Raw genomic sequence first — 144,179 nt, 5'->3', positions numbered from 1 at the left:
GTGAAAAAACGTCATACTTCAAGGTTAAAGACAGACAACAGGTGTGATGAGGACATCTACACAGTCAGAAGGGGGAGGGTGTAACCCTGTGTAACATTTAAAAGTCAGTTCATAAAAATTAGTATATGTATATTAGTTTTGTTAAAGAGTTCATAATATTTAGGTTGAAAAAAATGTTTTGGATAAAACATAAATATATGTACAATTTAATAAGTTACGCTACTTACAGAAAAAATAAATAATAAGAAATAAATAGATATATGGTTAAAAAGGTCTGTTATATAAAAGATGAGAAATTGATTTGAGCACGAGTGTGATTACTGTGAAATCTAACTTTTCCTTTAAGTTGTACGTCAGTCATTTGATTTCTGTGTTGTCATTGGTCAGAAGCAAGTAATCAGCCAATCCAATTCATGCAGTTATGTTGGAACGGGGCGGGAAGTTCACGCTGTGGTTTTAAGCGTAGTTGAACCGGAGAGTGACGGAGCGTTTTTTCAGTCAGAGTCCTGAAGGAAGCGAAGGAATTGTGGGAAACATTTTGAGAATTATCATCGAGGACGACTACCCGTGGTCCTGTGTGTAATATGCTTTTCTGTGAACTACAGAAGGTAAATATAATGTACATTTTTAGTTCGAGCTGTAACTTCATGTTGTAGTTGAAAAGATGCGTTTGGATACATGCTATGCTAACGTAACATTCCATGTCTGCTGTTTTCCCAATGCTAAAATAAGCTAGTGCTAAGTATGACCTGGCGTTCGGGTATAACTGAATGTTATAGCTCAGATATTGTGGCTCAATTCGCTTTTGTGCCGTTAAAGGAGACGGACGCTGTGAAAACAAGATTGAGACGAGTTTTGCTGGTGGATGGACCCTGCTGTTTTTTTTTCTTTCCCGGACTTGGATGCTGCATGCGGACTGCAACTTGTGGACTGTGACTGCCCTCGGCCTCTGTGGTCGCCATTAACTATCCTCTGCTATCCCTTTTGTCCCTCATTTGGATTTGTGAGTACCTTACTGACTTTGACATTGCACGTGCTTCTTAGTTTATGCTCTTTTTTGAGTGAAGTGACCGAAAAGTTTTAGGTCTCACCGCACCCGAGCTTCGGCACAGGCCTGCAACCTGAGTTTGGGGTTATTTGGAGTGTGTGTGTGTGGGCCCACGGGTGAATTTTGAGTTTATTGAAGTTAAAGGAAATTGAGACCAGGGACATTTTATTTTAGTTTTGGTTTATAGGGTATAAAACCAGAGTTCCTAGAACCTGACGTACACCGTGTAAAGAGACCCTGTACTTTATTTTATTTTTATTTTTGCGTTTGAAAAAATTCTTATTTACTTTTTTATAACAGCTTTCATTTTGTCTTTTTGTAAATAAATACCTGTAAAGGTTTTGGTTTTTCTAAAACAGTGTGGTGGTCCTTACTGTAAATTAGTGAGTTAGTAAAATTAGAATAACTTTCAGATATAAGGGGTAAACCTTTAACTTTACGAACTCAGGCCCAGTCTCCCTCAGCATTTAGTTATATTGGTAAACAGGAGAACCTGGGTTACAGATGTAATGGTAGCCTTATTGCTGAACAAAGAGTTAAGACTTTATATTTTAGAGCTTTTTAAGATCCTTTATTATTTTGGACTATTGCATATACTATGGCAGTGATTTTAAACTGTTCCTGTGTAGCCTGACCTTTGTCCAGTGGAGAAGAACACTTCTTTGTTAGACCAAACATAGTCTTTGTTTAAAACATTGTCGTAAAAACATCTCGCGCGCTTTGACGTGCGTAAATGAAATTGCTGAATTGCTGAAATATTATTTTGCTTATGATTGAAGGTTTCATTCACACACACACATACATATGGAATTAAGATGTGATTTGCTGACCTAGCACATAGACACAGATATCAAAATGATGTCACTCACTCACACCCTCCCATAGACACACACACACACACCCCTCTCTGAGGTCACATACAAACACACACATTTGACAGACACAATAGCCGTTTGGAGAGATTATGATTTGTTATAAAAGGTGTTTGTAATCTTTCATCTTTGGCGAGAATACTGTGAATAAACAGTAGTTAAACCGATCTCTGGTTCTCTGTTTTTTTGCGGTGTTCCGTCCCAGAATTCTGCAGGTGGTACGAGGGCGGGGGTCCCGAGAAATAAATTGACCGATTGACCTTCTAACTGGATTGAACCTAACAATTTGGGGGCTCGTCCGGGATGATACTTCCCAATCAGGTAAGGAGTAAATTATTTTAATTGATTAGTTTGATTGGTTGGACTTCCGCCTGGTTGGTAGTATCAGAAGAAAAAAAAACCAGTTGTTTTTATTTGGTAATCCTCGTAGATTTTGTCTGCGGGACGATTTTATTGGTAATCCTCGTGTAAGGGCACGGGACGATGATAATCCTCGTGTGATCCTCGTAGACTTTTGTTTACGGGATGTTTTTATTTTGGTGATCCTCGTAGAATTTGTTTACGGGATGTTCTTTAGAGCCACAGGAAGATTGGTTAAACCTCGTGTAAAAACACGGGAAGGCTATCCTCGTAATTTGTTTACGGGAAGGTGACCCTCGTGAAGTGAAGGAGCTGCCACGGGAAGAGCACGCTTTTTATGTTAAACTCATAATAATTACCCTAATTAATCTCGGGACTGATTCCTTCGTGCCACCATGGGGGGAAAAATTGTATTATATTAATTGTATTATTGTATTAAGGTACCCAGACCCCGAGAAAAAAACCCATGGGATTGGATGTGGTTTAGCATTCTACACAGATTCTAGACAATTTGGCCGGCTCAGTTTTTATTTATCCTCATTCAGGTATTTGCAATCTCTGGGAGCTGTGTAATGTATCTTTAATTGTTTTAGCATTTATATAAGGCATTACTGGATATGCACAAAATAATGAAACAACAAATCAGTACTCTGGACATGAACAGTCAGAACTGTGTTCCTGGTGTGCATAAATGTCAAACCTTTGGTCAATCAAACCTGTATAACAAACTTCCAAAATCCTTATTTCCTTTATAAAATCCTTATAAGATGCAAATTAAAATGATTTACCTAAAATTTGAATGATAATTAACAATGATATATCCCAGGTACTTTTTATTCAATAAACTTTAAGAATGAATACAAAGCTTCAATGTTTGACGAAAAAACCACAAAGTGTAAATGTTATGTGCTCTTTTATCATAGTGGGAATTGATTATAGCTCTAAATAAATATTGAAGGTTTTTTTGTTAAAAAGAATCTGTATAACTTTATTCGTACGCCCGTATACTATGTTTATTGAATCAAATCCGTACAAAATACGGACATTCTGTATAAGTTGACATGGGTGTGCATTTTAATCTCAACGAAAACTGAATCGATTCTTTAGAACAAACTCATATGCGTGTGAATCAATTTACTTGATTCACTCTTGATTCTTGACTCAGAAACTACGGAAACCTTATTTGTATTCCTGTTTTCAAATTATAAACAATAATCACACTCTCATGCTGCATGAAATTAAAGTATGAACTTTCCTCAAACCATTATGTGTGCATGAACTCAACAAATGCAGTCGATGCGTCTGTATCGATTCGCTCGATCGAGTCATTTATGTTTCGTCCCGAAGAAGATCCGAATCGTTTGTGAATCTCATCACTGTTAGAAATCCAAGAGAAGAGATCCTCTTCCCTTAACATCATCAGAGGAAAAATCTGCTTCTTAATCAATTAGTTTCAGCGTTTGGTGAGTAGATCATCTGTATTTTATTTTATATTCATTGTGTGTTGATAGTCCGAAACTTGTAACTGGAAGGTTATCAGGAAAGTCACGAGTGGTCCGCGAGCACTCTACAAGACTATTAATGCGTTTTAATAATTAATAGTGCAGCTATTAATACAGTTTCATGTCTAGATCTTATAAATGATGAATACGAAGTTTTCAAAATTATGAGAACTCCAGTTCCCATGATGCTTGTGAACTGGGCATGCGCACTGGATAAAAGAAAAAAACAGCTCTTTAGGGCAAAACTCTCGTCTCATCAGATTTGGGCAGTAATTCTATGCGTTCAGACCTTAAATAAGGAAATAACTGTACAAGCAAATACAAAAAAAAAAAACATTTTTAAACCATTCACTAAAATTAAACAGACATGGTAAAAACAGAAGAAATATATTTAAGGCTTAGAGTTTGATTAATTCAGCCAAATCAAATATCACTTTCAGATTTGAAGATATTTATCAGGAATCATTTTTAAAATATTGAGTATTATACCACTTCCTGTTTAAAGGCATAATAGAAGGCATCGAATATATTTACCTTACGTGTGAATGGAAATGTCGAAAAGTTTAATGTTTAACCTAATGTTTAATGTTGATCTAAAACATTTGAAAACTGATCATGTAGTGGTATTTTTATTAATCATATGTAATTCTAACCTTTAAATATCCTATATACTCCTGTTTCTGACGCGTTTTAGCAAAATGTGGACTTGTCTTGTCTGGGAAGCATGCAATTAGTTCAACAGCGACCTAACCTGCTTTTTACTTCATTTTTGACATTTTTTGAATAATTGTCGTGCTATTATAATATAATATTTTGAATAATTGTTCCGTCTCTATAGTCTCTCTCTCTTTCTCAGTCAACATTGAGATAAGGGCTCCCAGACTGTTACAGATAGCTATAATATAAACAAACAACTCATGCAAAAACAGCAGGCAAGGACAGCCACAGAAATCTGCAATGGGCAGAGAAAATCATTATTTTTGGCACTTTCTCACAATAATAAATTTAATAAGTAATCTCTTTATATTACTAGGTAGATTCCATATACATAAAGTCAAAATGTCCAAGACAGACAACCAATTCTCATTAATACTGTTAATTGAATTAAAAATGTATTTTGAGTCTCTGTCACATATCAAATCCAACAAAGAGTGCTTATCAGCTATTCAATTTTTTTCAAATTACATTCAGTGAAATTGTTTGTCATTTCAATTTGCCCTGTTTTTTTATCTCCTTTTCTTTCTTTAAACTTATTGCTACTTATGAGGCTAAGCTTAAACATGTTCCTCCTAATTTCGAACTATTGATATGAAATGCTCTGATTAACTGCTTGCTGAGTTTTAAACCTCCATACTTTTGCCTTTAAAAACCACAGAGGATATGGAATGGATAGGCTTTTAATGTATTTAGTTAACCATAATTTTTTTCAGCAAGAAACAGAGTTAACAAACGTTTATTTGAATAACTTTTTGTTTATAAATCGGAGACTTGGGTTTATCTTTGTTTAACCATTAAGAAAAAACTTCATAAATTATCATGATTATGATACATTGGCTTGTATAAGTATTCATTGTCCTTGAACCTTTCCGCATTTTGTTGCACTTAAATTGACATGAAACTACACAGAATATGATTTAATAAGCAGTACCTCTCTCTCTGGATGTCATCCTACAGTCTCTTCTCGAGCAAGGCGTGGTGAGACACTTTACACAAGATTTACGTAAGATTAATGAATTGATTGTTTCTTCTGTAATATTACAGGTTCCTGCCATTAATGATCTCTGTTCTGCCCTTTTTTTTCACGCACATGAGGAGATAGCGTTTGGACTCAAGGTTTCATTTGACTCTCCTGCTGTTTTTTTTTTTTTCAGCTGTAATTCATAACGCGCTCTGTGACCTTCTCCCTCCCTCAGGACTCAGTGGTCTGTGTGTTCTGGTGTCTGCTGAGTCACCAGAAATCTGCCAAGACACTGACACTTGCGCCTGCTCCAACATCTGGCGCATAAGGGCTTTAAGGTTTCCAGAACCAAGCTGCAATATTGTATGGACACTTAAGTATTTGAACTTTTGAAGTTTTGAACTTTCTCAAGGCTGTCATTCTAGACACAAAACGCCCTGCTGGGTCAGAAAATGGATCCCTGACTGCTCTTTATATGACAAGCTTCTCCGTTCCGCAATCTCTCATCACGATCCACTGCAAAATCCTTTGACCTGGACTGACGCTATGGTGGTCGCTTATCACTCCCTTAGAAGCACCCTTTGTTCCGCCCCTGGGTCACCTGCTCACTTCAAGCCCTTCCACCTCTATGCCTGTGGACACCGGGGCACGGCCTCTGGGGAGCGTGAGGGGGGGGAAATGCATCATTGTGCGTTTTTATCCAAAACATTAGACATTGTTGCTCAAGGCTTACCTGCGTGTCTAGGGGCTGTCTCCGCATGTGCTTTGATGGTTTTAGATGCGGAAAAATTGGTTTTGTCTTACCCACTGACCTTGCACTCGTCACATCAAGTTAAACAGGTGTTGCAAAATTTACAGACCCATTAAATTAATTAATCAGTAATTTAATAGATAATTAAATTAACATATGACTATTTATTCTCTGTTTTACTAACAATCTCGAAGTTCATGTCACATCCTCTTTTGATAATGTAGGTCATGCTCTCACACGCCTCCTTAATTCTCGGGATGATACTTGGGATGACATTGATATTGTCTGTCTAAAAATCGTACATACTACTAGTATCAGGTCTGGTCTCTCCTCCAGCCCTCTAGGGATGGGGGATGTACTCTTTGTTGGTGGTTCTTGTTCAAAACCCTCAGACGGTTCTTGTTTTATAATTTATAATATTATCACACCTCTGTGGTTATTCTGTGTGTTCAATCAATATCAGCCTGATATTCTGCATGAGACATACGCTCGCTCTTTCTCATTTGATTTTTGTCATCTTGATTGTGGACAAATTCTGTAAATGGGTAGAAGTTTTTCCCTGTTCTCGAGAGAACGCGAAGGTAGTTCACTCATACTCTGGCAAAAGAAATAATACCTAGTTATAATAATGATGCATTTTATTTATAAGTGCCTTTCAAGGTACCTAAGGACACTGGACAGTAAAATAAGAAAAACAAACAATAAAAGCAGAACAATAAAATAACAACAATAAAATAATAAGAAATCAATAATAATAAATATTATTATAGTTATGGGGTTTCAAATGCCATAGACTCAGACAAGGGTACCCCTTTTACCTCAAAAGTCACACAAAACCTTTGTAAGTATCTCTAAACTAAACTGGTGTTTTCACATTCCTCAATCATCTGGTATCGTAGAACATACTAATCGAACATTGAAAGACAAATTAATTAAGGCCATGCAGGACACAGGTTTGGTTCTGTAATCCATAATTCATTCTGGCTGAAATTCATGTGACACCAAGAAATTATTCTCCCCTGGAAGAAGGGAACTCCGGCTCCGGGTACCTCTGATTTGAAAATGCATATGGATGAGTATTCTGCAGCCCTTATAGATAAGTTGTATAAAATTTGTACCAAGGTCAATAATACAATATTATCTCCACCACACACCCCTTTCACGTGGGAGACAAGTGCTGGTGTGACTTTTTAAAGTAATGATTTGGACAGTTGGGAAAACCTAGATATGGTGGGCCTGCAGACATAGTCGCCATTACTTAAGGTTCAGTTAAACTTAAGGTTCAGTTAAAAATGACCTTCTGTCTCGGCTGGACATTGTCTGGGAACATTTTGTTTATGAAATGTGTATTTTTGATCAGAGATGTGTCTGAACGACACCAAGGTCTGTTTTGATGTCAGATCGACCCACACACGCTTTAATGTTGGATGTAATGGTAGCCTTATTGCTGAACAAAGAGTTAAGACTTTATATTTTAGAGCTTTTTAAGATCCTTTATTATTTTGGACTATTGCATATACTATGGCAGTGATTTTAAACTGTTCCTGTGTAGCCTGACCTTCGTCCAGTGGAGAAGAACACTTCTTTGTTAGACCAAACATAGTCTTTGTTTAAAACATTGTCGTAAAAACATCTTGCGCGCTTTGACGTGCGTAAATGAAATTGCTGAATTGCTGAAATATTATTTTGCTTATGATTGAAGGTTTCATTCACACACACACATACATATGGAATTAAGATGTGATTTGCTGACCTAGCACATAGACACAGATATCAAAATGATGTCACTCACTCACACCCTCCCATAGACACACACACACACACACACACACCTCTCTGAGGTCACATACAAACACACACACATTTGACAGACACAATAGCCGTTTGGAGAGATCATATATGATTTGTTATAAAAGGTGTTTGTAATCTTTCATCTTTGGCGAGAATACTGTGAATAAACAGTAGTTAAACCGATCTCTGGTTCTCTGTTTTTTTGCGGTGTTCCATCCCAGAATTCTGCAGGTGGTACGAGGGTGGGGGTCCCGAGAAATAAGTTGACCGATTGACCTTCTAACTGGGTTGAACCTAACACTAACCCTGCTTTAAACTTCTCCAGAACTTTATCCCTGACCTGTCTGGTGAGTTCTTTGGTCTTCATGATGCTCTTTGTTCTTCAGTGTTCTCTAACAAACCACTGAGGCCTTCACAGAACAAGTGTATTTATGCTGAGAGTAAATTACACACAGTAGGACTCTATTAACTAATTATATGACTTCTGAAGGCAATTGATTGCACTGGATTGTATTTAGAGGTATCAGAGGACAGGGGGCTAAATACTAATGCACACCACATTTTTCAGATTTTTATTTGTTTAAAATTTTGAAGACCATTTACCATTTTCATTTCACTTCACAATTATGTGCTACTCTGTGTTGGTCTATCACATACAATCTCAATAAAAAACTTTTAAGTTTGTGGTTGTAAGGTGGAAAAATGTGAAAAAGTTCAGGGGGTATGAATACTTTTGCAAGGCACTGTATTTGGAAGGTGTGCCAGAAAAAAATATTTTTCTGTCAGTTAATCACAAACGTAAGCACCTGAAGTTTGCAAAACGCTACGACAACTTTGACTGGAACCGTGTTCTGTGGTCTGATGTAACTCTGATGGCCTGATGGAGCTTTTTGACAATAAACACTCAAGATGGGTTTTGAAGTAAAAGAAGGATGGCTGTTATGAAAAGAACCCTATCCGAACTGTAAACTATGGTGGATGTTTAGTGATGTTTTGGGACTGTATTTCCTCCAAAGGCCCTGGAAACCTTGTTAAGGTGCATGGCATCATAGACTCCATGAAATGCAAGAACATTTTAAATCAAAGCCTGGCTGCCTCGGCCAGGAAACTAAAACTGGGCCATCATTGGATCTTCCAGCAGGAAAATGATCTGAAGCATATGTCCAAATCAACACAAAAATGGTTTGGAGAATCAAGCTTCTGCTATGGCCATCTCAATCCCCTGACCTGAACCCCAGTGAAAACCTGTGGGTTGAGCTGAAGAGGAGTGAGCACAAGACAGGGTCAAGGACCCTGGATGATCTGGAGAAATTCTGTAAAGAGGAATGATCTCTGATGTATTCTCCAACCTTCTAAAATGTAAAAGGAGAAGACTCAGTGCTGTTTTACTGGCAAAGGTAGGTTGCACAAAGTATTAATTGCAAGAGTGCCAATAATAGCGACATGTTTTTGTTGAAAATTTCTTGATGAGAGATTTGTTTTTGGGGCGGCGCGGTGGTGTAGTGGTTAGCGCTGTCGCCTCACAGCAAGAAGATCCGGGTTCGAGCCCCGTGGCCGGCGAGGACCTTTCTGTGTGGAGTTTGCATGTTCTCCCTGGGTCCGCGTGGGTTTCCTCCGGGTGCTTCGGTTTCCCCCACAGTCCAAAGACATGCAGGTTAGGTTAACTGGTGACTCTAAATTGACCGTAGGTGTAAATGTGAGTGTGAATGGTTGTCTGTGTCTACGTGTCAGCCCTGGCGACTTGTCCAGGGTGTACCCCACCTTTCGCCCGTAGTCAGCTGGGATAGGCTCCAGCGTGCCTGTGACCCTGTAGAACAGGATAAAGCGGCTAGAGATGATATGAGATTTGTTTTTCTCTGAATAAATTGTTCAATTAATGATCAGCTTTCTCTCTCTCTCTCTCTTTTTTATTTAGTGTGAGATGAAGCTAGTTCAACAAAAGGTGGATTTTTTCCAACCCTTCTTACTGATCTTTACAAAGGGTACCAATAATCATGGAGGACACTATAATTAAATGCAAAGTGAAAAATGTTGCCAATTAGCGACCACAAAGTGATTAATTAGTGTAGTGATTAATATTGGGTGTGAATTGATTGGAACATCATAATGCAGGTGACAGCGAGAACTACTACTAATTTATATATATAAAATATATCATTTGTGTGTGTGTAATCCTCTCTGATGTGCTGAAGCCTCCCTACACACCCAGGTACTCTGCATTGTGTTTTATTGTTGTGATGGGTCGGGAGAGAATGAAGCACCGGAGACAGGGGTTCTAGATTGTGGCTGAAATTTGTTGACACTTTATTGGCTGCTGGCTCCATCACCCTTTCAGATCCATATACAAAAACATTTAACCAAGACGGCATCCCGGACAACAGGAATTGCCGAACTACAGTGTCCTGTAACAGACAAACATCAGGTTTACTGAAGGAATAGATGGCACCACAGTGCTGCCATGTGGGTTAAGTAGGCTACTATCTTGCATCTACCCCTTCTTTAATTGATGCCGTCCCAGCCATCAGATCAAACAAAATAAAATGAAGAAAACACCCTTGAAACACAAAACTAGAACAATTACACTAAAGGTGATGTATGAATGTCCTGCACGACATAGTGTGTGTGTGTGCATGCGAAACTCCAATCAAAGTGAATAAACTAGCTTTTGTTTTATTAAATGTGTCCTGCTGCTCTTTTTGCTTTGGACAGTCTCTTTGGGGGATGACGATTTCTCAGTGTGTTCCTCTTTGGAATGCTGGGCCCTTGAAGTGAGTTGGTGTCACTGACTGTGTCATCCTCCCCTCCTTGACTCATTTGTCCCACCTCCATCTTCAATTCCTCCACTTCTGCATGTTCATCCAGCCTGTTTGTGGGCACAGGTAAGTCTCCTTCCACAATTTCATCTATGTCATCTACCTCCAAGTCCTCCATCTCATCTCGTCTCATCTCATTATCTCTAGCCGCTTTATCCTGTTCTACAGGGTCGCAGGCAAGCTGGAGCCTATCCCAGCTGACTACGGGCGAAAGGTGGGATACACCCTGGACAAGTCGCCAGGTCATCACCGGGCTGACACATAGACAACCATTCACACTCACATTCACACCTACGGTCAATTTAGAGTCACCAGTTAACCTAACCTGCATGTCTTTGGACTGTGGGGGAAACCGGAGCACCCGGAGGAAACCCACACAGACACAGGGAGAACATGCAAACTCCGCACAGAAAGGCCCTCACTGGCCACGGGACTCAAACCCAGACCTTCTTGCTGTGAGGCGACAGCGCTAACCACTACACCACCGTGCCCCCCCCCAAGTCCTCCATGTCTGACTCAACTCCCTCAGCTGTCACTGCACCAGAGTGCTCCACTGGAAGAAACATGCACTGTGTAAGGAGGTTGCAGTGGACCACCCTCTGTATCACCATCCTCCGTTCTCACCACATATACAGGTATGCTGGTTGGTTCTTTACCACAATGTGTGGGCATGACTCCCAGTTTCTACTGCCCTTCCACATGACATACTTTGACCAGAACTCTGTCCCCTGGGCTGAACACTTGACTCTTTGCTTTTTGGTCATATTTTTTTTTTCTTTTCTGCTGTCAATTAGCATGCCAGGAGGCCTGATTTGCCTGCATGGAGGCTTGTGACAGACAGTCATGCAGGGTCTGGACATACTCACTATATCCACATGGCTCATTGGTGGTGGAAAGCCCAAAAATCAGGTCGACAGGGAGCCTGGGATGTCTACCAAATGTCAGGAAGTATGGTGTGTACCCAATCGAAGCATGTCTGCTGCAGTTAGAAGCATGTGTCATTGCATCCACATACTCATGCCAGTCTGTCAAATGAGGCTGTAATGTCCCCAGCATGTCCATGAGGGTCTGGTCGAATCTTTCAGTGGTCCCATTGCCCTGGGGGTGGTAGGGGCTTGTGTGTGTGTCTTGGTGATGCCAGTGCACTTGCACAGCTCTGTCACGACAGCACTTTCAAAATTACGCCCCTGGTCTGCATGCAATTTCGCTGGGAATCCAAACTGACAGAAGTTGTTCCTCCACAGTACCTTAGCCACTGTATAGGCTTTTTGGTCTTTAGTGAGATAGGCCTGGACATAGTGGGAAAAGTGAGCAGTGATGATGAGCACATCTTATATGCCACGCTTTGATTTCTCTAGAGTCAAAAAGTACACACACACACACACACACACAAGCTCCATGGGGGCACTGCTGTGGATACTGACCAGGGGAGCCCTGCACTTGGAGTCTTTCTTAGGCAGCATCTCTCACACTGCTCACACCAAGCCTTGATTTCCTGAAACATCTCTGGCCAGTAAAACCTCTCCCTTATCATCTGCAGCGTCCTCTCAAACCCCAAGTGCCTGGAGTCATCATGGAGAGCAGTCTTAACTGGTGTGTGAAACCTCTCTAGCAGTACCAGATGCTCCACTACTCCCCTTTTGCAGCCTTGGACATGGCAGTACATGATGCCATCCCTCATCACTAACCTCCTTCACTCTTTTAAGAGAAGGCAAACCTGCCCACCACCACTTATCCTCTCACTGTGGCTTGATTTTTGGTTCAGATTTTTAAAGTGCAAGACAAGGTCAATTTACAGGATCCTCCTTTTGCCCTGCACAAATCTCCTGTTTTGTCATGGTGGGCAGTGATGCCATCCCAACGTCCCTGTAGAGCTCACTGAGCATAATATACAGCTGAGGTTCTTGAGGCTCTGGTTCCTCCGAGGCAGGAGTGTCAGCACCTGGGGAGCTTTCCAGTTGTTGGGTGGGTTGGTTCTCTTTGCACCCCTGTTCACTGGCTCTCACATGCTGAGGGCAGGTTTGTTAGACTTGGGTGACCTCCTGGTTAGACATGTGGGAGAGGGCATCAGCATTTGCACTGCTCTGTCCCCTGTGATACTGCATGTCAAATGCAGACAGCCGACACACCCACCACTGGCCTGTAGCATCCAACTTCACAGAGGACATGACACACTTGAGGGGGTTATTGTCTGTCAGAACCTACACCCATAGAGATGGTCATAGAACTTTTCTGTCACCGCCCACTTCAGAGTGAGGAACTCTAGTTTGTGTGCAGGGTACCTCATCTCTGCTGGGCTCAAGCCCCTGCTGACATAGGCTATTACTCTCTCTGCTCCACCCTGGATCTGAGCTAGAACAGTACTGAGCCCTTCCTCTGAGGTGGGGTTTACATTAGACCGTATCAGCGGATCATCAGATTAACGTTTTTAAAACGATTTGAGTGCACACAGCAACGCCAATACATGATTCGCGTGCACACAGCAATGCCAATACACGGATACGCTCGGCTCCGCAGGCATCCTGCGCTCCAAATCACTCTGCCCTGAACAGCGAGTGCCCTCTGGAGGGTGCGCACTCCGACCCTGCGCAGCTCTCAGAGCGAGCGAGTGAAGCGCACGAGCAGTGATTCGGGACTGAGCCGCTGTGTGTGTGATCCCAGTGCATGTCGGGCATGCGCGTCACTTACCACTTGCAAGTGGAAGGATGGCAAGCCTAAAGACAATCATAACTACACAATGGGCAGTATTTGCATCAGTATTTGCAGTATTTTCATACTTGTATACTCTTTAATGAAAGGTGATACAAGGCGGAAGTCCGCGCCGTTTTTCAGCAGTTGCGTCACATGATCAACACCAGCGAATCAGGAAGGTGGATGTCACAGTGACGTTGTCCAATGACGACGCCAGCTAGAGCTCAGCACAGCATATCCGCGTATTCTCAATGTTTACACAGCACCGGACCAGACACGATCTGGATTGAATACGTGGACCCTGGCGGATTCCCGTTTCCCGGCGTTTCCAGGTGTTTTAATGTAAACGGACAGTGCATCTGCGAAGAAAGCGAGACAGATATGGTCTAATGTAAACTTGGCATGAGGCATCAGTCTGAAGCACAAAAGGCAAGCTGTAGTCTGCATAGCCTAGCGCCAGGGCAGTTGTCAATTTTTCTTTCAGTGACTGAAAGGCCATCTCACACTCATTAGTCCAGACAAAGGGTGGGTCAGGCCCTAGGCTTTTCTTCCCCCCTCTCTTTTTCTTTTGAGGGTCACCAGTAGTGAGGTGGTATAAAAGAGCAGCTAAGGTGGAGTAGCCGCTGACAATACTGTCTGTAATATCCAGTGAATCCCAGGAACCACAGAAATTCTTCTCAATTTGTGGGCCTCTCCCAGTCTTTAACCCTGCTGATCTTCTCTGGGTCTGTGCTGACGCCCTCTGCGAACACCAAGTGACCCAAGTAATGCACCTCCTTTCCCATGAGCTGGCACTTGGAAGGCTTCAACCTCAACCCATGCTCCTTCAACTGATCAAACACTAGCTGCAACCTCTGAAGATGCTCATCAAAGGTTTTTGAGAAAATGATGGTCATCAAAATAAATCAAGAGGTGGGTGAAGTTCAGGTCCCCAAAACAGCAGGTCATGAGTATCTGAAAGGTGGACAGAGCATTCTGCAGGCCAAGGGCATTTTGTTGGCTTCAAACAGCCCCACAGAAGTGCTGAATGCTGTCTTGTGTCTATCATGCTCTGCCACCTCTACCTGCCAATACCCAGATGTGAGCTCAAGTGTTGAGAAATATTTCACTTGCCCCAGAGCCTCCGGGGCCTCCTCTATTCTGGGCAGTGGGAATGCATCTCTTGTGCTGCAGGAGTTAAAGCAGATATGCAGAGCCTTTAATTTTAAATTAATTTCTGAGTGGATAGTATCTCCATCCTTGACTCTTTTGTATGCTGCATAAATGGGAACAAAAAAAATATATTTTTGAGAGTTAAAATTGACCGCAAAGTTGGCATTTGAGCTGCCCCGCTGAGCCAGCCAGCCCTGAGTGTATGACGTCACAGTGGTAACTGGTTTTAAGGCCGAGGCCTTTGACAGCTATAGACCAAGGTCATATCAATAAAAGTTTACGGTGAAAGTAAGAAATACCGTTACCGACTTGCTCAACTAAGACTGATTTGACTTCTTTGACTGTGGGTTGACTCTCATTAAAGCAGGATAGGTGTTATAACTTATGCAACATACATGTACATACATGCACTTTCACTGATAAAACGTAAAAGGCTAATTAAATAATCAGATGAACTGAGACAATCACATTCTGAAGCAAATTAATCAATCAGTCTTATACCAGTAACTTAAATACACAATACAAGTTACATGTATTAATCTAAATGTAGGTAAACAACGTGTTTTTGTTGTTTTACATCCAAATGAGAGTCACAGCTTACCCATCTGTGTTCTCACTTCTTGAAGGCTGATCTTGTGGCTGATTGTTTTGAAACAATCTGACTTTCAGTTGTTTGTTCAGTTCTTCGTTCATTCGCTTCTTCCACGTAAGGGCGAGATGGCAACAATATCCAGTGAAGAAATCAGACGGCTGCTCCACTCATTCTCCATTTTCTCCATACTGAGTACTCTGCCATTACTGCTCGGCTCAGGCAATTACTGAAACCCGGGATGGGACATAACGTCACCGGTTTTAGCAACAACCGCGGGGTGGTCACTGCCCGAGCGATATGTCCTGTCCTGTTCCATCCCGGGTTTTACCAACAACCCTTGGCTCACACTCCAGGAGAACTGGTGCAACTGAACTTACTTTCTTTTCAAAAAATAAATAAAATAAGTGCTTTCCTTTTCTTGTAGTTTTATTTAATTGTTGGTTCTGCACCCTCTTTCAATACGGGCTTATAGCCAATGCTCAACAGATCAGAAATCTCATATGAGTCTTCAGTAAAATGTGCAGAGCAGAGGAGACACCACTTCATAGGTGCCCAATGTGCCCGTGAACAACTCGCAAAATGCCTCCAAATCTTTGCAGTTTGAACATTCTTGGGCCATGAATGCAATGTAAACCCACCTTCTGTCATGTTGCTCACACATCTACATGGCATGGCGATAAATTAGCTCAAAGTGGAGGATCAGCATTGCAGTCAGCTCTGTATTTTAGTATACCAGAAGTGACGATGAGACCAATAAACTTCCTGCTGTGACGTTACCGACGTCAAGGTCATTCACTCAGACCACTACCTATATGAATCACTTGAATTGTAAAAATTACTATATTAGATTTATTGTTAATGCTTAAAACTATTCCTGTGCCATTCTTGAGGTCTCAAGGCATTTTTAATGAAAGCGAGGCCATGGTTCTGGGTATATGCTTTAAGCTTTCTGTAGTCGATGCATAGCCTTAGTGATCCATCTTTCTTGGTAAAAATCACTACTGGTGAAGCATATGGACTCTTACTAGGCCTGATGACTCCTGCTGTTTCCATCTCCTCCAACAACCTTCTCACATCCTGCCACTGTGATGGGGGAATCTTGTGATATGGGAGTCTAAAGGGCTTTGAATCAAACAGGGGGATTTCATGCTGCACTGTTTTTGTGTGACCATAGTCCATGGGATGCTGAGAGAACACACTCCTATTATTTTCCACAAGCTCTTTAAGAAGGGTGCACTGGAGCTCATTCTTCACTGCTGCTTCACTCAAGTCCATGCCACCACTTGATTCAGACTCAGGCATGTCTCTTTACTCCCATTCATGTGATGGTCTCCCTGCTCTATGACAAAGTTCCACCACATTGTCCGCCAGGAAGGTGCTGGCCAGCTGTGTGTGTGGCCTGACCATGACAGAATGCTGGGACAGGTTCATCACCCTGACAGGGGCATCGCCCTTCTCTACATCAGCAAGGAATTTGGCAACCATGAGGTCCTGGGGGAGCTGGATGGAAGGGTGGCCTTCAATCAAGGCTGTATAAGTCTTTCTTTGAGGGCCAGCTTTGATATTACACCTTAAATCCATCTCTTTTCCCCCTGGGATGCATATTTTACAGCCAGTGTGCACAGCAGTGCCCACCATATCGTCTGCTCCTCCATGTTCAGTGTTGCCAATCTCCAGTAGAGCTGTGTACCATTTTGGATGGCTTTCCTTGACCTGCTGGAGAAACTGCTGGTCATAGGCTGCTTGGAGGTGACTCCTGGTAGTAGAGACAACATTAGTTCCCACAAGCAGAGGGACAGAGGAACGATAATCAGAATCAGGGACAGCAAAAGCTGATATAGTCTTGAACTCTTTCCCCAGCACTTTCAACTCAATGTGCAGGATGCCATAGTAGGGCACACACTGACCTGCTGCACCCTCTATGGGTATTTTAGAGGACCGTAGTTTTTGTTTTTGGAGGTTGAGGTGGTTGCATCAGTATATGTGAGTAATACTGGTAACCTGAGAGCTTGAGTCAATGAGAGCCCTGCACTTTCTTCCATTGACTTCCACTTCCCCCTGATTCTTGGGACGCACTATGGGAGTGTCCTCTTCTTCATCATCAATTTTGTTCACCTGCAGTGGAGGGGGGGGTCTTGCTGCTTGCCTATGGTTGCCCCAGCTACCATGGGCTCTAAGCATTTAAAGGTTGAGCTGAGTGGGGTGTGCTGCCCTCTGCTGGGGTCACTGGCTGGGATTGGCAAGTCCAGAGCAGATTGGGCTCTGGGAGCACTGCTCTGCAGACTAGTGCTATATGTCCCTGCTTCCCGCACTGGTATCATGTCACACTCGAGCCTTGGGTGGTTGTTCCAGGGGATGGCTGGACCCTTGGTGGGGAGACAGGGGTTGGTGCAGCTATTCTCAACTCAAGGTGGGTCAACTTGATCATCTGTTCCTCTTGGCTAAGAGCTAATTTCATGACCATCTCTTTTAGCTATGACCACTCTGAAGAATGTTTTATCCTTTCTGACCTCATATTTGTGTCACACTCTGATGTAACATGCACCTGGGAGAAGGTTTTCTTTGTCTTTTGCTGTGACTGGAACTTTTGAGTCTCTCTTGCGAGGTTTCTGAGCTCAGCTTGCAGTTCTTGGAAACTCAAAAACCTGGGCTTCATTGGTGCAATCCTTGCATACACCCCCTCATCATTAAGGCCTCTTAAAAACTGCTGGGTGAGTTTACTGTTGTGATCAGGGAAGGGCCTGGCCCCTCTCTGAATTTCCTCCATGGCTCTCAATATTGCCTCCAGTGCTATAGTACAAGAGCAGGCAGACTCTCCAGACCTCTGGCTGCATTCGTAGAAGTCAGCTAGTGGATCTAAGGATCCTTGTGTGTCACCGTATTCTGCTCTCAGTTCCTCAAATGCCTTCTCAGGGGTTTGGTCATGGGGAGGTAGATTTAGAACCAGCTTCCTGGCCTCACCACTCAGGTGTGGCACGACGGTCAAAAAGCAGAGGTGTGTGGGGAGCTTTATTGCCTCCAAGAGATACTGCATATAGCAGACCCAGTCCTCCACAAGCATTTTGCTGTCTGCACTGCCAGTGAAAACTTGGACATTCTTTACCTGATTAGTTTGCATGAAGCCATCATAGGCAGCCAGTGGAAGGGTTGTATTGGGCATGGCTCTGACAGGAGTCTTAAGTGGCAGCTCATACAGATGTGAGTGTATGTATGGTGTGGAGGATGGAGGTAGTGGTGTGGGTTGTGGGTTTGCATTGACATACATGCTGGCTTGAGGGTCCGAGGCATGCACTGGAGCAGGGCCATGGGCAGGGGCTGTGTGGTCAGAAGCTGCATACTCAGAGGGGTGGGTACCATGATGATGTGGTCAAATGTACCACTGATCATGTCCTGGGAGTAGTGGACAGCAGCTTGTGCCATGTGTGCACAGGGAGTTGGCACATACTGTGAACCTGAGAAGGTCTGCTTAACAAAAGGAGAGTTGTTCATAATACTCATTGTTTGTGGTGGTTGAGTGCTTGGCATGGGGCCTTGGGCCCTCCGGGGAGCTACATTGGCAGCCATTGAATTTGTTCCACGTTTCCGTGACTGGCCCTCTGCAGGCCCTTGGCTGTCCCCTGACTGGTTCTTGACTGTCTGCCGATTGGTCAGTGCAGATAATTTATCCCCCACAATGACGTAGTCAATGCAGTCCTGACTGGTGACGCCCCTAAGCAGCTTGTGTGAAAACCAGCTGCTATCCCTCATTTTTCCACGGGGAGGAGCAGTGATTGTCCGTTTCACAAAGCAGGTTTATCAAACACTGAGAACAGCTGATTTCAGTTAGTTAATTCAACCCGGAGGACTTTCACCGGGAGTTAAAAAGCCATAAGATTTTAGTGCGCTCATACAGCGAGTTTGAATATGTTTTCTGAAAGAAGCGTAACACTGCTGCAGCTGCCAATCACACTGGGAAATCCTAATAGAAATGAAATTACTCATCGGTTACAGTGCAATGTCAATATAATTAAAAATTAATTCAACAGATCTGACAGGTGATTTATGTACGGTATGTGAAGGGAAAATGGCAGGGACTATATGCGCCTTGGTAGCCCGGGGGTTACACTGCATGCCTGGGTTTTCCGTAGAGGTCTGTGCGGGACAGAATTTTCAGTCCCGCTCCCGCAAAGAATTATGATTTTCAGTCCTGCTCCCACCCGCCATATTTTGTCCCGCCCCCGCCCGCAAATCCCACATGATGCAGACGTTCGCATTATTTCTCACGAAAGTTCTTGTCATTGGCTTGGGGAATTAAACATGCTGATCTTAGCTGAGCTCTCCACTGACCGATCCTTCACCTAGCGCACGTAGCAAGGGTGCGCGTTGCCAGGCGGCATGCGCAGCTGAGGCTTTACATGTACATCTATCTATCTATCTATCTATCTATCTATCTATCTATCTATCTCTGTCTGTCTCTATCTGTATGTCTGTCTATCTCTCTCTCTCTCTCTCTCTCTCTGTCCGCATGTTGTGTGTGTGTGTGTGTGTGTGTGTGTGTGTGTGTGTGTGTGTGTGTGTGTAAAACCCTGACAGCGTTTGGCCAGAGTGTCATATTACACTGAGGCTATTCATTCTCTCTCTCTCTCTCTCTCTCTCTCTCTCTCTCTCTCTCTCACACACACACACACACACACACACACACACAGGAAATGAAGAAAATAAAAAGGAATAAGAAAAAATAAATAAATAGAAAGAAAGAAAGAAAGAAAGAAAGAAGTTTGAAAGTGAAAAAGAAGAGTGCGTGACAGAGAGAAGAGAGAGTGTATGAACAAAATAAATAAGACTTTACACACACGTGCACACACACACATATATACACACACTTATGTACGCACACACACAGGCAAAAATATTAGAATTGCACATTGGCAGTAGTGCATTAGCATTGTGTGTGTGTGTGTGTGTGTGTGTGTGTGTGTGTGTGTGTGTGTGTGTCCCCTCTGAAAAAACATGTGCAGAAAGGAATCGGAAACGTACGCGAGATTAGACCACATCCGCAAATTTAGGCATCTTAAAATGTTTTTATTAATGCCAAATAAAATATCCAGCACAAATTATATATGATAGACATAAATTTATATTTAATTCGGTTTTTCCACAGTTTATCCAAAGTATCATTTTTTTCAGTGTGTGTTCTGAGTGTTTGCCCTTAGCAGTTTACAGGAGACAGAAAAACAGGTTCTGAATGTTCTGTTTTGGGGGATGCCTTTTGCATTGTTCAAAGAGAATGGTCCCTTTTCACTGAATGGGAGGTAGGGCAGCTTGCGCATTCCAGCCAAACGAGCTGTTATGCATTACAAAAGGTTAGACACCATACTGTAGTTTACCCTGTAAGACCCATTGTTCCAATATTACAACATCATTTTTAGCAATTTTAACAAAAGGTCTGCAAACATGTTTTTTTTTTTCTCAAGACTACATTTACACCGTAATGTAATCATATGAAAAATACCATTACAGACTGGTGGAGCAGCGTGCCGAAAATAATATGTATTTGGTCCAAGGTGTGGGTTTTTTTCATACGTCGCTGGCTCTTTTGCCAGTAGCGCATCACTTGCGCAGGTCTGGGGTTACCCTGCAATTTTCGGGTTGTTCTATTATTATTAGGCTACCGCATAAAAGCGGTCACATTGTGTGCTCAATACCTGTATACAGCGCTGAAATAAACGTTTTGCAATGAATAAGAAGTGTTTTGAGTTAACAGCATATTTTTAACACTAGAAGGCCCAAAGTGCAGACTTTAGTCTGCAATGAAATCCCCCCCAAATTTGTGAATAAGTCTAACATACCATTACCTGCCTCCCATTGTTGTGTAAAGAAGCCTAATTATTGTGTTACCTGAGAAATAGCCTCTTTGTTTCTAACCCTAACCAGACTTCACAGTCAGTACGTTTACATGCACATCCAAATCGAGCTGCTGTCGGTAATCGAGCAAAGGGTCCCAGCAGGGGTGCCAGAGAAATCCAATCCTACATGCACACAAGGAAATCGAGCTATTGTATGAGGTACATTGTGCACCCGAGGCACAGGTGGCGCTACACGCCCCATCGTGTTGGTACACTTCCAGTTGTCATCATGAAGAGCAGCTATTTAAGAGTATAAACAAAGTTATCAGTTCCGTGTTCACAAGAAGAGTGTTTGTAGTTTGTATGTACGAACAGAAGTGTTCCTAATAAAACGGCCACTAAGTTGAAGTTGATCTGTAATGGTGAACATATTAACTGTTAGCCCGCTAACATGCTAATAACTTACCAACTAATTGGAAATGGGTGCGTACATGCCCAGACACAAGTGTTCCTTATAAAGTGGCGGCTAAGGTGAAGTGTCATGCCGACCGAGGCTGTATTTTTTTTTTTCCCGACTGAGGCTGTTGTGTTTCCCGCTTGTGGTCTCATCACTCGTCAGTTCCGGAAGGGGCTGTGCTGAAGTAAGTAGCTCGACTACGTAGCTTGATAGGGTATACATGCACTAAGTAGCTCAGCAAAAATCGCATAATCTAGGTCGTGTAGCTCGATTACGAGAAATCAAGTTTGGTTCAATTTCAGCCTAGCTAAGGTGTTTCCATGCCATTTAGAACTTCAATTTCAGTCGAGCAATGGCAGAAATTCGATTTTCTCTATGTGCATGTAAACGCACTGTATGTCACAACCAAGGCAACCAAGAAGGATCAGTTCTAACCCTAACCCCAAATCCTGGATCTAACCCCAACCTGAGCTCACCTCTAACCCAACCCCTAGCCTTAGCCCCTAGCCCAAAACCTAGCCTCAAATAATAATGGAATAATAACCCAAATATAACATGGGGGTACTGACCAGGCACTTGTGGAGCATGGAGGATGGGGCTTGGGAAGGACAGTGCACAACACGGCCTTGGCCTAGGCCAGGATGTGGATCTTTCCGGAAACCCTAACCCAAGTATGTGATGGAGCAGGACAGTTCAGACACAGAGGCCACATCAGATGAGGAGGAAGACACAACGCACATCAACCCCCCTTGTAATAAAAAAACAAAAAGTTGCAGATGTGGGCATAACACCTGGATCCACAGAGAAGGCGAAAGATGGCACTGTGTGGTTCCACCACAAAGTTGGAGACTTTTCTGCTCATGAAACTCCACAGACAGCATTCAATGGATCTGGAGGGCCAACAGAGTTTGCAACACGCAAAATCACGAGTCGCCTTCAAAGCTTCCTGTATTTGTTGGATATTAGCATGTTGTTGGCCATCAGAAACTGCACAGTCCAGGAGGGCCGTAGAACAAATCCCAGCTGACAGATGAGTGTCTTCGAGCTGATGGCATTCCTCGTAATCCTTTTTCAAAGGGCTGCCAAGGGCTACATTGGTGCCATGCGACTCATGTGGGCCAATAGATTTGGCAACCCAGATATCAAAGCCATAATGCCCCGTAACCACTTTATTGAAATAAAGCGGTAACTTCGCTTCGACAACAAGGACACCCGCAAGGAGCGCATACAAACGGACAAATTTTCAGCAATTTCAGACATCTGGCAGGAGTTTGTTCAGAATTGTGTGTCGTCCTACAGTCCAGGGCAACATGTTACCATGCATGAGCAGTTATTTCCTTCAAAGGTTCGTTGTCCCTTTCTGCAGTAGATCGCATCCAACCCTGACAAGTTTGGAATCAAGTTTTGGATTGCAGCAGATCTGGATACAAAATACATGTGTAATGCCATCCCTTACTTGGGAAAAGATCCCACTTGTCCAACGGGAGAGAGGCTATCAGAGAATGTTGTTTTGAAATTGATGGAACCATTTACCGTATGGACCAGGGAAGGACTGTAACTATGGATAATTTCTTCACCTCTCTGTCTTTGGCTAACAGGCTTCTTCAACGAAAAACAACTCTGCTTGGCACCATCAACAAAAATCGTCAGGAGCTACCAGCAGCTGCAAAGGAAACCTCGGGGCGCCAGTTGTACTCCACACAGGTGTTCACATCTGGAAGTGCCTTGCTGATGGTGTTTGCAACAAAAAAGAAATCTGTTTGTCTTCTGAGCACCATGCATCAGAAAGTGGAAATTGTGGACACCCAAAAACAAAAACCAAATACTGTTGTTGATTACAACCATTTCAAATGCAGCGTTGATATCATGGACCAGAAATTACGCAACTACTCGGTGCGTGCAGGAACACGGAGATGGCCCATGGCTGTGTTTTACAACCTGCTTGACATGGCTGTCACAAATGCACATGTCTTTTACATAGCATGTACAGGATCCAAAGAAAGTCGCCAATTGTTCATGCTGGAGCTTGCAGAGGAACTTCAAAACAGGCTTTTTCAGGAAAAGGCACAAAGAGAAGAACACAAACAGCAGCATGAGATGAAAGTTTCTCAGAAGAAAAAGACACAGTGCCAGGTGCGCATACCCTGCAATAATAACAGAAGCACTGAACTTTGTGTACGCTGCCACAAATACACCGGTGGTAAATGTACCGTAGGAAAGACTCACCATGGGAATGTGGAAACTACTAGATGGGACAACTGTATGCTACATTTCTGTGCTTTGTATAGCCTCCATGTGTAGTGAGCCTGTTTTTCTTAGTGTGAAATAAATGTTTATTTTCTTCCTGAAGTTATACCGTCTGTAGTTTTTCCAAGCTGAAATTGTGTTTTTTGGGGCACTAATTCCAGTCCTCTGTCCTCTGACATTGTGAGCTTGGCAGAGTAAATTGTCATTGAAATTGGGGTGTAACCTAAAACCAAATTACCATTCATGAATAGCAACCTCAGTGGGGGGTGGAGTGGCTGTTCACAATACAATGGAGACAGTTAGCACCTTGAGAGGAATACACAATTTTTGCAGAGAGGAGGGGGCATGCAGCAGAAGTGAAAATCTCTGGGCCTTTTAATGAACCGTATTTATCACATACGGTAACACATTATCAACAAAGAAAGAAAAAAAACAATGCCAAGGATCAGGAAAAGAACCACAGCGCTGTGATTAGTTGGGCTATCAATGACTGACAGAGCCCCGGCACGTAACTAAGCATTATAAAGTTAAAAAATATTATTTTTATTGAAAAAACAAGAATGTAATGATTTCTAAAATGATTTTACCTAACAAAATTTTCTGCTTTAATCCACATTTGCTGGTGTTGAGCTTTTTTTTTTTTTGCTTCTCAAAATCATCTCATCTCAGATCACTCGCTGCTGGAGTGTGCGAGCTTCCCTGCCCCCTATTTGTTGAAAATCTTCTGTAGATGTCTGGGTTTTATATTGATTTATTATTATTATTATAATTGTTAATAATTAAACGTGATAAATCTGGTTATTAGAAACAAAGGAGGGCATAGTGGGAAATGATACGGTAACTGTCTCTTGTCGGTTCAAATACGATACTGTTTTGTGATTACACTGTACCGGTACATATTAATAAAAATAGACAAATGGCATGAACCTCTCTACTGTCTATTGCGTATTACTGAAAAAAAAGAAAGAACGAATGATACACAGATTGTGTATCATTCGTTCTTTCCATTTTTAATTGGCAATCAAAAAATGAAAAAATGACTTGTTTTTCATTTCAATTTTAGGCTCATATAAAAAAATATGAAAAAACAGTCAGTCATTTTTTCATTTTGTGTTAAAATAAAAACCAATAACAAAATAACCGGTCACTTTTTCATTTTTTGATTTTTGATTGCCATTTGAAAATAGAAAGAACGAATGATACACTGATTCAAACAATTAAGCTATACGGTACTTTCATCACAAGCATGTTGTTTAGTGTGCCCTATAAGGCCTACTTCATGAAACAGTAATCAGTGGCTACATTCAACTTGTCATAGATTTCAGTAGTTAGTACAGTCTTATAAGCAAAAAAAAAAGTCTGTTTTCAGTCATCCCAACATTGCCACTATTTAATATTGTCTAGCCTATTTGAAAGCAGGACCTACATGTAACACTAAAAAGTGCACAGTGCTTCATTGCAAGAGTCACTTTTTTTTAAATATTTATTTTTGAGCGAGTTTGCCTTTGTTTAACAGTAGCTGGTATAGAGGTTGGCAGAAAACAGGGAGAGAGGGTGAAAAACCTAAGGCAAGAATCGAACCATGTTTCAGGAGTTACCGGTACAATACATGTGCAGTAACCACCAGACTACCAAGACCCACAGTTTTGCCTGCTCCTGCACTGAAAAAAGTAACCTACTGTATAGAATTTACCCAATAAATCTGAGGTAACAATTTCCATTGACTTGTTTGGGGTAGATTTAATTCCATATATTGAGTATAAAATAGCTGAAATAAAAAGCTATGAAATACTTAAACTGGGTAAAATTTACCTCACATTTATGTATCTATTCAAGAGCTACTTTCTCATTGAAATTGGGTAAAATTATCTCTTGTTTGCTAGTCGGTAATACCTGATAATTACTAATCAAAGGTAATTAATATCACTTACGGTAGTAACCATTACTTATTCGTAGAAGGTAAAATGTACCCCCCCAAAAAAAAAGACTTTCAGATGGTTCATCATCTCAATGTTTTTAATCCATAAGATCATAAAAAAACAGAATGAAGTGCAGTACAACAGCTTCACACAACATTTCAAGTAATGTTTTTTTTTTTTATGAGAAGCGCCGGCGGCATGGTGGTGTAGTGGTTAGCGCTGTCGCCTCACAGCAAGAAGGTCCTGGGTTCGAGCCCCAGGGCTGGCGAGGGCCTTTCTGTGTGGAGTTTGCATGTTCTCCCCGTGTCTGCGTGGGTTTTCTCCGGGTGCTCCGGTTTCCCCCACAGTCCAAAGACATGCAAGTTAGGTTAACTGGTGACTCTAAATTGACCATAGGTTGTCTGTGTCTATGTGTCAGCCCTGTGATGACCTGGCGACTTGTCCAGGGTGTACCCCGCCTTTCGCCCGTAGTCAGCTGGGATAGGCTCCAGCTTGCCTGCGACCCTGTAGAAGGATAAAGCGGCTAGAGATAATGAGATGAGATGACATGAGAGAAGCGCCATCTAATGGCGACACCATGGAATCGAATGAATGGGCGTGTTTAGAATTAAAATAGGAGAGGGAGGGGGTCTGAGCTCTGCATGGCAGCCCGCTGGCTTTCAGCTGGGAACTGCACGGCAGTCGCATGGCGTGCGGCTGGAACAGGAAAAATTCAATAGCTGCTACCGGTGGCAGCTATTGAATTTTTCCTGTTCCAGCCACACGCCATGCGACTGCCATGCGACTGCCGTGCAGTTCCCAGCTGAACGCCAGGGGGCTGCCATGGATGACTCAGACCCCCTCCCTCTCCTATTTTAATTCTAAACATGCCCATTCATTCAATTCCATGGTGTCGCCATTAGATGGAGCTTCTCTCATAAAAAAAAAAACATTACTTGAAATGTGTGAAGCTGTTGTACTGCACTTTATTCTGTTTTTTTATGATCTTATGGATTAAAAACATTGAGATGATGAGCCATCTGAAAGTCTTTTTTGGGGGGGTACAGCTTACCTTCTCCGAATAAGTAATGGTTACTAAGTGATATTAATTACCTTTGATTAGTAATTATCAGGTATTACCTACTAGCAAACAAGAGATAATTTTACCCAATTTCAGTGAGAAAATAGCTGTTGAATAGATACATAAATGTGAGGTAAATTTTACCCAATTTAAGTATTTCATAGCTTTTTATTTCAGTTATTTTATACTCAATATATGGAATGAAATCTACCCCAAACAAGTCAATGCAAATTGTTACCTCAGATTTATTGGGTAAATTCTATACCGTAGGTTACTTTTTTCAGTGTGCACTGTAAGAAGTGATTTTGGAGAGTGGTAAATATAATCTAAGCAAACCAGATAAAATTTACTCGATTATTGCAGTCAGCCAAGGAATATTTAGGAATTATTGCAGTCAGTCAGGGAACTCTCGGACTGCCATCTTCCTCTCTCCGGCTGTTACGGTAGTTTAGTGAGCTACGGTATACCGTAAAACAGATTCATTACTTGAAATGTTGTGTGAAGCTGTTGTACTGCACTTTATTTTGTTTTTTGATCATTTGGTGCATCATTGCTGCATATAAACAAGGCGGTTCAGTTATTTGTTGTATAAATGCACCTGGACTGCAGATTTGGTCAGTCCAGAAACAACATTTGAAGCTGTTAGTTAGTGATTAATAAAACAGGTTCATTACTTGAAATGTTGTGTGAAGCTGTTGTACTGCACTTTATTCTGTGGGTTTTTTTTGATGATTTTATGGATTAAAAACATTGAGATGATGAACCATCTGAAAGTCTTTTTTTTGGGGGGTACAGCTTACCTTCTCCGAATAAGTAATGGTTACTACCATAAGTGATATTAATTACCTTTGATTAGTAATTATCAGGTATTACCTACTGGCAAACAAGAGAGAATTTTACCCAATTTCAATGAGAAAGTAGCTGTTGAATAGATACATAAATGTGAGGTAAATTTTACCCAATTTAAGTATTTCATAGCTTTTTATTTCAGTTATTTTATACTCAATATATAGAATTCAATCTACCCCAAACAAGTCAATGCAAATTGTTACCTCAGATTTATTGGGTAAATTCTATACGGTAGGTTACTTTTTTCAGTGCAGGAGCAGGTGAAACTGCGGGTCTTGGTAGTCTGGTGGTTACTGCACGTCTTGTACCGGTAACTCCTGAAACATGGTTTGATTTTTTCCTTGGGTTTTTCACCCTCACTCCTCTCTCCTTGTTTTCTGCCAACCTCTATACCAGCTACTGTTAAACAAAGGCAAACTCGCTCAAAAATAAATATTTAAAAAAAAGTGACTCTTGCAATGAAGCACTGTGCACTTTTTAGTGTTACATGTAGGTCCTGCTTTCAAATAGGCTAGACAATATTAAATAGTGGCAATGTTGGGATGACTGAAAACAGACTTTTTTTTGCTTATAAGACTTTACTAACTACTGAAATCTATTACAAGTTGAATGTAGCCACTGATTACTGTTTCATGAAGTAGGCCTTATAGAGCACGCGAAACAACATGCTTGTGATGAAAGTACCGTATAGCTTAATTGTTTGAATCAGTGTATCATTCGTTCTTTCGATTTTCAAATAATAATAATAATAATAATAATAATGTTAAATTTATATAGCGCCTTTCAAAAAACCCAAGGATGCTTTACAATTATAGACAAGGAAAGAAAAAATAAATAAATAAAAATATAATAAAAAGTAAAAAGTCCACCAAGTAGGGGTCAGGATGTAATTCCCGTGGTGTAGCAGCCACAGTCCCACCAAAAGGTGCATGAAAACAAGTCCCACATCTCCAGCACCGCCGCCGTGACGCCGTCAGCAACATCGCTCAAACACCACGCCGTGGATCCACACAGCGAGCAGAGAAGCTCCGCCACGCAGAGCGCTGGTGTGTCCCAAGCCGCCTGCACAGCCACCGCGATCAAAAATGGCAATCAAAAAATGAAAAAGTGACTGGTTAATTTATTTGTTTTTATTTTAACACAAAAAATGAAAAAATGACTGTTTTTTCATTTTTTTTTATATGAGCCTAAAATTGAAATGAAAGTCATTTTTTGATTGCCAATTAAAAATGGAAAGAATGAATGGTACACAATCCGTGTATCATTCGTTCTTTCTTTTTTTCAGTAATACGCAATTACTCGGCCAGGCCCTTTCTTTAGTGTAATAAGAGACAGTAGAGATGTTCATGCCATTTGTCTATTTTTATTAAAATGTACCGGTACAGTGTAATCACAAAACAGTATCGTATTTGAACCGACAAGAGACAGTTACCGTATCATTTCCCACTATGCCCTCCTTTGTTCCTAATAACCAGATTTATCACGTTTAATTATTAACAATTATAATAATAATAAATCAATATAAAACCCCGACATCTACAGAAGATTTTCAACAAATAGGGGGCAGGGAAGCTCGCACACAGCAGCGAGTGATCTGTGATGAGTTGATTTTGAGAAGCAAAAAAAAACCCCCAAAATGCTCAACACCAGCAAATATGGATTAAAGCAGAAAATTTTGTTAGGTAAAATCATTTTAGAAATTTTAGAAATCATTACATTCTTGTTTTTTCAATAAAAATAATATTTTTTAACTTTATAATGCTTAGTTACGTGCCGGGGCTCTGTCAGTCATTGATAGCCCAACTAATCACAGCGCTGTGGTTCTTTTCCTGATCCTTGGCATTGTTTTTTTTTCTTTCTTTGTTGATAATGTGTTACCGTATGTGATAAACACGGTTCATTAAAAGGCCCAGAGATTTTCACTTCTGCTGCATGCCCCCTTCTCTCTGCAAAAATTGTGTATTCCTCTCAAGGTGCTAACTGTCTCCATTGTATTGTGAACAGCCACTCCACCCCCCACTGAGGTTGCTATTCATGAATGATAATTTGGTTTTAGGTTACACCCCAATTTCAATGACAATTTACTCTGCCAAGCTCACAATGTCAGAGGACAGAGGACTGGAATTAGTGCCCCAAAAAACACAATTTCAGCTTGGAAAAACTACAGACGGTATAACTTCAGGAAGAAAATAAACATTTATTTCACTCTAAGAAAAGCAGGCTCGCTACATATGGAGGCTATACAAAGCACAGAAATGTAGCATACAGTTGTCCCATCTAGTAGTTTCCACATTCCCATGGTGAGTCTTTCCTACGGTACATTTGCCACAGGTGTATTTGTGGCAGCGTACACAAAGTTCAGTGCTTCTGTTATTATTGCAGGGTATGCACACCTGGCACTGTGTCTTTTTCTTCTGAGAAACTTTCATCTCATACTGCTGTTTGTGTTCTTCCCCTTGTGCCTTTTCCTGCAAAAGCCTGTTTTGAAGTTCCTCTGCAAGCTCCAGCATGAACAATTGGCGACTTTCTTTGGATCCTGTACATGCTGTGTACAAGACATGTGCATTTGTGACAGCCATGTCAAGCAGGTTGTAAAACACAGCCATGGGCCATCTCCGTGTTCCTGCACGCACCGAGTAGTTGCATAATTTCTGGTCCATGATATCAATGCTGCATTTGAAATGGTTGTAATCAACAACAGTGTTCGGTTTTTGTTTTGGGGTGTCCACAATTTCCACTTTCTGATGCATGGTGCTCAGAAGACAAACAGATTTCTTTTTTTGTTGCAAACACCATCAGCAAGGCACTTCCAGATGTGAACACCTGTGTGGAGTACAACTGGCGCCCCGAGGTTTCCTTTGCAGTTGCTGGTAGCTCCTGACGATTTTTGTTGATGGTGCCAAGCAGAGTTGTTTTTCGTTGAAGAAGCCTGTTAGCCAAAGACAGAGAGGTGAAGAAATTATCCATAGTTACAGTCCTTCCCTGGTCCATACGGTAAATGGTTCCATCAATTTCAAAACAACATTCTCTGATAGCCTCTCTCCCGTTGGACAAGTGGGATCTTTTCCCAAGTAAGGGATGGCATTACACATGTATTTTGTATCCAGATCTGCTGCAATCCAAAACTTGATTCCAAACTTGTCAGGGTTGGATGCGATCTACTGCAGAAAGGGACAACGAACCTTTGAAGGAAATAACTGCTCATGCATGGTAACATGTTGCCCTGGACTGTAGGACGACACACAATTCTGAACAAACTCCTGCCAGATGTCTGAAATTGCTGCAAATTTGTCCGTTTGTATGCGCTCCTTGCGGGTGTCCTTGTTGTCGAAGCGAAGGTACCGCTTTATTTTAAGAAAGCGGTTACGGGGCATTATGGCTTTGATATCGGGGTTGCCGAATCTATTGGCCCACATGAGTCGCATGGCACCAATGTAGGCCTTGGCAGCCCCTTGAAAAAGGATTGCGAGGAACGCCATCAGCTCGAAGACACTCATCTGTCAGCTGGGATTTGTTCTATGGCCCTCCTGGACTGTGCAGTCTCTGATGGCCAACAACATGCTGATATCCAACAAATACAGGAAGCTTTGAAGGTGACTCGTGATTTTGCGTGTTGCAAACTCTGTTGGCCCTCCAGATCCATTGAATGCTGTCTGTGGAATTTCATGAGCAGAAAAGTCTCCAACTTTGTGGTGGAACCACACAGTGCCATCTTTCGCCTTCTCTGTGGATCCAGGTGTTATGCCCACATCTGCAACTTTTTGTTTTTTTATTACAAGGGGGGTTGATGTGCATTGTGTCTTCCTCCTCATCTGATGTGGCCTCTGTGTCTGAACTGTCCTGCTCAATCACATACTTGGGTTAGGGTTTCCAGAAAGATCCACGTCCTGGCCTAGGCCAAGGCCGTGTTGTGCACTGTCCTTCCCAAGCCCCATCCTCAATGCTCCACAAGTGCCTGTGCCCCCATGTTATATTTGGGTTATTATTCTATTATTATTTGAGGCTAGGCTTTGGGCTAGGGGCTAAGGCTAGGGGTTGGGTTAGGGGTGAGCTCAGGTTGGGGTTAGATCCAGGATTTGGGGTTAGGGTTAGAACTGATCCTTCTTGGTTGCCTTGGTTGTGACATTGTGAAGTCTGGTTAGGGTTAGAAACAAAGAGGCTATTTCTCAGGTAACACAATAATTAGGCTTCTTTACACAACAATGGGAGGCAGGTAATGGTACGTTAGACTTATTCACAAATTTGGGGAGGATTTCATTGCAGACTAAAGTCTGCACTTTGGGCCTTCTAGTGTTACAAATATGCTGTTAACTCAAAACACTTCTTATTCATTGCAAAACGTTTATTTCAGCGCTGTATACAGGTATTGAGCACACAATGTGACCGCTTTTATGCGGTAGCCTAATAATAATAGAACAACCCGAAAATTGAAGGGTAACCCCAGACCTGCGCAAGTGATGCGCTACTGGCAAAAGAGCCAGCGACGTATGAAAAAACCCCACACCTTGGACCAAATACATATTATTTTCAGCACGCTGCTCCACCAGTCTGTAATGGTATTTTTCATATGATTACATTACGGTGTAAATGTGGTCTTGAGAAAAAAAAAATGTTTGCAGACCTTTTGTTAAAATCGCTAAAAGTGATGTTGTAATATTGAAACAATGGGTCTTACAGGGTAAACTACAGTATGGCGTCTAACCTTTTGTAATGCATAACAGCTCATTTGGCTGGAATGCGCAAGCTGCCCTACCTCCCATTCAGTGAAAAGGGACCATTCTCTTTGAACAATGCAAAAGGCATCCCCCAAAACAGAACATTCAGAACCTGTTTTTCTGTCTCCTGTAAACTGCTAAGGGCAAACACTCAGAACACACACTGAAAAAAATGATACTTTGGATAAACTGTGGAAAAACCGAATTAAATATTAATTTATGTCTATCATATATAATTTGTGCTGGATATTTTATTTGGCATTAATAAAAACATTTTAAGATGCCTAAATTTGTGGATGTGGTCTAATCTCGCGTACGTTTCCGATTCCTTTCCGCACATGTTTTTTCAGAGGGGACACACACACACAATGCTAATGCACTACTGCCAATGTGCAATTCTAATATTTTTGCCTGTGTGTGTGTGTGTGTGTGTGCATAAGTGTGTGTATATGTGTGTGTGTGTGTGCATAAGTGTGTGTATATATGTGTATGTGTGTGCGTGTGTAAAGTCTTTTTTTCTTTTGTTCATATACTGACACTCATTCTTTCTCTTCTCTCTCACGCACTCTTCTTTTTCACTTTCAAACTCCTTTCTTTCTTTTTATTTATTTTTTCTTATTCCTTTTTATTTTCTTCATTTCCTGTGTGTGTGTGTGAGAGAGAGAGAGCGAGAGAGAGAGAGAGAGAGAGAGAATGAATAGCCTCAGTGTAATATGACACTCTGGCCAAACGCTGTCAGGGTTTTACACACACACACACACAACATGCGGACAGATAGAGAAAGATTGAGAGAGAGAGACATACAGATAGACACAGACAGACAGAGAGATAGACAGACAGACAGAGATACAGACATAGATAGATAGATAGATAGATAGATAGATAGATAGATGTAAAGCCTCAGCTGCGTATGCCGCCTGGCAACGCGCACCCTCGCTCCGTGCGCTAGGTGAAGGATCGGTCAGTGGAGAGCTCAGCTAAGATCAGCATGTTTAATTCCCCAAGCCAATGACAAGAACTTTCGTGAGAAATAACGCGAACGTCTGCATCATGCGGGATTTGCGGTCGGGAGCGGGACAAAATATGGCGGGCGGGAGCGGGACTGAAAATTATAATTCTTTGCGGGAGCGGGACTGAAAATTCTGTCCTGCGCAGACCTCTACGGAAAACCCAGGCAAGCAGTGTAACCCCCCGGGCTACCAAGGCGCATATAGTCCCTGCCGTTTTCCCTTCACATACCGTACATAAATCACCTGTCAGATCTGTTGAATTAATTTTTAATTATATTGACATTGCGCTGTAACCGATGAGTAATTTCATTTCTATTAGGATTTCCCAGTGTGATTGGCAGCTGCAGCAGTGTTACGCTTCTTTCAGAAAACATATTCAAACTCGCTGTATGAGCGCACTAAAATCGTATGGCTTTTTAACTCCCGGTGAAAGTCCTCCGGGTTAAATTAACTAACTGAAATCAGCTGTTCTCAGCATTTGATAAACCTGCTTTGTGAAACAGACAATCACTGCTCCTCCCCCTGGAAAAATGAGGGATAGCAGCTGGTTTTCACACAAGCTGCTTAGGGGCGTCACCAGTCAGGACTGCATTGACGACGTCATTGTGGGGGATAAATTATCTGCACTGACCAATCGGCAGACAGTCAGGAACCACTCAGGGGATGGCCAAGGGCCTGCAGAGGGCCAGTCACGGAAACATGGAACAAATTCAATGGCTGCCACTGTATATAAAATACGAAATATAAAATATAAAGTGCATATGGAATGCAAAATATAAAAGTAGAACGAAAATAAACGAAGATAACATAAAAAAGCCAATCAAATGGGGACAGTCCAAATTTCCTCAGCTTCCTCAGGAAGAAGAGTCTCTGTTGAGCCTTCTTGATGGTCTACTGTGTGTTGTGTGTCCAGGTGAGAGCCTCACTGATGTGAGTTCCAAAGAATTTAAATGTTTTCACCCTCTCCACCTGTGTCCCGTCGATGTGCAGTGAGGCATGCTGGTCTCTCCTCCTCTTCTTCAGGTCAATAATCATCTCCTTGGTCTTCTCAGCATTCAAGGAGAGGTTATTTTCCTGGCACCAGGAGACCAGCCGAGCCACCTCCTCCCTGTAGGCTCTCTCATCTCCGCCGGTGATCAGCCCAATGACAGTGGTGTCATCAGCGAACTTGATGATGGAAGTGTTACTCTGGGAGGGGGTGCAGTCGTAGGTGAAGAGGGTGTACAGGAGTGGACTGAGCACACAGCCTTGGGGGGGTCCCTGTGCTCACTGTCTTGGTGCTGGATGTTCTGGTACCGACTCTGACAGCCTGGGGTCTGTTTGTGAGAAGGTCAAGGACCCAGCAGCAGAGGGAGGATGTCAGTCCAAGGGTGGAGAGCTTCTCAGTCAGTCTGCTGGGGATGCTGGGGATGACAGTGTTGAAGGCTGAACTGTAGTCCACAAACAGCATTCGAACATAGGTGTCCCTGTGTTTCAGGTGTGACAAGGCTGTGTGGATGACTGCATTGACGGCATTGTCAGTTGAACGGTTCTGACGATATGCAAATTGAAGGGGGTCTATTGTGTCTGGGATGTCCTTTTTGATGTGTGACATGACTATCCTCTCAAAACACTTCATTATAACTGAAGTGAGTGCAATTGGGCGATAGTCATTCAGGCATGTTATATTGTTTTTCTTTGGGAGGGGCACTATGGTGGTGGTCTTGAAGCATGTGGGCACAGATGACATGGAGAGGGACAGGTTGAAAATGTCTGTGAAGACCTCTGCTAACTGTGTGGGGCAGGCCCTCAAAGCACGGCCGGGGATGTTGTCAGGGCTGGCTGCCTTTCGGGGGTTAGTCCTCCTGAAGACCTTGCTCACCTCGGTTATGGTCAAGGTGAAGAGCTCTGTGCTGCCTCTGCTGGTAGAATCCCTCTGCGTTGGTTGGTGTTGAGGGTGTCAAAGCGAGCATAGAACTCGTTCAGCTCATCTGGTGATGTGTTGTGGTTGGCTGTGACCCTGCTGTTCTTCTGCTGGAAATTGGTGATGTGTTGCAGGCCCTGCCACAAGCATCTGGAGTCTGTGTTGTTGTAATATCCTTCCAGCTTCAGTCTGTACTGCCTCTTGGCTTCCCTGATGGATCTGCGTAGGTCATATCTGGCCTTTTTATATCCATCTGTGTCACCAGAGGCGAAAGCGTTGGAGCGTGCATGTAGCATGGAGTGTACTTCACTGTTAATCCAAGGTTTTTGGTTTGGATATATTTTGCAGCGCTTGGTGGGGACAATGTCATTAATGCACGTGCTGATGTAGCTGGTGACCACAGATGCATATTCCTCTAAATCCACCAAACAGTCTTCTCTCAAAGCAGCAGTCTTAAACACATCCCAGTTTGTAGAACTGAAGCAGTCCTGGAGCACCAGATCAGTCCCTTCATTCCAAACTTTAACAGTTTTACTCACTGGGGGGGGCTTGTTTGAGAAGGGCCTTGTAGGCTGGGTAGAGGAACACAGAGATGTGGTCAGACCGTCCAAAGTGGGGGCGGGGCATAGCCTTGTAGCCATTTCTCACGTTGATGTAGACATGGTCCAGGATGTTGTTGTTCCTTGTTGGAAAGCTCACGTGTTGATGGTACTTTGGTAGCACAGCCCTGAGGTTGCAATGATTAAAATCCCCGGCCATGACGAACACGGCATCTGGGTGTGTGGTCTCGTGTTTGCCAATGATGTCATGTAGTAGTCCTAGCGCTGTAGTCCGGTCGGCCCACGGCGGGATGTAAACAGCCAGCATAAACAGCACTGAACTCCCTCAGTAGATAAAAGGGTCTGCACTTCACCATCAGCACTTCAATGTCCGCACAACAGTGTTTTTCAACCACCTGTAGGTCCGTACACCATCTGTTGTTAACATAAACACACACACTGCCACCTTTGTTTTTACCGGAAGCAGATGTGCGGTCTCCGCGGTGCATGGAGTAGGTCTGTAGTTCAATGGCCGGGTCTGGCAGGCTTGCAGTAGTCCAGGTTTCTGTAAAAATCAGGGCACAACACTCTCTGATCTCACGTTGAGATGTTATCCTGGTTCTCAGCTCATCCATCTTATTCTCAAGCGAGCGAACGTTAGCTAGCAGAAGGCTAGGTAGCGGTGGTCTTGTAGCTCTAGCCTTTAGCCTAGCATGTAGCCCGCCTCTCTTACCGAGCCTCCGTTTTGGGTGCGTGGATTGTCGGCCGTTTCGCCTACTCGAGTCTGGTGATGATGCGGCCTGCCAGATGGTGTCGGTGTGGCTCCGGTTGGTGTCAGCGAGGAGAAGAAAGCTACAGTCCAGAAGGACTGGACTGGGCCCGTGGTGAATTTTGCCAATGTCCAGAAGTGTGTCTTTGCTGTAGGTGATCCTAGTGTACAAGCACTGAGCATTTGTCACAATCAAAAGTACTAAAATAAACAATAAAGATAATCGGTGTCGGGAGCGCGTCGCAAAGCTCAGTCAGTCTGTAAGCAAGAAATAGCAGAGGTAAGAAAGTTTGGTGAGTGTGGAGCAAGAGGAGTAATTTCAGGAATGGCGCTTGGTGAAAACTTGGAGGAAATTAAAAAAACATTAAAGGGTCGGTTTTGGGAATTAAAAGATTGATGGCAAAGAGAGATGGAGCTAAGGTTGAGAGTACATCAGTGCTCTTGGAGTTTAAAGAACATCATCTGCCTGAAAGGGTGAAGATAGGCTTTATGAGTTTTAATGTGCGGGAGTATGTACCCCCTCCAATTAGGTGCTTTAAGTGCCAGCGGTATGGTCATGTAGCTGCAATTTGTAAAGGTAGTCAGAGATGTAGTAAGTGTGGAGGTAACCATGAGTATGGCCAGTGTGGGGAGGGAGTGGTAAGGAAGTGTTGTAATTGCGGCAGGGATCATACAGTCGCTTATGGCGGTTGTCCAGCGAGGAAAAAGGCTGTTGTTGTGCAGCAGGTTAGAGCAACTAAAAACCTCTCTTATGCTGAAACAGTGAAAGAAGTTGACAAGGAAAAAAGGCAAAATGAAACCATGATCAGTTCAGAACGTTTAGTGCTATTTATAGCACATGTAATAAATTGCACTGAACAGGCTAAAAACAGGACAGAGAAAATCAGAATTATAGTGAAAGCTGCAGCAAAATTCTTAAATCTCACTAATTTATCTTGGGAAAAGAGATATGCAGATCTGAATAGGTTGGGTGAACCACCAGAGATATCATCTGCACCACTGTTAAGTCAACCTTAGTGATCTTACAATGGAACGCTAGAAGTCTCCTAGCTAATCGTCAGGAATTTAAAGGTTTCATTCAAGATTTAAATGAAAAACCGGATGCCATCTGTGTTCAGGAATCCTGGCTAAAGAGTTCATTGGACTTTGTAATTAAGGGTTACTCTAGTATCAGGAGAGACAGGGTGGGGGGTAATGGTGGAGGGTGTGTTACTTTTGTCAAGAGGAGACTACAATATAGAGAGCTAAAGAAAGGAGATGATCTGGAATATATAGGTGTTGAGGTATGGACTAAAGAAGGGAGTGTGAGTGTGATAAATTTTTATAATCCATGTAACCAGATTGAGTTAGAGCATTTAGAAGAAATTTGGAGGGGTTTGGGTGAAAAGGTCATTTGGTGTGGGGATTTTAATGCTCACAGTTCACTCTGGGGAGATAAATATGATATAAATGGTAGTATAATTGAAGAGTTTTTAGATGAAAAAGAGCTTGTATGTTTGAATGATGGGTCGTATACAAGAATAGATGTAGCAAGAGGTAATGAGTCAGCTATAGACCTCACAATAGTTTCTCAAACTTTAGCTGGCAGATGTAGTTGGGAGGTATTAAATTACAGTACACTGGGTAGTGATCACTATCCTGTTGTGGTTCAGTTTAAGATAGAACTAATAAGAGATCAGGTGGTAAGAAATGGGAGATGGATTTTAAGGGAAGCAGATTGGGAAACCTTTTCAGTCATCAGTGAGAGCAGTCTAATGGGTACTGAAGCTAATGCCAGTGTTGACTCCATGTGCTATTCTGTTACAAACAACATACAGTAATTAGAGCTGCTGAACTAACTATTCCCAAGTCAAAGTCAGGTAGTAAGGGAAGGATCGTTCCTTGGTGGTCTGAGGAATGTAGTAGGGCGGTCAGGGACCATAATAAAGCTTTTAGAACTTTAAAGCAAACTCTAAATTTTGGAAACTTGATTAAATACAAACAGTGTCAAGCTGTGGTGAGGCAAACAGTCAAGAATACAAAAAGGGAGTATTGGAAAAAGTTTTGTGATTCAATAGAAAGAACAACTCCAATTCAAAGTGTATGGAACATGATTAAGAAAATGAGAGGCAATGGGAGGGATTTTGAGTATCCAGTAATGATTGATGATCAAAGAGTTATTACAAATAGTAAAGATAAAGCTGAGGCCATAGCGAAGGCATTGGTAAAGGTGCATAGCTCAGAGAACCTCACTCATGAGGAGAAAAGAGGAAGAGAAATGACAATAGGAAAGTACAGGGATGTTTTATTTGAAGAGACAGGAGATGGGGGAATTTTAAATACACCTTTCAACTTACAAGAACTTAATAGTGCATTAAAGAAAGTTGGAAAGTCTACCCCAGGGAAGGATATGATCTGTTACGCAATGTTGGAGAATTTGACTGATAAAGGGAAGGAGGTGGTGTTGACCTTATTCAATAAGTTGTGGACAGAAGGAGTCATCCCAGCAGAATGGAAGCAGCCTGTTATCATCCCTATTAGGAAACCTGGGAAAGATGCAAAGTACCCAAGTAACTACAGACCTATAGCATTAACTTTTCAAATGGGTAAAGTAATGGAAAGAATGGTTAATGACAGGCTGGTCTACTGGTTAGAAACTAGAAATCTATTACATAGCTACCAGAGTGGTTTTTAGGAAGGGAATGGGGACTATGGATCCAATAGTTGCCCTGGAGGACTCAATAAGGAAAGCTCAGGTTAATAAAGAGACTGTTTTGGCCATATTTTTTGATGGTGAAAAGGCCTATAACATGGTCTGGAGAGAGGGTCTTCTTATTAAGTTTAAACAGATAGGAATTAAAGGAAGAATGTTCCAGTGGGTTAGATACTTCTTATCTGGTAGGAGAATTATAGTTAAAATTAATGAAGAATTTAGTAATGAGTATAGTTGAGAATGGTACGCCCCAAGGTAGTATTATTAGCCCAGTACTATTCTTGATTACGATCAATGATGTTTTTTAAAGATTTACAGAGATCAGTTAATGTTGCATTGTTTGCAGACGATGGGGCTATGTGGAAGAGGGGTAGAAATGTTAACTTTATTGTGAATAAGATGCAGCAGTCAGTGGATGCTGTCCAAAAGTGGACCCTTGAACAGGGATTTAGAATTTCTATAGATAAGACTAAAACAGTATTTTTTACCAGGAGGATTATTCCTCTAGACTTAAAGTTGAAGATATCTGGCACAGAGTTAGAAAGAGTTGACTGCTTCAAATATTTAGGCCTATGGTTTGATAAGAGGCTAACCTGGTCTGTGCATATACAGAAGATGATTGAGAAATGTAAAAAAGTTTTAAATGTGATGAGATGCTTGCATGGGGTGGATTGGGGTGCAAATAGGCCAGCCTTGAAAACTATTTACATTAGCCTCATTAGATCTGTATTTGACTATAGGTGTGTGGCTTACAGATCTGCATCTAAGTCACTCTTAATGAAGTTGGATGTTATTCAACATAAAGCTTTGAGGTTATGTTGTGGCACTATGAAAACTACCCCAGTTAATGCAATTCAGGTTGAGATGGGTGAAATGCCTCTTCATATCAGGAGGGATCAGTTAACCCTGGTTTATTGGGATAACCTTAGAGAGCAAAAGGAAGATCATATAAGTTATTATTCTTTAATTCACTGCCAAGAGAGCGATAAGTCTCAAGTTAGAAACTTTGGGTGGATTATATCTCAGAAAGCAAGTAAAATGGGCCTCCAGTTGCTTAATGTGTGTCCATCAGTGTCTTATCCAGCTGTTCCATTGTGGCTAGTTTTCACTGACGTCACGGCATTCCGGGGAACGCCCCCCAGCCGCCATCTTGCGGGGCAAACAAAACGGACCATTGCCACTACCGGCTACGTTATCTTGGACGAATTTATGAAGTTATATAGTCAGTTTTCTAAAATAAAGATCAATGTCGGCAAAATCAAGCAAACAGAAGTATATAGATACATTAGACGACATCTCACGACAACGGTATGCAGCCAAACTGGCCTTGATTGGAGGAATTGACCCCTATGAAGTGGACAAAGATGCATTTTCAAGTGACTATGCAGGGCTGCCAAAGCCTGAAACTGCCAAAGCCTGCTCCAAAGCCTGAAACTGACTTCATCAAACTTTAAAGGCTGTCTGATGTATACAACTTTATATATTCACAGCGCACCTTTTGGCGGATGCCGCCTGAATCGTGCAGATCCAATTTTTTTTTTAGGGGGGGATTGGAGTGTCTGATTATAATTTCAAAGTAAATTCTGTATTAAAATTACTAAATAAGCAAATCCGTTACAGTCCATGAAACAGGAAGTATAAGGATGAGAAAAAAACAGTTTAAATCGGAAAGCTGCGCACATTTGCGCAGTCCTGCACACCGCTCGGGCTGCGCAAATGTGCGCAGCTTTCTGATTTAAACTGTTTTTTTCTCATCCTTATACTTCCTGTTTCATGGACTGTAACGGATTTGCTTATTTAGTAATTTTAATACAGAATTTACTTTGAAATTATAATCAGACACTCCAACGCCCCCCCCCCCCCCAAAAAAAAAAAAAAAAATCAGATCTGCGCGATTCAGGCAGCATCCGCCAAAAGGCGCGCTGTTTGCATCCCAAACACAAATCAAATCATACAGAATAGACCCAAAATGTTTTTCAAAAATGACCCTTACGTGAGTGAAGTGACAAGTTTCAAATAGAAACATGACAAACGAGCAATATTAAGTGTACATTACAATGTAAACATACACTCAGCAGTTCCAGTTAGGCATTCTCCAGAGATTGTTCACATGATGTTTTGGTTTCCAAAAACAAACTTAAACACAATTGATTGTTTATTTAAACAACTTACCACTTATAAAATGATCGGAGCAGACTTTGCTGTGTTTGGAAGGCTGATAATCCTTGCGGTTGATTCTCTCAAGCCATAGATTTCTCCTTTGTATGCTGAGTTTGTTTGCTCGCCTTTGTGCTCCCGTACAGTGGGAATTCCATAAAAGCTCCGCTTGACTTCATCATTTGACCTATTACGACAGCCGTGAATACAACAGGTGTGCACCATTGCTAGCTTTAAATAGCCTACTTGGGTTCTTTTGAAGACTTTGTACTCGCGCGTTACAATGTGTGCTCAGTGACCCGTACGGTAAGCTTGACCTGCAAGATGGCTGCCACTAGGGAATCCCCGACTCTGTGATGTCATGTGAAAACTATCAATTGAGAGAGCCTCTAGTTGACCTAGACCTGTTAGAATTGAAAATGAATGAGGAAATCAACAGAGATATAGTTGAGTATCATATTAGAGATGTGTATGAAGATATACTTGTGGTATTTACAGATGCATCAAAGTTAATAGAAGGTAAAGTTGGTGTTGCATTTGTAATACCTAGCCTGAAGAGCTGTAAAAAAGAAAGATTGAGTAATGATCTTGCAGTTTACACAGCTGAACTAGTAGCTATTCTTATTGCCCTGTCCTGGGTTGAGAGCAACAGGCCAAGGAATGGGGTGCTAATTGCATCAGACTCTGCATCTGCATTGATGAGCATCCAGAGTGCTATGTCTCAGTCCAGACAGGACATTGTTTTAGAAATTGTGCAGATGATAAGTAGACTATTAAACTCTGATAAAAATGTCAATTTTTTATGGGTCCCAGCTCATTTAGGAGTACGAGGTAATGAACTAGCTGATCAGAATGCTAAGAAGGCATGTGAATCTCCTGAGATCACTATGGATATTCATTATAGTAAATCTGAAATTAAAACAATAGTCAAGTCAAAGTCCAAGGAAAAATGGCAAAGTGACTGGAATAATGCTAACACTGGTAGGAAATATTACAGTATTCAAAGGTTTGTGGGCGATGCAAGACCAACTGCTAGATCCACTCACGAGGAAAATATTATCTCTAGGATGAGGTTTGGGCACACTGGTTTGGACAGTACTTTATTTCTTTTAAAAAAAGCATGCTGATGGAAAGTGTAGTGTATGTGCTGCTGTTGAGACCATAGAGCAGGGGTGTCAAACCTGATCCATAAAGGGCCGTGTGGCTGCAGGTTTTCATTCCAGCCATGCAGCAGCACCCTGATTTGGCTTATTCAATCAACTGACACACCCACCCTTTAATCAAGGGTGGGTGTGGCTGCAAGTATTTGACTGTGTGAAGACAGTTCAGTTGATTGAATGAGCCAAGTCAGGTGTGCTGCTGCATGGCTGGAATGAAAACCTGCAGCCACAAGGCCCTTTATGGATCAGGTTTGACACCCCTGCCATAGAGCATGTTATAGAATATTGTGCGAAGTTTGACCAGGAGAGGCAGCAACTTATCCAAGAGCTAGAGGCAGAAAGTGTGCCTTTAAGAATAAATACAATTCTTCAGAAAAATTCAGGCGAAGTTTGCTTTAGGTTTCTGTTTCACGTCTTGGAAGAATCTGATCTGATTAGAAGAATTTAGGGTTTGTTGTTTTTTTTTTTGTATTACTTAGGTATCCAGACTAACACTCCATTTCGGTAGATGGCAGTAATACTTCCAAAAGTTGTTTGCCAACCGATATTAAAAAGGAAGAAGAAGCAGAACTGAGCCACTGAGAGTGAGAGCTGAGCAGTGAAAGGAAAAAAAAAAGTGGGGAGCCGACTCTCACTCGATGGGAGTTGGCTCTTCTGATTCACTACAAAGCGATGCTTTTGCGCATGGCACGTCACTACACCACAGAGTTGTTTGTCCGATCCTTGGAGCAGATCTATCAGTGACTACGTTTACATGCACATCCAAATCGAGCTGCTGTCGGTAATCGAGCTGAAGGTCCCAGCAGGGTGCCAGAGAAATTCAATCCTACATGCACACAATGAAATCGGGCTATTGTGTGAGGTGCATTGTGCACCCGAGCCACAGGTGGCGCTACATGCCCCATCGTGTTGGTACACTTCCGGTTGTCGTCATGAAGAAGAGCTATTCAAGAGTGTAAACAAAGTTATCAGTTCCGTGTTCTCCATTGCACGTTTTTCTCCCGTCCATGAATTTTAATATATTCAACTCCTTAAGCTGAATGAGCATGAACTCTGTCTCCTCATTGCTCCAGAAGTGCACGTTTCTGCTTGCCTGTGGCAGTGGGGGCATGGTCAAGCGCCGGTCTGTGACAGGAGGGCGGAGCCAGGGAAGGTGAGTGGCAGAACGACGGTACACCTGACGGTAATTAACCTGTGTTTGTGTGTCTTCCCAGTAACCGCGCCCTATTTAAGGAGGCAGAGGGAGAGCAGAGGGGAGAGCTCATCCCGGGACTAGAACACAGCGCGCGTGTGTGTGCGCGTGCGCTTCTCTCAAGAATAAAAGTAGGCTGTTAAACTGAAAAGTCTGACAATAAAAAGCCTATTAGTACCAGAAGCTTTGTCCTGCTGTCCTCTGTGCTCCACCCACACTTCAGAGAGCTCTACATCGCCATTTTCTCTTCTTCGTTTGTTCCTCCTGACCTCTTCTGCTGCTTGCTACTACTGTTGTCATGCCGACCGAGGCTGTTGTGTTTCCCGCTTGTGGTCTCGTCACTCGTCACTTCCGGAAGTAGCTCGACAACTAGCTCGATAGGGTATACATGCACAAAGTAGCTCGGCAGAAAATCGCATAAACTAGGTCGTGTAGCTCGATTCCGAGAAATCAAGTTCGGTTCAATTTCAGCCGAATTAAGGTGTATACATGGCATTTTGAACTTCGATTTCAGTCGAGCAATGGCAGAAATTCGATTTTCTCTATGTGCATGTAAACGTAGTGAGTGAGTATGGTTGCGCCTAGCTTATTTAAGTTGGTTATAATGTTGTGTGCATCAGAATGGTGTTAAAAGCAGTTATTTTCAGTTGGAAATTCAGGCTAACTATGCTAATCGTTAGCATAGGTTTAACTAGGCTACATGGGCTGATTTATTACATTTTTAAGCCTCATTTATGTCGATTGGTGAATTACTACATGGTGTTATTGTCATTTGCTGCATTTCATACTTCATTTACTTACCTGTGAGTGAACCCTACTGTAAAATATGTTGTCTATCTTGGTTACCTATTGTTAGGATACTTACCTGATCTGCAAACCTGTATAAAAGAAATATATTTGCCACAGTTGGAAACCTGTAGAGAAGAATACTTACCTTTGTTGAAAACCTGAAAAAAAAGAGAAAAATACAAGCAATATTGATGTTGCACATATTTTATTTGATTATAACATTTGTTTGTTTGCTTTTTTTTTTTTTGTGGTCCAAATCCTGCGCTCTGATTGGCTGGCGAGTGGGTCCTTATCCTACGATACGGACCCCAGTTATGGACCTCTGGCAACTCGCTCGTTCACAGCAACAACAAACATGGTAGCATTTTTTGTCAACATTTATTTAATAAGATTTATTTATAGGATTATCAAAAATCTTATAAATTTTTGCCAGCATTTCTCAGGAGAATAGCATTAATTTTATAGCATGGATAGCGATAATGACGGTCTTCACAGCGAAAGCGAGTTTTACTACCCTGAGGAGGAAGAAGAAATAAAATAAAACATTTCAGGAGAAAGCTAAAAACCTGTAATTTGCTAACGCTGAGCAAAAACATGGCTGAATCCTGAATGACTCCTATTTGTATTTAGGGGACTGCATAGGTGGCAAAATGTAGTTTTTTTTTTTCCCTGCCATGGAAGTGCACTTGTATACCGAGGAGAAAGCAATTTGCATTACAGCCGTGAATGAGGATTCAAAATGGCGGCTCGGCTTGGTTTTCCCTTTCGGGCCCTCTCGTTTTCTGTTAGAATTTGGTAAAAAAGGCACTTCCGGGAAGGCACGACACCAGCATGGCTGCATAGTTTTAGGCTCCGCTCGGCTTGACCTCCCTTCCCCACATATTACTGCAAGATATACTTTGAAACCCCTTAAACAGCAACTGTTCACTCTCTTAAATATCGACGTGGTGTAAACCATGCCAAACGAACAAAAAAACAACCCCACTCGCACAGCAAAACAACAGAAAAAGTCCGCGACGCCCGAAAGCAAGATGGAGGAAGAGACAGCTACATCGGACAGCACTAAGGCAAAGCTCGCCAGCATCAAACATCTTCTGAAAGGTATAGCAACAGATGTGAACTCTATGAAAATGGGTATGGAAAAGCTGCAAGCTACTGTTGAGTCGCTGGGCTCAAGGATGTCGGAAGCTGAAACCAGAATTTCTGATCTGGAGGACGCTAACAACAGCCGAGAGGTTAGCATAGGCTCTGCCTTATCAAGCCTTAAAGCACTTCAGGATAAAGTTACATACTTAGAAGATTACAGTAGGCGGAACAACGTGCGTGTGATGGGCATCCCTGAAAAAGCAGAGGGTAGCGACCTAAGAGGTTTTGTGCTTGGTGTACTAACTGAACAGCTGGAGCTGGATGTGAATGCTGGATTTGAAATTGAACGAGTACATCGCGTTGGGCAGAATGCAGACAATGGTCGCAATCGTCACGTTCTGATTCGCTTTCTGAGATTCAGCGCGAGGGAAGCCGTACTCGCGGCTGCACACGATAAAGAAGCAGTCGAATGGGAGGGCAAGAAGCTCTCCTTCTTCCAGGATCTTTCCCAAGAGGTGCTACAACAGCGTAAGAAATTCGATGCTGTGAAGAAGCAACTCAAAGGACATGGGGTCCGCTACTCCATGCAGTACCCAGCGACGCTGAAGTTCTCTGTAAATAACAAATGGCACTCCTTCACTTCACCGAACGCGGTTGTTGCCTTCCTTGCATCGCAGGACTTCACGCAGGGTGATGAGTAGGCTGTATGGTCAGTCATAATTTCTCTTTCAATGTCTGGGACTACTTAGATTTTATTTATTTATTTATTTATTTAATATATAATATATCCTCAAGTATGGCCTCCATATTATTACAAGCATGGTATTCTTGGAATAGGGGGCTTTGCATACTATGCTGGGGCATAATGCAACACATGCTGTTGGACTTCATAAAGGCTTGGTGGGTGATATGTGGTAATCTTTTTCACCCAGATTTTTATTGGATTATTATTATTCCTGTTATGACTATTATTATTATTACTGTTACTATTATTATGTTTGCCTATATCATTTTGTTTTTTTTTTAAGTGGACCCATGATAAGTGGAATTATTATTTTCATTGTACTGTTTGGCTGACTTCCCTTTTGAAAGTTGCATTAAGGGATCGTTACTTAATTGGTTGGCATAAAAACATCCAATGGGGAGTGGGCGGGGGGTGCGGGGAGCCGGGACAGGCCAGGTGACACTTTCATACGGATGCACTATAGTTTGTTTAGTAGAGCAGGAGAGCCTAATGATTTAGGTGGGCTCTTGACAGTTTTGTATTGGTGTTTGACTTATGTTTGTACTAACTATGTTTTGTTTAAGTTTCTTTTTTCCACAAGGGAGTAGACTAACAGGACAGGAGGCTATGTGCTCAGGAAAAAAATGGTGGCTAACGCTTACCTGATTATACAACTAGTTATATTTTATGAGTGAACTGTTTAAAATAATTTCACTGAATGTTAAGGGTGCAAACTCAGCTTTAAAAAGGAAGAAGATTCTGTGGTATCTCAAACAGAAAAATCCAGACCTAGCTTTCTTGCAAGAGACCCACCTAGAGGGAAAAGCCTCATTGTTATTGCAAAGGGATTGGGTTGGGAAAGTCCTTTATAGTGCTGGATCCTCCAGCCAGAGGGGAGTAGCCATTTTGATTAGGAAGAATTTTAAGATTAAAATACTCAGACAACAATCAGATGAAGAAGGCAGGTGGCTAGCAATAGAGGTTGAATTGTTTGGCATTAAGTATACGCTTAGGAATGTATATGCCCCAATAATAGAACAGACAGGCTTTTTTGTAGGGGTGAGCAATGCAATAACAGAGTTTGGAAATCCATATACAATTTTGGGTGGGGACTTTAACAGTGTGAGGGAGCCCATGATGGATAAAACATATACAGGGGGTATAAAACGACCTTCACAGGCAAGAAGAGAAATTGACACATTGGTAGAAGAGTTGGACTTGGTGGATGTGTGGAGGTTTTTTCATCCTTCAGATAAACAGTTTACTTTTTACTCACACCCACATAATTCCTATTCCAGAATAGATTATTTTTTTATTTCAAAATCATTGATCTCTGTCACAGAACAAACAACAATAGGTACAATCTTAATATCAGACCATGCTCCAGTGGGGATGGCGCTACGTATAGGCCAATCAAGCAAAAAACAACCCAGCAGGTGGAGATTTAATACATCCATGCTCAAAGATGAAAACTTAGTGCGATCTATTAAAGGGGAGATAATGTATTACTGGTGGACCAATGAAGGCACAGTGTCAGACCCAGCTGTGGAGTGGGATGCCTTTAAGGCTGTCATTAGAGGCCGTCTTATTCAAATCTGCTCATTTCTAAAAAAGACAGCGGTTGAGCGCTTCCAGGAACTGGAAAAAGATATTAAAGAAATGGAAAATAGGCACGCATTACACTCTGACCACTCTGACCACTCTTCACTTCACGAACTGAGTAAATTAAAACTGGAATATAATTCTATATTACAGAAAAAAGTGGAATATTCGTTATTCAGAAGTAAACAGAAGTATTATGAACAAGGGGAAAGGACAGGGCGGTTTCTTGCACAGAGAACAAAGCAGCAATATACACAATCACTCATAACAGGAATACAGAATGACAAGGGGGAACTGAAAACAAATGATATGGACATCAACCAGTTATTTGTCACTTTCTATCAAAGTCTTTATAAATCAGATGACCCTGTTTCTCAAGATATTGGCGCTTTTCTATCTACTGTGCAATATCCAACATTATCACAGGATGAACGAGAACAAATTGGAGCTGACATTACGCTAGAGGAAATTAAAGAGGCTATACAGAAGCTACAGAGCGGGAAATCTCCAGGGGAAGATGGCTTCCCATCTGAATTTTATAAGGCCTTTTCAGATCTTTTGGCCCCGAGACTACTTAAAGTTTACAATAATGCCTTATTGAGAGGGCGTCTCCCAGATAGTATGCAAACAGCTATAATAACGCTAATTCATAAAAAGGACAGGGATCCACAACTTTGTGGCAACTATCGTCCAGTGTCTCTAATTAACGTGGACGCTAAGCTACTCGCTAAAATTCTAGCTACTAGATTGGAAGGATTATTGCCAAAACTTATCCACCCTGATCAAGTGGGTTTTATTAAAAATAGGACATCATCTGACAATCTTCGCAGGCTTCTTCATCTTATGTGGCAGGCGGGAAGAGAACCAGATGTAACTGTAGCTCTTTCACTGGATGCCAAGAAAGCATTCGACAGGGTGGAATTTGCATACCTGTTTCAGACGTTGGAGAAATTTGGGCTGGGAACCTCTTTCATTAACTGGGTTAGGTTACTATATCACAATCCAAAGGCATCTGTTGTGACAAATGGCAAACAGTCTACTGCATTTCAGCTTCATAGAGGGACGCGACAGGGATGTCCCTTATCCCCTCTGTTATTTGCCCTGGCACCACTGGCTATTGCCATTAGACAAAATAAGAATATTGTTGGTATTAAAACTGGGAGTGAAGAACACAAACTGCTTTTGTATGCAGATGATATTCTTCTACTGTGCAGACGCCCGTCAACCACAGTATCTCATATTCTCACCCTGATCAACTCTTTTTCATGTGTGTCTGGATACAAAATCAACTGGTCGAAGTCTGAGGCTATGCCTTTATCTAAGATCTGCCCCCCTAGTATTAGAAAGGATTGGCAATTTACATGGCAGCCGTCAGGCCTGACATACTTGGGCGTAAAAATCACCCCACAACTGAATGACATTATGGATATAAACCTCCTTCCCCTGATTCAGAAAATAGAGCTCATACTCCAAAACTGGACTAAGTTAGGCTTATCACTTCTAGGAAAGGTTAATATTTTGAAAATGGTAATAGTTCCCAAAATTAATTACATAAGTAATATGCTACCACTAAACATCCCACGCGCCACATTAGCAAAATACAATACAGCGGTCGGTGGTTTTTTGTGGGCAGGTAAAAAGCCATATGTAAATAAAAAAAAACTTTATGCGGCTCCAGAAGATGGTGGCCTTGGTCTGCCTCATATAGCCTGGTATCACTATGCTTTTTGCCTAAAACAGTTATCCAAGGTATACATCACTGCTGATACAGCTCCAGCTTGGGTGTCTATTGAAAGGGTCCTTACATATCCATATCCAGTACAGGCCTTTATTACACAAACTGGTGGCAAGATTCCTCATGATAATCCAATACTGGCATTTTCACATGAGACATGGCAAACCTCTCATAAAATCCTTGGTTTACATCCAAATTTTACTTGTCAAACCTCATTATGGCATAATAAATGTCTCAAGATAGGCAAAAAGACATTTTCTTGGCCTGACTGGGTTAAACTGGGCATTGTTTACATTGGAGATTTATTTGAGGGAGACATTTTCTTTTCTTTTGAACAACTGAGAGTGAAATATGGACTTCCAAATAAGGACTTTTGGAAATATTTACAGTTAAGGAGCTGCATTCTTTCACATCTCAGACTATCACCACTTGCACCAGTTACTGAGTTACAAAACAGATTAGAACAAGAAAAGATTTTCACAATGAAAGCATCAGGATTTTACAGTATATTAAGGAAATCTCAACCTCCTAACAGGCTTAAAAAAATGTTGGGAGAGGGACATGGGAGAAAATATACTTGATGAAACGTGGGAACAAATAATCAAGTCATGGTATAAAGTTTCAAGGGAAATGCAGACACGGTTGATGTGTTATAAAATTATTAATAGGATCTACTGGACCCCGTCAAAAATGGCACGGTTAGGACTTAGAGACTCAGATGTGTGTTGGAGATGTAACATGGAGTGTGGCACTCTTTTACATATGTTATACTCTTGTCCTATAATAGATCCCCTATGGTCTGAGATAATGTCTTTTATCAACAAGCTGCTGACCACTGCTCTGGTACGCCAACCGTTACTATGTCTCTTGGGTGTGGTACCGCAGGGGAGTGGGTTGAATGCCCACCAATCCTCTTGGTGCCGAACAGCGGTAATAGTTGGATGCAGGATAATATTGCGACATTGGAAAACACAAGTAGCTGTATCAATGATTGAATGGTTTAATGAGATGTCTAAGATTGCCTCTTATGAGAGGTTGTGCTATAGAATGATAGATAAAGAGGATGTTTATATGAAAATTTGGGGCCCTTATTTGGATGTAATAGAGTAAGCTGGTGGTCTGTTTCTTTTTATTATAACTATTCATTTATTTTCTCTCTTCCCCCTTTTGTTTTTTTGTGATAATACTCTAACAGTCAGTGACGTATAATTGTGTATAGTAACTTCACTTACTCCTTATATATATTGTAAAACGTTGTTAGTCGATATCAACCTGTAGTCCTCCTTGTTTATTTGTGGATGTTCTGTATTTGTGAAAAACCAATAAAAAAGTGAATTATAAAAAAAAAAAAAAAAAAGAATTTGGTAAAAAAAAAAAAAAATACATATTATTTACTAGCTTAAGGTCGGTCTGTATGGTGAAATACCGTGACCTCGGCCTTGAATACTGACCTCGGCCCAGAGGGTCTCGGTCATACTTTCAAGACCTCGGTCACGGTATTTCACGATACGGACCTCCCAGCTGGTAAATAACATGTATTTTCATTTTTTGTGTTTTTAGTTTTACAAACTTTCAACAAGATTTCAGTAAAATACACTAAACCTGTAATCAAGCCTATGGAGTCTTTGTTTATCTGTCTAAGAATAGAAGTGATGTATCTGCCAGGAGAGAATAAGTACCACCAAGTACTTTCTCCAGTCTACAGACCAATATAGCACAGCCAAGACTACTATGAAAGTGGTCAATATCTGGCCTGTGCTTTTTCAGTATTTCAGAATGTTTGAATGTATTGCTCCCACTCGAAGTTGGCTGGCAATGGCTCATTGCCTCTTCATGATGGGATTATTTTATTATATATATAAATATTTTTTTTTTTTATTTGCATCCTCCCCTGGTTTAACACCACAATGCTCTTGATTGTGAAAAAAAGACACAGGAGGCAGAGGTGGTGACTCGCAGAACTTTTTTTTAATTTTATCTCTGAAATTAAACGAGTGCTTTACCTGACCAGCATAGCCAAGACCTGACAAATTACAAATATAAAATTGCAGGACCAAAAGGTCTAAAGCATCAACGGACATCCAATCTATGGGAAAAAAGTAACAACTCTCCTCGTTTATATTTTCTGGTTGTCCATCAATCTGTCTGTCCATGTGCCTGTCTGAGATTCTTGTTAGTGTAATCATTCAAGAACAAGTCATTGTTTTAGACTATTTGTCTCATTTATAGAATTGGCAAATGTCATTTCTCCATATGTACGTGAAAAGACAGTGGCACCATTTGTTTGATATAGACCTCTTGCATGTGACGTCACAGCCGATCCAGATTGTAAACAGACGCCATCTTGTCGGCCAAACGCCATATTTCCGCCTTCTACTTCTGGTTCTACTTCTACCTTTTCTTCTGGAAAACCCTACTATATACAATTCTACTACAATGTCAACTCCACTGAAAATCAATAAAACATAAGACGAGTGGAGTCCTGTGTCCGAGTCCTTCCCTTTCAAGTGTGGGAAACCCATGATGCTCACATACACTTGACAATAGGCTGCCATGGGACCCTGACAGGCGTGCAAAATGGATTGCTGCTATCAGGTATACCATATATACAGTAATAGTGATAGACTATTGATACTTGATCTAATTAACTGATAATATAAAATATTCAACCATAATAGTGGATATGGCGGCGCATGATGGGGATGCTGCGGCTACAAGCTCTCCCTACCTGTGCACGTTTTTTATGTTTTTTGTGTGTATTTTTGCATGTTGTTCGTCTGTACCGGACTTCAATATCCACTACAACCATATGGACTTACTGGACATTGGTTTCCAGCAGAAAATGACGGTTTGTAGCGATTTCCATCGCATGCACAACATTCCGGACGAGATAGCAAGACCAGTGGGGTCTCCGTGGATTGTTATCGGGTCTGGCAGGCGAAGGAGGTGGCGTCGGGAGAGGAAGCAAAAGCGAGGCTGCAGAGCCGGCCTGTTGACTAAGCTCAGAAAACAGCCACTCAAACCTCCACTGCCAAGCCTCTACCTCTCCAACGCCAGATCCATGGTAAACAAGACGGACGATTTGGAATTACAGCTGGAATTACCTTATTCTATTCTATAATCGGCTGGTCAGTGCTATACTAGATACTACTGATATCTAGTATCAGTACTAGTATTCAATACTTAAGTGACTTACCTGTCCAAAGAGGATTGTTATTTTCTTGTTTACAAGATGCCACATCTGAGGGGGGCTGACAAATCCTGAATTTCTGTAAAGATAACTGTCCAGAGATTTATAAGCACACAGTGCTTGACCACTGAACAGCGAGGGAAAGTTAATGAGGTAATTATACACATCTGGGTATTCCACCTCTGGCAGTTCAATATCCACTGAGACGGTCGTGAAAACTACGTCCGGTAATCGATAAGGGTCACTAATCTGTAGGTCATTTATTTTAGACATGTATCTAGTTATCTGCTCATTAGAAAAATGAGCCGTGTAGTCCGTCGGTTGAAATTGATCCATTTTGTATACGAGTGCAACAATATTCAGCTGTGTTGTTGACCGACAAGATGGTGGCTGTTTACATTCCAGCCGGGATTCGGTGACGTGACTGCAAGAGGTCTATTGTGTAGTTTGTTCCTTAGTGTTGATGGCTTTGTCAAACAGCTGATGTCATTTTCCTTTCAGGTCTCTGGTTACGGGTCAAAGGTAAGTTGTTCTTCGGACTGCACAGTTGACACCAACGCTGTGGAAAAAGCAAGTTATTAATTTTTTTTTTCCGATTTCTATACTAATTGACTATCAGTCCAGAAAAAAAAAATACAGTGTAATAAATAACCCTTGCTATAAGACCTGCACACCTACTCAACCAAGAATCATGCATCACTCATGCAAGCAACACTTTTTTTTTTTCTCTATCTAAAAATAAAATTAACCTAAATTTTCACTGAATATAGTTTCTTCTTTTTGTACCAACTGATTACATCCTGGTCAAAACCTGCACCAGAGTTTATTTGTTAACCTCTTTCTCCTGATTACTGTTATGGTAGATCTGGAGCTTATCCCAGGAAAACTGGACAAAATTCAGGAATACAGCCTGGAGGGGATGCTAGTCCACTGCTGGGCAACATGCACATACACACATTAACACATTTATTCACAGCTTGGAGGAATTTAGAATAGCCAATTTACCTAGAGAACCCAGAGAAGAACAAAATAGACACCGCAAAACTGAGACAGCAACACTTTGATATACCATATAGAATTAAAATGATGTGAACTACAATGTTAAAGCAAAAAGCATCATACCATACTTATCAAGGTATAATTGTTATATAGATGCTGTGTTTTACTGCTGACAGTGGGCTATGCAATATTTTAAAGTTGCATCAAATAATTCTGGGTAAAATTAGTGTAATAGTGAGAATTTTCTCCAGGCCTGTAAAAACTGATATATATTTTTTCCCCTTATCAAAATAGTCAGTGCCAAACAGGGTAAAAGTGTAAGTTGCTTGAACTTTACAGGTCTCAGGAAAGTGTAAAATTCAAGTGGTGAGCAACATGTAATGAAGGGAAGAGAAGTTATGTGGCTATTCTCACCTGCTTGAGGTTACCTTCTGCTTTCCATAAGCGGCCCAATGCCCATGCAGGAACCAGCAGGATGGAGGAGAGGGCCATCAGCCAGCCCAACCCATATGCCCAGGCTGGGTACACATACCAGCGGTTAAACGTCAGAGGCTGGTACTCCACCATGGAATATATGAAAGATATCTTGGATTAAAGGAAGAGAGATAAGTAGTCAGTCAAGTCCACAAATGGGAGCAGGTAGCAGCAATGTTGTATTTGTTTGAAGAGGAAAAAAATTTTCATTGTCCAGGGAAAGGTGTAAAAATGAGCTCTGTAACTGACATGTGGAGAAAATACTGAGAGACCAGGGATATCCAATCATTGTGTGGCTTCTTTAATAATAAATCATTTATTAGTTGCATTATTCAGATTATCTGAAATGGCTTTATCTACTGGTTGTTTGAGGTATGATGAAATATTAGTTAATCTGGGAAGACTAAGCTTCTTTTAGTTAAAGAAGAGAGTGTAACAGCCAAACAGAAGCTTACCAGAAAAAGAAATGGGGTAATGTATTTCCAGCACAGCCTAAAGATGACATGAGGGTATGACCCTGTCATGTCTTCAATGATTTCAGACATTCGTTCAGCCCCTGAAAAGTCACAGCATATAAATGGGGTGAATGCAGGCATGTATTAAAGTTTTAATGGGGTCTTTAATGAAAATTGAATGGGTTTCCTAAAGTAGCAATCAAAAGTTTGGACACCCCTGCTCATTCATAGACACTTTGCACACTATTGGCATTATCTTAACCAGCTTCATGTGGTAGTCACCTGGGATGCTTTTCAATTAACAGGTGTGCCTCATCAAAAGTTAATTAGTACAATTTCCTGCCTTCTTAATGCATTTAAGATCAAACAGTAAATAGTCAAGAATAAAAATACAGTAAATAGCCCTATTAAACAACTGTAGTAATCTATATTTTGGAGCGAAATGCTCAGCTCAGTAAAGAGAAACGACAGTCCATCATTACTTTAAGACACAATGCATCTTAATTAATAAAGCAAAAGAAAATCCCAATTAATTAGGTGTCCAGACTTTTGACTGATCCTGTATTTACCTGTGGAAACAGATTTACATTTACCGATACATTTAGCAAAGGATCCCAGGCATAAAGCCTTATACTTCGTTTGTCTCCACTTCTCAATGTGAGGACTGGTGCTATATTTATAGTACAATGTGTGAATAAGTAAGCTACAGTATACAAGAGAAGATTGTTTTTGATTCTGTACTCCAGTATTTTAAAGGAATTTGTAACTAAACTGTTTGAATCAAAGGACTCGCAGCCAGTTTTATACGTAGTGTTCTTAACTCAGGGCACCTTAATATTCAGACAAATCCACATGATCTAAATTAAATTGATCATGTTCAGTACAACTGCAATAACCACCCTTGGCATTCCCACTTCATACCATCAGTGGACACCCTCTCCTGAGTTTTGAACCTCTTCTTTGATGTTTATGCTCATTTCGTGTTTAACTGCAATCTTTTTTTAAAAAAAAAAAAAAAAGCACATTGATGTATGGTAAAAATGAGTAGCTAAATATCCAATTAATTATTGTCTCCTAAAATGTGTGGACTATGTATAAGCAGAGTCTGACTGTTTGACCAATTACAAATGAACGAGAGCACAGCTACTATGTGACGTGTTTGTGACCCACCAAAGGCCCAGCCCACAGCGAGAGACTGAGACAAAGAAAGGAAGAAGATGCAGGCTCCATTACAGGCATAGTAATCAAACAGCTGAAACACGTACATACCACCCTGCAGGACAGAATGACAAATGAAAATGTAGATCAGACTGTGAGACAAAATAATGACATCTTTGAAGTTACAAAACTTAAAAAAAAAAACAAAACACACACACTTTGGGAGAGACAGGTGTCGTCTCACCATCTGAGAATGATGGATGTGTTGGAGGGGTTGGGAAGAAATATACACACACACACACACACAGTGGTGCTTGAAAGTTTGTGAACCCTTTAGAATTTTCTATCTTTCTGCACAAATATAACATAAAACTTCAGATTTTCACACAAGTCCTAAAGGTAGATAAAGAGAACCCAGTTAAACAAATGAGACAAAAATAAACTAAAACTATGGTTTGACAAAAATAAATTATCATTAAATCTAAGCAAAACAAAGATTATGTTGTTTGGGAGACATAAAATAGGTTGTAATGTAGAATTGATAATAGACAATACTAAGATAGAAATGGTACAGGAAATTAAATTTCTTGGTGTGATTTTGGATCCTAAAGTCTGCTGGAAACCTCATGTAGGATACGTACGAGCAAAACTGGCAAAGTGCTTGGCAATTCTGTGGAAAACAAAATATATTCTTGATTGTAAATTTTTGCATACTCTATATTACTCATTATTTTTGCCATATCTGACTTATTGTGTTGAAGTCTGGGGAAACACCTACAAAACCACTCTGCAGCCGATATGTACAATACAGAAAAGAGCAATAAGGACAATAAACAAAACAGGATACAGAGATCACACAAACCCACTATTCATAAAATCACACATGTTGAAATGTATGGATCTGGTCAAATTCAGAACAGCACAAATAATGTACAAAGCAAGAAATAATCTATTGCCGAAAAATATACAAGGAATGTTTAGTGAGAGAGAGGGGGGATATAATCTAAGGGGAGACCTAAATTTTAAAAAACCAAAGGTTCGAACAAATATGAAAAGCATGTGCGTATCGAGCTGTGGGGTGACTTTATGGAACAGACTGGAGACAGAAACAAAACAAAGTGCAAATATAAATCTGTTTAAAAAAAGGTACAAAAAATATTTTTAAACAAGTATATTACAGAGGAAGTATGTTAATGGAGGATGATGAGGGATAAATAGAATAGGGTTGATTGTTATATTAGAACTAGCTTAGTATATGGTATATATTTATTTATGGGGATAGATATCTTCATATTTACTGGGATAAGTATGTAGTAGATTTTTTTTTGTAATTATATATTTATATAGATATTTATGAAGTGTATGTGTTTGTATGTGTGTGTGTGTATATATATATATATATATATATATATATATATATATATATATATATGTGTATGTATGTATGTGTATATATATATATATATATATATATATATATATATATATATATATATATATATATATATATGTGTATGTGTGTGTATGTATATTATATATATATATATATATATATATATATATATATATATATATATATGTATGTATGTATATGTGTATATATGTATATGGATATGGTATGTAGTATATATTTATTTTTGTAATTATAAATTTATATGGATAATCATGAAGTGGATATATGGTATATATTTTTATAGGTGTATTAATGTAGTTTGGATTTCGGGGTAGTTAAAAAGGGGTGGGAAATTAAAAAAAGTATTGTACTTCTTCCCACTCCTTTTTCGAACAATGTGCGGTGTATTGTAATGTATTAGCTCTTTATGTTATTTTATTTATTCTTTTTTTGTCACTTTTTTCATTTTCTTTCTTTTGTATGTACAAATAGTTACATACATTTTTATACATGTTCGAAATAAATAAATTCATTCATTCATTTATTAAGAAATTATCCAATATTACATATCTGTGAGTGGCAAAAGTATATGAACCTTTGCTTTCAGTATCTGGTGTGACCCCCTTGTGCAGCAATAACTAAATGTTTCCGGGAACTGTTGAGCAGTCCTGCATACCGGCTTGGAGGAATTTTATCCCATTCCTCCATACAGAACAGCTTCAACTCTTGGATGTTGGTAATTTCCTCACATGAACTGCTCGCTTCAGGTCCTTCCACAACATTTCGATTGGATTAAGGTCAGGACTTTGACTTGGCCATTCCAGAACATAACTTTTTATTCTTCTTTAACCATTACCCACCTTCTCTTGAGATTCGGTTCATGGACAGATGTCCTGACATTTTCCTTTAGAATTGGCTGGTATAATTCAGAATTCATTGTTCCATCAATGATGGCAAGCCGTCCTGGCCCAGATGCAGCAAGACAGGCCCAAACCATGATACTACCTCCACCATGTTACACAGATGGGTTCTTATGCTGGAATGCAGTGTTTTCCATTTTCCAAACATAAGGCTTCTCATTTAAACCAAAAAGTTCTATTTTGGTCTCATCCGTCATCAAAACATTTTTCCAATAGCCTTCTGGCTTGTCCACGTGATCTTTAGCAAACTGCAGACGAACAGCAATGTTCTTTTTGGAGAGCCATGGCTTTCTGCTTGCAACCCTGCCATGCACACCATTTGTTGTTCAGTGTTCTCCTGATGGTAGACTCATGAACATTGGTTAATATTAAGCCAATGTGAGCGAGGCCTTCAATTGCTTAGAAGTTACCCTGGGGTCCTTTGTGACCTTGCCGACTATTACACGCCCTGCTCTTGGAGTAATCTTCGTTGGTCGACCACTCCTGGGGAGGGTAACGATGGTCTTGAATTTCCTCCCTTTGTACACAATCTGTCTGACTGTGGATTGGAGGAGTTCAAAGTCTTTAGAGATGGTTTTGTAACCTTTTCCAGCCTGATGAGCATCAACAATGCTTTTTCTGAGGTCCTCAGAAATCTCCTTTGTTCGTGCCATGATACACTTCTACAAACATGTGTTGTGAAGATCAGACTTTGATAGATCCCTGTTCTTTAAATAAAACAGGGTGCCCACTCACACCTGATTGTCATCCCATTGATTGAAAACACCTGACTCTAATTTCGCATACTTTTGCCACTCAGACATATTGGATGATTTTCCTCAATAAGTAAATGACCAAGTATGATATTTTTGTCTCATTTGTTTAACTGGGTTCTCTTTATCTACGTTTAGGACTTGTGAAAATCTGATGATGTTTTACATCATATTTATGCAGAAATCTACAAAATTCTTAAGGGTTCACAAACTGTCAAGCACCTGTGTGTGTGTATATATGTGTGTGTGTGTGTGTGTGTGTGTGTGTGTGTGTGTATATTTATTTATTTAACATTTGCCTATAGTTGTGAGAGAAATTCCCTCAAATGTGTAAATGTAAACAATATGTAAATCATCAATCTATTATCTGTAGCGCTTATCCTGTTCTACAGGGTTGCAGGTGAGCTGGAGCCTATCCCAGCTGACTATGGATGAGAGGTGTGGTACCCCCTGGACAAGTTGCCAGGTTATCGCAGGGCTGAGACATAGACACAAACAACCGTTCACACCTACGGTCAATTTAGAGCCATCAATTAGCCTAACCTGCATGTCTTTGGACTGTGGTAGAAACCAGAGCACCCGGAGGAAACCCACACAGACAGGGGGAGAACATGCAAACTCCACATAGATAGGCCCCCGTCAGCCACGGGGCTTAAACCCAGGACCTTCTTGCTGTGAGGCGACAGTGCCAAACATCACACCACCGTGCCGCCATACGTAAATCAATCCATGTTCATATATGAAATGTAGATATATGAAACTTTTTGCTTTGTCTGCTGAATCTCAATGTTGCAAAAAGCCAAACTTCTCACACTGTTCCGCAGACACAGCCAAAAGAAGTCCAGAAAACACATCCTGACTCAAATGACATGAGACTCAAGTGAAGTATATTTCATAGTCTCATCTCCTCTCATCATCTCTAGCCGCTTTATCCTGTTCTACAGGGTCGCAGGCAAGCTGGAGCCTATCCCAGCTGACTACGGGTGAAAGGCGGGGTACACCCTGGACAAGTCGCCAGGTCATCGCAGGGCTGACACATCGACACAGACAATCATTCACACTCACATTCACACCTACGGTCAATTTAAAGTCACCAGTTAACCCAACTGTGGGGGAAACCGGAGCACCCGGAGGAAACCCACGCGGACACGGGGAGAACATGCAAACTCCGTGCAGAAAAGCCCTTGCCGGCCACGGGGCTCGAACCTGGACCTTCTTGCTGTGAGGCGACAGCGCTAAACACTACACCACCGTGCCACCCATATTTCATAGTATTTTTGTGAAATTATTTCTCTAGTGTTTTATTCATTCTCATTCCCTCATACTTTAAGATCCCACAAGTGCTATTGGCAACTTAGCATCTTTTACAATAGATAGTTTTGACTGCAGTGACTGGCAAGTTTCTTTGTTTCTACCCTCATATTGGTTATTATTTCTTAATTTTCCCCACCTCTGTGACCATGATCAGTTGGCTGAAGAAGCAGACAATGCAGAAAAGAAGCAGGAAGATTTCTCGGGATCCAGTTCTACGTAGAACGTTTGGCAAAATGTCCGTCAGTGATGTCATTATCATGTGGATTAAAATAAACTGGAAAACCATACAAGTACAAAATATGCTTAAGAGTTTAACTGTTCAGAACTATTTCTGAAGATAAAGCACAATGTCTGTGAGCTCTTTTGGCATGATGATGAAATGGAAAACAATCAAACAAAAGTCACAAGGTAAAGGAGAGGTGGCCAAGAAAATAAAGAGGCATGAAAATGCATCACTGAAGATACATGTGCAAACAACATTGACTATGTCTTGATTCATGACAAGACAATGGCATAATTCAAAGCATCATTATAGATGCCACTGACATCCATAATGTAAGGCACAGCCATGATTGCTTAATTAACATTTCAATTGCTTAATTATTATTTAAGGTATTACAACCCCGATTCCAAAAAAGTTGGGACAAAGTACAAATTGTAAATAAAAATGGAATGCAATAATTTACAAATCTCAAAAACTGATATTCTATTCACAATAGAACATAGACAGCATATCAAATGTCGAAAGTGAGACATTTTGAAATTTCATGCCAAATATTGGCTCATTTGAAATTTCATGACAGTAACACATCTCAAAAAAGTTGGGAGAGGGGCAATAAGAGACTGGAAAAGTTAAAGGTACAAAAAAGGAACAGCTGGAGGACCAAATTGCAACTCATTAGGTCAATTGGCAATAGGTCATTAACATGACTGGGTATAAAAAGAGCATCTTGGAGTGACAGCGGCTCTCAGAAGTAAAGATGGGAAGAGGATCACCAATCCCCCTAATTCTGCACCGACAAATAGTGGAGCAATATCAGAAAGGAGTTCGACAGTGTAAAATTGCAAAGAGTTTGAGCATATCATCTACAGTGCATAATATCAAAAGATTCAGAGAATCTGGAAGAATCTCTGTGCGTAAGGGTCAAGGCCGGAAAACCATACTGGGTGCCCATGATCTTTGGGCCCTTAGATGGCACTGCATCACATACAGGTATGCTTCTGTATTGGAAATCACAAAATGGGCTCAATAATATTTCCAGAGAACATTATCTGTGAACACAATTCACCGTGCCATCCGCCGTTGCCAGCTAAAACTCTATAGTTCAAAGAAGAAGCCGTATCTAAACATGATCCAGAAGCACAGACGTCTTCTCTGGGCCAAGGCTCATTTAAAATGGACTGTGGCAAAGTGGAAAACTGTTCCGTGGTCAGACGAATCAAAATTTGAAGTTCTTTATGGAAATCAGGGACACCGTGTCATTCAGACTAAAGAGGAGAAGGACGACCCAAGTTGTTATCAGCACTCCGTTCAGAAGCCTGCATCTCTGATGGTATGGAGTTGCATTAGTGCGTGTGGCATGGGCAGCTTACACATCTGGAAAGACACCATCAATGCTGAAAGGTATATCCAGGTTCTAGAGCAACATATGCTCCCATCCACACAACGTTTCTTTCAGGGAAGACCTTGCATTTTCCAACATGACAATGTCAAACCACATACTGCATCAATTACAGCATCATGGCTGCGTAGAAGAAGGGTCTGGGTACTGAACTGGCCAGGCTGCAGTCCAGATCTTTCACCCATAGAAAACATTTGGCGCATCATAAAACGGAAGATATGACAAAAAAGAACGAAGACAGTTGAGCAACTATATAGAATCCTACATTAGACAAGAATGGGTTAACATTCCTATCCCTAAACTTGAGCAACTTGTCTCCTCAGTCCCCAGATGTTTACAGACTGTTGTAAAGAGAAAAGGAGATGTCTCACAGTGGTAAACATGGCCTTGTCCCAACTTTTTTGAGATGTGTTGTCATGAAATTTAAAATCACCTCATTTTTCTCTTTAAATGATACACTTTCTCAGTTTAAACATTTGATATGTCATCTATGTTCTATTCTGAATAAAATATGGAATTTTGAAACTTCATCATTGCATTCTGTTTTTATTTACAATTTGTACTTTGTCCCAACTTTTTTGGAATCAGGGTTGTATTTTGAAACCATAAATACACTGTCTGTGGGTGTGTGTGCATGCACCTGTGTGTCCAGACCAAGTAAAATAATCATAATGAAGAACAACACAGCCCACAGCTGAGGCAAAGGCATCAAAGCCACAGCCTGAGGATAAGCTACAAAAGCTAGGCCAGGACCTGAGGGAAAGAAATTGGAATAAGAAATTTACATACAGAAGGTGTGGCTATTTAATAACAAGACTGATGCTGTTATTCAATTTTAAAGAATAAAATGTATATTTCAATTCCTTTCTCCTTTGATATATTCCACTTCTGCAACTGCGCACTGCTGTATTCTTGTCTTCCACTGATTAATGCAGTGCGGTAGGTCTTCTTTTGTTAGTTGTCTCAGAAGGGCTGTCACTGTCTTTGTCATTTCTGGAAAAGACTCAATAAGGGTTCTGTGGCAGCGGGGGCGTGGCTGAGCGTCGGTTTGTGAATGGAGGGCGGAGTCGGGGAAGGCGAGTGGTTGAATCGCTACACCTGTTGTCAATTAATGTGTGTTTGTATGTCTCTTGCAGTGACAGCGCTCCATAAAAGGAGTAAGGGAGCAGAGGACGAGAGATTGGGACCGGAGCACGATTGTGTGTGTGTGTGTGTGACTGTCCCAAGTGAGAAAGTATTGTGTTGAAAAGCCAAGTAAAAACCAAATCTGAATGCTAACAACAGCCTGCCATACTTCTGTGCTCCACCCACATCCGGGCAGCTTTGACAGTGGTGCCGAAACCCAGGAATGCAGAAGGGAACCCCTCCCATGGAGTCCTCGCCCTTTAAAGACCTCATCCATGCCCTCGCCACAGCACAGCAGAACCAGCAACAAGTGCTGATCGCCTTCCGAAAGGAGCAGGAACAATGGTTTGAAGCCTTGATGCTGGCCCAACATGAAGACTGCCAGGCATTCCAGCACCTACTCACATCGGCGGGATCCACGACCGCCACTGTAGCGGACCCTCCCCACCTCACCCTAACAAAGATGGGTCCGCACGACAATGCAGAAGCATTCCTCGTGCTCTTTGAGCAAGCAGCGGAGGCGTGGGGTTGGCCAGTCGAGCTGCGCTGCAGCTCCCCATCGACAACCGGCTTGTATATGCGGACTTCAAGAAAGCCATCCTCTAGCGTGTCGGCCGCTTCCCGGAGCAACAGTGTCAGTGCTTCTGCTGCGCTTGGAGGAGATCGGCCAGCCATTTGTGCTAGGCCAACTCCAGGATGCCTGCCAGCAGAGGCTGAGGGCAGACGACTATGACGCAGAAATAATCATCAACCTGGTGACACTGGAACAGTTCATCGCGTGACTTCCGGAAGGATCGGCGGAGTGTGTCCAGTGTCCTCACCCAGCATCACTGGATCAAGCCATCGAGCTGGCGCAGGAAGGACCACATGGTGGCGGTTCCAATGGCAGGAAGCCATGCTTCTCCTTCTCTCCCCTCTGTCTGTCCCTCTGTTTCCCGTCCTCGCCATGTTTCCCCCACCACGAAGGCAGGGGTCGGCTCCCCTCAGCCGGCCTGACACACCTGTAGTGGCCTCCCGTTTCCTCCTTGCTTGTCTTTGTCTCCCCCACCCCCCCCAGGTGAGTGATGTCCATAACACCAGTGCAGAGGGAGAGTCTGGGCTGGTGTGCTGGCTCTGCGGGGAGCCAGGACATCTCCAACATCGATGCTCCACGATGGAGGTGGTCGTGGTGGTCCAGCTCCCTGACTCCCCAGAAACCGCCCTTGATCGGGCCGGAGTGTATCATATACCGGTAAGTGTCCAGGGGGATACGTATCAGGCCGTGGTGGATTGCGGCTGTAACCAGACCTCAATTCACCAAAGCCTGGTGCAAGGTGAGGCATTGGAGAGAGCAGAAGTGGTGAAGGTATTTTGTGTGCATGGGGATGTTCACAACTACCCTTTAGTGTCCGTCCACCTTCTCTTTCGGGGAGAAAAGCATAGTGTCAAGGCAGTGGTTAATCTCACCCACTCACTGATTTTGGGGACTGATTGGCCAGGATTTAAAGAGTTAATAAAGCACACAGTAAGAAGTGGATCCTGCAGTAATGCGTCTCGGGAAGATCCCGGACAAGCATTGGCAGGAGAAGCTGTCATAGAACCATCTATGTCAGTACCGCATCAGGGCGGTATGCAGTGCAAGGAGCACCCCGCCCCTCCTCCCTCTCTCGGGGATTCCCTTGACGATTTCCCGTTCACGAGACGGGATTCTGCAGCATGCATTTGACCAAGTGAGAGTAATCGATGGTCAAGTTCTCCAGCCAAATGCGACTCCGGCCTTCTCGTACTTTTATATTATTCAGGATAGGTTATACCAGGTGACACAGGACACGCAAACTGATGAAAAGATAAGTTATTAATCCCAAAGAGCCACCAGGAACTCCATATTCCATGCGGCTCACTTTAATCCCATGGCCGGACACTTGGGGCAGGACAAAACACTAGCCTGAATAATGGCCAGGGATTCGCGGGGATGTCCGTCAGTGGTGTGCGGCGTGCTGAGAATGCCAATTAGTAAATCCCGCAGCCACTCTAAAAGTGCCTTTGCGCCCCCTCCCTTTGATCGAGACCCCTTTTGAAAGAATCAGGATGGATCTCATCGGGCCATTAGTTTGGTCAGCATGGGGATATCGCTTTATTTTAGTTCTGGCGGACGATGCAACGCGATATCCGGAAGCATTGCCTCTCCGGAATATCTCAGCACGCAGTATTGCAGAAGCGCTTTTCCGTATTATCTCCTGGGTCGGGATTCCGAAAGAAATCCTGACAGACCAAGGCACTACATTTATGTCACGCACACTATGTGAACTGTATGGGCTATTGGGGATTAAGCTTATTTGCACCAGTGTCTGTCACCCACAAATGGGTGGCTTATACCCCTTTTCCACCAAATCAGTTCCAGGGCTGGTTCGGGGCCAGTGCTGGTTCACAACTCGTTCAACTTGCGAGCCAGCTGAGAACCAGTTTGCTTTTCCATAGCTTGTGGCGCTAAGGGGAGCCACATCATTATGTCGCTGTATACGTCAGTTACATTGCTGTATACGTCAGTTACGTCATTGCGTTTGCATAATCCTTGGTGCAAATAACGAAGCAACAACAACACGAAGAAGAAGCAGCAACAACAACAATAATGGATGACTTAGTTTGTACAGCTGCTGCTTCTCATCGCTTAAAAATGGCGACCTTTCGCGGTCTTGCGATTTGTCGTTGGTCTTAACAACTCTTTCCTCTGGCCCAGCAAAGAGCTGGTGCTAGCCTGGAACCAGTTTTTCTGGCCCCAGAGCCAGTTCGTCGTCAGTGGAAACAGAAAACCTGGTTCCAAACTAAGCACTGGCCCCGAACCAGCCCTGGAACTGCTTTGGTGGAAAAGGGGCATTAGTGGAACGTTTTAATCAAATACTCAGAAACATAATTTGGAAGTTCCTAAGTGAGGATCCACGTAATTGGGATAATTGGCTCGAGCCCATTATTTGCAGTATGAGAGGTCCCGCAAGCTTCCACAGGTTCCGGGTTCGAACCCAGCGGCCGGTGAGGGCCTTTCTGTGTGGAGTTTGCATGTTCTCCCCGTGTCTGCGTGGGTTTCCTCCGGGTGCTCCGGTTTCCCCCACAATCCAAAGACATGCAGTTAGGTTGACGTGGGGCGGCCTTGGGCTGAGGTGCCCTTGAGCAAGGTACCTGACCCCTGACTGCTCCCCGGGCGCTTTGGTGTGGCTGCCCACTGCTCTGAGTGTGTGCGTGTGTTCACTGCTTCAGATGGGTTAAATGCAGAGGATGAATTTCACTGTGCTTGAAATGTGCATGTGACGAATAAAGGTTTCTTTTTTCTTTCTTAGGTTTTTCACCATTCAAATTATTATATGGGTAGAAGCCGCATGGCATTTTGGACATGCTACGTGAAATTGGAGGTATCCCAGTTGCAGAAGGAATTTTCCAATGTGTTTTCGCCCCTGCCCGGCCGCAACCACCTCATAGAACACCACATTGAGATGCCCCCGGAGGTGGTAGTGCGCAGCTGCCCTTACCGCCTGCCCGAACACACAAAAAAAGTGGTTCAGGATGAACTCAAGGCCATGCTCAAAATGGGCATAATCAAGGAGTCCCCCAGTGACTGGAGCAGGCCAGCGGTCCTGGTTCCCAAGACCGATTGATCGGTCTGGTTCTGTGTGGACTATAGAAAGGTCGACGCGGTGTCTAAATTCGACGCCTACCCTATGCCTGGCATTGACGAGCTGCTCGATTGATTGGGCACTGCTTGTTTTTACTCGACACTGGATTTAAGGAAAGGATATTGGCAGATCCCCTTGTTTTCTCTCAGGATAGAGGAGTCAGTCTTTTTCACACCGTTTAGGTTACAACAATTCATCACACTTCATTTTGGGTTGTTTTGGGCTCCCATGACGTTCCACCGGCTCATGGACAGGGTTCTCCGCCCCCACACCGCCGACGCAGCCGCGTACCTAGACGATATTATCATCTATAGCAATGATTGGCCGCGGCACCCTGAACACCTTAGGGCTGTCCTAAAGTCACTGAAGCATGCAGGTCTCACAGCTAACCCAAAAGAGTGTGCAATTGGGTGGGTGGAAGTACAGCATCTGGGTTTCCACTTAAGTCACGGGCAGGTGCGTCCTCAAATTAACAAGACTGCAGTGATTGTGGAATGCCTAAGGGTCAAGACCAAAAAGGGAATGAAACAGTTCCTGGGGCTGGCTGGTTACTATCGTAGGTTCATACCTAATTATTCAGACATCACCAGTCCGCTGACTGATCTCACTAAAAAGGGAGCACTAGATCCGGTCTAGTGGACAGAGCAATGCCAACAGGCTTTCTCTAGGGTAAAGGCTGCACTGTGTGGGGGGCCACTTTTACACTCCCCTGACTTTTCTCTCCCCTTTGTTTTACAGATGGATGCATCGGACAGGGGGCTGTTCTGTCCCAGAAGGTGGAGGTGGAGGAATGTCCTGTGCTGTATGTTAGCTGAAAGTTGTCAATGCGTGAAAGCAAGTACAGCATGATAGAGAAAGAGTGCTTGGCCATCAAGTGGATCGTCCTCCGGTACTACCTACTTGGATGCCCTTTCACCCTCTGTTTGGACCACACGCCCCTCCAGTGGCTCCACTGCATGAAGGATGCCAAAGCGCAGATCACCCGTTGGTATTTCACCCTCCAGCCATTCAAATTCGAGGTGGTCCACAGGCCGGGGGCACAGATGGTGCTGGCAGACTTCCTGTCCTGTGAAGGGGGGGGGGGGTCCACTGCAGGCTGGATGGCTCCCTGGCCTGAGTCGGGCAGTGGGAGTATGTGGCAGCGGGGGCATGGCTGAGCATCGGTTTGTGAATGGAGGGCGGAGTCAGAGAAGGTGAGTGGCCAAATCACTACACCTGTTGTCAATTAATGTGTGTTTGTGTGTCTCTTGCAGTGACGGCGCTCTATAAAATGAGTAAGAGAGCAGAAGACAAGAGATTGGGACCAGAGCACGACGGTGTGTGTGTGTTTGAGTGTCTGTCCCAAGTGAGAAAGTATTGTGCTGAAAAGCCAAATAAAAACAAATCTGAACGCTAACAACAGCCTGCCATACTTCTGTGCTCCACCCACATCCGGGCAGCTTCGACAGGTTCCCTCAAGAGCAAGTGTGATTTGAAGGAAAACAAAAGTCACATGGTGCTAGACAACGTGAACAGGGAGGGTGGTCAAGTACTGCGACGTGTTTGTCACCCAAAAACTACTCCACCTAGAGTCCAGTGCACTGGAAAACACCTTCAACAAAGATGAAGAATGTTTGATAAAGCAAGTCAAAGTTCAAGACCATGTTGATTGTTTTCTTTGATGTTAAGGACATATAATTTTAAAGAATTGGGGTCCAGTGAACCCACACTATTACAAACGGACTCTAGAAACTTTGCGAGAAAGGATAGAAGGATAGGTGTCAGAAGAAAGGATATGGAAAAATAGGGTACAGCTGTGGGAAAATGGTTTCATCCTTCATCTGGACAATGTGCCAGCATACTAAGAAGAGGAAACCTTTATTTGTCACATGCACACTCACAGTGAAATTTGTTCTCTGCATTTAACCCATTTGAAGCAGTAAACACATGCATGCACACATGCAAGTGAGCAATGAGCACACATGCATACCCAGAGCAGTGGGCAGCTATGCTACAGTGCCCAGGGAACAGTTAAGGATTAGGTCCCTTGCTCAAGGGCATTTCAGCCCAAGGCCTCCCCATGTTAACCTAACCACATGTCTTTGAACTGTGGGGGAAACCGGAGCACCTGGAGGAAACCCTGGCAGACATGGGGAGAACATGCAAACTCCACACAGAAATGCCCGCCACAGGCCGCTGGGATCGAACCGAGAACCTTCTTGTTGTGAGGCGACAGTGCTAACCACTACACTACCGTGCAGCCACTCAGCCATCTGTTTGTGGGTGACAGACACTGGTGCAGATAGGCTTAATCCCCAATAGCCCATACAGTTTGCGTAGTGTCTCATCTCATTATCTCTAGCCGCTTTATCCTGTTCTACAGAGTCGCAGGCAAGCTGGAGTCTATCCCGGCTGGCTATGGGCGAAAGGCGGGGTACACCTTGGACAAGTCGCCAGGTCATCACAGGGCTGACACAGACACAGAAAACCATTCACACTCCCATTCACACCTATGGTCAATTTAGAGTCACCAGTTAACCTAACCTGCATGTCTTTGGACTGTGGGGGAAACCGGAGCACCCAGAGGAAACCCACACGAACACGGGGAGAACATGCAAACTCCACACAGAAAGGCCCCCACAGGCCACTGGGATCAAACCCAGAACCTTCTTGTTGTGAGGCAACAGTGCTAACCATTACACCACTATGCAGCCATCCATTTGTAGGTGACAGACACTGGTGCAGATAGGCTTAATCCCCAATAGCCCATGCAGTTTGTGTAGTGTGTGTGACTGTAAATGTAGTGTCTTGGACTGTCAGGATTTCTTTCGGAATCCCGACCTGGGAGAAAATATGGAAGAATGCTAACGCAATACTACGTGCTGAGATATTGCAGAGAGGCACTGCTTCCGGATATCACGTTGCATCGTCCACCAGAACTAAAATAAAGCAATATCCCCGTGCTGACCGATATAATGGCCCGACGAGATCCATCCCGATTATTTCAAAAGGGGTCTCGATCAAAGTGAGGGGGTGCAAAGGCACTTTTGGAGTGGCCGCGGGATTTACTAATTGGCATAAGAACATTACATGGTGGTGTGAAGGTATGAAGTTCATCTTCTCATTTTGAAAAATATATTACTCCTTTGCTTCACACACTTGTGAAATATACATTCACCACTCAAAGATAAACTTCCTATCTTCATGCGACCATGTCACATCCTCTATATACTACACACACACTTTTTTCCCCCCCAGAAGTAATACCTGACTCTGCCACATCCTCTATAGGAACACCTTGCACATGAGCCATGAAGCCCAGAACTGAAAACACTGCAAAGCCTGCTACAACACTGGTACCACTGTTTAGCAGACACAGCCAAAAGCAGTCCCTAAAACACAGATACATGATTATATTACAATCAATGAGGCAAAATATCTATGGTATTCTTGCTAATATATTTTATTATCTACAACTCTAACTATAAGGCCCTTTTTGGATTATATCACAATTAAAATGATTTGTGATTTATTTTACTTTCAGTAGTTTTATAACCAGTGACGAGCCAGTGAGGCTGAGAAGTTCCTGATGACTAGATAGTTCTTTTTTTCATCACTGTAGGACTTTTGTTGCTGGTGTTTTTAAGAAAGGGATTATTTGCAAGACAAATGTACTACACTGAGCAATGGCCTGAAGTCAAGTATAATCACATTTGTTATTTACTGTGCATGGCTGAACCCAAGATGGCTTACAGTTGAATGTTTGTTTCTCTCAGAAAGGAACTGTAGATTTGTATCAATAATTTGACCATGTTTTCCATTAAAGAGAACTAACATTTACCACATAACTTAACCTTAACAAACCATCAGCTTTAGCCTTAACACACAAATCACTGTTTTTTAAAACAATTATTATTATTAAAGTAAGACACCTGCATTATGATATATAATTAATGTAAAATATTCAGCTTATGGGGGCTCATTTAATCAGGCTTATTTATATCAATGACCTAATAATCACCCTTTAATAACATGTAAGTTAATCCATTTTGTTTGTTTGTTTTTAGTGCAAAACATTATTATTACTAATCCCATTTACAGAAAAGTTGGGATATTTTCCAAAATGCAGTAAAAACAAAAATATGATTTGTTAACTCACTTGAGCCTTTATTTAACTGACAAAAGTACAAAGAAAATATATTCAGTAGTTTTACTGACCAACATAATTGTCACTCAAAAAAAGTTGGGACTGAGGCATTATTACCATTGTATTGCATAATCTTTCCTTTTAATGACACTTTTTAACAGGGATGAGAATTTCCACTGATCGGCGGATTTCCGACTGTTTCAGACCAAAATGATCATTTTTGAGATCGATGTTAATTCGTTGAGAAATTTTCGGGGGGGGGGGGGGGGGGGGGGGGGTGTATGGTTAACGATCTGTGGTCACCTTATAACGCAGACATCCCAAGTCTCCTGGAAGTTCCGGGAGTCTCCCGCATATTGATAGTGGCTCCCTGATGCCCGCAAATTGGATAATATCTCCCGGAATCTAGAGCAAGCGAGCAAGAGCGTGCACGCGAAACATTAATGTCTGCATCGCGCATATGACGGAGCGCGAGAGAGAGAGAGAGAGAGAGAGACTGCGTGTGTGCCTGTTCATGTAGCGCATGCTAGACAAAGAGCATCCTGATTGGTTTACTCAGCAAAATAAGCCAATCAGCTTTCAGTGTGGGCAGGCTTTTATCTCTTTTCTCGAGGATCGAAGTTTTCAGTTGAGTCAGTGCAGCCTACAGGATCGTCATGGCAGAGAGAGAGAGCGCGCGCCCCAAAAAACGAAAATACAAAAACACACTTCACCTCAGATTACACAAAAGAATATCCCTGTCTAATAAGGGTAAAAAATAATGACAATTTTGCGCGATGTACTGTTTGCAACAGTGATTTCAGCATTGCCCACGGAAATGATTGTAAAAGACATGTTGAGGTGAGTAGTGTCATTTCATGTGCTATTTAGGTCTACAACAGGCTGTCATGAAAAGACCAAACTTATTGAAGATTTCCGTAAAATAATGTAGGAATATACATCATATATATCACATATACTAGTGCATCTCAAAAAATTAGAATATTGTGAAAAAGTTCAATATTTTCCATCATTTATTTAAGAAAGTGAAAATGTTATATATTATAGACTAATTACATGTAAACTAAAATGTTTCAAGCATTTTTCTATTTTAATCAGTATGGTATACAGTACAAAAACATAAAAAACCCATCTCAAAATATTAGAATATTTCATTTTGAGTTTGAGTAAAACAGTATGAACACTATCTCTCGGTCTAGTTCAGTACACACAACCACAATCATGGGGAAGACTGCTGACTTGACTGTTGTCCAGAAGATGATCACTGATGCCCTCCACAAGGAGGGTAAGCCACAAAAGGTCATTGCTGAAAAGGGTGGCTGGAAAAGGTGCACAAGCAACAGGGATGGCCGCATTCTTGAGAGGATTGTCAAGAAAAGTTGATTCAAGAACTTGGGAGAGCTTCACAAGGAGTGGACTGAGGTTGGTGTCAGTGTATCAAGACCCATCACAAACAGACATCTTCAAGAAAGGGGATACAACTTTTGCATTCCTAATATCAAGCTACTCCTGAGCCAGGGACAATGTCAGAAGTGCCTTATCTGGGCTAAGGAGAGAAAGAAATGGACTGTTGCTCAGTGGTCCAAAGTCCTCTTTTCAGATGAAAGTACATTTTGCATTTAATTTGGAAATCACAGTTCTAGAGTCTGGAGGAAGAGTGGAGAGGCACAGAATCCAAGGTGTTTGAAGCCCAGTGTGAAGTTTCCACAGTCTGTGATGATTTGGGGTGCCATGTCATCTGCTGGTGTTGGTCCACTGTATTTTATCAAGTCCAAAGTCAACACAGCCATCTACCAGGAGATTTTAGAGCACTTCATGCTTCCATCTGCTGACGAGCTTTTTGGAGATGCTGATTTCCTTTTCCAGCAGGACTTAGCACTTACCCACAGTGCCAAAACCACTACCAAATGGTTTGCTGACCATGATATTACTGTGTTTGATTGGCCAGCCAACTTGCCTGACCTGAACTCCGTAGAGAATCTATGGGGTATTGTCAAGAGGAAGATGAGAAACACCCGACCCAAAAATACAGATACACTGAAGGCCACTATCAAAGCAACCTGGGCTTCAATAACACCTCAGCAGTGCCACAGACTGATCACCTCCATGCCACATCGCATTGATACAGTAATTCATGGTAAAGGAGCCCCAACCAAGTATTGAGTGTATAAATGAATATACTTTTCAGAAGTTGGACGTTTCTGTATTGTAAATCCTTTTTTTGATTGATCTTAGGGAATATTCTAATAATTTGAGATACTGGATTTCTGATTTTCATGAGCTATAAGCCATAATCATCAAAATTAAAACAAAAAAGGCTTTAAATATTTCACTTTACATATAATGAATATAGAATATATGAAAGTTTACCTTTTTGAATTAAATTATGAAAAAAAGGAACTTTTTAATGGTATTCTAATTTTTTGAGATGCACTAGTATATCAAATACACGCCATATATAAGTGTGTATCTTTTTATAAATGGGGTTAGCTTATCTAATGTAGCATGTTGGGGAGAATCATAGTATCATTTCTATATTTCTGATAAAATTTTAGGTATGATACCATATATAACTCTCCTACTTATTGCTCATTTCATTGGGGGGGGGGGGGGGGGGGGGGGGATTGTTGGCATGTGCCGCACGGGAGCGTCTGCCCAAATTTTTTAGGCCGAGATGAACTTATAGTTTTTGATTTAAAAAAAAATCCCAATATGTAATGCCAATTGTACATGCCTGTTCTTTAATTCAAAATCGCCATCTTGATCTTCAAATTGACCATATGCTATATGTATTACATTACACAACATCCTGTCCAGATAAAACCTAGTTAGTACACAGAATAGTTGAAAGGGAAGTGATAAGTGATGTTGAATATTGCCTGCTTAATATGCAAGATCTCCTGCTACCATGATAACATCAGAAGAACGCTTAAGAGAATTATATGATAGAACTTTTTTCTGGTTTGCACTTCATTTTAAAGGATTAGAGTATTCAAAGACATGAATAGCAAAAATGCAGAAATATAATACTGTAGAGCTCGTTTATATTAAAAGGTGCATTGATTTTTTGAAATCATCAAATGTGAACTGATGAAAAACAAGTCTCTTGTACCATATTAATCATTTTCACCTGGTAGTCCATCAAGAAGGGGAATTTATTTCCAAATAAATTGCAACTTTTGCTGATAAAATTAATGGTTTTGGGGTAAAAAAAAAAAGCCAAAAATCATTAGCTCCTGCCCCCTGGGCCCCGCTCAACCCCCTGGTTTTTTTCAGACTTTTTAAATATTTTTCATTCTCATCCCTGTTTTAATCATATGGAATCTGAGGATGCTAATTGTTGCAGTTTTGCAATTGGAATTTTTGTTCATTATTGCTTGATACAAGACTTCAACTGCTCAACAGGCCGTGGTCGCCATTGTCTGATTCACCTCTTCATGATGCACCATACATTCTCAATCGGGGCTTTTCACTGACGTCACAGATTTTTTTTTTTTAATCACACAGCATCTTTCATATTGCCAGGCAAACAAAAAAACATAGCTGCACCAGTTGATAATGAAAATCGAGATGACTGCAGTCAGTACAATCTCTCTGAAACAATGAAAAATTTATCTTGTACCAGCAGATCACGATACATTCAAAACCTAAAACATGCAGGCACCACAGATCCATACAATTTACTCAAAAATGTATGTATTTATTATTTATTCTGCACACTCCTTTGGGCATGTGTGCGTGTGTTCAGTACTTGAGATGGTTTAAATGCAGAGGAGGAATTTCGCTGTCCTTGAGTGTACATGTTGCAAAAATAAAGACGTCTGCGTCTTAATTTACTCACAAATGTATTTATTCCACTTGAAAAGTGTATGGCAGACCAATTACCAGATTTGGGATCCTACGTCATCCTGAACTGTTTAGTATTTGGGACCTCTAAATACACTGAAAAGTTGCTAAAAGCATACAAAAATACAGATGCCTACCAATATTTTGAGGCAATGTTTGTGCATGCTGAAATGTAATGGGAAATTCTTGATAAAGAAAAATACCTTGTTATGAAAAAGGTAAGCTCAAATGTGCACTTCTAACAGTAATAAACAAGCCAGGGGCTAGATCTAGCATATTTCATGGTGTTTAGCCTGGTCTACATCATCAGTACATAACAAACATGCTGATAGTCTCATCAAGCAAAAGGTGTAATAAAATATATTGCGTCCAAAGCCCACATCCAGATATAGAGTTTAATGTTCATACATTTGCCATTTGGGTATTTTTTTTTTTTGTTTTATGTTTTTTTTTTTTTTTTGTAGTGCAGTAGAGCTGCTAAGTATGACATGCTTGTGTATGTATCAGTAGTCTGTACTGAGTAATGCCAGACCATGCAGTCTGTTAAAAGATTGACTATCGAGACCAAAGTTATGTCAATGTTATGCCAATTTTTGGACTTGTTGAATGTTAACTTGAGTATACCTAGGCTAGATCTAGATCTTTGGGAGTTTTATAACTGAATGGCCTTGAGCTAGAAAAAGTGTGAGGAGAAATAACAGGTGCACAGAGTTTTCATATTAACCTGATATAAAATGTTCTCCACATACACGAGAATGGTTTGTTGGCATCTAGTCTTCCCGCTTAACTGTAGCTTGCCATTTTTCTCATCTTTCTGGGTTCGCCAGGAAGTGGTGAAAAATTAAACCAGGCTAATCCCCACATTTGTTATTACATCCAAAAGCACTACATGTCTCTGGCATTGTTCTTTTAAGTGTAACTTCTACAAGTTTATCTGTAGATGTTTACTAAATTTGGTTTACAATTACTTGCACACACTTGTGCCAGCCATTGTCAAACACAAAGCTTGCCCAGCAACATGGCTGCATAAACAAATCTGGAGTTATGGTGACATCATGTGAAAGGCCCTGATATGAGACAGGTCTGGACTGGCAGCAGGCCAGTCAAGCAAAGGCATTCCATAACTGACAAAGCCATACTGTTGTAGCCCATGCTCTATGAGGCATGGCATTGTCCTGCTCAAATAAGCATGGACTTCCTGGGAAGAGATGTTGCCTTGATGAATATGTCTCTCTAAAAATCCCAATACATGCCCCAATATATCAATGGTATCTTCACACACGTACAACTCTCCCATGCAGTGGACACTGATGCACCCCATACCATCACAGATGTTGGCTTTTGGACCTTTCTCTGATAACAAACATGTTCACCTTTGATACTGAGAACTCGATATCTGCTATTCCTAAAAGCAAGCTGAAATATGGACTCATCTGATCGCAGCATGTTTCCACTGTCTTTCAGTCCACTTGAGATGAGTCTATACCCAGAGAAATTGGCAGCATTTCTGCATAGAATTGATGAATGGCTTTCTCCTTGCATAATACAGTTTCAACTTGAAATTTCTGGATACAGTGGCAGACTCTGTTAAGTGACAATTGTTTTCCCAACTATCTTGTGCCCAGATAGCTATAACATCAGCATGACGGTTTCTCAGGCAGTGCCTCCTCAGGGCTCGAAGGTCATACACATTCAACAGTGGTTTCCAACCTTACCCTTTAAGCACTGAAAAGTCTCAGAATACCCTGAATCTTTTCACAATATTATGCACTGTAGATTTTGAAAGACCTAAAATCTTGCACTAAGAAATGTTCTTTTTGAATTGACTCACAATTCTCTCACAAATTTTCACACAAAGAACCCATCCTTGCATGCAACGACTGAGCCTTTGGTGCATGCTCCTTTGATACCCAATCATGTTACCAATTAGCCTGCTTATCGTAGAATCTTCCACAATGGTGTTACTTGAATATCCTATGAACTCAGTATTATGTTCAGCGTTATGTTGCCTCTGTTCCAACTTTTTTGAGTGTTGCAGGCATCAAATTCTAATTTCATGTATATAAAAAAGAAAGAAAGAAAACAATTTAGTTGGTCAGTAAAAGTCTTGGAAATCTTTTCTTGATACTTTTGTTAGTTAAATAAAGGTTCATGTGAATTATCAAATCACAGATTTTTGTTTTTCTTGCATTTTGGATAATATCTAAACTTTTCTGGAAATGGGACTAGTATTTTATAGGTGAATGGGAGCAAAATGTTATGTTAGAAAATGTTCAGGTCACCTGTAGCATTTGGTGTTGTATTGGTTGTAGCTGCTTAACACAGTCAGTATTCCCAAACCTATACTATAAGAGAAGCCAATTTGACTGGCTGCCTCCATCCATACCTGCACACCCACACAAATACACAGAAATTTATAAAAGCAGTGAGTAATACACTACACTTACTTTGTTAAGTGGACTTGAAAGTAAATTTATGAACAGTTATCTACCATAAATTTGCTTTTGTCAAATTTTGCAGTTAACCCAAACTTTTAAAAGTAAATCTTCAGAACGTCTTTTAATACAGAAGATAGATTTTTTTCTTTCAAGAACAAACAGACAACTAAAATAATTCCATTATACAATTATTATTAATAATCAAGGTCTGTAAAAGTAACACTGTGTAAATTGTTAGTCCTGTATCTATTTGTGTGTTGTGCGCTTACAGCACCTGAGGCTCCAACAGTCGCTGGAAGTCAGGATAGAGGTAGAAAATAACACCCTGCATGGCTCCAGGGAGAGTCAGTCCACGAATCAGCAACACCAGCAACATTACATAGGGGAATGTGGCTGTGAAATACACCACCTCAGAACAGTGGATGGAAAACACATTAAGTAATGTCATGTAAAACAAGTTCCAATGTTGCATTTAAGTGTTTATGACTTAACCATTCCTAGTGACTAAAAACTATTGCACGAGAAACTGAACTAGAGCAAAGAAGAATAAATGAGTTCAGAAGCTGATATGGTTTTAATGGTAACAAACTTATTTGAATAGCCAATTATGGAAACCAAGCGCACACATACCTTCCCAGTGGACTTGACTCCTTTCCATAGAGAAAAATAGCATATGATCCAAATTGCAATTAGACACAGGAGAATCTCCCAGTTGATGTTACCTACTTCATCAATACCTTTGGAGATAGAAAGCACTCTTCGCCTGTACATTAATATAATGAAAATAAGTGATAGCATAGTGTTCTCTGTAACTTGTGTGTCTCAGTATGGATTTAATACATAGTTGGTTTCAGTAAATAATATGGATTTTTGTAACTACTGAAATGATGTTGATGAAAAGCTTTACTACATTTGCATGTACATGACACTTACTCCCAAAACTCAGTGGCTGCTGATGTTGAGTTGACCTGTCTGGTCCAGTTGGCATTATTTACATCAGCAATACAGCTGTCTGAGAAAGAGAGAAGGGAATCCACATGAATTATGGCACAAATTAATCACATTAATGCATGTATACTGTCACGAGCCAGCCGGGAACATCTAGGTCCTGATCCGGGCTTTTCACTCCACTCCCTGGTTTTCCCTGAGCCTTCCCCACACTGTGGCCAGCACATCTGTCTCTCACCAGCTCATCCACGGCTCTATATTACACTGCTTGGAGATTCTCTTGATGCAGGATTGTCTTTGCTTCGTGCGATGTTTTTTGCCTGTATTATTGTCCTAGTTTTTCCTGGGACCCTAATTATTTTGCTACTTTGCTGTGAATGTTGGGATTACTCTGCTTTCCTTTTGTGATTACCTTTGCTTTTTTGGGACTACGAGCACATTTCTCCTGCTGTGGGTGCGCGCTGGACTCTTTTACTTTTTGCGTCCGTGTTGTGAGCAAATTTTTCCCACTGCAGGGTTGTGCTCTGGACTTTGTGACTTTTTTTCTGCTTCCACACTTGTCTTGGAATTTCTACTCTTCCTGTTTGGCACTAACTCCCATTTCCATTATCTCGGTTTCAGACTTTTGCCTGGCTGCTGCTCCACTCTTACAGTGCTTTGCGTTTTAAAGATTAAAGACCTTTTTCTTCAACTTTTGTGCATGTGAGTCTGCTTATTGGGTCTCGCCAGCACCTATGACCATTTGGCTCATGAGAGAACAATGCTGCCAAGAGGAATCGCCCCAGCAGACTTGGATGCGGTCAGAACAGCACTGACTGGGGGCGTCGTGGCTCAGGTGGATAAGGCGCCGTACCATAAATCCGGGGACCCGGGTTCGATTCCGGCCCGAGGTTATTTCCCGATCCCTCCCCATCTCTCTCCTGCTCATTTCCTGTCTCTACACTGTCCTATCCGATAATAAAGGTGAAAAAAACCCAAATTAAAAAAAAAAAAAAACAGCACTGACCCACCAAGGCTCTATTTTGGGTTACCATCAGCAGGAGATTGTGGCTGTCCAGAGTATGACGACCATCACAGAGACACTGCAGAAACTCTCCTCTTAGATGGAGATCCTTCAGAATTCAATCTCGAGTCAGCCAGCACCTGCATCTGTCAGCTCACCTGTTGTCCCAATGGCTGTTCTGACTCTGCAATCCCACTGAGAGCCATGCCTGCCTGCCCTGCAACCTTACAATGGGGAGCCTGGGACCTGCCGCTCATTCTTTTCCCAAGTGCTCCTTGTCGATGGAACTTGAGGCCGCTGCTTTCCCTTCCAAGAGCTCTCAAGTTGCCTATATTATCATGCTTCTGACTGGAAGGGCTCAGGAGTGGGGAACAGTAGTTTGGGATCCTAGTGCCCCCTGTTATTCTAAGTACAAGGAATTCTTTGAAGAGATGCAGAAGGTTTTTGACTGGTCACCCATGGGCAAGGAGGCAGCAAAGTGATTCATGCAGCGGCTCAAGCAAGGCAACTGGCTGGTTTATGACTTTGCAATTGAGTTTTGTACCTTGACTGTGGCTGTGGACTGGAATACTGGTGCCCTGTCTGACACGTTTGTTTTCATGGACTTAATAGCTCTATATTGGATGAGATCATCCCTCTCAACCTCCCCTAGACTCTGAATGGCCTGATGGACTTTGCTGGTTGGGTGGGTAACCAGTTACACCAACAGAACCTGAGAAGGAGCCTCAAGTTTGAACCTAAGGTTGCTGTTTCCTCATCTGAGGCTGCTGCTTCTCCTGAACTGGAGCCCATGCAGTTAGGCAGAACCTGTGTCACTCCCAAGGAGAGAAGACACCACCATGAGACCAGGTCCTGCTTTTGCTGTGGCAAACCTGGACATTTCATGTCTCTCTCTCTCTCTCTGCTCTGTCACCCCTCCTGGAGTATAGGCCGTTGACAATTGCTCTCTCTATGCCCTATCACCCCTCCTGGGGTATAGGCCATTGACAATTGCTCTCCAAGCAACTCTGTCTTCAGCTATCCTTTCCAGCTTGGCCCATGTGTGCCCAAGCCTCCTCATGTCTGTGTGAAGGTCCCTATGCCAGCTGTTCCTAGGTCTGCCTCTTCTTCTTCTCTTCACTTGGGGGTTCCATAATGGCTTGTCTGGTGGTGTTTGATGCTGCCTTTCACAGGGTGTGGCCAATCCACTTCCATCGTCTTTGTCCAATTTCTTCTTCTATTGGTAGTTGGTTAGTTTTTGACTAGAGATCTCTGTTATTGATCTTATTGGGCCAATGTATTTTCAGGATCTTTCTTAAGCAGTTGTTAACAGATGTCTACACTTTACTGATCGTATTTTTGGTCATTCTCCATGACTCCAAAACATAGAGGAGTATTGATTTCACATTTGAGTGAAAGATCCTTATTTTGGTCTGCTGTTGATATACTTTTGAGCTCCAGATGTTTTTGAGCTGCAAAAAGGCTATTCTTGCCTTGCCTATTCTTGCAGGTGAAGGCTTCTACTTCTTCGAGTCTGTTACCATCTCTTTTAACCGGTTCACTGTTAGCTGTACTTATCCTCATGAGCTTTGTTTTTTCCTTTGTGTATGTTTAATCCTTCTTGTAGAGAGGTTGTTGCCAATATATCAGTCTTATTCTGCATCTGGTAATGGTTGTAAGATAGTAAAGCAAGGTCATCAGCAAAATCGGATTGAATTGGAACTTCCGGGTTGAGTGGACACTGGCACGACTTGCTGCTGCTGCTCACCGGAAAATTCTTAGTGTTTTTATGGTTTTACGGCCTGCATGGACTGTATAATTGCTTTTTTGTGTGAGTTAAAGCAGTCACTTTGCTTGTATAAGCACGGATTCAGTTGTCGCTTCTGCGTTTTGTGTCTGTGCGGGCAAATATTAGCTCACCAGCTTGAACACAGCACCTGGCTACACAGATGCACCTGGCCGCTGCAGTCGTTATGTGGACCAGCAAGTTTTGTATCTGGTCTGCGCTTGTCTGGATGTTCTTGTCGCTCTGCCATCATACCGTGGCAGGTTTATTTTGCTATACAGCCACTGAGCTATTGTGGATCCGCTGACACTTGCCTGAGCCTCCACCGCCAGTGCTGCACCACCACCCGGACATCGCTCTCTTCCCCTGCCAGAGATGCATCCATCATGGGTCTCGCAGGAATTTCCTCCATGACATCTCCAAAACAATAAACTCTTTCACAGCAAAAAATGATATCTTAGTAAGATAAAATATCTTGAAAATAGTTGAAACGATCTAGCATTTCCTATTATAAGAATACAAGACACCAATTCTGACATTATTAAACCTAGTTCTAGATTGCAACCAACTTATTCTAAGATGTCTTATCAAGTAAAAATATCTGTCCCTGCAGCAAGATATTAGTATTTTTTGTCAAAAATTAGTATTAAGTAATTTTCTCCTAAAATTCAGCTTTCAATTTTTTGCAGTGTTCTGATCCACCTCTCGCCATCCTGTCAAACTCCAGCCGGACTGTTGACCGCCATGCATTAGTCAGCCTAGCTAGGTCGGCTAATGCTTCTGCCAAACTTGACAACATCACTGTCCACTTCGGTCTGCTTAACATCCGCTCACTCACAAGCAAAGGACATCTCATTCAGGATCTCCTCACTGACCATAAGCTTGACTTTCTTTGTCTAACAGAAACTTGGCAACAGCCCAATGTCTTTTTTCAACTGAATGAATCCACTCCTCCCGTGCCATCCCCGTGGCAATGGCTGGGGAGGGGGTCTCGCGATAATTCACCGTGAGAAGTGGAAAGCCCTTCCAGTATCTTTGCCTCCCTTTAGTTCATTTGAATACATTACGTTTAAGCTGCCTGGACCTATTACAACCATTGTTGCTACAGTCTACCGCCCACCTAAGCTTCACAGTGACTTTTTAAATGATTTTGCCCCGTTACTCACCCATCTATCCACTCTCTCGCCAAATGTAATATTTTTGGGGGTTCAACATACATATAGATAATAGTAATTTGCCTCTTACCAGGGATTTTTCATCATGCCTTGAGAGTTTTGGATTCCATCAATACATACATTTTCCAACACACACATAAGACAACTTTGAAACCAATAGAAGTCCTATATAAGCAAACTTTTAAAGTTCTTGACAAAAAAACAATCAGCTATCACCACCATCATGTTGTTAAGAAGTACAATTTATTTAATTTTGATAGTTTTTTACATGTTTTAGATGCTTGCCTAATTTTTAAGATATTACATGGGCTTGCACCTCCCCCATTGAGTGAATTTATTAAGCAGATGGATGGTAGTGGCAGGGCAACTAGGGCAACCACCCGAGGAGACTGTATGATACAACGCAGATATAGTAAACTTGGGCATACAGTCTTCTCAGTAAGGGCCTCTAACTACTGGAATAGTCTTCCTTGTGAGGTAAGGGAAAGTTCAAATTATACAACTTTTAAAACCAGACTTAAAGGGCCCATGGCATGGTGGTTTGTTGATGCTTTAAACGGGCTCGTGGAGGCTTCCGGATGTTATATCCGAAGCCTTTCTCGAAATGAACCCTCGGTATGTAGATATAGCCTCCTGGGAGAAAGCCCCATTTCAGCGCTTTTCCCAGTGCGTCGTTTTGCTAATGAGAAGCAGGAGGCGGGGAAGGGTAGATGGTGGAGGCGTGCCATGGGGGGAGGGGGAGGGGCTGCCGTCTGCCTCCCAAGCCGGCCGAGAGCGCTCCTCGTCGGGCACGGCCAGGCGGGCGAATGCCCTGGTCCGTCCGCCCTGTCTATAAAATTGGTACAACTCGAGCCCATGGTAAAACTGGGACTTTGTCATTTTTTCCCGCCTGAGGCCCATGGTAAAACTGAGCAGTAGGACTTTGTCATTTTTTTCGGCATGAGGCCCATGGTAAAACTGCACTTCCAGGAGGGGCTGCCGTCTGCCTCCCAAGCCGGCCGAGAGCGCTCCTCGTCGGGCACGGCCAGGCGGGCAAATGCCCTGGTCCGTCCGCCCTGTCTAAAAAAATGGTACAACTTGAGCCCATGTATCTGGCTAACTGGAGGAAGCAGTTAGCTGCACAGCTAATGTAGCCATTGCTAGGCTAACGCACCGATTTTAAAACACGGCAAAACGACCAGTTATACACTTACTTGTTCGGTGTTTGTTGCTGATGCGGCAGGGATGCTTGGCACAGACCCAGGCTTCAGTGACAGTTGATGTGCAAAACCTGCCCTACTGTCCCAAGTTGTGGAAACATTCCTCAGGAAAATGCTTCTGACAAACATACACCATCTTAGGTAGACTCGACGGCGTATTATTGAAGTAAATAAAATTAAGCCACTGCGTCTTCAGGGGCTCTCCCATCGGCAGTAAAAACAGACTCCTTTCTGTGTTGTCACATCCATGTACAGCGCAGTTTCCATGTTGTGTCTTCTATGGGCTACAAAATGTAGTCATGTGTTCTGCGCATGCGCAGTAGGCTTCGCGCATGCGCAGTAGGCTTGGTGGGACAAACAGCAACTTTTGAGTTGGGCGGGCAATCCATACAGTGGGTGGGAATCCAGAGGGGGGGCGTGGGGATCATCTCCCTTGCTGACGTAGGCAAGGGAAGAGTTTATCAACGTGCCGTTTTGACGCGCTATTCTCAAATGTTGGGCATAGTTTGGTTTACACATTATGAAATTTCTAGCCACTGGGGTGACTTAAGAAGGTCAGAGGAACTCATTTTAACGTTAAAAAACCTCAGAAAGTGAAAATTTCATGCCATGGGACCTTTAAGAAATGGATCAAAATTAACCAGTCTTGTCACCATGAATAGCCCTCAGGTCACACATCACTGTTATGCAAAATTACTCATTCTTGCGCTGGGTGCTTGTATTGTTTTTTGTTGTTGTTTTATGTTGCTCTACTGACCTGCCAAGGGACTACAGATGAAAATTAGCTAATTTGCTAACTCTGGCACATTTACATTTTTAATTCAGATGGAGATGTTGATTAATGTGCATTGTCCCTTTTAAATAAACGAAAGGAAAAAAAAGGACACACTCTGGACTTGATCTGCTGCTCTGGTCTCACCCTCTTGAACTGCTCTGCCAATGAACTTCCTGTTACCGATCATTTCCTCTTTACATTTAATGTCGTACTCTGCCTTTCTGTAACTAAGTCTTCACGTCTCACTTCATTTCGGAATATGAAGGATATTAATATAGACACTCTTTGTTCCAATATCAACAATCTTCTGATCCCGGACTATCTTTCCAACCCTGATGAACTGGGAGCACACTACAACGGCTTGCAAAACATTCTCAACTCTCTTGCCCCAGTGAAAACACGGTCTGTTTCCTTCTCTTCAGCTGCTCCCTGGTATACCCCCAAGCTCCGGACAATGAAAGCCAAAGGTCGACAATTTGAGCGACTCTACAAAAAGACTGGTCTCACTGTTCATAAAGATATGCACAAAATCCATATTCTACTTTACAAGGACTCCATTGATCATACCAAATCAAACTACTATACTGGTTTAATCATCTTCAATGAAGGAAACACTAAGACACTGTTCTCGCTCCTCAATAAAATCTTCCAGTCATCTTACTCCCTACCCCATTTGTACTCAACTGACACCTGTAAATCTCTAATACTGTTTTTTTTGGTGAAAAAATACACAATATTCACCAGCACTTGTGTTTAAATCCAATGCCTCTCTCCCCTTATGAATTTCTCCCGCATTGCCAGCCATTTTCCAGTTTTCAACTTCCTGATGCCTCTGAAATCTCTGACCTTATCCTTAAATCCAAGCCCTCTACATGTCAGCTTGATCCCCTTCCCACAATCTTGGTCAAATCTTGCCTCTCCTCATTGCTTCCCCTCACATCTGCCATTATTCACTTTTCACTCTCCACTGGCACTGTTCCATCACAATTCAAAACTGCAGCAGTCACTCCAGTGCTGAAAAAACCTGGTTCAGGTCCCAGTAACTACAATAATCTCTGCCCCATTTCTAACTTACCATTCATCTCCAAAATTCTTGAGAAAATAGTCGCCAGCCAGCTACACACACATTTAACTCAAAACTGCCTTCCCCTTGGCCACATTTTCCACAAATTCAACATTCATTTCCACTGCTTCGCGGATGACATTCAGCTCTACTTATCCTGCAAACCGGACTCCTGTCTCCCTCCCTCCTCCCTCACTTCCTGCATATTTGAAATAAAATCCTGGTTCACCTCAAATTTCCTAAAATTAAACAGCGATAAAACTGAATTCCTCCTCATTGGCACCAAATCCATACTGTCTAAACCTGACACCATTTCCCTCACCATTGACAACGTCTTAGTTTCCTCCTCTCCTCAGGTTAACAGCCTGGGTGTCATCCTCGATAGCACACCATCTTTCCAATCCCACATCAATAACATTATCATCTCTGCATACTTCCATCTACATAACATTAATCAACTCTGCCCCTCTCTCACTCTCCATACTGCCTCCATCCTTGTTCACAGCCTTGTGGCCTCCCGGATTGACTACTGCAACTCTCTTCTTTTTGGCCTCCCTCAAAAGTCCCTCCATAAACTCCAACTGGTCCAGAACTCTGCTGCCCGTATCATCACTAAAACCCGCTGTTATCACCACATCGCCCCCTTCATCCGGCTACTCCACTGGCTCCCGGTCAAGCAATGTATAGAATTCAGACTCCTCCTGTATACCTTCAAGGCCATCCACAACCTCGCCCCTCCATATTTGTCTGACCACCTTCACATCGCCACTCCAGCCCATTCCCTTCATTCCTCCTCTTCCATCTATCACACTGTCCCCTCTGCCCATCTCAGCACCATGGGGAGCAGAGCTTTCAGCCGCTCTGCTCCCCACCTTTGGAACTCTCTGCTTCCTCATATCTGTAACTCTGTCTCTCTCCCCATCTTCAAGTCTAAACTCAAAACTCACCTGTTTGAGATTGCTCACTCATTTTAACTTCTATTACACTTTCCATTGTTTCTTTTATGTATGTTGATTTTATTTATTGTTTTTATTCATTGTACAGTGTCCTTGAGTGTATTAAAAGGCGCTTATAAATAAAATGTATTATTATTATAAATCAAGGTCATCGAGTTGTGACCACAATGTCCATTGTATTCCAGTTTTCCTCCCTTCAGTAGTTATCCTCATTATCCAGCCGATGGCAAGTAAAAAGAGAAAAGGAGAGAGGAGGCATTCCTCTCTGACCTCAGTCTTGATTTCAAATTGTAAGTTGTCCCTCATGTACCACTCTGCATTTTGTTTCCTCGTAACTGTTCCTAACTAGATTTACCAGCTTCGTGGGTATTCCGTAATGCCTTATAAGTTTCCAGATAGCTTCTCTGTTCACACTGTCAAACGCTTTCTCATAATCAACAAAGTTAATATATAGTTGTAGTAAATCGCTGATGTGGGACAGAAGCACGGCAGGCAGGAACTGAAGTTCTTGCAAACTTTATTGTGTTTAGCTTTTCAGCTTGACTCGTGTTATTTTATTTATTCACTCACACACACACACACGTTCTGGTCGGGAGTCAGCTCTTCTCTGCTTTCCCCCTCTTTTTATGCTCCATCCCTGCAACAAACACACACGCCCACATTAATTGACACCAGGTCTAATGACTTAGCCACTTGCCTTCCCCAACCCTGCCCTCCATTGACAAACTGTCGCTTGGCCATGCCCCCGTTTCACCATACTCCCACCGCCTGACTCAGGCTGGGGAGACGTCTGGCCTGAAGCAGACTTCCCCCCCCCGATGGGACTGGAAGTCCACAGCCATTACCTGTGCACCCGGCCTGTGGACCACCTCAAACTTAAATGGCTGGATGGTGAGATACCAACGGGTGATCCACGCACTGGCATCCTTCATGTGGTTGAGCCACTGAAGGGGCACGTGGTCCAAACAGAGAGTGAAAGGGTGCCCCAGCAGGTAGTATCAGAGGGCAAGGACCGCCCACTTGATGGCAAGACACCCTTTTTTTGATGGTGCTGTACTTGCTTTCACGGATCGAGAGTTTATGGCTGATGTACAGCACGGGGCGCTCCTTACCCTCCACCTTCTGGGACAAAATGACCCCCAGTCCTCTGTCCAATGCGTCAGTCTGCAAAATAAAGGGGAGAGAGAAGTCAGGGGACTGCAAAAGTGGCCCCCCACACAGTGCAGCTTTTACCTCAGTGAAAGCCTGTTGGCACTGTTCTGTCTACTGGACTGGATCTGGAGCCCCCTTTTTAGTGAGATTGGTGACGTCTGAATAATTAGGTATAAACCTACGATAGTAGCCAGCCAGCCCCAGGAACTGTCTCACCCCCTTTTTGGTCTTGGGCCTCAGGCAGGCCACAATCACGGCAGTCTTGTTAATTTGGGGACGCACCTGCCCATGACCCAAGTGGAACCCCAGATACTGTACTTCCACTTGCCCAATTGCTCACTTCTTCGGGTTAGCTGTGAGACCTGCATGTCTCAGCGACTTTAGAATGGCCCTCAGATGTTCCAGATGCCATGGCCAATCATGGCTGTAGATTATTATGTCATTGTAGTGATCAGAGCGGGTGGGTGGAGCACAGAAGTACGGCAGGCCAGAACTGAGTTCCAAAAACTCTTTTTATTTTCAGCTTTAAACACTCTCCCAGCCTCTCTCACACACACACACACACACACACACACACACACACACACGTCTTCTGGTTGGGGAGAGAGCTCCCTTCCTCTGCTCTCTCTCTCCTTTTATAGGGCGTGGTCACTGGGGAAGACACACAAACACAGGTTAACTAACATCAGGTGCAGTGATTCTGCCACTTACCTTCCTTGACTCCGCCCTCCGTTCACAGACCAATGCTTGACCACGCCCCTGCTGCCACATACCCCCACCGCCCGACTCAGGCCGGGCAGCCGTCCGGCCTGCAGCCAACTCCCCCCCCCCCCCCCCAACAGGAGAGGAAATCTGCCACGATCATCTGCGCCCCCGGCCTGTGGACCACCTTGAAGTTAAAGGGCTGGAGTGCCAGATACCAACGGGTGATTGTGGTGGAGCCACTGGAGGGGCACGTGGTCCGAACAGAGGGTGAAAGGGCGTCCCGGTAGGTAGTAGCGGAGGGAGAGGACCGCCCACTTGATGGCCAGGCACTCCTTTTCTATCATGCTGTAGCGGCCCTCACACACCGACAGCTTCCTGCTGATGTACAGCACTGGGCGATCCTCCCCCTCCACCTCCTGGGACAGAACAGCCCCCAGCCCCCTGTCCGACGCGTCCGTCTGCAACATAAAGGGGAGAGAAAAGTCAGGGGAGTGTAAAAGTGGCCCCCCACACAGTGCAGCCTTTAACTCAGAGAAAACCCGCTGGCATTGCTCCATCCACTGGACCGGATCTGGTGCCCCCTTTTTAGTGAGATCAGTCAGCGGGCTGGTGACGTCCGAATAATTAGGTATAAACCTACGATAGTAGCCAGCCAGCCCCAGGAACTGTCTCACCCCCTTTTTGGTCTTGGGCCTCGGCCAGGCCGCAATCGCTGCTGTCTTATTAATTTGGAGACGCACCTGCCCATTGCCCAAGTGGAAGCCCAGATACCATACTTCCACCTGCCCAATCGCACACTTCTTTGGGTTGACTGTAAGACCTGCTCACCTCAGTGACCTAAGGATGGCCCTTAAGTGTTGTAAATGCTACGGCCAGTCATTACTATAGATTATAATATCGTCCAGGTATTCGGCTGCATAGGTGGCGTGGGGGCGGAGGACCCTATACATAAGCCGCTGGAATGTAGCGGGCACCCCAAACAGCCCAAAAGGAAGTGTGACAAACTGGTGTAAGCCAAATGGTGTGAAAAAGGTCGTTTTCTCTCGGGATAGCGGAGTCAAGGGGATCTGACAATATCCCTTTGTGAAATCCAGTGTCGAATAAAAACGAGCCGTGCCTAATCAATCGAGCAACTCATCAATATGAGGCATTGGGTACGCATCAAAATTAGACACCGCGTTAACAGGTAAGTGATGTCAACGTTCCCTTTTGAACCTCCGGCGCCAGCTCTGCCTTCTCCGGAACCAATGACACCAATGCCACGGGGACCTCCTCGTTCCAGAGTTTGAGCAGATTGAGGTGGTAAATCTGTAGCGCCCCACCCCTGTCCGTTCGCCTCACCTCATAGTCAACATCCCCAACTCGCCGTGTAACCTCAAAGGGTCCTTGCTACTTGGCGATCAATTTGGAGCTCGACGTGGGCAACAGCGCGAGTACTTTATCTCCCGGTGCGAACTCCCTAAGGTGCATGCCCCTGTCGTACAGGCGGATTTGCCATTCTTGGGCCTGCCGCAAATTTTCCTGGGTTAGGTGTGTGTGTGGAGTTTTATGCGTAGGCTGATAACGTATTGAATTTCGTTTTTGCTTGTTGAAGGTTCCTCCTCCCAATTTTCCCACAGTACATCTAGGATGCCATGTGGCTTACGCCCATATAATAATTCGAACAGGGCGGACCCCGTGGAGGCTTGTGGGACCTCTCACACTGCGAATAACAAGGGTTCGAGCCATTTATCCCAGTTGCGTGCGTCCTCACGTACAAACTTTTTAATTATGTTTTTGAGGGTGCAATTAAACCATTCGACTAAGCCATCCGTTTGTGGGTGATACACGCTGGTGCGGATTGGCTTAATTCCCGGTAACCCATACAGTTCGCGCAGTGTGCATGACATAAACGTAGTGCCTTGATCAGTCAGAATCTCTTTGAGGATTCCAACTTGGGAGATGACGTGGAAGAGTGCTTCCACAATACTATGTGCTGAGATATTGCGAAGAGGCACTGCTTGTGGATATCGCATTGCATAGTCCACCAGAACTAAAATAAAGCGATACCCTCGTGTTGACCGATCTAATGGCCCGACGAGATCCATCCCAATTCTTTCGAAGGGGGTCTCAATTAATGGCAGGGGGCGCAAAGGCGCTTTTGGAATGGCCGCTGGATTTACTAACTGGCATTCACAGCATACCGTACACCACCTATGGACATCGCCGTGAATCCCTGGCCAATATAACCGGGCCATTATTCGGGCTAGTGTCTTATCCTGCCCTAAGTGTCCAGCCATGGGATTAAAGTGAGCCACCTGGAATATAAATTCCTGGCGGCTCTTTGGGATCAAAAGCTGTGTGATCGGCTCCTTAGTCTGAGTGTCCTGCGTCACTCTGTATAAGCTCTCCTTCATAATGGAAAAATAGGGGAAGGACGGGGTGGCATTTGGCTGGAGCGTTTGACCATTGATTACTCTCACTTGGTCAAATGCATGCTGCAGTGTCTCGTCACGACTGCTATAACGGAAAATCCGCGAGGGATTCCCCGAGAGAGGGAGGAGGAGCCGGCGGCTCCTCACTCTGACGTGGTGATGACGTAGACGGCTCTGTGACAACTGCTCCCGCCAGTGCCACACCGGGACCTCCCCCTGCTGAACTACGGCAGGCCCCACTCTTCACTAAATGAGTCATTAATTCCCGAAATCCCAGCCAATCAGTCCCCAAAATTATCGAGTGGGTAAGGCAAGGATTAACCACCGCCTTTACTCTAAATTTCTCCCCTTGAAATAGAATGTGGACCGACACTAAAGGGTAGTTGTGAACATCCCCGTGCACACACAACACCTTCACCAATTGTGCTCTCCCCAATGCCTCGTCTTGCACCAGACTTTGGTGGATTGAGGTCCGATTACAGCCGGAGTCCTCCAAAGCCTGATACGTATCCCCTTGGATACTCACCGGTATGCGATATGCTCTGGCCCGATCGAGGGCGGTCCCTGGAGCGTCGGGGATCCAGACCACCGCGCCCACCTCCATTGCTGAGCACTGATGCTGGAGGTGCTCCGGCTCCCTGCAGCGCCAGCAAACCGGCCCGGGCTCTCTCTCTGCACCGGTGTTCCGGGGCTCACTCACCTGAGGGGGGGGAGAGATAGACACGGAAGTGGGAAACGATAGGGCACTGTGGGTGCGGCAGGCCAGCTGAGGTGGAGCTGACCCCCGCCTCTGTGGTGGGGGAATGGGGTGAGGATGAGGAACAGAAGGGGAGGGGGGAGAGAGAGAGAGAGAGAGAGGGAAGAAGAGGAGACATGCTGTCCTGCCATCGGAACAGCCGCCAAATGGTCCTCCGCCAGCTCGATGGCCTGATCCAGCGACGCCGGGCGATGGCACTGGATCCACTCCACTGTTCTTTTGGGAAGTCGGGCGATGAATCGTTCCAGCGCCACCAGATCGACGATTCCCTCGGCGTCACGGTTGTCGGCCCTCAGCCACTGCCGGCAGGCATCCCAGAGTTGCTGGCCAAACACGAACGGCTGGCCGACTTCCTCCAGGCGCAGAGCGCGGAAGTGCTGTCATTGTTGCTCCGGGGTGCACCCCACATGCTGGAGAACAGCCTGGCAGAGGTCGGCGGAGGCCAGCCGGCTGTCGGCGGGGAGCTGTAGCGCGGCCAGCTGCGCCTCGCCCGTTAACAGGGGGAGGAGGCGCGCCATTCTACTGGCCAGCCCCAGGCCTCTGCTGCCTGCTCAAAGAGTGCAAGGAAGGCTTTGGGGTTGTCGTACAGGCCCATCTTCATTAGGGTGAGGTGGGGAGGGCCCATGGAGGTGGTGGACCCCGCCGATGCGAGTAGGTGCCGGAACGCCTGGCGATCTTCGTGCTGCGCCAGCACCTGGGCCTCGAACCTTTGCTCCTGCTCCTTCCGGAGGGCGATCAGCGCCTGGTGCTGGCTCTATTGGGCCGTGGCAAGGGCATGGATCAGGTCCTGGAAGGGGGAGGACTCCATGGGCTGTTCTCCTCTGTGCTCTGATCCCAGGTTTCGGCACCACTGTAGCAATCAGCGGGTGGGTGGAGCACAGAAGTACAGCAGGCCAGAACTGAGTTCTAAAAACTCCTTTTTATTTTCAGCTTTTCAGCTTTAAACACTCTCCCAGCCACACATGCATGAGCACACACACGAGTCTTCTGGTTGGGGAGAGAGCTCCCTTCCTCTGCTCCCTCTTTCCTTTTATAGGGCGCGGTCACTGGGGAAGACACACAAACACAGGTTAACTAACATCAGGTGCAGTGATTCTGCCACTTACCTTCCTTGACTCCGCCCTCCGTTCACAGACCGATGCTTGACCACGCCCCCGCTGCCACAGTCATCCATGTATGCAGCTGTGTAGGCAGCATGAGGGTGGAGGACCCTGTCCATGAGCTGCTGGAACATAGCAGGCACCCCAAATAACTCAAAAGGGAGCATGACAAATTGGTGTAATCCAAATGGTGTGGAAAAGGCCGTTTTCTCTTGGGATAGAGGAGTCAAGGGCATCTGCCAATATCCCTTTGTTAGATCCAGTGTCGAATAAAAGTGAGCAGCACCTAACCGATCAAGCAACTCATCAATGCGAAGCATTGGGTATGCGTCAAATTTAGACACAGCATTGACTTTTCTATAGTCCACACAGAACCGGACCGACCCGTGGGTCTTGGGAACCAGGACCACTGGACTGCTCCAGTCACCGTGGGACTCCTCGATTATGCCCATTTTGAGCATGGCCTTGAGTTCATCCCAAACCACCTTTTTCTTGTGTTCGGGCAAGCGGTAAGGGCGGCTATGCACTACCACCCCTGGGGGCATTTCAATGTGGTGTTCTATGAGGTGGGTACGACCAGGAAAGGGTGAGAACACATTCAAAAATTCCTTTTGCAACTTGACCACCTCTGTGAGTTGGGCCAGTGAGAGGTGGTCTTCCCAAGCTCCCGGAGTGGTTTGCGATGTTACCTTTTTTATCTCTGGCCCCAGCTCCGCCTTCTCTGGGACTACCGACGCCAATGCCACGGGGACCCCCTCGTTCCAACGTTTTAACAGGTTGAGGTGGTAAATTTGCAATGCCCCACCCCATCCATTCGCCTCACCTCATAGTCGACGTCCCCGACTCGCCATGTTACCTGGAAGGGTCCTTGCCACTTGGCGATTAATTTGAAGCTCGACGTGGGCAATAATATGAGTACTTTGTCTCCCGATGTGAACTCTCTAAGGGGCGTGCCCCTGTCACACAGCCAGATTTGACGTTCTTGTGCCTGCCGTAAATTCTCCTGGGTAAGGTGCATGAGGGTGTGGAGTTCTGCGCACAGGTCGAGAACGTATTGAATTTCATTCTTGCTGGGCAAAGGTCCCTCCTCCCAATTTTCCCATAGCAAGTCCAAAATGCCATGTGGCTTTTGCCCATATAATAATTCAATGCGGACGATTTTACCCTGTGGAGGCTGCGGGACCTCTCGTACTGCAAATAACAGGGGTTGAGCCATCTATCCCAATTATGTGCATCCTTCCTTATGCATTTCCGAATTATGTTTTTGAGGGTTTGATTAAAACGTTCCACTAAGCCATCCATTTAATAATAATAATAATAATAATAATAAGTATTTGGAGCATATAAACAAAGTCTCTATGCTCTTACAAAAAGAAAATAGAAAGAAATCAAAACATTACCACACCAATAAAAATTATGAAAAAAGTAAATATATGTATTTAAAAGCAGTTGCACTCAATAACTCAAAGCGCAACAAACCGAAAATGTTGTGCCTTTGGTCTCTGAATACAACTGCCTCAAACACCTTAAAACTTTAAACCTGAGATCACATGACTCTTCGATGGCAATGCCAGCATAGTTTCTAGTTCTACTCATATACAGTAGTCATATTTTTTCATTTATCCTAACACATAAATCGGATATTTCGACGCCTATCCCACCATGAACACCTCTTCAACTAAAGAATCACGAAAAAGGGAGATTGAACAATCGCCTTTAAAGAAAAGGTTTAAAGATTCTTCCATCTCTAAAGACGACCTCGATGCAGCTATTGCTAACGGCATAAAGCTAGCACTTCAAGAACAACAAAGTGCCCTGGATGCAGTAGTTACTTCTGCAGTTAAGGAAGCTATGGACTCTATATTGATCCCTGCATTACGCGATATACGCACAGATCTACAGAAGACAAACAAAGCGGTAAAGGAAGTTAGTGGGGAATTAGAAAGAGTGGCTACAGCTGTTAAACGCATCCAAGACCGAGTGGACTCAGTGCAAGCAGCTGCACGAGAGGACAGACGATCGGTTATCGATCTAAGGAAACAGTTTGACCAACTCAAAGCTGACAGACTTGGAGGATAGGGGTCGTAGAAATGACGTCAGAATTTTTGGCTTACCAGAAATGGCAGAGGGCTCGGATACAGTCGGCTATCTCAAGACTAATCTTCCCAAATGGATTCCATCACTGGTGGGTCTGGACATTGACATTGAGCGGGCACGTCGGATGTATGACGGCCGTGATGCTAACACCAACAAGCCACGCACCCTTATCTTCAGACTACTATGATGGCAGGATAGATCAGCCATACTCAAAGGTGCACGCAAAGTATATCCAGTGAAGTACGCCAGCAACACAACTCTCCTATTCTTTCCTGACTTCAGTCCAATCACAACAGTGAAGAGAAAGAGCTTCAGTCCTGTCATGAAGAAGGCTACAGCCATGGACCTGGAACCGTTTCTCATCTACCCCGCCTTGATGAAGATGGAGCATTGTGGTAAGATGACGACATTTGATTCTCCTCAAGCTGCGGACGATTTTATCAGCTCCCTGCTACGGAGATTAGATCCTGCAACAGCGCGGGGTGACAACAGAGCTACCGCTCTTCTCCCTGGCCGAAGCAGCGAGGGCAAGCATCATGGTGGTAACGTTAATCAACATGCAGGAGAAGGCAATTTAGTGGACATGAATGAATGAAGGCTGGCTAGCAGTTCCCTTCCACAAGGGCATGTTTACTGGTGTTCTACAGCTTTACAAAATTTATTTCAACTATGTGAATAGCAATGTCGCCCCCATAGGTTAAGGCTGAATACATAGGCTACTACGTGTTTTTTCTAAGGTCAAATAGCCCAAGTTCCTCTGTGCCGTCCTTTTTCATGGGCTAACACTAATATTAGGTTTAAGCAATGTCACTTACTGAATACATGCAATGTTTTTACGTGCATTCTTTAGGGCTATTGATAAGGTCCTATGTGCTGTCTTTTTTCTTCAGGGAGCGTTTGAAGGGCTAACGTAAACCTGTTTTTGTTTTTATATTGACATTAGCCTCAAGTTTTAATTTCACCCATTCACCGGGTTGGTGAAGAATTATCCATTCATTTTTTTTGTTTGTTTGTTTTGTTGACTATGTGGGTGCCTGCTACTATAGCCATGCGTTGGAGTGGATTGGCCATGGATCAATCGAAGTTTGTGTTTTTGCAGGCCTACAGAAAGATTTCTGTGCGGTCTGTGCCAGTTTTTGTCTCTAGTTTTCCCTCCCCCACCCCCTCCTCTACAGACTTTTACTACATGTTAGAACTCTACTAGCATTAATGAAATGTCAACATATTTGGCAGGTGCATGTTAGCTTTATTCTTTATCACACATCAACCTATATCAGCAGTTATCCTCATATTGAAACTGATCTTGGCTGTTCGTAACACAAATGGTACCCTTGATTATTCGGTCACTTAATGTTAAAGGACTTAACTCTGCTATCAAATGAACGCATGTCCTTGAGTACCTGCATCGTAAAAAGGCAGACATTGCCCTAATTCAAGAAACACATCTCAGACAAAGCAATGTGGCCCGTTTTCAAAACAAACACTACAAACTTATTGCATCATCATGTGCACTAAATAAAACCAAGGGTGTGTGCATCTTGATGAAATGGAAATTTGATCTCGACATCAAGCATAGCGCAAAGGATGAGAATGGCAGACTGGCATTTGTTACTGGTAGTATTCTCCATCTGAAACTGGCATTCATATCTATATACTGCCCAAATGAGCCAGACAGAGACTTTTTTACTGATATTGGCAATACACTACTAGAACTAAATCACTGCTCTTTAGTGATAGGAGGTGATTTCAATGCTGTTATTAACCCTGTTCTTGATAAATCTAATCCAGATGCAGCAACCAATCTTTCATCTACTCTGTTGAACTCATTCATAAAAGATCTTACCCTTATTGACCTCTGGCATATGCAGAATATTGATACTAGGGATTATACATTTTTCTCCAATAGACATAAGACATTTTCTGGGATAGATTATATCTTTGTTAGCTCATCCTTAATCGCAGGAAATACTTCCATCTCTATTCAGCCAATTCTGTTATCTGATCACTCTGCATTACTATGTAACATTGATCTGCCCAACACTAAGATTAGGGCCCCTAGGTGGTGATTGAATACATCCTTGTTAACCAACCCTAGTTTCCTTATCTTGCTCAAAATCCAGTTGAAAGATTTCCTAGATATTAACACAAATGAAGACGCCAATCCACAAGTCTTATGGGAGGCCACAAAATGTTTTATCCATGGCTTTTGTATCTCATTCTCCTCTATGGTGGCAAAAACAAAAGCTGTTCAGATCTCTAATTTAGAAAATAAAATTGAATCACTACAGAATTTGCAAAAACACAGCCTGTCAGATGATCAGTCTACACTGCTGGCATCATTGAAGGATGAATACAATGCAATAGCCATATCAAAAGCAGAGTTCATCTTACATAGAACCAGACAGCGGTACTATTTTGAATCAGAGCAGCGTAGTCACCTGCTGGCACTTATGCTTAAAGACTGTGAAACTAAGGCACACATCCCAGCTATAAAAGCTGCTGATGGTAAAATTACAACAAACTCCCAAGCCATCAATATCACTTTTACATCATTTTTTGAAAATCTTTATAAATCTGAGATTGATTTCAATGATGCCACTTGTACAAGCTTTCTAGATAGGCTGGACTTGCCCAGGGTCTCACAGGCAGACCAGGGTGACCTTGAGGCCCCATTAGAACTTGACGAGCTACATAGAGCCCTGAAATGCCTAAACAAAGGCAAATCACCTGGTTTAGATGGCCTCCCACCAGAGCTATTTTTAGAACTTTGGGACATGGTGGGTTCACTCATGCTTGATTCTTTTAATTTTGCCATTAAGAATGGGACTTTTCATAGAGACCAAAAAACTGCACTCATCACTCTTCTCCTAAAAAAGGGAAGGGATCCTCTTGAGTGCTCTAGTTTCAGACCAATATCCCTGCTCACAACCGATCTAAAAATATATGCTAAGGCTCTTGCACTGCGCCTTGAAAGAGTCATTCACTCTTTAGTTAACACGGACCAAACAGGTTTCATCCAGGGACGGTTCACATCTGATAACATGAGAAGGCTGCTGCATATCATAGATGCTGCAGATAGCCACCAAAATCCATGTGCTGTATTTTCACTTGATGCGGAGAAAGCCTTTGACAGGCTAGAGTGGCAATACATGTGGGCAGTATTAAAACATTTTGGGTTTGGGCATAAGTTTATTGCAATGATAAAAACATTGTATCACTCACCCTGTACAAGTGTCCTAACAGGAGGCCTGATCTCTCCCCCATTTAAATTGCAACGTGGAACAAGACAGGGATGCCTGCTTTCCCCTCTCTTATTTTGTCTATTCCTGGAACCCTAAGCACAAGGCATTAGACAATTCACAGCTTCTCCTATGAGAATTGGTGATCAAAACCACATTATATCACTGTATGCAGATGACATTATTTTGTTTTTAGACAATTTTGACACCTCCATTCACCTAATAATGAAAGAATTTGATTATTTTAGTGGCCTCTCAGGCTACAAAATAAATTGGTCAAAATCCGCCTTAATGCCTCTGAATAATAAAGTATAAAAGCTCCTATTCCTGCATGCATTCAGGTCAAAAGCTCTTTTACCTATCTGGGCATTCAAATTCATAAAAACATACATAAGATAAACAGGGACAACTTCAACACTATGCTAACCAAGATAAAGTCTGACATTGAAAGATGGAAGAATTTAAAAACAACCATTCAAAGCAGAATTAATACAGTTAAAATGAACATATTGCAATGTATCAATTTCCTTTTCTTCATGTTGCCACTCCCTCCCCCTCCAACTTATTTTAAACACATACATTCTATGGTGTCCAAATTTATTTGGAATGGTAGAAGGCCTAGGATTCGTTTGACAACGTTACAGTGGCCAAAACTGCTTGGTGGTTTGGCAGTACCAAACTTTGAACATTATTATTGGTCATTCCAAATCAGGGCACTCAGAACATGGGTCAACCCAGAAGCTACCACTGCATGGAAAATGATTGAGTCTGCTAAGGTTGCACCACATAGGCTACAGGACATCTTGTTTACCAATATACGTACTAAAGCACTTAAATTCGGACCTATTATTGCTAATTCTGTACAGGTATGGAAGAGGGCAGAAAGATGGATGGGTGGCCCATTTAAATTCTGTAAGAATACGCCACTATGGCACAACTTTAATTTATGTGGTAACCAACCATTTATTCCACCCTCTTGGTCATCACTTGGAATAAACATGCTTGGTGATATATATGATGCTCAAGGTCTTTACTCTATTCAATCTGGTAAATTTCCAAACAACATGAAAATAGCTAAAGTTATACCTTTATATAAATGTGGAGATAGACACCATTACACAAATTACAGGCCAGTTTCTTTACTCTCTCAGTTCTCCAAGATCCTCGAAAAACTGTTCACAGCAAAACTAGACAATTTCATTGAAAAATATAAACTTTTAGCTGACAGTCAATACGGATTCCGGAAAGACAGATCAACAACCCTGGCATTAATGGAACTTATCAAGAAAATCACAAATGGTATAGACAATAAAAAACATGTTATGGGAATTTTCATAGATCTAAAGAAAGCATTTGATACAATAAATCACGACATTCTATTCAAAAAATTAGAGAGGTATGGTATCAGAGGGGTTGGTTTGGACTGGGTGAGGAGCTACTTAAGTAACAGGCAACAATTTGTAAAAATTGGAGATCACACATCTGAGTATTTGCCCATAACATGTGGAGTACCGCAAGGGTCCGTCTTAGGTCCTAAACTGTTTATATTGTACATTAATGATTTATGTAATGTATCAAGTATAATGAAATGCATATTATTTGCTGATGATACAAACATCTTTTGCGCCGGGGACAATGCACAGCAGCTTATGGAAACAATCACAACCGAAATGAATAAATTAAAAAGGTGGTTTAACGTAAACAAATTGTCATTGAATTTGAGTAAAACAAAGATTATGTTATTTGGAAAATATAAGTCGAACCCTCAAGTTGAATTGAAAATTGACAACATAACCATAGAAAGAGTGTATGAAATAAAATTTCTGGGTGTGATTGTTGATCATAAAGTCTGCTGGAAACCGCATATTAATCATGTTAAAGCAAAAATAGCAAAGATTACTGCAATTTTGGGGAAATCAAGACACATTCTGGACTATAAATCACTACATACTCTGTATAATGCACTCATACTTCCATATTTGAGCTACTGTGTGGAGATATGGGGTAATACCTACAAATCTAACCTGCAGCCGTTATGCACATTACAAAAAAGAGCAATAAGAATTGTCAATAATACGGGATATCTTGAGCATACAAACGCATTATTCGTAAAAGCACACACTCTGAAATTCACTGATCTGGTTAAACACAAGACTGCACAAATTATGTATAAAGCAAGACATAACCTTCTTCCGGGTGAGGTACAAAATACGTTTATGGAAAGGCAGGGTGGGTATAACCTGAGAGGGGAAATGAATTTTAAGAGAGTAAATGTTAGAACAACTATGAAAAGTATGTGCATAACAGTCTGTGGGGTGAAATTGTGGAATGGTCTGGATAATGAGCTCAAAAATAGCACCAACATAAAACTGTTTAAAAAATTATATAAAAACATGTTAATAAAAATATATGAGAATGAGGACAGGCAGACTATATAGGTGATGATGAAATTGAGAGCAAGTCTGTGACTGGTCTTCTTGTATTTAGTGTATAGTTATAGGTATGTGTATGTACTGTATATATGTATTGTATGTGTGTCTATATGCATAACATAAGTATCTGTATATATGATTTGATTTGGTTGATATTATACCATGTCGGTATGTTTTGATATGTTGGTATGTTTTCTTTTTTGTTTATTGCTTTTGTTTTCTTTTGTATATATAGTTTATTATGGTGGAAAGTGACATTTGATTAGCGGTGGTATAGAGGGTTAGGATTGGATAAGTTATTACTTCTTCCTAATCCTTTCTGAACATTGTTATGTTATTGCCTTGTGGCTACGCTATTCTGTTTGTTTATGATGATGTTTTGATTATTGTATTTTTTATTTAAATTTTTATTTTTATATCTTTCTTCTTTATTGTTCAGAATCAATCAATCAATCAATCAATCAGGACTTAAGGACACGCTCCTCTCTCCCATCATCCTCTTACTTTGCTTACTTTCAGCTAAGATCAGCCTTAAAAGCATATGGTGTTCCCTGGGACTCTCCCCTTCCCTCTCATCCCATACTAGAAAGGATCTTGCCTACATTTCGTAGATCGTCTGTCTCTATAATATACAGCAAACTAACTGAATATAGTCTAAAGCCCCTGTCAATTGAATCTATTTGGAATAGGGAACTGGGAGAATTAGATGTGAATGTAGACTGGGATACTGTGTGGTTAAATTTAAGTTTAACCTCTAAGAATTTAGCTCATCAACTTATTCACTTTAAAACCATTCACAGAGCATACACCACACCCGATAAGAGATTCCAGATGAAACTACAGGCTTCGTATGACTGTCACATATGCAATAACACCTCACCTGGAACGTTTTTACATACAGTTAGGTCCATAAATATTTGGACAGGGACAACATTTTTCTAATTTTGGTTCTGTACATTACCACAATGAATTTTGAACAAAATTCAGATGCAGTTGAAGTTCAGACTTTCAGCTTTAATTCAGTGGGTTGAACAAAATTATTGCATAAAATTTGAGGAACTAAAGCATTTTTTTAAACACAGTCCCTTCATTTCAGGGGCTCAAAAGTAACTGGACAAATTAAATAATTGTAAATAAAAATGTTCATTTCTAATACTTGGTTGAAAACCCTTTGTTGGCAATGACTGCCTGAAGTCTTGAACTCATGGACATCACCAGACGCTGTGTTTCCTCCTTTTTAATGCTCTGCCAGACCTTTACTGCAGTGGTTTTCAGTTGCTGTTTGTTTGTGGGCCTTTCTGTCTGAAGTTTAGTCTTTAACAAGTGAAATGCATGCTCAATTGGGTTGAGATCAGGTGACTGGCTTGGCCATTCAAGAATATTCCACTTCTTTGCTTTAATAAACTCCTGGGTTGCTTTGGCTTTATGTTTTGGGTCATTGTCCATCTGTATTATGAAACGCCGACCAATCAGTTTGGCTGCATTTGGCTGGATTTGAGCACATAGTACGTCTCTGAATACCTCAGAATTCATCCGGCTGCTTCTGTCCTGTGTCACATAATCAATAAACACTAGTGACCCAGTGCCACTGGCAGCCATGCATGCCCAAGCCATCACACTGCCTCTGCCGTGTTTTACAGATGATGTGGTATGCTTTGGATCATGAGCTGTACCATGCCTTTGCTATACTTTTTTCTTTCCATCATTCTGGTAGAAGTTGATCTTGGTTTCATCTGTCCAAAGAATGTTCTTCCAGAATTGTGCTGACTTTTTTAGATTTTTTTTTAGCAAAGTCCAATCTAGCCTTTTTATTCTTGAGGCTTATGAGTGGCTTGCACCGTGCAGTGAACCCTCTGTATTTACTTTCATAGTCTTATCTTTATGGTAGATTTGGATATTGATACGCCTACCTCCTGGAGAGTGTTGTTCACTTGGTTGGCTGTTGTGAAGGGGTTTCTCTTAAACATGGAAATTATTCTGCGATCATCCACCACTGTTGTCTTCTATGGGCGTCCAGGTCTTTTTGCATTGATGAGTTCACCAGTGCTTTCTTTCTTTCTCAGGATGTACCAAACTGTAGATTTTGCCACTCCTAATATTGTAGCAATTTCTCAGATGGGTTTTTTCCTGTTTTCGCAGCTTAAAGATGGCTTGTTTCACCTGCATGGAGAGCTCCTTTGACCGCATGTTTTCTTCACAGCAAAATCTTCCAAATGCAAGCACCACACCTCAAATCAACTCCAGGTCTTTTATCTGCTTAATTGAGTGACATAATGAAGGAATTGCCCACACCTGCCCATGAAATAGCCTTTGAGTCAATTGTCCAATTATTTTGGTCCCTTTAAAAACAGGGTGGCACATGTTAAGCAGCTGAAACTCCTAAACCCGTCATCCAATTTTAATGTGGATACCCTCAAATGAAAGCTGAAAGTCTGGACTTTAGGTCCATGTCCATTATATAACTATAACCTGAATATGTTTCAGTAAACAGGTAAAAAAAAAAAAATTGTGTCAGTGTCCAAATATATATGGACCTAACTGTATGTTTTGGAATTGTCCAATCATATCTAACCTCTGGACCCATGTAAATTGTGTTATCTGATGTACTTGACATCTCTTATATTCCTAATCCTGGTTTCTGTCTCCTTAATGATACCTCTGACATCTCTCTAAAACAAATTCAATGTAAAATGTTATTTGCTGGGTTCACATCTGCAAAGAAAACAATTACAAAACATTGGTTTACTCCTGATATTTGTATGAAGTCATTCTGGATACAAAGCCTTCTTAGAATTGTTAATCTTGAACTTACTACTGCGAGACTGAATAAAGCCCTACCTGCTACTGTAGAAGCCTGGGAAAACTCATCCAGTATAATTTCTTGGATGAGACGATAATGTACACTCACACACTAATCCTTTTTTATGTCTTTGTTTTTGCTTGTTTTGCTTTTGGTACTTCACTATTGCTGTACACAGTGCTATTTAATATGTCTGTGACCCCCCACCCCCCTTGTTGAAAATCAATAAAATGTTGATCACAAAAAAAACCCTTTAAACCTATAATATAATATAACCTAGAAATTATATATTACACACACACACACATATATATATATACATATATATACATATATACACACACACACACACACACACACACACACACATACACACACATTTTATATATATATATATATATATATATATATATATATATATATATATATATAAATAATATATATAAAATATAACCTTTTAAACCTATAATATAACCTATAAATAATGTACTAATATTAAAAGATAACTATAATAACATTTTCCTATTGTTAAATTTTCCCATTGTTGAATTACAAAAATCTATACGATAATTTCTATAAAATTACTATATATTAAGTGAAATATAACTGAAATAAATGTTTGTCCCAAACAGTGGAGGGAGCAGAGCGCCCTGTGCTGTACCATCAGCCACAAGCTCTCCACGCGGGAGATGAAGTACAGTACAATTGAGAAGGAGTCCTTAGCCATCAAATGGGTAGTCCTCACCCTCTGTTATTACCTGCTTGGATCACACTCTACTCCAGTGGCTCCACCATATGAAGGATGCCAATGCGCGGATCATCTGTTGGTATCTGGCTCTGCAGCCTTTTAAGTTTGAGGTGGTCCACAAGCCGGAGGGGTCACAGATGGTGGTAGAGGACTACCTCTCCTGGCAGGGTTGGGAGTCAGCTGCAGGCTGGATGGCTCCCCGGTCTGAGTTGGGCGGTGGGGTTATGTGGTGTGATCAAGGGCTGGTTTGTGAATGGAGAGCGAAGCCGGTGAAGGCGAGTGGCAAAGTGGAAGCACCTGTTGTGGATTAAAGTGCTGTGTTTTTGTGCAGTGACAGGGAGCAGATAAAAGGGGGAGAGGAGGAGAGAGTTTTTCATCTTCCCCTGGCTGAAATCATGCCTGTGCATTGTCATTCTAAAATTCATTTAAGTCTGCTGAAAAGCATGGTTTTTTTTGTTAAGTTGTGGTTTTAAATAAAACCAAAAGTGAACCTGATCCCACCTGCCTGTTATTCAGTGTCCACCAACTATCAGGGAAGCATTACAATCACAAAAACGAAGTTTACAGTCAACGCAAAAGAAGAAGCAGAAGCGGGGCAAGCAAGCTAGCATTCATATGAGGCTAAACAGCTTCCAGAAGAAATCAACTCTACCCAGCCTGTTCATCACAAACACCTAGTTCACAATCAGCACAACTGACAAGCCGAGAATGATGATGATTTCTTCCCATGCAATGAAAAGTTGCACCTTATTTTTCACCAAAACATGGCTAAATGCTAGCATCCCCGATGTGGCTGTCAAGCTAGCAGACCAGTCAATTTAGTGCTCACATCAGACCACTGAATCAATTAAGGACAAAGGCAGCAGAGTATGCATATATTTCAGCAGTGCTTGGTGCACCTCCACAGACATTACTGAAAATTTTCTCTGTCCAGAATTAGAATTGATAACACTGATGTACAGATCTTTCCATCTGCCAAGCAAATTTAGACTCGTGTTTCTCACTGCAGTGTAGATCTCCCCACAAGGTAACGCTAAGTGAGCACTGGCTAAATGCAGAAATGTGACAAACAGACTGCAAAATTCTCATCCAGATGGTGTAGTTATTATAGCAATGGAAGTTAAATCACACCAGCCTTAAGATTGTGCTCCCCAAATTCTATCATTGTTGATTTTCCAACAAGAAGAAATAATACATTACACCAAATTTGTTGCAGTATAACGAATGCTTACAAAGCCTCTAATCACAATACTCTGTTGCTGACTACAGCATACACATCCCTCATTGCCAACACAAAGACCACTGTGCAGACTGTCAGAGTCTGGCCAGAGGGAGCCATAACTAAACCACAGGACTGGTTCAACAACACAGAGTCTGATCTGTTCAAATTGGAAGCCACTCAGAACAATCACAGATTTAAACACCTATGCCTCCCCCTCATCAACTTCTGTATGGACAATCTTACCACTGCTAAACGCATTCACACATTACCCAACTGAAAATCTTGGATGAACAGAGATGTTCAAAGCCTGTTGAAGGAACATGGCAATACTTTCTGCATGGGAGATCCAGAGACTGATAAAACAGCCAGGTCCAATCTGAGGAAAGGCATTAGGGAGATTAAACCCCACTACAAAATGCAAATATATGAACAGTTTAAAAGCTCAGACTCCTGGTGTACAGTATGTGGTAAGGTATTAAGTCCATCACAGACAATAAAGGCAACAGCACCTGTCCTACCAACACAGCAAACTAATCTTTCCCTGACAATCTGAACCACTTCTCTGTATGGGTCGACAAGAACAGCAACCAACCTGTCACAAAGCTGACACTGTAGGAGGCACCATCATGTGCACTGGGGCTGAACTTGCAAGAGGTGAGAAGGACCCTGAGACGGACCCTGAGACAAATCAACCTCAATAAAGCCAGTGGACCTGACAGGGTTCCTGAAAGGGTTCTTAAGTATTGCTCTGGACAGCTGACAGCAGTGTTCACCAGCCTGTTTAACATCTCTTTGGAACAGGCCACTGTCCCCACTGTCCTAAAGTATACTACAATCTTCCCTGTTCCAAATCAAGTAGCGATCAGGTCTCTGAATTGCCCAGAGGCTTTGACCCCCTTAGTTATGAAATGTTTTGAATGACTTCTCTTGACACACAAAAAGTAATATCTCCCTTTCCCTAGACCAATACGAGTTTGCTTACAGGGCAAAGAGGTCAACGGAGGACGCTGTCTCACTGGCCCTTTACACTGCCATGTCACACTTGGAACAGTGGGACAGCAATTTCTAGATTTTGTTCATTGCTTACAGCTCAACATTTAACACCAACCCCCAACAAGCTGGCCATTAAACTAAACAACCTTGGCCTCTACACACACCTGTGCAATTGGATTCTGGACTTTGACCAGTAGACCCCAAACAATGGCATAGGTAAGCAATCGTCATCACATACTGCATTACAGCATGGTATGCTGGCAGCACCTCTGAGAACAACCCATTTCTAATGGCACAGATTGCATGCTGATCTGTGTTCAATACATTTCTGATGGCACTGACTGTATAAAAGTTATCTACCCCCCACCCCCTGTGCAATACCACTTGTAATCTAATTACTTGATCCTTCTTATGTTACTGGTACTCTTTATTGTATTTCTACTATTCTACTTTATTTTTACTGACATTTGAATAAGTTTTCATCCTTGAATACTTGAAAGTCTTTATTTGTGTTCTTAATTTATACCTATTGTTGACTTTTGCTGTAATGGCATCTACTGGTTTGCTCCAAATGATCTCAGTGTACTTGTATAGTAACGATAAAGGCACCTTATCTTATGTGTTATATAAAAAAATAAACATGAGTGAATCTGATTTTTTTTTTCTGGTATAATCCAGAAATTTCATTGAGATTCAACCAGAAAGTCTGGATTCATTCATATGAAATAAGATTTTATCCTGGGGCGGCACGGTGGTGTAGTGGTTAGCACTGTCGCGTCACAGCAAGAAGGTTCTGGGTTTAAGTCCAGCGGCCAATGACGGCCTTTCTGTGTGGACTTTGCATGTTCTCCCTGTGTCTGCCCGGGTTTCCTCCGGGTGTTCCGGTTTCCCCCACAGTTCAAAGACATGCAGGTAGGTTAACATGGGGCAGCCTTGGGCTGAAGTGCCCTTGAGCAAGGTACCTAACCCCTGACTGCTCCCCAGGCGCTGTAGTATGGCTGCCCACTGCTCTGGATGTGTGTGTGCATGTGTGTTCACTGCTTCAGATGGGTTAAATGCAAAGGATGAATCTCACTGTGCGTCAAGTCTATCATGGAATAATCACGTGGAGTATATCTCTAAAAAGATACGAAAACGAATTGGACTACTCCGGAGAATAAAACATTTTTTAACCTTCAAGGCGAGGAAAATGTTTTATGATTCTCTAATTCAACCAATCATGGACTATTGTGGGACAGTTTGGGGAGATAATTTCCAAAAACACGACAACGCAATGTTAATGCTACAAAAACGTGCAGCTTGCATTATATGTGATGCAAGATGGGACCATCCCTCCAGCGAACTGTTTCAAGCCCTAAACATAGAACCTTTTACTGTTCGAGTCAGACGTTTGAAATGTCATCTCATGTTTAAATATTTAAATGGATTTGCACCGGATTATCTAAAAGCAAAATTTAAAAACTTTGGGCAATTCACTCTAAAAATACAAGATCTTCACAAAGCAACCTGCAGTTGCGAAAAATACAACACTCTTTTGGTGAAAGAACATTCAGTTTCAGTGGTGCAAATCTCTGGAATGCTTTACCAAGAGACGTTAAAGAGTGTAAATCGCTAGCCTCTTTTGGTGCAGCCCTCAAGAAATCTAAGTTGTAATTTGTAATATTTTTTTCTTAGCTAAAAGTTTTCATGAATTCCAAATTGTATATTGTAGTTTTTCTTTAGAGTCCCCCCTTTTTTTATTTATTTTTTGTTAGTAATTTTAGTTATTTAGAGGGCCACGTGTAAATTATCTATAATGATATTTAGTGTCACCCTTAAATAAAGTTCTTTAAGTTCTTTCAAGTGTGCACATGATAAATAAAGGTTTCTTCTTTCTTCCTAGGATAGGGCAGCAGTCAATCCAGAGCTTGTCTTGGGAACACTGGGTGCAAGGTAACCTGGATAGAACTCCGGTCAATTACTGGGAATCACATTACTGGGAGCACTTGCATGCTCATTCACATCAGTGCACACTTTAGAGTAGTTAATCCACGTACTAAAATGTTTTTGGATGTTAAATGGAAACCTACAGATACATGGGAAGAACATCCATGTTCAATGTCAAACTTCAGACTGCCACCTGAGCCCTTTTTTTCATCTTCTAAAATGTATAGAATTTTTTTCTGAGGTTGGCTTTCACTCACTCAACTTCAAAGTAGCATCAAGCACAAAAAAGCAGTTTAAGAAAAAAGGAAAATGCAAATAAATGTAGCATTGCTTATATAGTGAGGCAAGCAGATTATCAGTTTCATCAATTTAAGTCACTCTTGGTACCATTTCATATTTGTATGAGCACATACTTGTGTTCCAGATGTTGTCACAACTGGCCCAGGGAAGCTGGGACTTGAAGGAGAAGATCAAATAGAGCAGTGCCCAGGCCAGGATTATGAAGTAACAGATGCAGCTATACAGTCCAGCCACTTGGCCTGCATAGCCAACACCTGAAAGAGGACAGAGAGCCACTAAGTTACAGACCACAGGGAATAAAATTCCAAACATTGCAAAGTACGCTGTATGGCCTGAAGTATGTGAACACCTGAAATTTAAACCCATATCTGGCCTTCTCTAAACTCTGGCCCCAGAGTTGGAAACATACAATTGTCCAGAAGGTCTTTGTTTGCAGTTACATCATGATTTCCCTTCACTGGAGCCAAGAGTCCCAAACCTGTTTCAGTATGACAATGCCCCTGTATTGAGGTATTTCACCTGACGTCACAGGGTCACGTGACGCCCCGGTGTCCACCATTTTGGACGGCAAGCTAGCTAATGTCAACAACAGTAGCTAGTATGTTACTGTAGCAATATTTACGTTCAGTCATTTGGATGACTGTTAAAACCTTTCAGTCTCAAGTTTTTCCTTTACTGGATTTACTAGTTTACTGAGCTAGTGCGCGATGGCTCCCGGCCCGGCCGGAGAGCGCGCGATGGCTCCCGGCCCGGCCGGAGAGCGCGCGATGGCTCCCGGCCCGGCCGGAGAGCGCGCGATGGCTCCCGGCCCGGCCGGAGAGCGCGCGATGGCTCCCGGTTTGGCCGAGCGCGCTAGCTCAGTAAACTAGTAAATCCAGTAAAGGAAAAACTTGAGACTGAAAGGTTTTAACAGTCATCCAAATGACTGAACGTAAATATTGCTACAGTAACATACTAGCTACGATGTTGTTGACATTAGCTAGTGCTAACAGCTAGCTGCTAGTACACTGCTACAACACAGACACCGACCCTAATAATACAGTTCTTGGTCATTGCCTGGTAACAGCAAATTTATAATGGGCCATGTCTCAGACTAAGAAGTTATTTCAATGACATTTAATAACATTTTGTTTATCCTGAGGACCGAAAGTAAATGAAAATGTGAACAAACCTTAGCTGTAATAAGATGGCGACCACCGGCTCCAGGGACGACCCGCTGATGTAGGCATGTTACCCAGCCTGACACAAAATATTTGTAGGCATCCAAACTCTTATACGCTTTCAGATCAATACCTGTGTATGGTGATGGGTTTTTAACGACATAGGTATACAGATCCTGTGGGCCGAAGTCAGGTAAAGACGAGGGCTTCGTGTACTTCCGTACGTCAGTGAACAATCCTGGTGGAAGCAGGTAAACGTCGTTCTCCAAGCCTGCTAACCTCAATTTTTGCAAATACCTCTCCCTCTGCTCGCCCTGTAAATGCCCTACATCACTGGATAGTGAAGGTGTTTTCTGCATCTCGCTCCTTTTTCTTTTATGTTTTTCGTTTGTCGCCTTCCTCGCATTCAAACTGATTCGAGCCGTGCCGTCCAAAATGGCAGCATCACATGACTTGGTCACGTGAGTGAAATACCTCAATAGAAAGTAGTGATGGGAAGTCCGGCTCTTTTCAGAGAGCCGGCTCTTGTGGCACGGCTCCCAAACAGCTCTTAATTTATCATCATCTGTAGCCTCATACTTTAGCCTAACTTAGCAAATATGAATGCTTTGTGTGTTGATAAACCCTTTTGCATTTAGTGTTTTTATGAGAAGCCTTATAATTGCCTAATTTTGTGTATTTGTTCTGTTACAAAAGCAGGCATTCTTACTTTTGTTTAATAGTTTAATCAAACTTTTAATTTTAATTTAACACAAAAACAAATCAACAAAACACTGCAAACAAATCCACAGAACAGAACCAGAACAGAAACAGAACCAAACCCAGTAACTGTAATATACTCACTTTGAGTATATTGAGCGTAACACAGTAACGAGGCCAGTGTTGCACAAGACTGATATTTTACTGCTTCCTTGACGCGCACACATACAGAGCAGTACAGGGTGCAGAGAGTGATACACAGGTAGGCAGCTACGGAAGCCCAAAGGCAAATGTGAACTCACAACAACAATACATTACATCTCCCTTCCTCAGCAAAACTGTTGTTGTCTGTGTTACATGTAAGCTATAACAACTGTTTTGCCAGTATTAACAAATGTAACAGTGAATTGCTTTTCATTTCTCTTTTCCTTATAACAGAATGATAATGAGCTGATTTCCTCTTTGCTTCTTTTTTCAATGAACAAACAATCTGCTTGCCCTGGTAGTGTCCAATGTCTCTGTCTCCTCGAAATAACTAAAGAACAACTGAACTCAAATATTTAACTAGGAAGGAGAGGTTACCAGCACATCACTTCCTTCAGGTGTCTTTACCACACCTGTCCCTGAGTGTAGAACTGAGGTGCTAACATATACACAGTCAGTCCATCAAACTAAGTTCAGTCTATCAGGTGGTTTAACAACTCTGCCCCGTCTGGTGATATATACAGTAGTTCACCTGGTTGGGCTCGTGGGGAGCATGGTGCTACCTCACGAGATGAAGGGTGTAGTTCTGGAGGAGCTGGCGGGGGCTGCTCCTCTTTTGCTGCAGGCGGTCCAGGGGTCTCACGCCAAGGCTCATCACACGGCGTGACTGGTTGGCGACTGTACTGCTGGCACAGAGGTGTTGGTTGTTACAGCGGAAGTTCTTACCTCCACTGTCCACAATGTAAGATCGTGGAGCACTGTGTGGCTGAACTACAACACTAGGCATCCATTTGTGGCTTCCAGGATATGGAGCCATTCTGACTTCATCTCCAGGTTGTAGGGCAGTATGGGGTTTGGCTGCTCTCTTGTTGTCATAGTAGAATTTCTGGGTGTGTTTGGTCTTGTCTAGCAGATGCTTGACTTTGACAGGGTCATGGGCCATGGGTGGAAGTAGTGCACAAGCAGTAGACAGTTTGTTGCGAGGCCTCCTGCCCATGAGCAATTGAGCTGGTGACAGGCCTACTGACTCGAGTGGAGTAGTCCTGTAGTCCAGCAGTGCAAGGTGTTTGTCGGGTGCTTTGCTCCAGAGCCTCTTGACTATTTGCACCGCACACTCTGCTTCACCATTGGAGTGTGGCGTGTGTGGTGAAGATGTCTTATGCAAGATGCCATAGCTCTTACAGAACTCCTCGAATTCCTCCGATGAATACTGCGGACCATTATCTGTCCTAAGGGTGGCAGGGATGCCATGTCTGCTGAACTGAGTTTTCAGAGTCTCTATTGCAGTGCGGCTGCGCTGATCTTTCAGTTCATCCACTTCAATGTATTTTGAGTAATAATCCACAAGTACAACATACCGTTTTCCTTCAAACTCGAACAGGTCGGAGGCTACCTCTTCAAATGGCAGCTCTGGTGTCTCTGTTGGTATACAACCCCGATTCCAAAAAAGTTGGGACAAAGTACAAATTGTAAATAAAAACGGAATGCAATGATGTGGAAGTTTCAAAATTCCATATTTTATTCAGAATAGAACATAGATGACATATCAAATGTTTAAACTGAGAAAATGTATCACTGAAAGAGAAAAATTAGGTGATTTTAAATTTCATGACAACAACATCTCAAAAAAGTTGGGACAAGGCCATGTTTACCACTGTGAGACATCCCCTTTTCTCTTTACAACAGTCTGTAAACGTCTGGGGACTGAGGAGACAAGTTGCTCAAGTTTAGGGATAGGAATGTTAACCCATTCTTGTCTAATGTAGGATTCTAGTTGCTCAATTGTCTTAGGTCTTTTTTGTCGTATCTTCCGTTTTATGATGCGCCAAATGTTTTCTATGGGTGAAAGATCTGGACTGCAGGCTGGCCAGTTCAGTACCCAGACCCTTCTTCTACGCAGCCATGATGCTGTAATTGATGCAGTATGTGGTTTGGCATTGTCGTGTTGGAAAATGCAAGGTCTTCTCTGAAAGAGACGTCATTTGGATGGGAGCATATGTTGCTCTAGAACCTGGATATACCTTTCAGCATTGATGGTGTCTTTCCAGATGTGTAAGCTGCCCATGCCACACGCACTAATGCAACCCCATACCATCAGAGATGCAGGCTTCTGAACTGAGCGCTGATAACAACTTGGGTCGTCCTTCTCCTCTTTAGTCAGAATGACACGGCATCCCTGATTTCCATAAAGAACTTCAAATTTTGATTTGTCTGACCACAGAACAGTTTTCCACTTTGCCACAGTCCATTTTAAATGAGCCTTGGCCCAGAGAAGACGTCTGCGCTTCTGGATCATGTTAAGATACGGCTTCTTCTTTGAACTATAGAGTTTTAGCTGGCAACGGTGGATGGCACGGTGAATTGTGTTCACAGATAATGTTCTCTGGAAATATTCCTGAGCCCATTTTGTGATTTCCAATACAGAAGCATGCCTGTATGTGATGCAGTGCCGTCTAAGGGCCCGAAGATCACGGGCACCCAGTATGGTTTTCCGGCCTTGACCCTTACGCACAGAGATTCTTCCAGATTCTTTGAATCTTTTGATGATATTATGCACTGTAGATGATGATATGTTCAAACTCTTTGCAATTTTACACTGTCGAACTCCTTTCTGATATTGCTCCACTATTTGTCGGCGCAGAATTAGGGGGATTGGTGATCCTCTTCCCATCTTTACTTCTGAGAGCTGCTGCCAATCCAAGATGCTCTTTTTATACCCAGTCATGTTAATGACCTATTGCCAATTGACCTAATGAGTTGCAATTTGGTCCTCCAGCTGTTTCTTTTTTGTACCTTTAACTTTTCCAACCTCTTATTGCCCCTGTCCCAACTTTGAGATGTGTTGCTGTCATGAAATTTCAAATGAGCCAATATTTGGCATGAAATTTCAAAATGTCTCACTTTCGACATTTGATATGTTGTCTATGTTCTATTGTGAATACAATATCAGTTTTTGAGATTTGTAAATTATTGCATTCCGTTTTTATTTACAATTTGTACTTTGTCCCAACTTTTTTGGAATCGGGGTTGTAAGTGGTTGCCTGGGAAGTCTGTTTTGGATTTCAGCACACTTGCAACAATTTCTGATCATGTTTTCTATTTCAGCGCTCATGCCTGGCCAGTATAACACTTCACATGCTCGCTGCTTACTCTTCACCATTCCTAGGTGGGACTGGTGTATGAGCTCCAACATGTGTCTTTGCATGGTGGGGGGGCACCACGATGCGCAGTCCCTTATACACTATGCCATCAGATACAGCTAATTGGCTTCTTGAGTCCCAGTAGGGCTGAACAGGAACTTCCTGTCTATTGTCCAGCCAGCCTCGCTGAATTGTCTGTTGGAGAAGGCTTAACTCCTCTTTTGTGCGTTCTTGAAGTTTAGCATATTTCTGATCACTCACTGATACGAAGTTGAGCATGGAGACACACTCCAGGCCAGTTGCCTCTGGCGTGTCATCTGGTAGCTGTGCTCTGGAAAGGGTGTCGGGCAGCTCCATGTCCTTTCCTCTTCTGTAGCTCACTGTGATGTCATACCACTGTAATCGCAGGCGCATTCTATGGATATGCATAGGAGTAGACAGCAGTGGCTTTTTGTAGATATCCTCAAGTGGCTTGTGGTCATTGTATACTATGACATGTTTACCAAATATGTAGTGGTGAAACTTAATGCAGGCATGGACAATGGAGAGCATCTCCTTCTCGATTTGCGCATAGCGCGTCTCTGCATCAGTCAGCGATCTGGATGAGAAGGCGACAGGCTGGTCGTCCTGTAGTAACACGGCTCCTAGTCCCATGCTGCTCGCGTCACAGTATATTTCAACAGGCTTTGCTGGATCATAAAACTTGAGTAGTGGGGGGTGTGAGCATAGCTGCTTGAGCTTGTCAAATGGCTGTTGTTGCACTGGCTGCCATGCGAACTCAACGTAGCTCTTCATGAGCTGCTGCAGTGGAGCGTCTACTTCACTTAAGTTTGGAATAAACTTTGACAGGTATGTCACAAACCCTAAGAAGCGATGGACACCTTCCTTGTCTGTTGGCGGAGGCATGCTCCTTACTGCTTCAGCTTTTGCTGGGTCTGGTTTTAACCCATCAGCTGTAATCAGGTGACCTACATACAGCACAGCTGACTGGTGGATGTGACACTTGTTGAAATTAAGCTTCAGATTATAGCTTGTGGCTCTCTCAACTACTTTGCGCAGTATCGCATTGTGCTCCTTCATCATGGACGCTGCTATAAGAATATCGTCCATCATGCCTGTGGCTCCATTAATGCCCTCGAGCATTTGGTCCATGATGCACTGGAAAATCTCAGGTGTGCATTTTATACCCAATGGCAGTCTTAGCCGTCTGAACCTGCCTATTGGTGTGTTGAAGGTTGCAAGGAGGGATGACGCCTCATCTAACTATCTGAAGGAAGCCTGATTTAGCATCCAAAACTGAGAATACTTTTGCACCAGGTATGGTGGATATGACCTCTTCTGTGGTGCGCATGGGGTAGTGCTCCCTCTTAATTGGACTTGTTCAGGTCACTCAGATTTATGCAGATTCTTATCTTGTCCTTACGTGTGACAATGACCATGGAGCTGACCCACTCTGTCGGTCGGTTTCCTTTGACAATGTGTCCATCCTTGACCATCTCATTAAGCTTCTCAATTATCTTAGCCCTGAGTGCTACTGGTTGTCGGCACACTGGATGCACAATGCCCTTTGCATCTGGATCAATCTTTATGCTGTATTTGCCTGGCAAGGTGCCTGTGGTGCATGTCAGTTCAGGAAAATCTTCCAGTCCAACTGGTGCATGTGTGTTTGGGTTCAGAGTGGCTTCGGTGTTAGTGCTCACCTTGTTTCCAATAGCACCATCCTGCAGAGAGTCCAGCCAAACAATCAGGCCAAGAGCCTCAGCTGAAGTGCCGCTGAACACGTTCTCTTGAACAATGTCCACAATTTCCAGCTCTGTATTTGTTTCACGGTCTTTGTATTTCAGGGGGAGGTCAACTGCAGCAACTGGCTTCACCTTGTGGTTGGAATAGGTGCACAGCACCTTGATGGAGCGTTTCAGTTCACCTGTCTGCATCAATAACTGATAACAGTCCAAAGTCAATGTATTACATTTTGCACCTGTGTCTGTTCTAAACTGCACTTCCTCGGAAAGAACACTGATGTCTACAATCCACTTGTCATCTGCCACAATTGCTACTGGAACATCCACTAATGTCAGGTTTATGTCCAGCATTTCTTCCTCAGGTGTGTCCGCTGGCTCCACACTCACTGAACTCATGCTACGGTTGTGGCAGACTGCTGCCCAGTGGTTTGGTTTGTGACAGTATGAGCATACAGAGCCTTTAGCTGGACATTTTCCTTGGTTCCATGTATGTTGTGGGTGTTTTCCGCGTTTTAAGCAGTTTTTGAATTTGTTTCCTGTCTGTTGCTGCTGAATGGGCTTTGTCTGCACGTTGCTATGTGACTTTTTATTAGCATAGGCTGTGTGCTTTGTTCTTGTGGCCACTGCTGACAATTGCGAGTCCTCCTCTCGAACAATTCTCATCTGCTTTTGTGACATTTTGAATTGCTGGGGAATTTCAATGGCTTTAGCCAATGTCAGATCTTCACCTTTATCCAACAGCCTTTCTTGGACCTGTTTTTATCTAATTCCTGCTATTATAGCATCAATCAACATGTTGTCTGAGTCAGCATACTCACAGTCCATTAGTAGTAGCCTCAGATCCTTTAGAAAGTGGTCAAAACTCTCAGTTGCACCTCGTTTCCTCTGCTTGAAACGATGTCTGGCTATCCTTTTATTCTTTCTTGGTCTTATGTAGCTGGCAAACTTATTCAAGACTTTGACTGGATCTTCTTTCTCACCATCCGCCCACGTTAGCGTTTTGTAGATTTCCCTGCCTTGCTCGCCGATCCACGTTCCTAGCCAGCTGGCTTTCTGTTTAGCTTCTAGCGCCGAGAGAGGACCGGCGAAGACAACTCACGTGGCAGCGGAACCTCTCGAATTCTTGATAAAGGAAGATCAGCGGCATCCCAGTCGATCCTCGGGTGATCAAACTGCGTGGTCATGGCTGCGTGTACTGTTCTTGACAGACTTCTGACACCATGTAATATACTCACTTTGAGTATGTTGAGCGTAACACAGTAACGAGGCCAGTGTTGCACAAGACTTATATTTTACTACTTCCTTGGCATGCACCCACAGAGCAGTACAGGGTGTAGAGAGTGATACACAGGTAGGCAGCTACAGAAGCCCAAAGGCAAATGCGAACTCACAACAACAATACATTACAGTAACCAAACACTATGTCCTCAGTGCAGGTTGGCATTCAAAAAAAATCAAATGACTCAGCTTGGATGGGCTGATGCGCCGGTTTCTCCTCTCAGTTAATATCTGCCCTGTTTTTGACAGGCAGTTGTTGGTGTGGGACCAGACACACCAGGGTCAGATGTTGAGCCAGTTTGCCCTCTCTCTCCTCCAATTGCACTGTGGGATGGACAGTTCTGATGTGTCTGTGTAGGTTTTTAAGAAGAAGAAGAAACCTTTATTCGTCACATGCACACTTCAAGCACAGTGAAATTCATCCTCTGCATTTAACCCATCTGAAGCAGTGAACACACGCACACACTCAGAGCAGTGGGCAGCCACACCAGAGCGCCCGGGGAGCAGTCAGGGGTTAGGTACCTTGCTCAAGGGCACCTCAGCCAAAGACCGCCCCATGTTAACCTAACTGCATGTCTTTTGTGGGCCTTTTCCACTACCCTTTTTCAGCTCACTTCAGCTCACTTCAGCCCAACACGGCTCGCGTTTTGACTACCTCAGAGCAGCACGACTGAGCTCACTTCAGCCTTACTCAGCACCCAAAACTTGCACGGTTTTGGAGTGGGGCTGAAGTGAGCCCAACCGAGCCGAGTGGGGCTAGGGGCGTGAGGAGACACTCCCCTGTGCACTGATTGGTGAGGAGTGTCCTCACATGCCCACACACGCCCCGCGAGCACGCTGGGAACCACCATCTATAAACACCGTAAACCCGGAAGAAGAAGAATTACGACAAATTATGCACCTCACCTCATCTATATGCTCTTGCCAGTATCTGTTGGTGTTGTCAGTGACAACAAGCTACAGCACCAAGACCAGCAACACTAACGACTCCATGTCCTCCATGTTTATTGCTTACTATCCGGGTCGTGAGACTACTGCTTAAAAGGTCACTGATGTCACTGTTTACGCCGCCTAACGACATCACGTGATGTCCACCCTCTTTCGCTAACTCCACCCAATGTGTCCACCCACTTCCAGCCAGCACGGTTCAGCGCGGTTGTAGTTGACATGCAACCCCAACAGCCCCACTCAGCTCGACTCAGCCCAACTCAGCACCACACGGCTCAGCCCAACTCAGCTGCGTTGGTAGTGGAAAAGCCCCATTGGATTGTGGGGGAAACCGGAGCACCTGGAGGAAACTCACGCAGACACGGGGAGAACATGCAAACTCCACAGAGAAAGGCCCTCGCCGGCCGCTGGGTTTGTGGTGGAACCTGTTCTTACTGTTATTTTCATTTCACAGTGAAGGCACTCTGCTCTGCTATTCCCAATATCTTTAAACTGCAGCCAGATGCTGCTTCGTTTACAGGTGTCAGTCATATTTACGTGTTTTTGCGATGCACTCGCCCTCTCCTCCTCACCGCTGTCTACTGTCTCACTCACTGATGGGGATAGACAGACCTGACTGCCGCGTCTGTCCCCCTCTCTGTTTTCACATAATCCTATATCCTCACATGTGATTGGCCACAAGACCACCATGCTGCCAATCAAAACAAAGTTCTGCTGTGAGCAGAGCTGAGCCACTGAGAGTGAGAGCTGAGCAGCGAAAGGAAAAACAAAAGTGGGGAGCTGGCTCTCACTCGATGGGAGTTGGCTCTTCTAATTCACTACAAAGCATTGGCTCTTAGAGTCGATGATTTTGCGCATGACACATCACTACCAGATGCTCATCAAGGTGCCGGCAGACTGGGTTTAACAAACATCTTATGCATTCTAGCATGTTCCCAGGGTTGTATGATCACCTTGGTAGAGATAACGAGACAGCGCAAATCTGTGTGGTGTTTGAAACAACCTACTTTGAGGTACTAATTTGCTGGATATGTCTTAAAAGAATCCAACATTTTGAGAGTTGTCATTGATAAACGTTTCTGATTTAATATTTCTCCATGGCTGGGTTTTGATCATGCATGGGTATGACCAGGATACTTCTGTTTATCTGAGACTCTGAAACATGGTGAACAATTAATTCATTAGGTACAGTGAAGCAAGACCATGAAGGCATTCAAAAATGAATAAATGGAGCTACTGGTAACCAGCGTAGCTGCTTAAAAACAGATGAATTCTTGTACATGTCAAGATTACTACAGCATTATTTTTCACTCTCTGTAAACCAGATAAGAGTTTTACAGTCATCCCAATGAGTTGACCAAAATGCATGTATACATTTCTCACTATCAGTAGTCAAAAGAACGTAACAGACCTTGGATATGTTTTTGAAGGTGAGAGAATGCTGTTTTGCAGACAGTACTTATGTGGGTCCTCAAGCTGAGGCTGCTATCAGCAATAACTCCCAGGGTTTTTTTTTCTCAGTTTTTAGCCTTCACAGATAGAGAAATCAGCTAAATCAGGATTTTGTTTTTATCATTGTTTAACTGCAGAAAAATATAGCACATCCTGGACCTGATGTTCAACACAACAAATTTCACAAGGGCTTTGGGAATCAGCCACAAGAGCACAAGAATTTGGACAATGAATGCCATTTAGAAGGTCTGGTGGAAACAAAAGGTTGGTGTTCCAATTCATCCCAAAAGTGTTCAGTGGAGTAGAGCTCTGTGCAGACCACTCGACTTCTTCCACACCAAACTTGGAGAACCATATCTTTTATGGTGCTCTGGCACCTAAGACATGATGGTTTACCTCTACCTACCTCAAACTAACTCCCAAGGAAATGAGTCTTCATTGGAACAGAGAACAATGAAAATTTTATGAACTGATCACTTGATCAAAGTTTCTCCCTTTTCCCCTGACTCAGTATTTTATCGGCTCTGTTGAAAAGATCTTTGCCACAAATGAACGTTTATGCAAACTGAAACAATGAAACATTCAGGAAATGTGCACAAGTGCATTTGCACACCCACACACACACAAAAATAAATAAATAAAAACCTAGTCACCATGTGGGCAGAAGACAGGGGGATGCTCCTTAGTAAGAGAAAAGGTGTTGAATAATCAATTTATTCCCAGACCAATATGTTATTTGTGTGTGCCTGTAGAAATGTTAGAATAATCAGTATTTTAATCAATGTGAATGTATCTTGCCCCATTTCTAATCAAATAAGTATGTTTATGTCAAACAACTAATAATGTTTTTTGAATGTATAAAGATTCATTGAGTGTATTTGATGTTTTGAAGCTCTGAGACAGTTTAAATCTGGCATGTAATTTGCATCAAGATGTTGTGGCAGTGGGGCATGATCAAGTGTCGGCTGTGGGCGGAGAGGAGTCAAGGAGAACCTAAAGGTAACTTGTGAAAAGTCTGGCCTACGAACTCCTGTGCTTGCAGAGAAGCTGGGGTCAATCCACTCATGTATGGATTCCCAGAGAGAGAACCAGAACAGTGTTCACTCTGTGTGTGTGTGTGTGTTTTTTTTTCATGGTCTCAGAAATCCAAAGTCATATCTTTAGTCTATGTCTAGTTCTTATCTAGTGTTTATACAGTTTATATTGTTTGTTTGTTTGAGTGTTTAGTCTATGTCTAGTTCTTATCTAGTGTTTATACTGTTTATATTGTTTGTTTTTTTCAATTATTCTATTTTTATTTTTTGCATTGTCTGTTTGCACCGTGGGTCAGAGAGGACTGAAATTTCATCTGTGCTGTATGTCGAGCATGTATAGCATATCTGACAATAAAGTTGACTTGACTTTATCTTTGTTCAGTTTAAATGTTATGAGAAAGAGCTTTTTGTTATGAGAAACCAGAGTGTGAGTGGGTGAGGGGGTTTTGTTGTTTGTTTGTTTTGGAGGGGCATTCAGAGAGAGTGTCTTAGGCTACGTTTACATTAGACCGTATCTGTCTCGTTTTCTTCGCGGATGCACTGTCCGTTTACATTAAACCACCTGGAAAAGCTGGGAAACGGGAATCCGCCAGCGTCCACGTATTCAATCTAGATCGTATCTGGTCCGGTGCTGTGTAAACATTGAGATACGCGAATACGCTGTGCTGAGCTCTAGCTGGTGTCCTCATTGGACAACGTCACTGTGACATCCACCTTCCTGATTCGCTGGCGTTGGTCATGTGACGCGACTGCTGAAAAACGGCGCGGACTTCCGCCTTGTATCACCTTTCATTAAAGAGTATAAAAGTATGAAAATACTGCAAATACTGATGCAAATACTGCCCTTTGTGTAGTTATGATTGTCTTTAGGCTTGCCATCCTTCCACTTGCAAGTAGTAAGTGATATGCACTGGGATCACACACACAGCGGCTCAGTCCCGAATCGTGGCTTGTGCACTTCACTCGCGCGCTGTGTGAGCTGCGCAGGGCCGGAGTGCGCACCCTCCAGAGGGCACTCGCTGTTCAGGGCGGAGTGATTTGGAGCGCAGGATGCCTGCGGAGCCGAGCGTATCCGTGTATTGGTGTTGCTGTGTGCACGGCTAACGGTTTTAGTGTAAACGCGAATCGTTTTAAGAACGTTAATCTGATGATCCGCTGATTCGACGTAATGTAAACGTAGCCTTAGACAAACAGGTGTACGTACATGAAACTTCTTTAATAAAATCTTCCTCTCTCTAAGTGTATACGCCTGCTTGCAATCTTTATTGAATGAGAACAGGAAATTTACTTCGAAATCTAACACAGCTTGTCACCACTGTGAATCCTCTCCCCATCAAAACGGCAGTTATCGAAGATTTTTTAAAAGAATAAAATCTGTATTTAAGCTGAAGACAGAGCTAGCATTAAGGTAACACGACTTGAGTAACCCAATTAATTAAAAATCACCCACTGATATCCCTCATCTGAGTTACTATCATTCCACCAATTTCCAGGAGGTTGTAATCAGGGGTCTTCAATCTTATCCGCAAAGGGGCAGTGTATTACACTGTGAGTAGTAAGAAAGTACTGACTAGTTTCTAAATAGCTGGCATTAGCAGTGTTGTTCACATCATTTCTGGGAAACAATGAGGATGTTCAGAGGTATTCAGTGACCACTGAGCGACAGATTTTTTTTTTTTAACAACTGACATAGTGAAGTGATTGTAATATAAAATATGATACTTTATGTACAGCATAAATGCCTGGTGTTAGCAGTGTTGTTTACGTTGTCTCTGAGAAATAGGCATCCAGTGACCAACATAACTGCAGACATTTTTTATTTTAGTGAGTCACATGGTGAAATGATAATATAAAATATATTTTATGTTCAACAGTATACAATAAAATGAAAATGACATGACAAATTGATGTCATTCTCAGATGATGGGCAGGGTGCTGTTCAGCTAAATCAAATAGTTAATGCATTTAAAAAACTGATACTGAATATGTGTAGAGCAGATCAGTCTACACATACTGTGTTGAATGTTGTACACAAATTCACAGACTGTGTGAATTTTAAATCTACACAAAACTGTGTAAAAAAGCTGAATACTTCCAACGCAATTTTATTTAATTTTGATGAAATGTGTAGAATACTGCACATAATTTGTGCAATTTTTCTACTCATTTCTTCAATGAGTGTAAGGACTTTGAATGGCTCAAGTGATCATTCTGCATGTCTCACTGAGACACAAAAATATGAAGTTCAAGACACAGACACTTGATTGTTACATAATAAATATTTTTCATAAGTTGACCTTGAATACAGAATGCAACGCACCCTTCTGTCACTTACCCTCAGCCAGTGGGCAGATATGTTGCCAGCATGTGATGCCCCCCTCTTGTGTGTACTGTCCCATAGCAGTTTCCAGAAGGAAGAGAGGCAAACCACAGGTCACAGCAAACACCAAGTAGGGCACCAAAAACACCCCTAATAATATACAAACAATGCCAACCTCCAAATTAGTGATGAATTATTTGTACATGCTAAAATCCTGTTCTTGTAGTTGAATGTTTTGTGAATTTCTTACGTCAAAGCACAATGAATCATTAATACAACATACAGTATAAAAAGAATAGACAATATAATCATGGGCGCAGATAGAGGGGGGGACGGGGGGATTCGTCCCACCCAGATTTAAATTCACCTCGTTCGGTCCCCCCCACTTATAGGGAGGAAAAAACGTCTATGCTGTCATTCTTTGCATAAGGCAAACCTCACGAAAAAATCAAAAGACTAATGACCATTCGGTTTATTGAGGTGCACAGCACCCACGTGCAATGAACCGGTGCTGCAGGTGCTCTAGCCCCGCCCCTTTTCTGTTTGCTGTCCAAAGTGCCCTTTTCATAGGGACTGTTTTTTTTTTTTTTTTTTTTTTTAATATTTGTAAAAGATAAGTTAGCTCCAACATCAATATTCTCTACAATTTGACAATAATATATGAAATTATAGATTTATAAAATAACGTTTTTCTATGTATCAATCCGTGACGTCATGCATTGAGTGCGCCTCCGTGCAGAAAGCGCATGCAGGCGGTTGGCAGTGGGAGACAGTGCGAGGAACGGCATGGTGAGGTCACACTGAAAGTCTCCTTTCATTTCTTATCTGAACATGCAGTATTGTGCAGCTTAGAACACAACAGTAAATGCGTAGGGTTGTTTATCATTTAATGAAGCCGCCGAGGCTATATTTAAACCGTTTGCTCCATCCATTTCATTAACGTGGCAGATTCGGAAACTTTAGTTTGAACGACGGCGTTAATAACATATTCTAGCAGCTTCGAAAACTTAAGGCTGAATGACGACGTCCACAACATATTCTATCAAGACTATTATGTTATAGTAGCTTAGGTTAGTTGAGTTAAAACATAGGGAAACGTTTTCTAAATAAGTGAAAGCCTGCATTATGCAAAGATGCCAAGGAAAGAGAGGATAAAGAAGGAGAAGGAGCTGCGGGAGGCAGCAAAAGGCAGTGGATCTCTGTCCAGTTGGGTCAGAAAGAAAACTACAGGTCAGACTAATCTTCACTTCAGAATGAACAAGAACTATCTGACATGTCTTGTTACCAAGATCAACTATATTTTCATATTAATGCTTCAATAAATACATACAATAAATAAAATTTGTTCCAAGTGCCCTTTTTTGAATGTTGAGCCCCTGCCCCTCCAAAGGTCTTTGCATGGTCCTGGTGGACAGCAGTACAGACATAGTTGCAACTGCGCAGGCTGCACAGGTTGCGAGCTCGAGCTTGGTTGCTATGGTTACCCACAACAAGTTTGACAGGCATATCGGGGACAGCTCCTAGTTCAGGACCCCAACACGGCATGATGAAGGGTGCCAAAAGGCAGAAAACGATTGCATCGTTTTAAAAAAAACAAAAAAAAAACGACTGTAAGTAAACTGTGCCTTACTTTATCATATCACCTTGCAATTTTTTGATAGTCTGTTCAAAGTAATGTCGTAGTGAAAGTAAAATCGTACGGAGTAGAGATGCCTTTCTGGTAGCCTCCTCCTTTCGGTGGTAGCCTGTAGATACAGTGCTCAGCCTACACACACATAGCCCAGCCTCTCGCTATGTTTAACAGTTGGAACTTAGTGGTTTTAAAACTAGTTTTGCAGTTTCTATGCATGATGATAATGTGTAAACTTTGGATTTCCATAGGCTATGTTAAAATGTTATCATTGTCCTGGCCTGCAGGTAGTTCCTGGTGATGGCAGTGAGGGAGGTGAAATAACATGTATACACACTACCGTTCAAAAGTTTGGGGTCACCCAGACAATTTTGTGTTTTCCATGAAAAGTCACACTTATTTACCACCATAAGTTGTAAAATGAATAGAAAATATAGTCAAGACATTTTTCTGGCCATTTTGAGCATTTAATCGACCCCACAAATGTGATGCTCCAGAAACTCAATCTGCTCAAAGGAAGGTCAGTTTTATAGCTTCCCTAAAGAGCTAAACTGTTTTCAGCTGTGCTAACATGATCGTACAAGGGTTTTCTAATCATCCATTAGCCTTCTGAGGCAATGAGCAAACACATTGTACCATTAGAACACTGGAGTGAGAGTTGCTGGAAATGGGCCTCTATACACCTATGGAGATATTGCACCAAAAACCAGACATTTGCAGCTAGAATAGTCATTTACCACATTAGCAATGTATAGAGTGGATTTCTGATTAGTTTAAAGTGATCTTCATTGAAAAGAACAGTGCTTTTCTTTCAAAAATAAGGACATTTCAAAGTGACCCCAAACTTTTGAACGGTTGTGTGTGTGTGTATATATATATATATATATATATATATATATATATATATATATATATACACATATATACACACACACACAAAATGGAATCATTTGCTGACAGCTCAGTCCCCCCCAGTTCAAAAATCCTATCTGCGCCCCTGAATATAATACCTCTATCAGTGTTCTTACCTCCTCCATTCCTGTAGCAGAGGTAGGGGAATCTCCAAACATTGCCAAGACCCACGATGTTTCCTGCTACAGCCAGAAGGAATTCAATTTTATTGTCCCAGAGTCCCCTCGCCTCTAATTTTCTATTTTTCAACATCTTTTAATGAAGTGCTGTCTCCTGCTATGATGAACTGTAACAACTGCCGTCTCTTTGATTCCTGGCTCCACAGCCAAATTTGACACTTTGAGCTGTTGTCTATATGTTTCCCAAACTTTAAAACAAAGCAAGCAAACAATTGTCAATATTTATACCCACACATCATCTTGAAGCTAATTATTAGACACAGGTTTAAACTGTGAAGGGGTGTGGTCAAAACTGAACTGAAGACACAAAGGGAAGGAGAGAGAACAGGTGAGCTGTTGCATGTTTATAATTAAGACAAATCTATGTATTGTTTTAATGGAATACTTTTACGGAGCCGGGTAGAGGGGACATGGTGAATAAAAAACTAACAAAGCGTGGGAACGACTTATAAGGCGTGTGCACGAGATATTAATGCGCGCGCACGAGTTATAACCCGTGCGCACGGGTAGTTAAAAGTGAGGGGACGAGTTACAAATCGTTCCCTCGCTTTCATTAAGGCGTGCGCTCGAGTTATAAAGGCGTGCGCACGGGTTATTAAAAAGTGAGGGAACGTCTTAAAACGCGTTCCCTCGGTTTATATCCAAGGCGTGGGAATGATATCCTATGTCGTTCCCTCGACTTATTAAAATATTCCCACAATATCCTTGTTTTCGTTGATCTCGTTGCCTACACACACACAGGCTGTAGCTCACCATGGTAGCTCCGGAAATACTAGACCAGGGGTGTCAAACCTGATCCATAAAGGGCCTTGTGGCTGCAGGTTTTCATTCCAGCCATGCAGCAGCACACCTGACTTGGCTCATTCAATCAACTGAACTGTCTTCACACAGTCAAATACTTGCAGCCACACCCACCCTTGATTAAAGGGTGGGTGTGTCAGTTGACTGAATAAGCCAAATCAGGGTGCTGCTGCATGGCTGGAATGAAAACCTGCAGCCACACGGCCCTTTATGGATCAGGTTTGACACCCCTGTACTAGACGCTATTTTATTCTATTTTAATATTGGACTCAGATACACAGAAATCCTCGATGCACTTGCATCCCAACATGGCTTTATTATAAGTCTGAGACACCTCCCGGCGAAGCCCATTCTCTCTCAGAACTCTCTTGAGGTGTCTCAGACTTATAATAAAGCCATGTTGGGATGCAAGTGCATCGAGGATTTCTGTGTATCTGAGTCCAATATTAAAATAGAATAAAATAGCGTCTAGTATTTCCGGAGCTACCATGGTGAGCTACAGCCTGTGTGTGTGTAGGCAACGAGATCAACGAAAACAAGGATATTGTGGGAATATTTTAATAAGTCGAGGGAACGACATAGGATATCATTCCCACGCCTTGGATATAAACCGAGGGAACGCGTTTTAAGACGTTCCCTCACTTTTTAATAACCCGTGCGCACGCCTTAATGAAAGCGAGGGAACGATTTGTAACTCGTCCCCTCACTTTTAACTACCCGAGCGCACGCCTTAACGCAAAGCGTGCGCACGGGTTATAACTCGTGCGCGCGCATTATCTCGTGCACACGCCTTAAGTCGTTCCCACGCTTTATTTTTTTATTCACAATGTCCCCTCTACGGCTCTGTAGAATATCATCAGTTTTGAAAAAATAAATCATGGATGTGGCAAGAATAAGAATAATTTAAGCTTGTTTAATGGATTGATCTGGCCCAAGCAATGAGGACAAAAGTTACCCTAACCATGTAGCCTATGTAACTAAGATACATTAACAATCTGGCATCCGTTACACCTACACACACACACACACACAAAAAAAAAAAAAAAAATCTGGGAAAAAAAATCAGTATACACCACCATGTTTGAATAAAGAGTAGGGGTAACTTTAAACTTGTTGAACAGTTTGCCTTATCAAGTGTGTGTGTGTGTGTGTGTGTGTGTGAGAGAGAGAGAGACAGAGAGATTCCCAGATTCCTGGTCTCTTTAGCTCAGCATACTGAAATGACAAAATAAAAATATTTAGGCAGAAATAAGTGATTATTAGTGCAAATGGCACCACAGAAAATTGGTTTACAAATCAACAACCTCTTTCATCAAAGCCTAGCTGAATCCTCCTGTGAGGCTACAACTGCGCTGTTTCGAAAATGTAAATTTAACAATTTAACAGCTCCATGAAAGTGCACTGATGGTTAACATGAAAAAACTTTCTACTGCACTGCGTTCACTTCCCCGAGTCACGTACTCCTTCGTTTTTGTGTTCTTGGTCTCAGAGCCGCACGCACGAAACAGACACAGAAGACAAAATCAACGTTTAACATAATTAACAATGCACTTTTTACGGAGACGTTTTAATGTTATTCTTTTTTTTTTATCCAGTTGAATATTTAGCGTACAAAGGTATTTTCAGCTCTTAAAAATGACTGAGGTCCGGACCTCGGTGGCCTCATAGCTGGCTACGGCCTTGGCCCCGAAGATGTCAAGCTGGTAATCTTCAGCCTTTAACTCAGAAGGTCTTTCACTAACGAAGGCCGAATTACTGACTGGACTGGATGTCGATATTTTGTGCATTCAAGAAACTCACAAGGACGTCGTGCCATGTAAAATCCCTGGCATGGAACTAGCGATCTATCATCCAAGTCCTGTACATGACAGCACAGTTTATGTATGTGATAAGTCCATAGCCACTAAAACCAATGACTTCTCTGCCCACAGCATTGAAATACTGACTGTGCAGTGTTTCCCACAGACCAGGTAGCAATTTGTGGTGCTCCACTGTGCCGATGAGGGAATTGTGCACGGTGGTGTCATGGCGGTCGGTGGAGTCAGTCATTGGGGTGTATGCAAAGTGTTTACAGTGGGTGGTGTTCAAACACACAGTATTTTTCTTTAGAGTCACCTGCTGGGACTATTTTAAAGCTACAAGAAGCATTTGAGATTATTCAGTTCAATCTAAATTCTTTTAAGTTCTTTAAGAGAAGACAGCTAAAACAGTTTTTACCAGAACCCTGCCTGGTTTCATTCCTCGACCCAACTTTACATTACAGGGCAGGCCATTAGTTTGCTGGGCTTGATGTTGGTGAAAAACCTGTCTTTTAAATTTATGAAAATTACTCACCAAAATTGAAGTTAAAGTTTAGTTTTTACTTGAGATGCACCGATTGCAATTTTTTGGGCCTATTCCGATTTCCGATGGAGTGTGACCTGCCGATACCGATTTTGGCCGATTCGGATTTCATTTTTTCAAACCACTTCACAGCACACACAAAGACTATTTTCTTTTTATCTTTTCTTTAATAGAACATTCTGCCAGATTTTCAGTAATAAATTTTCAACACGGGCGGCACAGTGGTGTAGTGGTTAGCGCTGTCGCCTCACAGCAAGAAGGTCCGGGTTCGAGCCCCGTGGCCGGCGAGGGCCTTTCTGTGCGGAGTTTGCATGTTCTCCCCATGTCCGCATGGGTTTCCTCCAGGTGCTCCGGTTTCCCCCACAGTCCAAAGACATGCAGGTTAGGTTAACTGGTGACTCTAAATTGACCGTAGGTGTGAATGTGAGTGTGAATGGTTGTCTGTGTCTATGTGTCAGCCCTGTGATGATCTGGCGACTTGTCCAGGGTGTACCCTGCCTTTCGCCCATAGTCAGCTGGGATAGGCTCCAGCTTGCCTGCGACCCTGTAGAACAGGATAAAGCGGCTAGAGATAATGAGATGAGAAATTTTCAACACCTCAAAGGTTGAAAACAAACAAAAAGACATTGTTCTTTGTAAAATCTTTCTTCATGTTTGGTATTAACATATTAATTCCTGAAATAGGAAATTCACACAAACATTTTTTTCTTTTCCCATCCAATATCTGGCACAAAAACAACTTCCCCCTCATATATTATTTGCCTACTGCTATGGAACACACTTTCATAAGCCTATTTAGATCTGAAAACTTATGCTTTATAGAACCCATTTCTTCATTCAGTATCAAAATACAAAAATAATTTCCAGTCATACTTATACCATAGCCATTCTATCATCTTTGTCAAATGTGTATTTGTAGAGTAATTTCCAATGGAATCAAGTGCAACCAAGGTTGTAAAACAAACAAAAAGACTTTTTTTCTTTCTCTCTTTGTACAAATCTAACCAGATGTTTGGTAATAGGCTAACGTATTAATTCCTGTAATGGGAAATTCACACAACCACAAATGTTTTCTTCTTTTCACATCCAATATCTGGCACAAAAAATTATTCACTATATTTGGATATCCAAATAGTATAGTGAATTTTTTTTTTTTTTGTTAACGGCGTGCGCGCCGGAGCTCGTTAGGCACGCAGGACTGACACTGTTCTGCGCAAGCGCAACACAATCGCACTAGAAAGCATGTTCAAGCTGCCAGTGTAGCTGCAGCCTTTTTAGTTGCGAATTACGAGTATTTCCACTTTCATCCCTATGTGATACACAAGTTTTGATCGGCAGAAAATCGGCATATTTTAATTTTGACCAGCCGGTCGCCGGTCATGGCCGATCACGTGAAAATCGACCGATTCCGATCGGCAGCCGGTCAATCGGTGCATCTCTGGTTTTTACCTTAGTTTTTTGCCTTTTTGGTGGCAATCTTTCAATCATTCTTTAGTTGACATTCAAGGAATAAATTGCAAAAGACAAGCTGGAGGTTTTTATTTTAAATATTGAACTCAACACTTACCTCAACCAATACTAAAATGAAATAAATAGTATAATGTAACAACAAAATAATAATAAAATATCATAATTAGATGCAAGAAACCACTTAAGGTAACACCAAGGCAACTAACAATAATGAAAAGCATTACCCTAATTGGTGCAAAGCCTGCATGCCCTATCAGAACATTTAATTCTGCGTGGCTTCCTGAAAAAAAAAAAAAAAAACTCAAGTGCCCTATCGTAAGGGAAGTCATTGCTGAAGCGGGATAATGCAATAAGGCTGGTTCCTCGCGTCAAGCTGCTGCTGTATGCATCAAAATTGGTTTATAGCCTGACTCAGGGATGTCCGTTTCCTGTAAGCCAAGAAGGCTATGATAAAGCTCATCACAAGCACGACATAGGCTACCTTTTAAAATAAGGGGTCGGAAGGTGAATCGGGAAGGCTGCATTATTTTTAATTAGCCTAACAGGCCTACTTGCAGTCTGGGTATATGCGCACTGGCAGGCCTGTGGACACACCCCTCTCTCTCTCTCTCTCTCTCTCTCTCTGTGTGCACGCGCGCGCGAACGAGAAGAAAGAGCACTATGAATGAACGGAACAATACGCAACGGAATTTTTTTTTCCAAAATCGCGAGTCTGATTGTGTGGCGCTAGGAATCCATTGTGTGGCGCTGCGCCACACAATGGTCTATGTATGGGAAACCCTGCTGTAGAAACCAAAGACATCAAGGTGGTTTCCGTCTACAAACCTCCACCGACTCCTTTCGTTTGACCATCGGAATGTGACCTAACTGATAGTCTGCCTAATAATAGGGGACTTCAACAGCCAGAACACCCGATGGGGCTACTATGATACCAACTCAGATGATGAGGCAGTTGAAGAATGGGCATTAAATAATGACATGACTTTACTACACAAGGCGAAAGACAAACCTTTTATGAGCGGGTGCTGGCGACATGGATACAATCCAGATCTGGTGTTTGTGCCCTCTAGACTTGCACACAACTTTGAGAAAACAGTTGAAAACACGATACCAAGGTCACAACACAGGCCGATTACAGTTAACACTAAACCCATAATTCGACCTGTAAAATCAAGGAACCCTATTCCTAGATTTAACTTCTGCAAGGCAAATTGGAAGAACTTCACCATGGAACTTGACGATAAAATCTCATCCCAACAACTACGACCAGTTCCAATCCCTTGTTTGGGAAACTTCAAAGAAGCATATCCCAAGAGGATGCCACAAGTCCTACATCCCTTGTTTAAGTGAAGACAGCAAAGATCTCTATGAGAAATATGCGAAAGCATATGAAGCCGACCCATTTGCAGAGGAAACAATAGCAATGGGAGAGTCTGTGCTGGCTTCAGTCTCAGAAGGACATAGAGAAAGGTGGAAGGAACTCCTCACCAATGTTGACATGACTCAGAACAGCAAGAAAGCCTGGTCCACGATTAAGAAACTGAACTCTGACAAGAACCCACAAGCAAGGTTAGCTGCCGTGACACCCAATGCAGTTGCAAAACAGCTACTTTTGAATGGCAAACCTCTGAATAAAGAAAGAGGTCACCTGAAGAAGATGAAAGAAGAGATGGAGAAGGTGATGCTAGAAAGTGAGGATGAGTTCGTAAATTTCACCATCACTGAACTCGACGACGCCATCAAACTTTTGAAACCTGGGAAAGCTGCTGTCCTTGATGGTATCACGACCGAAGTCATAAGGCATTTTGGCACCAAAGTCAAAGCCTGGCTGCTACAAATGTTCAATAACTGTGCTACCACCCTCACAATCCCTAAGATCTGGTGGAAAGCGAAGGTGGTCGCCCTACTGAAACCCAACAAGGACCGCTGCCATGCCAAAAACTATCGACCTGTATCATTGCTGTGCATGCTTTTTAAGTTATGCGAGAGAATGATACTTGCCCATATAGGACCTACAATAGATGAACTATCTCCCAACCAAGGTGGTTTCAGGCCAAGAAGGTCCTGCTGTGGACAGGTTCTGAACATTACCCAATTCATTGAAGATGGTTTCGAAACCGGGCAGGTCATGGAGTGGTTTTTGTTGACCTGACCGCTGCCTACGACACTGTCAATCACAGACTGCTCTTACTAAAACTGGCTAAAATGGTCTGGAACTCCAGCATCGTTAGGGTAATCAAGTCGTTACTTGAAAACCGATGGTTCTTCGTTGATATGGATGAGAAAAGGAGCCGCTGGCACTCACAGACAAATGGTCTCCTCCCTCAAGGTTTAGTGCTTGCACCAACCCTGTTTAACATCTACACTAATGACCCCCCCCATTTCAAAAATATTCGACAGTTTATAGACACTGACCTAGGACTCGCCACCCAACACAAGTCTTTCAATGTCATTGAGCGAAGACTTACAGCTGCCCTAAATAGTCTTTCAGACTACAATGAAACCAACTTCTTAAATGCAAACCCTGGCAAGACTCACGTCTGTGCATTCCATCTGAACAACCATCAGGCCCAATGACAGCTGAACGTCACTTGGAATGGTAAGAAACTGGTCAACAACAAATTCCCGGTTTACCTTGGAGTAACCTTAGACAGAACTCTATCTTACAGAGAGCATGTAAGAAAACTCAAGGAGAAGATCGCTTCTAGAAACAACCTCCTCAACAACCTAACAACTCTCAACTCGGGAGCTGACGCCAATACCTTGCGACCTACTGCTCTGGTGTTATACTACTCTACAGCAGAATACTGCTGTCCGGTATGGGAAAGGTCATTCCATGCTGGAAAAGTGGATGCTGAGCTTAATACCTCTTGCTGTATCATAACAGGAATGCTGAAACCTACACTCCTATCAGCACTATACCGGCTAGCAGGTATTGCACCACCTTCCGTCTGACGAGAAGCTCACTCCAGAATCCAGATGTTTTTACAAGAGCAAGACCCAAGACATCCTCTACACCATTACCAATATATAAGAAGACTCAAGTCCAGAAAGAGCTTCATGGTTGTACAGAATCTAAACCCTAAGGACTCTGCCAAATACCGACTACACCATTGGAAAGCTTCTGACACTACCACCAAATGAAGCTCTTCAGAGTCCTTGCGAGTCCCTACCTCATGGTACTCACTTGCCCAGAAGGGAATGGGTTGCCCTGAACAGAGCCCGGAGTGGAGCAGGTAGAACTAAAGACAACCTACTGAAATGGGGACGGGTGAACTCAGCCAAGTGTCGATGTGGTCATCCTAACCAAACTATGGGACACATTCTCCGTGAGTGTGAACTGGGTCCAAATGTTACCAATCAAGACCTATATGAAGCTAACCAAGAAGCCCTGAACTGGCTGCAGTACTGGCATGACAAGATATGATGATGGTGATGATTAGCTTGTATACAAATTTTGAACCTTAATTTTTTTTTTTGTCTGAAGAATCGGATATTATAATTCACTGGTCATGCAGCATGACATCATGGGGAAACATTTTGAAAAAAAAAAAGTTTAATCCTAACAACATTTCTGTTTAATCTTAATATTGGACTCCCTGTAAAATTGCCTATGCATGTATGTTAAAAAAAAGTCTATATCTCTGTCTCCATTTCTCTCTGTTAGGTGCTTATCAATTTCTTCTTAGTGAAGCAGGTCCTCTGGGTGAGCTGACTCAGTCTGACGGTCTGTACCGAGTCAGGCTTCTGCCACCTGTAGAACCTGGCCAATGGCGCTCAACATCACATCCCATGGGCCAATCACATTTAATGTCTTGGGTAAGCGGCTCTGACAAATCGGCAATCAAGCATCACATTTCAATACCATATAACATTTCCACTGTATAACATTAAGTTGCATATGTGTGGCATAATACTTTTCTTTTATCACAAGCATATTTACATATAAAACAGTACATTAATATTAGATAACACTTTACAGATAAACAAAACAGAGAAACAATTAAAAATAAGCATTCATAAATAAATATATCTTAATTAAAAGGCAGAATAAATTCTGAATGTTTCATTATTTTGGGTGTTGGTATCTTCTCCTTTTTGGTACTTTCCATAATAAATTAAGGGATTATAAAATATCACAATTTCACTCAAACAGCAGGGTGTAAAATAGAAAATACATAAATGTGAGTCAGCATGTGATTTCTAGATGTCGTTCACACAACAGGAAACAAATGTATCCTACTATAACCTGATACTTTACCATTAAAAAAAAGAAAAATTGATATAAATTACACATGGTTTCTTTCTTTTTGTTTTTGGTCTTGGGAGAAAGCACTCCCAGGGCTGCAGAGAGTGGAAGGCAGTCCTATTGCAGGTAAACTACATTTGCTGATTTGATTGAATATGACAGCAGCACGGTGGTGTATTGGTTAGCACTGTTGCCTCACAGCAAGAAGGTTCTGGGTTCAAGTCCAGTGGCCGATGGGGGCCTACCTGTGTGGAGTTTGGATGTTCTCCGTGTCTGTGTGGGTTTCCTCCAGGTGCTCCGGTTTCCCCCACAGTCCAAACACATGTAGGTTAGGCTAATTGGTGGCTCTAAATTGACTATTGAGGTATTTCACCTGACGTCACAGGGTCACGTGATGCCCCGGTGTCCGCCATTTTGAACGTCAAGCTACATACTAACGCTGCAGACAGAGAGGGAGAACCAGCTTGAAAAAAAACCTGTTACAGACACCTAGAATAGATTAATTTGTCAGTAAGCACTCTATAAATAACCATGGTGTTTGCTTGTTGTGCTGTGGGCTGCCACAACAGACAGGGACAGCGTGCAGGACGCTCCTTTTACCGGTTTCCTACTCACCCAGACAAGAGGGCCAAATGGATTGCAGCTGTGAAGAGACAGGATTGGGAGCCAACAGAGTACTCCAGACTTTGCAGTGATCATTTCATTTCAGGTTAGTTTATCAGTTAACGCAATTTTGATAAAATATATAGCAAAAAGTAAATGGGTCAGTGTTTGTTAACCCATCTGAGCAGTGAAACAAGGCAATGTTAATTTGTCTTGGGTTGCATGTAGCAGACATCAGACATAAAATGCAATAACAGAGGCTAGAAAGAAACGGGACACAGAAATAAATAAACAGGGCTCCATACCAAGGCTGGGTACAGTGTTTGTGATAAAAGACAGATCCACTTTAACACGAATCACAGCTTACTTTCTTGTTAAAATGTGCAAAGGTCTCCACCATCTCATACCGCCTTGCACTGAAGGACTTAAGCGTGCCGTCCAAAATGGCTGCGTCACGTGACTTGGTCACGTGGGTGAAATACCTCAATAGGTGTGAGTGGCTGTTTGTCTCTGCGTCAGCCCTGTGAGGATCTAGCGACTTGTCCAGGGTGTACCCTGCCTCTTGCCCATATTCAGCTGGGATAGGCTCCAGCTTGCCCACGACCCTACATAGGATAAGCTGCTACAGATAATGGATGGATTAAATATGGTGTTTGGTAAAATGACTGAAATAAACAATACACCTGGCTAATGATGTATTTTCCTGTATATGGGTTTATATCTCATACCACCATGTTTTTTGTTAATCAGATATATCTTTGCAAATATGTGCACATGGAAATATGCCACTAAAGTCTAGAATCTCAAGACAGGATAAACATTATATAAGAAAAGCTTGTGCCAAGAAAAAAAAACCCAACAATTTTCTTTGATGAATATTCAGATTTAAAGATATACAGGTACAATTTTTGCTCTCACATCCTGTTCTTTTATGCAGTTTCTTAAAAAGCATCAGCTAATTTTTCTTTACGTTTGAATTTTTTTTGAAGAGTAGCTTTGGAGAATTACTTTGTGATTTAAATGAAATATGCTTTCATTGCTTTGAAACTTTTTCACTTTCTTCCTCCTCACAGGTGTACCAGCATTTTTAGTGGTGGCTGTAACAGGCCTGTCCACCAATGATGAAGCCACTTTCAGACATGTGACCTTACTAGGGTCCAATGGGGAAAGCTTTCAGAAAGTATTACTGAATTCTTCGACTTCCAATTGGTCAGGAAAGGAGCTGATCGGCTTCATTGAGTCAGTTCCCAGGAAGCCCTTCAGTGTGTGTCTCTGTGGAAAAGACAGAATGGGGAATGAGCTTGAGAGAGCTTCCACTGAGATGGTTCAGCCCACACATACATATCATGGTACGTCTCCATATGGCACACAATTTCAGTCTAAAATCCATATTTCAGATTTACAACCAAGTTCATCATTTTGAAAATGTCTATGAGGTAATATGAAATGTTGAGATAAAAGAAAATACAAGATAAATGTAGCCTATAATTGAAGTACATTTATTCTAAGACCATTATAAAAAGCTTATTGAAATGACATTATCCTGCTAGTTCATGATACCTGATACCATAATCCTAACAATGTTACCCAAAGTAGAAAAACAGTCATATGGCATAACAGAATCTCAGCTTGTCTCATCTTGCCATAGATCCAGGTTGCAGTGAAAGTTACGCTAGTGTTTAGCAAATTCTAGGTGCTTATGTTTGTGGTTAGATGTTTTTGTTTAATTATTGCCACAGCAATGGATATGGGCATTTTCAGGCATGTGGATATTTTTGTGGTCATTGTCTGATTTATGAAGGTCAACACTGTTTTTCCCACTTTGTATTCTCTAATCTTCTCAAGGTTGATGAATGACTAAGGATGTTTGACCTCATATTTACATTTCATAGGTGACTACTTAAAAGGTGTTAAACATTCAGGTGAACTTAACAGTAAAATGTAAATGGAAACATTTTGTACATACAGTATGAATATCTTGGGATATCAATAATTGTGACTTTTTTTCAAAAGAAAAGTTACTTTAGTTGGAGGTTAGCTTTCTCTTGTATTTTCAGTGTGGGCTTAAGTTAAGTACAAAGATATTACATTATATAGCATTCAGCAGACGCACCTATCCAGAGTGATGCAAAATGAGTGCAAAAGTCAGGTACATGAAGTGCTGACCTTCTAGATAAGAACATTCTAGTGCCAAGTGAACAAGTGACAATAATACCTAGTGTAATATGCTGTTGAAGTACTCATACTCAAACAGCCAAGGAAACAAACCAACCATATACAGTGGTGCTTGAAAATTTGTGAACTCTTTAGAATTTTATACATTTCTGCATAAATATGACCTAAAACAACATCAGATGTTTATCTACTTTTTGGACACAAGCCCTAAAAGTAGATAAAGAGAACCCAGTTAAACAAATGAGACAAAAATATTATACTTTGTCATTTATTTATTGAGGAAAATTATCCAATTTTACATATCTGTGAGTGGCAAAAGTATATAAACCTCTAGGATTAGCAGTTAATTTGAAGGTGAAATTAGTCAGGTGTTTTCAATCATTAGGATGACAATCAGGTGAGAGTGGGTACCCTGTTTTATTTAAAGAACAGGGATCTAGCAAAGTCTGATCTTCACAACACATGTTTGTGGAAGTGTATCATGGCATGAACAAAGGAGATTTCTGAGGACCTCAGAAAAAGTGTTGTTGATGCTCATCAGGCTGGAAAAGGTTACAAAACCATCTCAAGAGTTTGGACTCCACCCATCCACAGTCAGACAGATTGTGTACAAATGGAGGAAATTCAAGACCATTGTTACCCTCCCCAGGAGTGGTTGACCAACAAAGTTCACTCCAAGAGCAAGGCGTGTAATAGTCGGCGAGGTCACAAAGGACCCCAGGGTAACTTCTAAGCAACTGTGAAGGCCTCTCTCATATTAGCCAATGTTCAGGAGTCCACCATCAGGAAAACACTGAACACCGGTAATGTGCATGGCAGGGTTGCAAGGAGAAAGTCACTGTTCTCCAAAAAGAACATTGCTGCTCATCTGCAGTTTGCTAAAAGATCACGTGGACAAGCCAGAAGGCTATGGGAAAAATGTTTTATGGACGGATGAGACCAAAATAGAACTTTTTGGTTTAAATGAGAAGTGCTATGTTTGGAGAAAGGAAAACACTGCATTCCAACATATGAACCTTATCCCATCTGTGAAACACGGTGGTAGTATCATGGTTTGGGCCTGTTTTGCTGCATCTGGGCCAGGACAGCTTGCCATCATTGATGGAACAACAAATTCTGAATTATACCAGCAAATTCTAAAGGAAAATATGAGGACATCTGTCCATGAACTGAATCTCAAGAGAAGGTGGGTCATGCAGCAAGACAACGACCCTAAGCACACAAGTCGTTCTACTAAAGAATGGTTAAAGAAGAATAAAGTTAATGTTTTGGAATGGCCAAGTCAAAGTCCTGACCTTAATCCAATCGAAATGTTGTGGAAGGACCTGAAGTGAGCAGTTCATGTGAAGAAACCCACCAACATCCCAGAGTTGAAGCTGTTCTGTATGGAAGAATGGGCTAAAATTTCTCCAAGCTGGTGTGCAGGACTGATCAACAGTTACTGGAAACGTTTATTTGTGGTTATTGCTGCACAAGGGGGTCATGCCACATACTGAAAGCAAAGGTTCACATACTTTTGCCACTCATAGATATGTAATATTGGATCATTTTCCTCAATAAATAAATGACCAGGTATAATATTTTTTCTCACTTGTTTAACTGGGTTATCATTATTTTTAGGACTTGTCAAAATCTGATGTTTTAGGTCATATTAAATATAGAAAATTCTAAAGGATTCACAAACTTTCAAGCACCACTGTTTGTTGCATGTGCCACATAATCCAAGACAAATAGAGGTTAAAACAATGTTATTTAACAAAGGACAATAAATAATAGCTGATATGGTGAACAATTTTCCTTCAAAGCTCAGTTATGTTCTAACTAGTTGTGACCGTTAATACAGAAGAATTATGGTAGTTGCTCCATACACAAGTGTAAACACTCACTTATTACCTGTTTGTTCTCTGTGACTCCTTCTCTTCCTTTGCACATCCAGTACTTAACCACATCACTGCTTCCACAACATGTGTGCCATCACTCAAGAACTATTTGTATCCAGCTTTTAAAATGTGCACAAATTCTTTCTTGAACTTTGAGGCCTGATTTGCATGAACCTCAGAACATTCCCTTGCGCTTTTTTCCCTTTTTTTTAAGTCAGCCATGTATTTCCCAAATCTACTCTGTTCTCTGACAGGTTTTTTTATCGGAGAGAAGGGATCTCTGAGGGAGAAGGTCAAGCTGAGGACTCCACGCTCTACCCAGACAGGTCAGACACTTATGCCGCTTTTTCACTACAAACGCGGCTGAGCCGTGCCGTGCCGAGTCGAGCTGAGTCGAGCTGAGCGGGGCTGTTGCAGTTGCATTTCGACTACAACCGCGCTGAACCGTGCTGGCTGGAAGTGGGTGGACACATTGGGTGGAGTTAGCGAAAGTGGGTGGACGTCATGTGATGTCGTTAAGCAGCGCAAACAGTGACATCAGTGACAGTGGCGGAACAAGTCAGAGCCGGGCCGGGGGCGGGGCAAATGACCGGGCCCTTTATTAAAGCTTATCATAACATCATTTTAGATGTCCGCAACTGCGGTGTTTACCAATTTCAACACTACCGGGTGCAACTATGTTATTTAGTACATCAAGTCCTTCAAACGAACATGTAACTCAGAAACAAAAAACATTAGGATACTGTACATGGCTCATAATAAAACATCAATAGCCTATACTGCGCACATTATTTGAAGGGCATACGAATGAGCGCTCAGAGGTTGCAACGGTGACAGGAAGAGTCAGAAATAAAAGGAGGGCGGTGCAAACCTCACTGAATGCACTGTGTTTACATTAAGTCCTTCAAACGAACATGTAACTCAGAAACAAAAAAACATTAGGCGACATACTGTACATGGCTCATAATAAAACATCAATAGCCTACTGCGCGCATTATTTGAAGGGCATACGACGAGCCTTGCGCTCCGCGAACTCGTCCACTATGCTCTGTATGTCACTGATTCAGTGAGCTTTTAAGCGGTAGTCTCACGACCCGAATAGTAAACAATAAACATGGAGGACATGGAGTCGTTAGTGTTGCTGGTCTTGGTGCTGTGGCTTGACAACGCCAACAGATACTGGCAAGAGCGTATAGATGAGGCGAGGCGCATAAGGCTTCAGAAATTCTCGTAATTCGTAATTATTCTTCTTCCAGGTTTGCGGTGTTTACAGATCCCAGCGCGCTCGCGGGGCGTGTGTGGGCATGTGAGGACACTCCTCCTCACCAATCAGTGCACAGGGGAGTGTCTGCTCACGCCCCCAGCCTCAGTCGGCACGGTTTGGCTCGCTTCAGCCCCACTCCAAAACGGTGCGAGTTTTAGGGGCTAAGCAGGGCTGAAACGAGCTGAGTCGTGCTGGTTTTTGGTAGTCGAAACGCGAGCCGTGTCGGGCTGAAGTGAGCTGAAGTGAGCTGAAAAAGGGTAGTGGAAAAGGGCCATTACAGTACAGTGACCCTCAGTCCAGGCACGTGACTCACCAGATGCCAACTATGCTGTTCTATATCTTCTGGTTTTACAAGAGGTGAGAGACAAATATGTTGAAAATATATACACCAAAATATAATATTCTGTAGTATAATATACAACAGAATAATATACAGTATAATATACAAAACATTGTTAAATGCAATATAATCTTTCTGATAAGATGTACCGTATGCATGTATGTATGTATGTATGTATGTATGTATGTACGTACAGTGGTGCTTGAAAGTTTGTGAACCCTTTAGAATTTTCTATATTTCTGTATAAATATGACCTAAAACATCATCAGATTTTCACACAAGTCCTAAAAGTAGATAAAGAGAACCCAGTTAAACAAATGAGACAAAAATATTGAACTTAATAATTTATTTATTGAGGAAAATGATCCAATATTACATATCTGTGAGAGGCAAAAGTATGTGAACCTCTAGGATTAGCAGTTAATTTGAAGGTAAAATTAGAGTCAGGTGTTTTCAATCAATGGGATGACAATCAGGTGTGAGTGGGCACCCTGTTTTATTTAAAGAACAGGGATCTATCAAAGCCTGATCTTCACAACACATGTTTGTGGAAGTGTATCATGGCACGAACAAAGGAGATTTCTGACGACCCAAGAAAAAGCATAGTTGATGCTCATCAGGCTGGAAAATGTTACAAAACCATGTCTAAAGAGTTTGGACTCCACCAATCCACAGTCAGACAGATTGTGTACAAATGGAGGAAATTCAAGACCATTGTTAACCTCCCCAGGAGTGGTCGACCAACAAAGATCACTCCATGAGCAAGGCGTGTAATAGTCGGCAAGGTCACAAAGGACCCCAGGGTAACTTCTAAGCAACTGAAGGCCTCTCTCACATTGGCTAATGTTCATGAGTCCACCATCAGGATAACACTGAACAACAATGGTGTGTCTGACAGGGTTGCAAGGAGAAAGCCACTGCTCTCCAAAAAGAACATTGCTGCTCATCTGCAGTTTGCTAAAGATCACGTGGACAAGCCAGAAGGCTATTGGAAAAACGTTTTGTGGATGGATGAGACCAAAATAGAATTTTTTGGTTTAAATGAGAAGCGTTATATTTGGAGAAAGGAAAACACTGCATTCCAGCATAAGAACCTTATCCCGTCTGTGAAACATGGTGGTGGTAGTATCATGGTTTGGGCCTGTTTTGCTGCGTCTGGGCCAGGACGGCTTGCCATCACTGATGGAACAATGAATTCTGAACTATACCAGCGAATTCTAAAGGAAAATGTCAGGACATCTGTCCATGAACTGAATCTCAAGAGAAGGTGGGTCATGCAGCAAGACAACAACCCTAAGCACACAAGTCGTTCTACCAAAGAATGGTTAAAGAAGAATAAAGTTAATGTTTTTGAATGGCCAAGTCAAAGTCCTGACCTTAATCCAATCGAAATGTTGTGGAAGGACCTGAAGCGAGCAGTTCATGTGAGGAAACCCACCAACATCCCAGAGTTGAAGCTGTTCTGTATGGAGGAATGGGCTAAAATTCCTCCAAGCTGGTGTGCAGGACTGATCAACAGTTACCAGAAACGTTTAGTTGCAGTTATTGCTGCACAAGAGGGTCACACCAGATACTGAAAGCAAAGGTTCACATACTTTTGCCACTCACAGATATGTAATATTGGATAATTTTCCTCAATAAATAAATGACCAAAAATTAATATTTTTGTCTCATTTGTTTAACTGGGTTCTCTTTATCTACTTTTAGGGCTTGTGTGAAAATCTGATGATGTTTTAGGTCATATTTATGCAGAAATATAGAAAATTCTAAAGGGTTCACAAACTTTCAAGCACCACTGTATGTATGTATCAAATCAACCTTTTTGTCCACCTAGGAGCCTGACATGTCTCCTCCATCATGTGCTGTGATGTATGTGGAATCAGACTGTTCTCTTCCTTAGTGTTTTCTGGGTAACTGGAGTGTCTACCTGACAGTGAAGGACAGGGGCCACTCTGGATTGGCAACCATACAACTTGCTGTAGGACAAGGCACTCTCATGCTACTCCATGATGAGGCCACTGGGAAAAATGAAAAAACTCTGATGCAGCTCCCTGAGGAAACACATATAAGCCCCCTGAGACCATTCCACGAGGAAGCAGCAAGGCATCAGTTGCATACACACTCAGCACAGCTCAAGCATAGAGCTCACAGAGTAGCAAAAGACAAATTCGTGAATGGCAACCCTTCACTGAATATTAGTGAGTGGGTTAGGAGAAAGCACAAAATGCTGCACTATACTTCAGACTGCTGTGTCCCTGAGGCAGAGTTGCTCATGTGGGATGGAGCAGGCAATATGAGGAACTGCAGCCTGACAGCCAGCCAACAGAGGGCACTGAGAGAGAAACAGTGCAGCAAATGGGATTGCACATGCAGTACACTTGTGGCACTTGCTTTATGGATCTTGTTAGGACTTTGTGCATAGAAAAGCTTAAAATTCATGGCAGCATGCTTTTATAATAAGTGAAATATAATAAATTGGAAAAAAGAAACCAACACTGAAACTGTTAGATTTTGAAGAAATAATTTTTAATATTGGATGGCATGGGGGTGGCACAGTGGTGTAGTGGTTAGCACTGTCGCCTCACAGCAAGAAGGTCCTGGGTTCAAGCCCAGTGGTTGGCAAGGGCCTTTCTGTGTGGAGTTTGCATGTTCTCCCCGTGTCTGTGTGGGTTTCCTCCAGGTGCTCCGGTTTCCCCCACAGTCCAAAGACATGCAGGTTAGGCTAATTGGTGGCTCTACATCAGAGGTGGAAAGTAACGAATTACATTACTCGCGTTACTGTACTTGAGTAGTTTTTTGTGTACTTATACTTTTTCAAGTAATTTTTAAAGAGTGTACTTTTACTTAAGTATGTTTTCTTTTAATTAGTGTACTCTGTACATTTTACATCACAACCGTTACTGAGTAAAAAATAAATAAATAAAAATTTTAAAAAAGGCTAAAACGGAGAAGGGGAAATGCGTTCTGGAAATGAATCACGGGAAGGACAGTTGTCGCGCACGCGAGTCTCACACAGACGATGGTGGACATGCACCGGCGCTTTAAGGGGGGGGCTTCGGGGGGCTCAAGCCCCTGGGCCACAGCCAATCAGGGGCCTTGTAATATTAATAAAATAATAAACTGTCGGAATCGTAGGCCTACATTAATGTACGGATAGAAATAAGGTTAGAAATAAATGAGCGCACAGTAGCCTGCTGTAAGAGACATGGTGGATGTGGTTCGCGAAACGAACACCCACAACTGTACCAGAATAAAATGTAACAAAATGTAACGTCACGCACGAAAACGCGCCAAAGACTGCAGACTACAGACTACTGAGACACAAATTTAGAGGCTTTGAAAGATGAAGCGTTCACATGTTAGTGGGGCGCATAAAAGGAAAAAAAGAGAGAGATGCAGGTAATGATAGAATCATTGCCTAAAGTCACAGACTTTTTTAAGGTAAGGATCACCAATCTGTTCAGAATATCAGCTACTTATCAGTTATCAGCCGTACCAGCAGCTAGGCTATGTGCAGCTAGGCTAGATATGCTATGATCTGTCCAACAGTAAAATAAATCAGTTGTGATTTGAATACGTGTCGTGTGATTTGAGTTTAATCCTGTTAGTATAATAGCATATTTCGATGGGGATAATAAAATGTCTAAAACGGCATCTACTGAAGAAATTGATGAAAAGATTGTAGCCTATAATGTTCACAGTTCGGGCAGCAGACAGAGTAAGCATACTGAGGGGAATAGCAATACAAAGCTAGCGCAGATCCACATTTCTCGCTAGCTGTGTTGGGTGTGTTGTTAACCCGTGTGGATTTAAGTGAAATACTTGAGAAGTTCTGTGGTCAAGACAACGTTTTAAGGTAAGGACGCTTGATTATTAATGTTTGCCCGCCGTGGCTTGTTGTTGACGAAAGGCCCACATGATTTTGCCTTATGCAGCTACTGCTAGCGTCATGCTTTGAACTAGGTTAAGCTCATTTGCGCTAAAGGATGGGTTTATTGAAGGACTTTGATGTAGCTAGTTTCTTTTTTAAAAATCGTATGCTCAAAACAGTATGCCCGTGTTCATCATGTTTAACTTTATTCTTGATGGAGTGCGTGAAATATTGTTGCAAGTGGTATTTCGATGCAGTCATGTCAAAAAGGCAGTTGAATGCACGGTCTTATTCAAGGAGAAGGAAGACTTGCATGATGCTTGAACATAGATCAGTAAAATAGACCCTAGTAGGACTTGGTTTCGTGTATTTCGGTCTGTAGAGTTATGAATTTGGCCGCTGTCCATGGTGTTTACGTTTCATGTGGTCGCCGAGCCAAGTACCTTCATCATAATCATCATCATGTTCCCCTGTCAAAAGTTAAACTCTCTAGGGGTGCTTCTGCTGTAGCAGTTGCAGCAGTTGCTCAAAGTTTGATTTGTCCATCATCATGCGTCTTATCTGTTGGGTGTCTATGCCC

General features: G+C 42.4%; 1 protein-coding gene across 1 annotated transcript; it reads right to left on the bottom strand.

The window, feature by feature from the left end:
• Window positions 1–53,342: 53,342 nt before the first annotated feature.
• Window positions 53,343–124,676, bottom strand: LOC132888104 (sodium- and chloride-dependent GABA transporter 3-like). The gene is made up of 14 exons (XM_060924097.1): window positions 124,541–124,676; window positions 121,898–122,032; window positions 108,019–108,159; window positions 78,070–78,148; window positions 77,767–77,899; window positions 77,411–77,545; window positions 76,981–77,084; window positions 69,973–70,097; window positions 62,598–62,710; window positions 60,472–60,609; window positions 55,969–56,071; window positions 54,799–54,899; window positions 54,284–54,454; window positions 53,343–53,429 (listed from the first exon to the last, which is right to left on the bottom strand). The coding sequence occupies exons 1-14, from the start codon at window positions 124,674–124,676 to the stop codon at window positions 53,343–53,345; spliced, it is 1,701 nt and encodes a 566-aa protein (XP_060780080.1).
• Between the last annotated feature and the right edge of the window lie 19,503 nt (window positions 124,677–144,179).

This window comes from Neoarius graeffei, chromosome 6 (assembly GCF_027579695.1).
Source record: "Neoarius graeffei isolate fNeoGra1 chromosome 6, fNeoGra1.pri, whole genome shotgun sequence".
Lineage (NCBI taxonomy): Eukaryota > Metazoa > Chordata > Actinopteri > Siluriformes > Ariidae > Neoarius > Neoarius graeffei.
The sequence above is the reverse complement of the archived record's forward strand: the minus strand, read 5'-3'. Positions and strand labels throughout refer to the sequence as shown.

Bases quoted from the DNA above. Each gene is read 5' to 3' on its own strand.
- LOC132888104 (XM_060924097.1), bottom strand. From the start codon at position 124,676: ATGTTGAAAAATAGAAAATTAGAGGCGAGGGGACTCTGGGACAATAAA. The intron at 60,610-62,597 runs GTGCATGCACAC...ATGGTTTTCCAG, and splicing joins TACTTGGTCTGGACACACAG to TTTATTTTAATCCACATGAT. The intron at 56,072-60,471 runs GTGGGGAAAATT...TCTGTCCTGCAG, and splicing joins AACTGATCATGGTCACAGAG to GGTGGTATGTACGTGTTTCA.